Here is a 144,179-nt window from a genome sequence, read left to right as displayed (position 1 = left end):
ATTACTTTCATTATCAATTCATCTGCTGATTATTTTCTAGATTAATCACTTCCAGAGCCCAAAATGACATCTTCAAATACCTTCATGTTATCTGACCAGTCTATCTGAACAGTCCAAAACCCAAAGATATTTAATCAACTATCATATATGCCATAAAAGCAGCTAATTTTCATATCTGAGAAGCTGGAACCAGCAAGTGTGTCTTTTTATTTTTACTTTGTTTTTTTTTAGACTGTTTTAAACAAAAACAGCATGATAACACTGTCCCTGGAACATAATGGGACATAGTGAGGGCCTTAAACTGCAAATGTTCAACATTTTTGCTTGAAAAATTGCTAAATTACTCAATTATTAAAATAGTTGCAGGTTAATTTTCTTTTGATAGACTAATCATTGCACAGTACACAGTAATCAATAAAACAGGGTAAGGCATGTACAACTTATTATCAGTTGAGTAACTACTATAACACACAAACACCAAAGCAACATTTATTTAACATTAATTTGATACTGGAAATGATGTGTTTTATGATTTTATAGATACCACTTTTTAATCAGGAATCCTAAATGGCTTTCTAATGCTTTATAGATCAGTTATTGGCTTATAATAAGAACAACTTTTGGTGTGCCATGTTGTGAAAAAAGTGCAATGCAATATGAGAGAGATTTTTGTTAGATACTCACTGCCTGGTAAATGTCTACATCTTTCTCCACACCTCCAGTTTGTGACTCAGACTTTCTGACATTTTTTTTGTCTCCAATTCCAAGACGAGATAGTCCTGATGACATCACTATGACATCATCAGGGTTGTTTTCTCAGACCTTACAAACTTCCTTCAGAGCCACAGAAGACATCATACATCTGTTCCCACAGGCTGAGTAGTATTAACCATGACCAGTACACTGAACCTTCTGTGTAAAATCAGTGGAGTGCTCCTTTATTAAGTACCTCATAAATATTAGTGAGTCATTAATAAAAATGAATGGCTCTATCTTTCTCATAACCCATCCATTCTGTATTTACAAATGTTAATAAAATCAAAAATTCATAAATGGTAAAGAGATTCTTACTAATAAGCCATCAGCTAAACTAAATCATTCTGCAATTACAGTATAAATGTTAATACATCATTAATAAATTGGATAGGTGGATGAAATGTGTTAAACCTGCACTACTCTCCCCATCTTTTCTCAGCAAATTCACAGGAAGGAACGTCATGAAAATACAACTCTTAGGACAGTTTAATGAAAAGAATGCTAAACAGGGCCAAACAGGTGATCAAGCCGTGGAACAAAAAGGATCCAGAGAGAGAGGAAGGGATGGGAGGAGGGAAGGAGGAGGAGGGGCAGGTGAGCGTCACAGTGAGTTGACTCCAGCTTCAGTGGTTGCTGGTTTCCATCACTATAGTGTGGCATACAGAGGGAAATCGGCAGCTCCTGGGCCTTATGATCATTGACCAGGACTCAGGGATGATCCTGCAACAGGTGAGACGGACCTTTATGGATGGACAAAATAATGCTGCTTTTTCTTCCTTTGTCTTATTTTACTTAACCTATAAAAGGCTATAAGAAAATTTCATGTTAAAAAACTTACATGTATTTGCAGTAATAGTTGGACCTCTGATACGTGTGGATGTTTGATAGCGATGAAGGAAGTCATGGGAATATTCAGCACAAATTTGTTTTCAAACTGAAATGTTGCCAGTTATCGCTAGACTAGATAACATGAAAATGTCTGATATCACACTGAAAGATTAGACGCTTCCTAGCACATGATATACTGTCAACTTTGTTGTATGGCTTTCTGTCTGGTCCTGTATTTTCCTAACAGAGTGGTAGATCAGCCACTTGTGACAGAGAAACAGCAGCCAAGTGCATATTTCAGTTCAAAACTCACTTTTCAGTTTCTGATCGATTTTATGTTGGCTTTTTGTGTACATTGTCTACCTTTTACTTACTTTAAAACGACTGATGTCTATTTTGTGTATTTACTGTGTTTACTGTGTAGGCTGAGACAAGGTGGTTTGGTTAAGACTGTTTGAAACTCAGATTGTGCAGAAGAAGAACACACTTAAATGAAACTACAGGTGTTTTGAACATGAGCTGGACCGACACCGAGTCAGTTCAGGCCCTGAGTGAAAGGAATGCTGAGACCACAGCGGGGATTTGTGGAGATTAGTTGGCTTAGTGAGCTCAACACAGAGACAGAACAAAAAATGCAGGACAGGACAGAATGCAGGGAAAACATAACAGAGCAGCAAAAGAGCATCCAGATCAGCTTAGTGAGCCGCATGGTGACACAGTAAACAGCAAGGGGATGAAGGCTGAATAATGAGGCTGCTGGTGCCATTTGGTGCATTTAGTGAAAAAAAACACCCACAGAAAAGGTTCATCCTTAATTCTTCAGTGATTACAAGAGCTTGAAATAGAGTTCACATACACCTTTCTGAAGCTATAACCCATTCTTAAATGTTTGCTTCTGCCATTGCACAACCTTTGTACTATACAATCTTAATTAAGAATGTATGAATCTCACAAAGAGGCAATACATGTTGTCAAAATATAGAACATAAGGAATATAAATGACCAGATATGAGGCTTTTGCAGGATTTTCATTACTGCCTTGATAAAAAGTAACAACATCTTCAAACTCCATTCATTCTGAATTCATATGCAATGACGACTAACATGGCCATCCAAGTGTGTTAAAGAGTAATGAAATCCCTGCAATGGTTGCATTACCTTTATACAACTTTTAAAATTGTTGTAAACTGATGATGCATATAAATTTTCTATTTTTATATGCATATAAATTTAGGTGACAGTGGTGAATGTGATCTTGTTTCAGTCACTGATGATCGGGTTTTTTGCATATGTTTAACATATGTTTATATATACATTTTACATATTTTATCATGGTTTATTTTCAAGTCTTTATGTGTCTAAAAAGACACATGTTCCCATAGCCAAAATTAAGTTAAAGTTGCAGCTATCAAATAATTTCTTAATGTCTTTGGTTTGGAAATGAAAACTACAGCCACTGTCTCTCAATGATTGAATCCCTTGTTGTTTTCTATTCTTTAGATGGCAGTGTGAGAAGACAACAAATGGCTTTCATAGGGAGTGGCCTCCGTAAGTCTGTTTCTGTCTCCTAGTGGGATTATGGTTTGCTTCTTAAAATATTAAACAGAGCACAACACATACAAACTAGTTTGTTGAATTGAATTAGAATATTTGGTGTGAATTTGTCCCTCTATGTGGAGTTTGTCAGAACAATATCTAACTGGTAGATACATGAAGTGTTGTCCACCTTTAAGTAGAGAAATTACTCTTGTCTGTTGTTGGAGGATTTTCAACAAACCTAGGCATATAAAAGCTAAAAATGAAAATACTGAATATGACTTCAAAGTATGATTCACAGATTGAATGAACTTTTTATGCTTTTGTATGGAAGTCCAGAGCTGCAACAATAAAATATAATCATTTAATCAAATTCAAATTAAATCTTTAATTTTTATGTGCATGACATATGACAAAATCATTTCATTTTCATATGTGAAACGACATTGTTACTGCCAAATTGAAAATTAGAATGAAAACTCAGTTACGAATAATTTTCACCTTACCTTAAAGCAGTGGTTCCCAACCTCTTTTTTTATCTATGTACACCTTGAGCTGTTTTGCCATGCCAATAGTACCCCCTCACTCATGCATGTTGATGATTCTCCTAAATTTGTTCCATTACACTCATATTAAACTTAACACAACTGATTAAATGAAAATCATTTCAACGACTCCCTTTTAATACAAAGATATTTGCATTTATTCTGTGTGAAAAAATAATATTCAGACTCACTCAGTAGCAGTTTAAACTCCTTTTCATCAGTCACTTGAGCCTTAATGAGATACTTGAGCTCGTTTGTCTTCCATAACCTTTGATAGTTCTGTTGGCAGTGTGGCAACAGTTGTTAGCAGGCTGTTCTCCACATTTAATCTGTTCCTCTGCTTGGTTTTAACATGTCAAAACTGAGACGGTCACTTCATACATGTAAATAGATGCAATAGACAAAAGTTAATTTAATGCACGTTTTCCCAGCTCAGGATATTCCCTTTCAACATCACACCAAAACTCTGTCAGTGACTTTTCAGCATGTGCCATCTTTAATTCAATTCAATTCAATTCAATTCAATTCAATTCAATTTTATTTGTATAGTGCCAAATCACAACACAGGTCATCTCGGGGCGCTTTTCTCATAGAGCAGGTCTAGACTGTACTCTTTAGCCCACGGTCGGAGGACAAATCCAGCAGATCTTTTCTGCAGCCCTGCAGGAAGGTTGCTGCTCCTCTTTTCATTCATACTGAATGGATTCATCACCTTGTCCAGTTTTTTTGACTTTGCTTCAATGTCACGGAAGTACTTTTTGAAATCAGTGTTGAGTTTGGACGTTTGGACCATTTTCGCAGCTCACAGCTCACATCTCCATCCTCACATTTCCTCTCCCATAATTTGACCTTTATGAATCCATTCACTTTTTCATACATGTTAAGAATATGAGAGTCCTTGACTTGATGTGATGGGTTGAGGTCATTCAGTTTGGTGAACACGTCAGCAAGATATGCCAGATGTGCAACCCACTCTGCATCCTCAAACACTGCTGTGAGAGGGTGCAGGTGCTCTTTCAGGAAAACAAACACCTTTTCAGGAAGTTCAAACAGCCTCAGTAGTGTTTTTTCCACAAGGCATTCAGCGGACGTTGGTATGAAGCAGTAGCTGCTCGTGTTCTGACCCGCTGTCATGACAAAGAGTTTGTGATTCATTGGCCTGGACTGAATCAAATTAATCACCTTAACTGCATCATCCAAAACAGCACTTAACTCTGGGTTCATTCTCTTGCTGGTGAGTGCCTCCCGGTGAAAATACAGTGCATCCACTTTATGTCAGGGTTTATCATATTCACACGCACAGGTAACCCATTAACTCTCCCTGTCATTGCTGCCATGCCATTGGTACAAATGTGACTGCGGTATTTCCACTCCAGATTGTTTTCTTTGAAAAAGCTGTCTATAACCTGAAAAATTTCCTCACCAGTTGTCTTTCCTGTTAGCTTCTTGCAAATTAAAATATGCTCATTTATGTCCAACACGTCTTTATAATGCACAAAGGCCAGGAGCTGAGCCTCTCCGCTAACATCAGTTATTTCATCCAATTACAAAACAAACTGACCTGTTTGTTTCATTTTATTCACCACTTGTCGAACAATATTAATGGATATATCATTGATCTGACGGGACACTATCTTGTTTAATAATGGAACTGTCTTCAGCGTGTCAGCTGCTTTCTTGTCAATCATAGTTTCAGCCAAAACTATGGCTGCAGGAAGAATGAGATCTTTGACAATAGAGTGTGGCTTTTTTTACTTAACCACAAGTAGCGACACAACATACGACGCCTCCGGTGTTTTGCATGACACACTTGGTGCTTTCTTCAGTGTGGTCTGACTTGAATTCTGACAGTTTTCGATTGAAGAAGTCATCAGTTTTACCAAGACCTAGTGGTACCACTTATGTAGGAATGTGCTTATAAAATGATTATATATTTTCTTATAATTTTGGAAAAAAATTGTAATCCCCAATACCACGTACCCCGTGCAAGCTTCTCAAGTACCCCCTGGGGTACACGTACCCCTGGCTAGAAACTGAATATGAACTTCCTATTTCATGTTGAAATTGGCAGGCAATGTGCAACCAAGACTTGAAAATGAATTTACAGACATGTTTACAATTGAATTTCCAAACTTTTAAGCAAAAGTACCAGTATATAGTGCTAATACACACACACACACACACACATATATATATTTATCTATAATTACTCTCTCCTCTCTGCAGGCATACAGGGGGATGACAACCTCCAGTCCATGCTGGTGGGGACGGTGATGAGAAAAATCAAGTCTCGTACCTGGAAAAAGCAGCGCTACTTCAAACTGCAGGATGACTGCATGACCATCTGGTACAAGTCCAAGAAGGCTGGCAATGCCCACTCCACATGTAAGGACACTTGATTTGCTGATGTGATGGACATCTCTGGTCAAACACTGAGCCCAACATAACAATTATAATTACAAATGGTGCCTCTGCTTATACAAGACATCACTTCATTCAATATAGTGAAATATAGAGGTGGATAAACTCAGCAGTTTACCCAGTTTTCTGTGGCTTGTACTGTAATTCATAATGATCTAAAATCCACTTTTGTTAATTTTTGAAGCAACTTCTCTTAGACGAAGAAAAGTTGTTCATGAGTAAACTTTGACTTGTCCATGAAAGTAGAAGTTCACCAAGTCATTAAGCATCTCTGGTACAACAGCCATAAAATGTTTCTTAGCAATAAAATGATCCTCATCACAGTGGTGGTGATATTGTTAGGAAAAGCTGAAATTTGTGGCTTTTTATGCTATATTTTTTTCATTTTGTCAGTTAGGGTTGTCTTCTAACTGTGGCAAAGATTCAGTTATCTTCAGTTCATCATTTTGCTCTTTTTCGCATTCTGACCATTTTTCTTTTCATAGGAGCATGATTTTGACAGCCTACCTCAGAGCAATGTAATTGATTTTTGCTTATTCCTTTGTTTGTGTTATGATGATTAACCCTTGGTGACCACAAGATCAGTGATCGCTTTATACTGTATATTTGCTGTACTTTGCTCAGCTTCCATGACTGTACTGTGTCGGTCTTTGTTTCCAGTTTCAGTGAGTGATGTGGAGGCAGTGCGAGAGGGCCACCAATCTGAGGTACTGCTCAGCATCGCAGATGAGTTCCCAGCTGACCGTTGCTTCACGCTGGTCTTCCGCGGTCGCAGGGGCAACCTGGACCTGGTGGCTGAGTCAGCAGAGGAAGCAAAGTCCTGGATTAGCGGCATGAGGAAGCTGATTGAGAACCTGGAGAACATGGGGGAGCGAGAGAAACTTGACCAGTATCCTTCACTCAGTGTTTTAAATCATTGAAATCCATTCATTAGTTCTTAAGATGCCTTTTCAAGGACCAAGGGGTTGGTTAAGGGTAATCTTTGACTTGTCTGTGGCACTAGAGGACAGTTTGGAGATCCACCAAGCCATTTGAATCATCCTGAGTTTACCTGCAACAACATGGTTCCCAATGCACCTTCCAGACAAATGAGTCTTTGGATTCGCGATACAGTCAGACCTTTATTGTTACACATTCTAATTTGCCAGTTTGATAAGTGAGTAAATATACAGCACTTTCTATTAAGTTTATGAGAAATCAGCTTGTCAGTCCTCTTTGAGTATCTCTTTCAAGCCTCTTGGAAACACAGTTGAGTGTTTCCCTCTCTATTGAATGTGACAGCTTCCTTAATTGGCGTATCCAGATGGATTGGAGACTGGTTCAAGAAGGCAGACAAGAACAACGACGGGAGGATGAACTTCAAGGAAGTGCGAGATTTACTGAAGATGATGAATGTGGATATGAATGAGCACCATGCTCATCGTCTCTTCACAGTGAGAGCCTCTGAACTCCTGTGATTTAAACATTCAACATAGTGTTTGCTTTCTGTAGCCATTTGCTTGAGACCAGCTTGAGTCGACAGTTTGAACTGTTGAGTTTTGATGTCCATTGACCTATTTTCCTTTCTCTTCTTTTAGATGGCTGATAAGTCCCAGACAGGTGCACTTGAGGATGATGAGTTTGTGCTCTTCTACAAAATGCTGACCCAGCGGGAGGATGTTCTGAGGGTTTTCCAGGAGTTCTCAGCTGATGGCCAGAAGCTATCTCAGGGTGACCTGGAGGACTTCCTGAAAGAGGAGCAGCTGGAGAGGGATGACATCCAGCAGCATGCCAAGCAGCTCATTGAGTGCTATGAGCCCTCTGACACAGGTACATGGAAGAATGTTCTGTATCTTGATGTTTGTGTGATTCTATTGGACCCAATGAAAATTAAGATTATTAAGAAGTCCTATGTAGTGCCTCTTGGAACTGGATAAAGTACCGTTAATAGATGGATTCTGGTACAATATGAGTGACACCATCCTGCTGTCTTTCCAGCCAAGCTGCTGAATGCCATGACTTTTGATGGCTTTTTGATGTACCTGGGCTCAGCAGAGGGCTCCATCTTCAACCCACAGCGCCGAGCTGTCTTCCAGGACATGAGCCAGCCGCTCTGCCATTACTTCATCTCCTCCTCCCACAACACCTATCTGATGGAGGACCAGCTCAGAGGACAAAGCAGTGTTGAGGGATACATCAGGTAGCACAGCTGGATTAACTTTACAGGCTCTGTCAAGTTTGATCAGTTGGTTTGGCTACAGTGTTCTTGCATGTGATGTTGGAAATGAACACAATGACTGCCCACAGCGAAATGTGGCAAAGCAAAATTAATTTGTGCATTATTGTGAAGTAGGTAGAGCTGGAAGCTTGGGCACACAGTGACCATGTACATAAATGGAAAGGTAAATGGAAAGCATTCAGAGCCTTTCTAGTCTTCCGACCACTCAAAGCACTTTACAAGACATGCCACATTCACACATTCACACACACATTCATACACTGATGACAGAAGCTGCCATGCAAGGTGCCAGCCTGCTCATCAGGAGGAGTATCTAATTATTCACACACAAGCACACACTGATGGCACAGCCTTCAGGTGCAATTTTGGGGTTCAGGTTCTTGACCTAGGACACTTGCGACATGCAGACAGGAGGAGCTGGGGATCGAATTGCCATCTTCTGATTAGTGGATGAACTGCTCTACCTCCTGAGCCGCAGCCGCCCAAATCCAAATCCACTTCCGGTGCCACTTTATTTTCAGGGTTTCCCTCAGCTAATGCGTTCTCCACCATGCTCCATTGAACCTCTCCGTGGTAATTGATTGAGATTTACTGTGATGTTGCCCTGCTTTAAAACCCCTTAACCATTCATAACCCATTCATCAATCAAATAAAAACTACCCAAGTTAATTAAATGGGAGTCTTGACGTCAAACACCTATTTTTGAGTGATTAATTCTGTTTCATTGCATTTATTTAATCTGACCATCATTGGATTAAGCTATTACATTGTTGCCATTGACACTAACAAAAGACATTAGCTTATGCACCTGTGACCCTAAATAAAATATCTAAATAAAAAGACTGAATGTATGAATGAGTGACTGTACTTGTGCTTTCTGCGCAGGGCTCTGAATCGTGGCTGCCGGTGTGTGGAAGTTGACTGCTGGGATGGTGCCAATGGAGAGCCCATCGTCTATCACGGACACACTTTCACCTCCAAGATACTCTTCAAGGATGTGGTCATCGCAGTGGGTAACTACGCCTTCAAGGTAGCATCACCTGCACTGGTTGTTTCACTTTGTGGATTACTGCCAGTTGGAAGTTCTTGTCTAAAGCTTGCAAATAGAATATTTCTTTATAGACAGTGTTTCAATTCTCAGCATATTCCTCCCTCACACATGCATCACACTGCATAGATAGACAGATAGCTACCACAAAACTCAATTGGCTGTACTTCATGTTGAGTGTGATTTACTTAAGCTTAGGTTGTAAAACTGAAAGCACAAACACAAGAATACACAACACGTTACACAGTTACAATGAAATATGTGCAACAATATCACAACAATTTTCTTCTTCATAGGTTTCCAAATGAGATAAGTAACAGTTAACCTACATAACTTACACAGACCAACTAACATAAATTTGCATTAATAATATGTTAACTTTAGAAAGCAACCTATGCCCACACAGATTAGCTTAGATGATCAGCTCAGGAGCAAGTTAGCTCTTCTCATAAAACTACTGACAACAAAATCCATTTAACAGGGTTTTTGAAGCACATAACTAAATTGCAAAGGTAAGTAACTATACTCACAGACAGATCTACTACAAGGATCAAACCAAAAAAGTCTGTGGGGTTGCACTGAGCCTACATGTGCACTGCTTGGCTGTGCCATGTAGACTAAAAAACAACATGGAGGATACAGCACTTTGGGGAGAACCTTAAAAGTACAGTACCTCAACCTGCCTGTATGTGTCACTAATTTACAGCAAACACTGACTGGTGTCAGAAAACAGCGGTATGGGCTGGCCACGTCTTTTAAACAATTCTTGCCAGAGTGAAAATCTAGTTGCAAGCTTTGACCAAAGTACAGAATTGTTTTATTTTTCCAAGTATGGTGACTTTCTGATGTGCATGCAGGCTGGCCAAAATAATCATTCTTTCCAAGAACAGTTCAAGCTGCACATGTCACAAAGTCATAGCCTGATTGGTCGAAATGAGGCTTTTAAAGTAGATCAGGCATGTTTTGTAATCCCCTTGTGCTGGCATTGCAATTGTTTTGCTTTCATTGTTCTGTAAAGCTGTATCAACAAATCTCTCAGCATCTCATTGTAAATTTATGAAATTGAGTACAACTGTGCATTGATATCCAAGGCATAATCTGAAAGCCCTATGAAATGATCCATTCAGGGATCTGCCATGGAGTGCCATCCTCTTGCCAAAGTGAACAGCTGCCAGGTTCATATGCATGTCAAAGATACTGTGCATGAGCATCTGTCAACAACTGAATATTCTAGCCTCATGACCCCTTGTCCATCCGTCTGCCAGTCTTTCAGCCAGCCAGTCACAACCAACAGGTGTATGGCAGTAGGCGTATTAGCTTTCTGCTATGATAATGCTCTCCAGTGTTAAATTACAAACTCACGCACTCCCTCCGTCCCTCTCCCTCCTCCCATCCCCATCAGGTATCGGAATATCCAGTCATCCTGTCCATCGAGAACCACTGCAGTGTTGAGCAACAGAGAGTCATGGCCCAGCACCTCAACCACATCCTCGGTGACAAGCTGCTGAAAAACACATTGGACGGCAAGGCCCCCATTGGGTTACCGTCTCCTGAGGTGAGAAGTTGTCCCAACCCTACTTCACTGTATGTTGAACTGGAAAGTTGGCTTTCACTGCTGGGATTATGCTCACAAACATTTTTTAGAATTACTGAAGTGCTACACTGAAATTGTAGGGAAGTCATGGTGGTGGATGGTGGATTTATGAAATGAAGGGTGTTGACAGCAGAGACCGGGGTTCACAACGTGAGCCCTGTGTGTGGTTAAGCACTCTGGTTAAGGTTGGTGTAAGATGCTTCCTGTCACTTTTTTCTGTATTAAATCAAGACTATGATCTCTCCTTACCTTAGTTCTGCCAGTGCCTAAACATAATCATAAAAAGTTCAATAATGCTGTATATACAATAATGCTGTTGCAATTTAGTCATGGATAATTGTAGTTGCTAGTAGACAGGGTTGCAAAAAGAGCTGTTCAAGGGAATCTTGGGCAACTGATATACCTCCACATTTCAGAGGTTCTGAGCTCCATTTCAGTGGCCATGTCTAGGACATAGTACTACAGTTTTAAAGCTCTTACACACATCTGGCACAAGATGTCTCCTACTTCACTGTAAAGTCCATTCCATCCAAAGTGTATGTGCACTGGAGGCTTCAAGTTTCCACATCACACCTGTGCAAGTTGAACATTGGACTATGATTGGCTTCAAAACTAGTTGTGTTGTCACAAATCATGTTCATAGGCCCATCCCTTAAAATTTGATTTTTGGTGAACACAGAGAAAGTCTCCACTTTCAGCAGATGAATGTGAAAACAGCCTCCTAGTGTCCAACTTTGCATAATTATCATTCTGCACAGTGATGCTCAAACATTCAACTATAGGAACAAGAAGAAAAAGACATTTTTGAGTGGAGAGAGACTTCAACTTGTAAGCTAGCTTGCTATATTATCTGATCAGTTAGTGGTGGCTAATAGTTAAATGTAACACTGTTCACTCTAAACTTAAACTACTGGCTTATCAGCAAGCTAAAAAAGAAGAAACTTGTTTCGCTTAACTCAACTGACTTCTGAAAGGTGGTTTAGTTAAACCGATACATCTTACTTTTATATAAAGATAAGTCACAGTAATTCTCTATATGTGCACCCCAGCAAAGATAGTAAAAACAGCATCACCATGTTCATTTTAACAGCTTGATCCATCCTTGTCATGGAGATACTCAAATGAGTTCCAAGTTATCAAATTTTTAAACAAAGTAGTTCACGGATATCGATGTGGTACTGAATGTCCATTGATTCTGACCTCTGCCTTTGTGACTTGTGCTCTAACACATGTAGAAATCTACACTCACTAACTTCATCAACAAGTTCATGTTAACTCAGGTTTACCTTTAACTTGTTAATGATATCATTAGATTGTCTATGTATATTTAAGGCTGTATCTTATTCTTGTTCCTTAAAAAAGTCTAAGTGTGGTCAAAATGTCTGTCATAAAATCATTTGATGACAAAACAGTTTCACCACAAGCATGAACTAAGACTGTGGGATTTGATAGAAAGCTCCAGAACAGTAACTAAATCAACCTTGTGGTGAAATTGTTTTGTCAAATACTGTTTTTCAAGTCAAAAATAAACTTTCAATCTTTCAAAATCGGAGCTTAGTGTGTGGTCATCCTTTCTGGCACTGGTATTGATTTTTAACAGTGTAATGACTGACCAATTCATCAAATCCCATCAGTTTCCTGTGATAAAACCTACAGAGAACATGGCAGGCATGGCTGTTTGTGAGATGCGGTGGTTATCTTCTGCTTGGGTAGGCAGCTTGATCCCTTTAGAGCCTGTCAGAGCTCACAGTGATCCAGAGGGCACCTTCACTTTCACCCCAAAGCCTGTCAGAGCCTCCTGAGCCATATGATCTGTCTACATGCAACACTGGCACCCTGAATTATTCAACACCACGATATTTTTTGGTCCACCGGCCAGTCTGTATGTACATTTCAGCAATCTGAAAACTCAAAAAAACAAAACTTTCATGTTTCCGAATATAAATATAAATACACTGAGTTTTGTCTTTTATTATTATTATATTAAACACATTTAGTAAAGCTGGTTTCTCTCAGATGACAGTGCCTGAACCAATCCAATTAACAAAAAAGAAAGAAAGAGAGAGAAAGTATGTTGAGTTGGACCCCCTCTGTTTTTTGTGAAGAAAATTATTTTTTTTATTTACCTCTCAAAAATGATTTGAAAATGAAACTGTGATGATTTTCAATTACAAATGATTTTTGTTTGATCTTCCTGTCAGGATCTTAAAGGAAAAATTCTGCTGAAGGCAAAGAAGATTGGTGGCCTTGAGGAGAGTGTCAATGGGATGATGGAGGACTCTCTGACCACGGAGGTCAGCGATGAAGACGAGGCGGCTGAAATCGATGAAGACAACCTTCACCGTGAGAGCATTCGCCGCAGAGTTAAGGTGGGTCAGGTTGTTCAACACAGCTCTGTGGTCTGCTCTGGACCTAGACATTGTTATACACAGTCTAGTGAGCCAGCCTGATATAGACTCAGTTCTTTGTCATTTTTAGGCTGATGATGGAATATTGAGTCAAATCAGGAAGTAGATTTCAATTTGTGAATGGAACACTTAATAGATTAAGCTGACCCAAAATAAAGTCACTTCTTTTAATTAAACACATCTTTTTAGTAATTCAATTTAGTGAATTGCAGCTGAATGAATGTTGTTCGTCCTGTTGAGCTGGATTCATTAAGGCGCCCAGAATAGCAGCAGTCTTTTGATGTTTGAAATGCAATTACAAGCTCCCCTTTAACCTGGTGACAGTTTTCATTTGTCCAATCTGTCTTGAAATCTAGACAATTATCCCACAAACACTGACACACCCACAACCCTCACAGCTCTGACATATTGTTCCTCCAGCACCTCTCAGTCCCTCTATCTACCCACATTTTTCAGTTGTCCAACCGACATGTGTCTGATGAAACAGTATGCTCCTGTTTTAATTTATAAAGCTGTTTACAGTTACAGTTACAGTCTAAAATTTCATTGTACCTAATGCGTAGGGCTGGGTGGTTTGGTTGGCAATGTTTTTCATTTGCTATTTTTTCAGGTCATATCTGATGGTCTTGCATTCTTGATCAAACCACTTGTCAGCATTTTACTTTGCCATATGAAATATCATATTGACTGTCTGGCAGGGACATATTGATATATATGTCATATATTGATATGTCATTCATCAGATCAGGTGAGTTCAAGGCCATGATGAATTTGTCTCCATTGTCTGGCGCCCATCTGTAAGTAGGATTTACTTTATACAGCTTACTGGGTCCCCTGTTTGTGTCACACATTTGACCTGAGAGTTAAAAGACACGTTTATTTGGTTGTGGTCTTGAAAGGGGGATTGCTGTCTGACAGTGAATGTCCTGATAGTAAAGGAGTCCATGTCAAAAACACAAAGTGTTTACATAGTCTACTACACTTGACCCAAGAGCTGAGGAGTATGTGAATTTCCCTAAAGAGTCCCCTCTGAACCTACCGTTAACTATGTACAGGCCTAAGGCCTGACAAAGATGCACCACCTCCCTGCCACTTTGGTTTATTTCAGAGTCAAGGTTCCAATGGGTGATGATTGGTGTGGTAAATAGGGTAGACTAACCAAACACATGGTTGTTGCCCTGTGGGTTGATGACATCAAGTTCAATTCCAGTTAGAAGCACATTTCCCTGAGTTTGGAAATAGGCGATTTCTGAATAGGGAGTTTCAAAAATGTCTTCTTCAAAATAAGAAGAATCTACTAGGGGTATATAAATAGCACAGAGATCCCTAGATCCCTCTCAGTTATGCCCAGGATTTGATCTAACCTTAACCAAATGTGTGATTTACCCTGTAAATTACCCTGTCCTATGCAGCAGGATGAAGACCACAATGCGGGTGTCAGGGAACTCCCTACTGGCCTGCTCCACCATCTTCCTCACTGCCTCAGCAGTGTCCTAGCAGAAGCTGTGCAGGTCATTTGTTCCTGTGTGTATCACCAGGCTTCATTGCCTGGCCTGTGGTGCTGCAGTGTTTACACAGCACTTTCTTACCAGGAAAAAGCTTGTTTGTGTCCAGGAATTTTCCATTAGAGTTGGCCAACAGGAACACTTGCTCCTCAGGCTGAGTGGAGGGTAGCTGGGATGGGCAGAGCTGGCTGTTGGCAGCTAGCTGTGTGGATGTATCAGGAAGTGCCAGGGTGTTGTCGGGTTGGGTGCAGAGCAGAGAGGGTGGGAAAGACACAAGGCAGGGTTTGGGACAATGGCAAGGAGAGTCTGTGTCTCTGTACTTGTCATTGTGGGGATTGATGAAAGTTGGTTGGTCAGGCATTGGACTTGCCTGGTGATGCTCCATTCTCAATTCTCAGCATCCTCCTTCACTTTGGCTAACTGAGCACAGAGAACCCTTTTCTCCTGTTTAAGTGCCTCTAGACTCCTGAGGTCAGATGCAAAGGCCTGGTTGGCTCCTCTTTAAGCTGCTGCTTAAAGAGGAGCTCCAGCATGTGGTCTGGGGGGTCAGACAGTCTGGCCTGGGTCAGCTCTTTGAATTCAGCAAAGTCCAGCTCCAGCAGGACTATACTCTCCTTCAGCTGGTTGGTGGAGCTATCAGGTGTGGGACGGGCAGAGATAGACAAGGTGGTGGAGTTCTCTACTGGGCTCTCATCATCTTCACTGTCAGAGGGGACACTAATCCTCTTGGTGTCCATCTCAGCTTTCAACGGCAGAAATGTCTCTTCTAACAACTCCAGGTTGGCTTCATTCCCCCTCATGACCTTTCCTTTGGTGTAATATATGATGGTAAGCAGAGGGTCATCCTTGTCAAGGTGTTCATCTATACAGGTCTTTGATCTGCCTCCTGAGCAAATGCCCTTGCTGGATACCCATGCATAGTTGCTGCACAGAATATCTTTCCAGATGTATGTAGAATAAGTAAAGAATTTGAGGTTCTTCTTCTTCCTTCCCTCTTTTTGTTGGGCGTAGTCAGTGAAAATGACCTCTGGGTTTTTACATATTGTCTTTTTGTGTTTCTCCCTGGCTGTTCCAATCTTACATTTAGCAGGGTATTCAATCTTCCTGCTCTCGGCTCTGAGAGCTGCGTTGTGCTTAGCTGCCTGCTGCTGGCTAACTATTCACCCTGCCAGACTCTCCAGCCCACAAACACCGGCAAAAAAGAGACAAATTATGTACAGCCCACCAGACACATTAATGTTACCAACAAGGATCATTTAATTTTTCTTCTTGTCTTCATAAAGTAACTCTTCTGTTAACTTCTTCAGTGCAGTTTGTCCTTTGTAATGTTGGTAACAGTGGCATGTAGCAGTTAGCAGTTGACAGCTAGCTAGTTGCTTTGATTTAAAAAATATATCCAAAGATGATATTTCCTCTTCTTTTTTTAGAGTCCTTTCTGAAGATTATTTTAAGGTTTTTTAGTCTGAGGTGTATTCAGGAGCTCATTTTTGGTGCAACTACTCTTCAGGAATCAGAAAGCCGGTATAGCTGTCTGACAGATAGGAAAACATATTCAAAAGTCAAAAACACTACAGTATTCTTTGGAGAAGGATCAGCAGTAATGTAAAATCAATACATAAAACATGCAAAAGCACTGGAGTGGTCCTTGGATAGTGTTCCTTAGTCCCTCATTCACTGACACTATTATACATTAAATATAGCTTGCATTGGATCACTTGGATTAATTATCATGCACTTACAATGTGCTTATCTGCACTTCACTTTACAATATATTATTTTTGGAGTGTATATGAAGAAAACAGCCAGAGTATTAGTTCAGCCTGTGCAGTTAAGTCATGTGCATATTTCATGTAGTTCAGGTTTTTCCAGGTCTCATGTAATGCCTCACTCTTTTATCTGCCCCCCCTCAAGCTTTCCATGGAAAACGACACAGTCTCTTTTAATCTCTAGCTGCTGCACGTAAAGACAGAACCATCTGCCAGTACTTCAGTTTTATTATAATATATGTATATAAGCATATAAAGATACATTACTTGATTTTGTTTTATAACCCAATAGCACTATTAACTTGCAAAAATGTCTTCTGTTAGCAGTCTACTGTTAACATTTTGCAACTTAAAGCAACATCACAGCAAAACTAAAAGACAATGAATACAGATTTTTTTTTTTCTGTGAGTGTTTGTTGTCCCTGGTCGATCAAGTGTTTTATAGTAAGCCACTCAGAGACGCCCAGAAATCTGGTCACCTTTTTATCCAGCGGAAAAGGATTGCATAAACTTCTGTCATCCCTCATGAAAAATACAGAGGATTGAAGGGCCGGGAGCAGACACTGGGTGTTAGATAAGGTGATCTTCTTACACTGTGATAGCACAGCAAGACACAGAGGCAGGCAGGGACAGGGAAGAATGAAAAAGAGAATCAGGCTTCAGCACTGTGCTACCACTCATGACACTGGTGTCCTTCACCACAGTTGTCCAGAAGTGAAGAACTGAATTAATGCTTAAAAACAGGATTTAGAAAAAGAATGTTTTTCTGTTAGTTATTGTAATGCTTACTTAACTATAGGATATACAGTTAATACTTCTCCCACCACAGATCTCATTGTTGCTGTCCACCCATTCTTCCATGTCACGCCAGACAAACCCAAGCCATGCTCGGCTGGGCCAAACTAGGCTAAGTTTGGCGAGGTGAAGTTTGTGTAGTCTTCTCTAAAATGGGATATTTGATACTCTGAAAAGCACTAATTGCAGTCAGTAATCACCTCTGTTGGTAAATACCGTTATGTAGTGTCTTTAAGTAGGCTAGACTGTACTATCAAGTGTGACTTTTTGGACTACTTATCATCTTTGTGTACTTGCCACAAAGGTAATAATTAATGCTAATGGTAAAATATCATTCAATTCAATATCATGCCACTGACTTTAATTTGGTTCCATAAAGTATTGAACCTCCTAATTTAGGTCATTGTGATTTCACTAAAATGTTCATAATTACTGCATCAAGAGATAGACTTTGGAAAAAAATCATAAATATGACTTTGTGCAAATTAATTAAAAGAAAGATTAATTTACAACTTATAACTTTACAAACCTCAACAAATTCATCAATCTGAAAAATGATTAACCTATATGTATAGAAATAATAATTAATAAACCAGTTTGACTGTGCAGATTGTAAACATATTGTATAATGCAGCTTTAAAGGGGTATTCTTTACTTAATTTTTATATTTTTTATTTGTAGTTATTATTTGTAGATTTTTAATTTCTCTCATTCCCTTTTTTGTTTGACAACTCTGTCAGTCATGCATGGCATTCTGAGACTTTGTTTTGATGATACGTTGCATGTCTGACTTGGGCTATAAGAGATGCTCTCATTGGCTATCACCTGAACCTGGTGGTGTCAACCATTAAAACTTTCAAAAATAGAAAGCCCTGGGATTATGGGGAGTTCTGTTGCTCCAGATAATATCCATTCAGCCACAAAGGATTAATGATAGGTATAATTATTAATGGAATAATTCTTTAAGTAATAATCCTGTAAGGTAATTTCTTCAATAAAAATAACCTAATTGGACAAAGAAGGTCCACCTACTTTTAGGAGCTTTCGATTGTATCTCTCAGTCTTCTTCAGTGGATGGAATTTGCCCAGTTTTTATGGAGAAGTATGAAGTTGTTATCACATGACCTAGGCTTCGAACCTAGTTACCCCTGTATCCAACCACATACAGCTGGGGTGGGGGTAGTATTCCATTCCTGACCCAGATATATCCCTGATTGACGTACTGTACTTTACATGTAATATGGCTTTGTATTGATGTTACAGACATTATGGCAGAATGATTGATGTTGAACGTACATCTATGTCCAGTCCAAACTAAGTGTGTAAAGGAATCATTGGGCACTTAGAGTCATGTTTATTAACAAGACTCTGAGAAGCATGAAACGCCACACTGGGACTACTGACAGCAAGGTCATCGGAGGTGAGGCTACCGTCGAGTTTGGCAGTGATGTGAGCTGGGTGGTGCCCCTGCTGATGGTTTAAGTGTCTGAATAGATGGCTGTGTTGTTGTCTGGTAGATGGATGAAGGTGTGGGGGGAGGGGGGTGATGCTCTGAAGCCTGGGTGGACCAGCCAGATCAGCTTTCATGTGGAAGCAGGCAGGCATGCATGTGGAGGTGCTTGGGAGGTGCTTGGTAGGTTTCACTGTTGTTGTGCTGTTTTGGCTTGCCACACTTCTGATCATGGAAACTACCCTGGCAGCACACCTGCTTTTGCTTGGCATTGTGGTTGAATATCACTTACACCATCTAAAGGCGGGTTGTCTCAGTGTTTCGATGTGCCTGGTGCTTCCACCCATGACAGGATTCCTTTGCATCACAAGGGTTTACCTTATCACGTGAAGTAACAGTCAGCTGACAAGAATGCAGAACAAGTTCATGAGTCTACCTCAATGAGCCTCATGTGACATCAATGTATTAATGATCCAGTGAGGGTTAAATGCCTCTTTGGGTCATTGGGTTTTGGCCTCTTCCTACCAGTCAGCAGAACTGATAAAGCCTCTTGGATAGGTGAGGAAACATCTTGGGAATCAAATCCTACGTGTACACCCGGGAATCCTTGTTCCAGACATCTGAATCTTTGCCCCTATCTCAGATTTGTTCAGCAATTCAAATAGGTCTGGTGTTGCATTCATTGATGGTTATGTCCCCAGTTGGAAACACAACAGATCCAATTCAGAGTTTTGTAAATAAGATTAAGATTGAGGATGTCATCTTTTGTGCCAGAGATAGAAAGGAAGCACAAGGAAAATGAGCAATCACTTTCTTCCCCTTCAGCCACACAACCTCTCCCTACCCTCTGAAGTTTCATGGACCTTATCAGACCTTTCATTCTATGTCTGTCCACCATTAGCCCTCATAGAGTTTCTTGCCCTTTGCCAGTCACCTGACCCAACACCTCCCTGTCTCTCATGCCTGTCTGCTCACATGCCACTTTTCCCATTAGATCCAGATCTTTACCTTGCAATACACATTCAATGCCAATGCAGGAAATGAAAGTGTTGAGATCAGAATGTTGGGTGGTCATGTAGTGCATCAGACTTTCAAGTTGAAATTCAAATGTTGCCAGTGGATGCATAAAAATATTGAATATAATCTGAGGTTTTGCAAAATTGTCCAATATTGACTGTTGTGTGGTGATAGGGTTGTTTTCAGCAATTCCTGGCTGAAAACTCTGACAGACTGGGGGGAGGTGCGATTCTATGGATGTCAATATTGGTTGGTTGGTCCACTACTTTGGTCTAGACTAAAATATAAGCCAGCTGCTTTTGGATTGATTGCCATGAAATTTTGTAGAGACATTAATAGTCAGAGGATGGATCCCAATGGTTTTGGTGATCTCCTGACTTTTCCTCTAGCACTACCAGCTGGCTTACAGTTAAGGTTTTGACTGAAATGTCTTGACCACTATTCAATGGATGAATGCATGAAAGTTGGCACAGACATTCATGTCGTCCTTGGGATGAATTGTAGTTACTTTGGTGATCCTCTGACTTTTCATCTAGCACCACCATCGGGGTAAAATTTCAATATGTGCAACACTTTGGTGCTTAAGCTTAAACTTAAGCTTTATCAGCTCCTGCTGATAATCAAATATAATTATAATCTCTATCTATCTTTCAAAGAAGAACTCTATGTTGCACAGTACATTTTTGAAAGAAAAAGGGAAACATAACAATACTAAGAGTCTACAACTGTGTTAGCAGCTCAGTGAGGATGTGCTTAGACACAGTTGTGCTTGGAGCTAAACACTAACTTCAGCATGCCAACATTTTCTTACTGACTGTGTCATTAGGAAGCATGTTTACCATAGTCATCATCTCAGTTTTGCGTGTAAGCATCCAAACATTTGCTAATCAGCACTAAATATTAAACACAAAGAACAGCATTGATTATCAGCAAAAGCAAACAGCAGAAGCTTCCATAATATTGCTATAAGTTAATTTACTTATGTTGTCTCAGTTGTAGTGCATCACAAAACAAATATTTACAGTATTGCTTACAAAAGCAGCTGATTATGTCTACAAAACACCCCCATGTATTAGTCTATCAGTGTATTATCCTTTATCTTCTTATTTCCATAGAGGTCAAAACAGCGTCTGTCCAAGGAGCTGTCAGACTGTGTGGTTTACTGCAAAAGTGTCCACTTCAGCAGCTTCAAACACTCCCGCATCCACTCCAAGTTCTACGAGGTGGCCTCTTTCACAGAGTCCAAAGCCCGCAAACAGCTGAGAGAGGCTGGTGAGTACATTCGCATTATTCATCTGTGCTTTAGACCTTTATATGGTTACTAATAAAAAGGTTTGCATAAAATGGGCTTTTTGATATTTCAGTGGGTTCCAATTTTTGTTCTTTTTGCAGTGGATATTTTGTCTCAGTAGCTTATTTTCTCAGTAGCTTTAAATTGAACTAGGAGCCACACACTGTAACATGTAACATGGGCTTGACTCCACTTTTTAACACATGTCAGTCACATCCTCTTTGTTAACTGCAACTCAACCTCTGATGTATTATCTCTATTTTAGGGGCAGAGTTTGTTCATCATAACTCACGGCAGCTGACCAGGGTTTATCCCAGTGGCTTCCGAACTGACTCCTCCAATTTCAGTCCTCAGGAAATGTGGAATGCTGGATGCCAAATCGGTGATTGCAACTTATCTCAATCAGGCTTTTAGACTTGACTACCTGGCACATTTTTTTAATTATTATTAATGCTGCACTTGGCTCATGTTTGCATAAGATGTCTTCAACTTAAATCTAAACAGAGAGAACATGCAATAGAGAACATGAGACACTGAGATTTGCACTACTGTAAATTATAGCCTGACTGAAACTGGATTTTTGAGGCCGATACTGATAGCAATATTTGGGAGTTTAAAAAATCCAATAATTATATATTGGCTGATAGTAAACTGTAAAATAAATAAACACAACATAAACAACAATCTTGATATGGATCCATTTTGACCAAGATACATGCAGGAGACATTTGACAGTTGAAGAATCAACTTCTCAGTGCTCTCTGGTGGACAAATACACACCAATACCAATATATCTGCAATATACCTCCTGGCCGATTTATCACTCTAGCTCTACTGGAAATTACACATCACTGATTTGAAGAGTTTTGTTCAATTCAAAGATTCGTAGTTACTTTTTTTTCAAAGTTGAGTCACCAGCTCAAATGCACTTGAGTATGTACATCAGAAAGCGATAATATTAGGTGTTGAATGAGGCCATGTTCTACTGCTGACTTTGTAGTTATTTGCTTTATTACACTTCAGTGTAATTTTGACTGAGCTTTTCTGGACAGTCTGGTTTTACTTCAGCTATGTATTGTCCTAGCTGGCCTTGGTGCTGAACTTTCAGTCTCTACATGGGGTGCTGTCCATGGTACTGTTTGTACCAAGACCAGCACCATAGCCAGAAACATATTTTGGGAGGATTTCAGGCAACATTGTCAAAAGCAGTAGCTCAGTGTAACATGGGTACAGCCACAGTACTTTCCTACCCAACTGTTTGTTGTCTTGTAATCATTACATGAAACTTGGCTTCATGTCATAAACCTAGGTTTGTTCATTTAGCAGAATATATGCAGAACCTCTTGTAGGGTCAGCACAAAGCTGTTCCCAGTCATATAAATTCTTGACAGTTCCATACTTTAGCAAAAAACAAAAATATGATGTGAACATTGGCCAGCTTGTGTCTTCTTCATAAATTCATGTCTTTTAAGATTATTTTTTCAGCATTTTTAACGCTGTCTGACAGTTTGAAGTGCAGACAGACAGATGACATGCAACAAAGGTACTGTTTTAGTGCAACTGTGCAAACATTGTGTTTTGTCAAAGGTTTCATCAGGCTCACTTTACTGTCAACACATGTTTTGCATGTCAACACATGTTTTGTATATGCGAAAATGACCTTGCAGTCTAATGTACAGACACTTTTGGACAGACCAAACGTGATCTAAAGTTGCAAATGTGGTGAAATGGAAATATGGAATATGAAACTGCCATACATTATAGGGATAAAAAAACATGGTTCTGCTGCCTCCCTTAAATTTATTGGAGTAGAGAAACTCGCTCCTAATATTAGAGGTGAAAATGTGCTTAGACAACCTTTACAGAGAGAAGCTTACACACACTCAGCACAATGGAATTGAATGAGACTATGGACTTTTTGTAAGGTATTTTTCCCATCATCTATTTGACCAGTGCAAGAAAGAGCTCCCTTCTCAGAGTTATTGTATACACACCCAAGTGACAAATTAAAGGAAAAACCGGTACAGGTTTGAATGCATGACCCCTACAGTGAGGGGATCTGGTGGCTCTGTTATGCTTTGGGGGGCATTTTGCTGACATAGTTTGGGTCCACTTGTCCCCTTAGAGGGAAGGTTCACTGCAAATCAGTACTGTCAATCAATCAATATTGTATGAGTCCTGCAGTTGTCAGCACTCAACAGGGCACTTTTGTGAATGAGTTCTATAGTATAGTTTAGTTATCTCTGTCATATATGTTACAGGCCTAACATATATTACATATATTTAATATCACAGATGTCTCAAAAAGGCAAAGTTAGCTGTGGACAACATGGTGATAAAACTTAAGGAAATTCTTACAACAACAAGATTCGAAGTGAACACATCCAAAGATAGTGAAACTGTTCAGTTCCTTTTTTATCTATTATCCCACAGTCATTAATGGCCAATACAGTGTCAAAGAACAGCTGTGGGGTCATGTTACATCATTTCTGGCTACTGAAGTTCAAATCAAATGTACAAAGTTTCCCAGTGAAGGTTTAATAATACTTCCATTCTCTAAAAGTGCCTGAAAACAGTATGTTGTGAAAAAATTCTTGGCAAGAATAGATTTGTCAGAAAATAAAAACATGAACCTTGTTTCCTTTTGCTTTCATCCAGTTGCGTTGAATTTCCAGACTGCAGGGGAAGGCATGGACCTCAATGATGGGCTGTTTAGTCAGAACGGCAGCTGTGGATATGTCCTAAAACCCTGTTTCATGAGAGAAGTGGAGAAAAGATTTGACCCAGAGACGCCGCAAAAACGGGACAGCTACCAACCCTGCATCCTCACCATACAGGTACAAAAGGAAAAGACATTGAGATAATATGCATCCCTGAGGTAATTTACTAGCTATTTCAATCATTGTTTCATTGAGAACACTGTATGCATTTATGTATTCATGTGTATCAGGTGATCAGCGGCCAGCAGCTGCCCAAAGTCAACATCAAAGAGGGCTCTATAGTGGATCCTCTGGTCAGAGTGGAGATCCATGGAGTTCCTATTGACCAGGCCAAGCAAGAGACCAGATACATTGAGAACAATGGTACAGGAAAGACTCTAATCTGGCTTAGTTCCACAAATAATTGCTGTTGTTCCCAAGCAGCATGAGTGTAGGAAATGAAAAGTGATTTTTCCTTATTCCCTGTGCAGGGTTCAATCCTGTGTGGTACGACACTCTGCGCTTCACCATTCACACTCCTGAGTTGGCCATGGTGCGCTTTGTGGTGGAAGACTACGACAAGACATCAAAAAATGACTTTGTGGGGCAGTACACACTGCCACTCGACTGCATGCAGCAAGGTCAGTATGAGCAAGCTGAATTAAGTGACATCTCAGTTATATAGGTTAGATTTCTCTGGTAATAATAGCATCAGTTTGCTGTGCAGCTACAAGACAGGTTCTGAGTAAATCTCTTGCATTCTACAGAAACCACTTCAGTTTTCTTTCTTTGTTCTCTCATAACCCTGAACTATGAACGGTGATTGGATCTTTATATAAAGACATCCGACACTGATGTAATAATAATCTGTGTTCAGCAAACATGAAATGATCTCTGATGATAAAAAACAGAGCTTGTTGTGTCAAGACAAAAAAATGATGAACTGTGATCATGAGAGAAAAAAACCATAATATAATGAACCATCTATGAAACTTCTACTGCATTCAATAGAGGAAGCAGAGCGTAATGTTCCCGGGACATACAGTATGAGAAACACAGGAACCTCAGGGGAGAGCAGGAACATCACATCTTTCTGTCTGTTTGTTTATTTTCCTTTTATTACTGAGGCTGAAAATAATTTGTGAACAAATCTATTAGTTCATCAACAAGATTAATCAATGTAGTTTTTTAAAAATTATTATTAAAGGTTCCCTGTGGAGTTTCTGACGTCTAGTAGCACTATGGAGCAGTTTTTTAATGAATTCGGTTTTCTCGTGCATATTCACGAGGGTGACATTATACACACTCCTGCCAGTAGTTTACCACTATTCCACTGATCTACAGGAGGCTGTAATGTACCAAGAAACACAGTAATTCACCAACAAAGGCGGAACAGAAGAAGACTGCAAGTTAATTAAAGGGGAAATATTTTGCACATTTCCAGGTCTATACTTTTAATCTGGAATTTCTTTGCATGATTTACAGTTCCAAAAACAGTTCCTTTATGCAGCTCCTCAGTTGAGCCTCTGTCTGAAACAGGCCATTTTAGCTCCTGTCTCTTTAAGGCACCCCTCCCGATGAGCCCACACTGTTTTGATTGGTTAGCTTCCAGAAACCGTGTCTCCGCTGACTTCCGGCAGCTCAGGAGGCCACGTCAACAAACCATGAAACGATATATGAACAACAATATGAGAGTGGACAATGCAAACAACACACGGAAAAACCCAACCCTAGCAACCAAAGCTACAGATCAGATGGCCGTTAATGCGCATGCATGATGAGCTGACATCAGTCCATCAGCAAGGTAGAAAAAATAAGGTAAAATCGGTGGAGTTCTCCTTTAAGGCCTCTGACAAGATAATTTCTCACCAGATAAAGTCTTTTTACAGATGCTGAAGATAAGATATAATGAATAATGACAGGATCTGTGCACTCAAGTCTGCACAATATTCATTTAACACACTTCAATTCGTATGTGAATACTTTTCCTATCATTGCGCAAGGCATGCCCTGACAAAGAAATGTGTGGGCTCTGCTGTATGTGTAGGAGTCGGTGTCATGAACTGTCAGATTTCTCTTAAAATAAATATTGTAAGTCAATGGTGTTGTTTTCTGTCCTCAGGTTATCGTCACATTCACCTTTTGTCCAAAGATGGAACCAGTATTCCTCCCTCCTCCTTATTTGTCCACATCAGGATCACAGGACTAAAATAAACCAAGCCTCTTCACTTTCCTAATATAGTGGAGGTACTGGAAAGAAAAACCTACCATTTAGTGATAAGAGTAAAATCATTATATAGAAAATACTCACAGTTCCTAAAATAGTATTTAGCATTATTCTAATTTGATGTGAAGAAATACTACGCCAAATGTTTAGTGGTTCTTAGGCAGCAGAAATATTAGCTATGCATGTATGTTTTTGTTTATTCACTATAGTGTGTGTATAACTGCTCCTGTGATTGACTTGAACTTTGCTGCTCATGCTTGGTGTACTGTGTCTGTATGTTTTGCAGAAATATTGTGTTGTAGAGAAGAATGTGCCACCAATAAGTTTAGATCAGGATGTCTATAATCTGTCAGTATTTTCCTTTAACTAACAGCACTTCGTGGACACTGTCTAACTGCTGGAGTCATCAGCTTTCACTGTGGTTATAATGCAACGCTTGAAACATAATTCTCTTCCAGATGCACAGTTGTTGTCTGTTGGAAAACTGAAGGGGAGATACAGGGCATGAAAATAGTGAAAAATGTCTTCAAATATCTTGTTTTGTCCAGCCAACACTCCAAAACCCAAAGATCTACAATTACCTATCAGATGAGAGGAGGAAGAGCAGTAAATTCTCACAAATGAGAAGTAGGAACTGACATATCTGCTCGAAAAATTAATGACACGATTATGTGATTGTCAAAATGATTAATCAATAATCAGTTCTACTGCTGACTTTGTCACAACTCAGTATAATCTGTGCTTGTTTTTTTACATTTCAGAAAGTAAAATATTAATTTTAAGGACTTAATTTGAAATTTGTTGTTTATGATATAACTTCATAAGTCAGATTTTATTTTATGTGATCAAAATACAATTTTAAACTTGTTTTAAATCACCCAAATATATAAAATACACATTTAGGTTTACCAAATGCAAATCCGATACAAAGTGTCTGTAAGCCAAGACACCATGACAGAATCATGGATTCTTTTCATAATTTTTATCCATCAGGGAAGGTGGTCTTCATTTCAGCCACACTGCTTCACATTTCTGACTTACATTTACTCTTGGAGATTAGCATCACAACCACAGAACTCTACTGTCAGCCACTGAGCAGCTTCAGTGGAGCACCTGGAGGTTGAAAGGTTGAGAGCATGATGACACCCTCCAGTGAAGAGATCTGACTGGCTGTGTTCCTGTTTTCTCCAGTAACACCAAATTCTTCTGCATGTGGCTCTTTTAGAAAAGGCAAAAGTGATTGTAGTTAAGCTCTCTTGTTTTGCTTGAATAACGCAATTTCCTTCTGAATCTCAAGCTAAAGAGCGGCAGGCTGAAATCAGAATTTAGTACTGATGAGTCTTGTGTCATCTGATGTTATTTTTGTGGTATGTACATATTACCCAAATGTGTTTTGATATGTCTATTTTTGTATACGCTGAAACATTCGTATGTACTGTACAGTGCAGCACATTGTAGTGTTTAACTTAATATTTGCTTGTTTTTTATTGTAGAAGACCTCATATTCATTTGCCACACCTAGCTGGAAATAAACATGATTTTCACTTAATCACACAACTCTTTTGTCCTTCATTTTCTTTGAGATTACTGCTCTTCTTATTGAGCTGAGGAATCTACGAAATGTTTTCACATTCTCTCAACACAGGGTGCTTGAGCTTAAACAACACTAGCAAGTGACTAAGGACTAAAGATTAGAACATACTGTGAGGTAGTATTTTCACTTGGACCTAGCAATAAAGTCATCTAAGCTTTCCAAGAGATACATAGAGTGAATCTGCATCTTAAAGTATACCAAAGTTGAACTCAGTAAGAAAGAATTTCATGTCATGAGTGTATTAGAAAAAATGCTTGCACCTCTGCACAGAGAAAAGAACACTTTAATGTACTCGATACTAGTCTGCTGCTCTCCTGCTACAGATTTATTGCTCTACAGGCAATTCCCACTTCTTGTGTACATTCTACTGGAGTAGGAATATAATACTACCATACAGTGTAATCATGCCCTTTGGAGCAGGATGTTTGCAGGCATGCATCAACTGAAATATCCAACCATTTGGTTAATGCTGCTGTTTGTCTTCATGCATCTAACCTCACAAATGTCTTTAAGTTCTTTGCATTTTAAATGTATAACTAATTTCCAAATTTGAATCTCAAATTTATGTTTAACAAATTATAAATTAAATTCTACAGATTATTGTACAAGCCTCAATCCAATGAGGATAAAGATATTCATTCAAATAATTCAGTCTTAGCAAGCTTGCCAACATCTGGACTTTTCATCTCACAGACTCAACACACGTGTTGTATTGAGTTTCTTGGATGACTTGCTCTAATCATAGATTTGCTTTATGCTCTCTATGCTAACTTTAACATGGAAGACAAACAAATAAATGAGTTCCAGTAATATTGTTCTCTAAAAATATCACTAAAACAAATGATATTTTAGTAAATGCAGGCACATAAGTCTTCTATTTTATACTAACGGTATGCGGAACTTTCTCTCTGCACCACTTTCCACCCGACCCACTAATCCGGCACACCAGTCACGCTTGTCATGTCAACAATGTGAAGTCACCCGGAGTGAAAACAGGAACTTCTGGTATTTACTTTCAGACTAAAACTCATTAAAACTACAGTGTGCTTTGTTGTTGAATTTTTGCGGAGTAAAAAATTATAAATGGCTTCTCTCTTGTGAATATAGATTATATATCAAAACCATAAAAGTTGCTCGAGGCAAAACAATAGAGTGCTAAATCTGAGAAATTTCTAATTTAATTTTGAAGGCCAAATAAGTCTTGTTCCGGCGGTAGTACAGCTGACTTGACACACAACACACGCTGCCGACACGGGGAGTGTTAATGCGACAGTTTATGTGAAACACATCCGATAAACTTGAATATTAGAGGTTCGCTTGTCTTTATTAACATGGTTGGAAAGATTAAACATGTTCGCCAGAAGCTTCACCAGGAGGCAGTGAAGCTTGACAGGCCGACTGGCCTCACTCAGCCCCCCGGCTCCGGGTCCGGGTCCGGGTCGTCTCACAGTTTAGAGGAGCCTCCACACAAAATAACTCCACCACCTCTGGACCACAAGAGTGACGCTCCAAAACCTGCTACACAGGTATATTATGTGAAATAGAAAAATAAATAACATCGACATGTGATAATGAACATGTCGTCATGTAAACTGAGAACCAGCTTGTGAATTTGCAGTGTTTTACGGGAGGTGTTTTGAGTAATAGCAAATATAATAGCAAAAAAATCTAGGGTTGCGAACTACCAAGGTAAAAACTAAACTAGCTAACTGTATATAAAGTAGTTGGAACTAGCTCCACCTCCAGCAGCTACAACAATAACATGCTGCTCTAACACTGATGCTTCACTATTAATAATCTAATGATGTCATATATAATAATATATCAGTCAGAGGGACCAAACCACTACTTTTACTGCAATACTTTAACTACATCAAGCTGATAGTACTTATGTTATGTGTCATGTAGGAGTTTTACTTGTAATGGAGTATTTTTACATTGTTATATTGGTACTTAACTTTTACTTAAGTACTGAGTACTTTTTCCACCACTGAGGGAGAGACACTCATGATGTGAACATAACATGGTGGATAATTGCTTTAATAAGCCTCTTCTGATGTTTTCTCATATTCTGAACTCCACAGGCCGAGACACTCAGCTCCTTCCCCACTGGGATCTTTGCAGGAACTAAAATCTCTCCAGAGGCCCTTGTGCAAACCCTGAAGTTTGAGAAACCCCCAGAAGTACCCATACCTGCCAAGAAAGGTAACTTTTGCTGAAAGTTGTTATTTAAAGTCCACCTCCACTCAAAAATGTGTTAAGCTTATTGTTCCTACAGTTGGATGTTTGAGCTTCATTGTGCAGAATGATGTATGTGCGGAGTTACAAGGGGAAAGTTTCTCTGTGCTCATTGAAAATCTGATTTTAAAGGATGGGTCTAAGAGCATGATTTGTGACATCAAAACTAATTTGGAGGCTAATCGTATTCCAGTATGTAACTTACGCAAGTGTGAAGTGGAAACTCGAACCCTCCAGTGCACATACACTGAGAATGGACTTTACAGTGAAGGAAGAAACATATTTTGTCCAGCAGTTAGTTTTAAAATGAGCAATATTTGCATATTCATTGATACTGGATTTTTCAGTAAGGAAAAAGGAATAGGTAGAATTTCAAGGTTGTTAATGAGGTAATTGTAGTTTTTTGAGGAAAAAAACATAGACGCATATTATTATTCCAAGAAGAGTATTTTATTAATCTAAATATATACTGAATGTATATTTTGTACAATAATAGTGAACAGTACAGTAGACTAATATTATTGTTGTTGAACCTGTGTGTAATTATAGAAGGATGAAGGTATCATAATACTACAGAGATTAAAGTCCAGAAAATATTCAGTGTTTTATTTAGGGCTATTATTATTACTATTAATTATTGAAATGATCTATTAATCTGCCAGTTATTTCTCAATTAATCATTTTATTTTTAAAATGTCTAAAAAAAGTGTTTAAAAACTTACAACTCACAACTTAGTGTAATGTATTCAAATTGCTTTGTTTTATTCAACCAACAGATATTATATTTACTCTCATATACAGACAGAAAAAGAATAAAATCCTCACATATAAGAAGCTGGAACCAGTGAATATTTGGATTTTTTGCTTGAAATAGAAATAAAAAATTATTCACATTTTTGCATGGTCAGCTGAAACAATGTCTACAATACCTTCCATGTAATTTGTACCAAATTACATAATTCTTTCCAGGAAACTTCTTACAAAATGATTAAGACATAATGGACAAACAAAATAAAGCGTTACCAAGAATGGTAAAAATCAGTGGAGCAGAGGCCGAGATATCCTGACTTCTTCTCTCTAGAATGGGTTAGGCTTCAAAAATACCAGATCCTACATTTCCCATAATGCAACCAGAACTTGGTTGATAAATGCCCATGTCTTTCGAACTTCTAACTTCTTTTATAGGCTTGACAAAGTTCCACTAGAAGACATTAAACAGTCTTAAAACTAGTAACCCGACCTCTATGTATAGAATTCCCCTTTAGTCCAAAAATATAGATTATTGTCATAATACTAGCGAACAGTAAACAGTATAGGACAGATGAAAAATAATAATAAAAATAAGCAACATAAGTATGAATGTACAAGTGTATAGTGAGCAGTCTGTCCTAGTCATGGGAGAATGAGGCTTCACTGCATGAAGAACCCTCTGTTCCCACACTGAGAGGATTTGGGATATAGAGTGATAACAGCTGGCAGGAGTGATCCCCTTGTCACAGTGGAAGAAGTACCCTGCTGTTTTATAGGTAGATAGTGGAGGAGAAGCAATACTTTTTCTATGATGTACATCAGTTTGTGCAGCGCCCCTCTTCCCCACTAGTAACTGTAAGGGCTCCAGAGTAGTTCCAGTACAGAGCCAGCCTGTCTGATTTCGTTTATTCAGATTATTTTACATTGTCAGCTCTAAGTATACGGTCAGACCAACACTAGCACTGTTTTTAAAACTCAGCACCCTGATTCATTTTGATGAGACAACTTTGATTGTGAGTCTTCTGTGTCAGCACCCCCACTGTGCAAACAAATACCTGCAAGTGCACATTCCTGGTAGATTACTTGGTAACATGAATATCACGTTAAGTGATGAATGTAACATTAGTTGACATGCTTACACTAATTCAGTTCAGTACTGAATCCAAATCCTTTCAAATCCATTGTCACTCAAAATCTTTGCCCAAGCACAGACCACTGCTTACAGAGAGCCTGTTAATCAGACAACAGCCAAAAGTTTCATTTTAGCTCTCATGGCATTAACGTTAATCAGCTGCAGCTGATGTCATTTTAACTGGCAAAAGCAACTTTCAAGAAGCCAGCGGCCTGAATGTTCTCTACATTGTTCTTTGCTAATAAAAAACAGCATGTTGAGATATTTGATAAACAAGACTGCCATTGTAACCCAACCCTAACAACAATAGACCGGTATATGATCTTGAATGTCTTGCTGCACATACAGAAGTGAAGCACCTAAACTTCCTTGAAAAGTAACCTACTCTGTTTCTTCCTCTTGACAACCCTGTTGTTGCCCTCTCTTGTCTGTTGTCAAGGAGGACTCCGTTGGAGGTATTTATTTGTCTTGGAATTCTTTTGCTTGTTGGTATGTGGTTAACTTTTAGTGACAAGCAATCCTGTCAATCGCCTTCATAAATGGTGGTCATTTTGTGCAGAGGGGCAGGAAAAACCTTTGTGATTGTGTCTTAAAAGGATAGTTGAATGAAAATAAGTTTCAGGATGTCTTTTTGCTCAGTAATTTACATTTTATTCATTTTTGCCCCACCAAATGGAAGACCACAGGGCTGAGGCAAAGTGCACATGCACTCTACTGAAAGAATGAGTAGGGGCTGGAGGACCTCAGGCTCCTGCAGAACCTTGGCTTGCTGGGAATGACCACAGTGGTGTTGTGCAGGGGCAAGAAACTCTGGTGCAGGTTCTGGCACTTCTGCTCTATCTCCAGGGCTTCAGCGTTAGTGGCCAGTCTGTCCTCCAGGATTGACAGTCGCCTATTTATGGGCTCCATGTCATGTTGGCAGCACTGCAGTTTTGGGAGAAGTCCAGATGCCATCTTTGTCAGGTCATTTTTAGCGAGCATGAGGCTGAGGTGGGGCAGGTCCAGGCAGAGCTCACGCCTTGGCCTCTGGTTGAGGATGTCCAGGCAGTGGGTGGTCTGATGCAGCTGGAAATCACAGTTCCTGATCTGAGCCGCCACTTTCTGAGTGTCCTTTGTCAGATCCTTTATCTCGTCAGTGATCTGTGTCCTCTCCCAACATAGCCCCTCTTGGACTTTGCACATCTCATTGATCTTTCTTCGCATGGCACCATGTGTGTTGCGGCGTTGACACTCATGAGCATTTTTCAGCTTGGCAAGGGTGAAGCTCAGGTTCCCTCTGAAAGTAGAGGAATCTGTCACCAGGCTGTCAGCAGTCAGTTTCAGGTCCTTGTAGTGGGACTGCCACTTGTCATAGCCCATGTGTTTAGACTTGTATTGATCAGCAGGGAGGTGGGAGATGGGGGAGCTGACATCATGGATTATGCATTTGGTAGTAAGCTTGATGGCTGCACTCTTGTCCTGATAGTCCACCAGCAGCTGAGTGTGTATCTCCTTCAGAGAGCTCAGTTTATCCACCAAGATGCAGATCTGCCTTTGGAGCACTTCTGTGATCTCATTAGTCAGCTGCACCTCCTTCCTCAGCTCGATGAGCACAGGGTCTTGCACCAGGATTCCTGTGTTCAAATTGTTCTTGACCTCCACACATTCGCTCATGAGCTGACCATACAGCAGCTTCTCCTCAAGAAAGCTCTCAGCGGGGCTCTTCACCTGCTCCAGGGCAATGATTTCCCGGTCCACCTGCCCAATGATCTCAGATATCCGGGCCTGCTGCTGGCTGACCTCATCATGCCTGAAGGTTAGGTGTCTCATGGTGCCACGAGTGGCAGAGGGGATCCGTGAAACATCATGACCCAGGGCACAGGCAAACGCCTCATCAAGCTTTAGCACCTGAAGCAGAGGTATACTCGCCACCAGGCTCTTGCTGGTGGACAGTTGTGGCAGGTTGCATCTGGCCCTTAAATGGTCCTCTCTTAGTGTGTGAGATTGCCTAACAGTATGAAAAAGATTTGTCATAAAACTTGGCTTGACTTCTTCTATTTGATACTGTCAGTTGGTATCCATGCATGCAGATAACTTTTTGTTTTATTGGTCCAGGTTTAGTGATGTCTGACTGTGAGATTTCTGCCTAGTTTGTGGTGCTCTCAGCATGGAGGAATCACATTAAAATTCAACATGTCTTTCAAGAAAACTGTGTCCCTGTTGCTCTGGATATTTCACAAAGCACACTGTGAACAGTTTCTATTGAAGCTACATTCTACTAAAGAAATAGTCCCCACTGTATGAAAACTGTTGACAGTTTTTGAGTGAACTGACCCTCATTGACTGATTTTTTTAAATTGGTTTAGAACATTTTAAAAGACTACACAGAAAACAAGGTGGTATTTACACTGAAGAGAGTTACTTACCACATATCTGGTAGTCTAAATGATTCAAATGAAGTAATAAAAGTCTCTGAAAGGCTCTCTCTCAGTTCGAGTCCTAGAACAAAACTGAAGTCTACCTTGCAGGCTGTCTATAGTGATCAAACATCTGGAATCTTCTCACTGTGACATCAGCATCTGGAATGGTTACAGTAACCTGACAGTTCTGCTGTTTGAAAAAGCACCTCTGCTCTTTTCCACTAAAGATAAATGTTTTAATATCATAATCCAGTGTTAATGTTTCTGAAAATATTAGATATTTTTAAAGATGAATATTTTGTCAGTAGTTAAATCAATGGTTTACTGATATTTTTTCCCTTTCCCTCCAGTTTGATGGTATAGTTCGCTTTGTAAAAGTTAAAATGGTTTGCATTGATAAGACGGATGTTTCAGGAAGAAAAATCCTTGACCAAAATGACAGATAAAGATAATGGAATAATTATCTACGGTGTGACAACTTGAAGTATAAAGTCAGTGGAGACTGTGCTCTCAAGAAAAACCACACAATAGCTGGTAATGTAAGTCGCCCAAAAACCACATGTAGTTACGTTTGAGTGACAGATGCCATCTAGTGGCCGTAGTAAATATGACCCGGATCAGTGGTGCAGTTCAGATGACGTATATAAAAGCTTTAAGGAAGTAGTAACTTTAACCCACACATCATGTAAAGTGATTTCAACACAAACTATGATCTTTCCCTAAACCTAACCAGACCTTTACCAACATTATTATTATTTAACAGTGATGTGTAACAGTATTGGAAAGCACAGACAGATGATGGTGCAGATTACTGCTGATAGAGGGGCCAGATTAGAAAACACTTCAATGTTTCATTCTAGAGTCACATGGTTAAACCATGTACTTGGTTGTTTAATTGGAGGACTTGTTGATGTAGTGATGCGAGCCTTGTGTAGTATTAGTCATGGACCAAATGTCGATTGGATTCTTACTAAGGATTTACAGCCTCTTTAGATGCTACACATTCTTGTTAGTCCTTTTTTACTAAAGGAAAATACCAATGTAAAACATCACAGTTTACCTGCAAGGTTTGCACAGGTAAAATAGAAAAAAAAGTGGCATACCTGAAAATTGCATGCTTGGGCTTGTGTAATGTTTAAGGTTTTCATGTTCAGAGGCTCAAATATGTAAGGAGAGAATAGAGATGAACACAAATAGTCACCACACCAGATTTATCCCTGCTGACTGACCCCTGCAGCAGAGGAAAATGTGTGTGAAATTTAACATCTAAACAGCAAGTGAGAGAGACAGAAAGAGAGAGAGAAGTGTTGAGGTCTTGAATAGTTCAGCCAATGAAAACACATTGCTTTACAGGAGCTCAGTGTTCAGCATCACATCATAAGTCAAATGAGCATCAACAACCTGACCTTTCTGTTTCTGTTTCTCTGTGGCCTCCTGTTTGAATACGTCTTTTATTACTTTTAATGGCTCACAGCAGCCAGTACTACTTTTTAAGTAGGCCTGTAATATTTTTTTGGACCAGAGATTAAATCCTACACATCAATCCTGTCTGTCTAATGAACTCAATGAAAACTCTACTGCTCCACCCACTTGGCAGGTTCATTAAAGTTTTAAGGCTTCCTAAATTCTTCCTTCATATATTGTCTTTCTTGATCACACTTAGTACAATCTATGCTTGCATGCATAATAATCTCTTCAGCCATCTGGAAAAAAATATGTGCAAATATGAGTATTGGCACATATATCGGTATCGGCATTGGCCACCGGCCACAGTGAGTCGGAAATATCGTATTATAAATAAATATCGCATATTGGATATCGGCAAAAAATCCAATATTGTGCATCCCTAGTAGCTATTTTTCATTTTAGATTTTGTCTAAATTCAAGGGGCTGTGTAAGAACTTTGCCTAACAACACAGTTTAGAATTGTCAAAATTATAATTTAAATCTGATAGAAAAATGTGTAAATAAGACCATGAACCCGAGCAGACATTTGATGCCGGCTGTCATGCTTGACAGTTTTGGATACTGTGGTATGGACATATTTGATCTGTACTAGGGCTGCAACTAACAATTATTTTCATTATGGATTAAAGTGACAATAATTTTCTCGATTAATCGAGTGGTTGTTTGGTCTATGAAATGTCAGAAAATGGTGAAAAATGATGTTTTGCTTCTCAAAGTCCAAGATTAAGCCCTCAAAGTTCTTCTTTGGCCTCGACCAACAGTCCACAATCCAAAGATATTCAGTTCACTATCATAGAATTAAAGAAACCAGAAAGGATTGACATTTAAGAGGATTGAACCAGACAATTTGTATTTTTATCCTTGAAAAATGACTCAAAAAAATTAATTGATTATCAAAATATTTGCTGATTAATTTTCTGTCAATCAACTGATTGATTAATCAACTAATTGGACTAATTGTTGCAGCTCTGATATGTACCAAGAAAAGTATTCTGAATTATGTGTTTAACTTATGAGTTAGTAAGAAAATGCTGGGATATTATTTATGTCTTGCAAAGTTCAAAGGTCATGAACAAGACATGATTGAATAGGTGATCTGTCAAAATGAAGCACTGTACTGTCTGGTGGCATTGCGTTCTCAGGCCACTAGATGGTGCATTCTCATAATTATTGCAGCAGCTCCACAGCAGACTACAGGAAAGGTTTTTTAGGGATTTCTGTCCCTCTAATGAAGGCTGCTGGAACATCTCATTCCAGCTTTGAAACAGTGGCTTAAAAAAGCCTGCATAGAGATCTAAGCAAGGCTGTTGATTAACAAAAAAACCAACATGATCAAAGGGGATGAAAGGCGGTGGAAGCATCTCCCTGTGACTATGGAGGGGAGTGATGGATGTGGGCCTTGTTGCTAAGCATGCTGTGCTGCATGAAACCTCACCAGACAACAGCCCGCTGCTATTTATAGACCAGGCGCGGTATAAATTTAGCTCATGCATGAAATCAAGTTTTAGCTGCATCAGTGTTTCCTTGCTTCAACTGGAAGACGCTAAAGGCCGGTGCAGTTAGCGAAAAAATCTTAGTTTAAGGACATTCTCTGATTGAGAGGTGTAATATCATACTCAAAACAACAGGAAGTCATTAAGACTAAATGGAAAAAATCCTCTTTAATGCATGCTTAGTCTCTTGCCAGTCTCCTTAAAACTATACTTTTAGCATTTATTACAGATGCCTCAAAATATACATTACTGCCACCTATGTCAAAAACATGCCGATCTTTCCTGTCAGTGCTTTGTATTCATTTCCATACAGTATGAAAGTCAAGTGGAATCTTCAACATCATATCTCAAGGGCCACAACTAACAATTCTTTGTATTATTGAGTCGTCTGTTGATTTTTTTTTCTTCAAAAAAACAAAACAATCCATGTTATTGATTGGACAAAACAAGACATATGAAGATGTTGCCCTGAGCTTTAATAATCATTTTCTCTATTTTCTGACAATTTAAAGACAAAATGATTAAGTGAGAAAACTGCAGATTAATCGATAATGAAAATAATTGTTAGTTGCAGCCCTAAATTAAAACAGAGAAAAACACTGAATCCTTTCAATTTAGGAACTGGAACCAGCACATTTTTTGTTAAATTATTTTTACCATCAATTATGTTTTGAATAATCGATTAATTGTAGTGGTAAAATGCCAGAAAATAAAATTTAAAAAAAATCCAGGTTTGAAGGTGAACAATAAATCAGTAACCAGAACTGTTGACGATTAATTTTCTGTCGTTCTGTCAACTAGTCAAGTAATCAACAGATTGTTTCAGCACTAGTTTTCCACCCGCACTGACAGCTGCATTATAATGGTATTATAATACATTACTCTGATAACATGAAAAAGCAGACATAATATTCACTGTAATGGATTACCTTACTCTCTGTCTGTAAGATGGTTTGGTGCTGTCGTAGAAAGTGAGAAATTTAAAATCAATAAAACATTCCAGCATGTTTTGAAAAACAATTGTTATGATCCTTTTTGACTAATGCATCCAGCTGACCATATTAAACATCCTGTATGATTTCAGTGTTTAACAGGAATGGGAGTTCAAAATATCAAAACTAGAGCGGAGACATTTAATTGATTAGTTGCTTATTTAATTGAAAAATGAATATCTTTTGTGTTTTGAAAAAGACAATAATCATGGTAATGGGAATAGTTGGTAGTATAGATACCATCAGATGTTTCACCGCAGTGTATAGCAGAAACGGTATAAAGCACATCTCTAATAGGAGATCAGTGCTCTGCAGATGAGCTGCACCGAAGACAAACATAAGTAATTATGTTGAGTATTTATAATAATGAGAGACCATAGATAAGAGAAAGCAGGAACGACAAGCACAAAAAAGTAAAATATTCAGCCTAAACTGGAGTTGACTTGCACAGTACAGCCCTGAAGCCTGTGTAATCAAAATGTATCATATCCACTTTCTCAGAGATCACATTTATAATGAAAGTGTGTTGTCCTGAGCGTGTAGTCTAAAGTTCTGATTGCGGCTGGAAGTTGATCAGACAGCCCCCGCGGCCTTCTGACAAAGTGCTCTGTCTGCAGTCTAATTAGAGGTATAGTATCACTACCAGACCCTGGGGGGAAGACCCCAGCTCCTCTTTATTTTGAGGTCAGCTCCCTAAAGACCGCCCGTCTCTCCTCTTCCATCCTCTCCTCTTCCTCTACCCTCCACATCTTCCTCCTCTCATCTCATGGTCATTTATTCCTCTCCCCTCCTGTTAGACGCCATCATTTCCTCTAGATTTTTATCGTTTTACCTGTCAGCATTCCCTGTTCCCAGTGTTCTGTTTTTTTACCCGTCTCTGTTGTTTTTCTCCAGTTTGGTACAAGGCAATTTGCCCTGTGCAGAGCTGTCATGTTTACTCGCATCATTATAACGCGACTGCATGCATCAGAGCATCAGAGCGTACAATGGAAGAAACAGTTATCCGCGTGTGAAACTCAGTGATGCTGGAAAGATGAAAATGGTTTCTGAACCAGAAATTAGAAAGAAAACAAACTCATGGAGATCCACACGAACCATCAAGACCATCAGTCTCCTTAAATTCTCTATTTTCTTTCATTCATGCCAGCTGTTAACAGTATTAATGTCTAGCAAAGAGCTTTGTATACAGCATTTGACACTTGATACGATGCTATGTCACCCTCAAACAATCTGTTTCAATAAGAATTCCATCACATTAAGGAGGTAATGATACCATTTCACCAGACCTTTTTAAAGTTTCGATTGCATGCTCAAAGACTGTGTTTTTGAAAATGACCACAATTAGTCAAAAGAAGAGAGTCTAATTTATTGATACATGCATGTACATATATTTCATGTAATCTAGTAACTAGTGCCAGCAGTCTGTCAAAGGTCTACTTGTTATCACGGGCAAAAGGTTAATGGCATATTTACCAGTTCTGCTTTTCCCTAGTGTCTCTACTCTGCCTCACCTCTCCACTACTTGCTTCCTGTCCTCCTTATTGCTCACTACCTGCCATCTATCTACCTTTCCATCATTTACGTCTGTGCTCCACTCCGCCCCTTAGAAACAAGCTGTCAGTGGAGCCCAGAAGAGCAGGATGTACCGGTGGATGTGGGCCGGTTAGGTGAGGGGTCGCCTCCAGCCAGCCATAATCACAGCTATCCATTTCATCTAACAGTGGGAAGATGATGCTCCCAATGGGAGTGGAGTGGTGGTAAAGCACCCTCCCCAGTCCCCCCTCTCCTCCACAAACACAATAGACACCCCCTCCCACTCATGAGAGATTGGATTTCCCCACCTCTACCCGCATTTGTAGTCAGCAGCAGATGCCTATCTTTGCCTGTTCCCTTACTGCAAACAGCAGCAAAAACACTTCTGTTTTTTAGCACTGTGGTGGCAGATAAAGGCCTGCCAGGATCTCTGGAGTATGTAGAGTCTGGAGATAATATGCCTGTCTGAACAGCACACACTGACACACCAGCAGATGGGATGTGTACACAGCACATTTCAAACACTCCATATAACTCTCAGTGGTGTCTTAATTGTAATTATAAATATTGGCCCCATAAACGAAAGTTGACTTAAAGGAAAAATTCTATCCTGAACAAACTTTTAGTAGTTTGGATAATCATTCGTATTCCTCACGATAATATTTACCTCACCAACCTCATCTCTAAAAGCTGAGGATATGATGACTCTGCTAGACAAAACTTTACAACCAATTCCACAGAGCAAACATGTCATCAGACAGATTTGAAACAGGTTCCCAGTTTATCCATTTTCTACACTACTGAAACTGAATATTAAATGTATGAAACAAATTGTCTGCTTCAAACATCAGGTTTGACCTATCATCAGGTTTTGGGGGTGTTCACCTCTGTTTTTACTTCCAAATAAGTGCTTTAGATAAATGGTTAAACTAAGGATGTGTTTAGAGCCCCTGAAAACAAGTTGGCAACAATTGAAATGAAAGGGAATTTTATTCCGTTTTGCCCTAACCAATCATGTTCTGTTGACAAAAACACATTGTTGAGAAAATATGTCATCAGGGTCTTCAACTGTGCAATTGTTGCTTGAGTTGCCTGTCCCAATTGACTCCATTGTGTGGGCCTATCCCCAGAGCTCAGGAATGAAGCCAATGAATAGCATCTTGTCCCAACAGATAGGAATCAACCACATCCACGAAAACAAGACCAAGGTTGGGGAAAAAAAGTTTTATCTGGAATCTTGTGCTTTGATAAGGCTGTCTTGAGTTCATGGAACCTTGAGACCCTTGTGGTTGATGTTTCCGTCTAGACGTGCTGTTAGTCATGGCCACCAGCACTGAATGCAGCTGCCTCTTAGAAACGGAATATTAATTTATACTGTGGAATAAAATCTCAGTCACAAAGCTCGGCCATTAGAACACATGTTTTGATCAGTAGACGACAATTTTTATAACGTTATACATGTTGTTTTCAGGTGACAGACCAATGAAGCCTTTACAAGAAAATCTTTCAGATCTAATTATGAATCCTGTATCTACTCCTAATCATGTCATGTATACTTAAAGCTGCACTAATCAATATATTTTAACAATTATTAAGAGTGGGTCAAATGACTGAAATGTAATGTGAAAGGTGTCTTTACACACATAACAATGACCAACTGTGCAGTTTTTCTCAGTTCAATGGAACTTTGTAGCTTTTTTTTTAGCTCATTCTTTTGGTTTTGCGGCCAGCAAGCTCCACTTTCATCAACCCTGTTTTATTTAACCCAGCGCCAAACAGCAGACACACAACTTGCTGATGGAGAAATTGGAACATTTGGCAGTTTAAGCTTATTGTTGATGGACACTGTTTTCCCACAATGCGGAAAGAAATCAGAAAGAAGAGCGTTACACACCAACTGACAAAGTAGTGCCCTATAAACATTAACACACACTGTATAATTTTTAGTATTAGTATGGAACTAGGACACAAACAAGGCAGTAGTTTGGAACCACATCAACTTCTCTAATGTAATTCAACAAAATCTAAAGATTACACACATTTTAATGTCATCAACTGTATTATTTATATGATAATAATTCTAATGTATTTACAGTGTGCTTATGATATTTGTGATGCATTATGGTGCCATTATGGGCACTACTTTAAGTATGTAAATGGTTTTGGGGGGGAGGAGGGGTATTCAGTTGGTTGCAATCTGCAACCTCACCACTAGATGCCACTAAATCTTACACACTGGTCCTTTAAAAGTGGAATAATCTTGCAAACATGTTAAGATAAAGTCCACAAGGTTATGCGTCGGGTGCAGTGGATTTAAAAATTAGTCTATTTCTTGCCTTTTAGAGATTGGTAAAGACAGTGGAATACAGATAACAGAGGACATTTCAACCACCACTCTAGTCCTCATGTCTGAAGTTGGGCTAAATGGGATCAATAAGCCAGCACACTGGAATGGTACAGGGCAGAACATATCACACCCTGCTGTGCTCATTGAAATGACATGTGGCCTATCTGTTGGCTCTGACCTTTGAACTCTACAAAGCTGGAGCTGACACCAATCAATGGATAGAAACAAGGCCAGTGCATGACATTGTGCAATCATTTCGCTTACATGGAATTCAATAATGATGAAAAATAAACTGGAAAGCATTTAATCGCTGTAAAAAACAGATTTGTTTTATGATTCCATAATTATATTGGTTGCTGATGCTGGGAGATATTGTATAATCTGATACAGACTTGATACAAACATCCATATTTCAGATTTTCAGGAATCCCTGGAAATATAAACATGTGTATACTGTGTATGGGTTTTTGATGGCTGACAGTTTGAGATTGAAACTTACAGCCGATGTTTGTACCCTTTTAAATTTTGCAACCTTTTTTCCTGTGCCTATAATACTCTGATACATATGTAATTAAATAAACTGTCAAATCAGTCACTGAGAGGTAACATTGATCTACCAATATGTCATTTTTAACAAATGTTGACCCCATATAGTATATATCAACAAACTAATGTATCATCAAGTAGTTGCTGCTCTCACCCTCTGGCCATTTTAAGAAATGGTGGTCAAGGTCTTTACTGCATTGTTAATCACAGAGCCATTGACCTCGAGCCTTTATATACACACTGCCATGTCATTCAGGGAGGGTACCATCGATCTTCCTTCTGTCCACGCGCTCAATTTGCTGATGGCTGGTGTTCAGTGTTTTGTTTCATCATCCAAATCCTTAGATTAACAAGACCAGATCATTTCAAGTATCAGAAATTCTCAAATAATGACTGCTACCTTTATTCACCTCAACAGCTGATAGAATAAGGCCTCCATTTGAAATAAGCTCATATTAAATACCTTATGTCTTATTTCCCTGTTTTATCATCCAAATTCAACTTTGCCATTCTTTTGTTTGGTGGTAAGTAGCCAGTGAATGTTGTTGTTGTTTTGGATGCAGCATGTATGTAACCCAGCATATTGGAATGATAAACCTTCTACTAGTAATAGGTAAATATCCTCCACCTTCTAAAGGCCTGCTTACGCCAAAAAAGGGATTCTGTAAAATTAATCTGTGCGTCTTTGCAAATACATGCTTCTAGAAGCTTGGTAACATAGTGACTAATAACGGGGTTGGTGAGATGCTGTAACTGGAAAGGATAATTGCTGACACATTAGCTAGCTGGGAACATTCTAGCTCTAGTAAGTCAAAATAGCTTACCGAGCTTTTCTTTTTATTGAGTTTTATTGAAGAGACTGACTGCTAAGTAAGCTCGTTAGCTTGGTTGTTAATGGGACAATAAGTTCACCCAGTTATTCATTAAGACATATTTGAACCAACTGTCTGTTAACCATTCCTCTTTGTGGAGCAGTTTATACTGATTACGAAGGTTAAATCCAAATGGATTGTGCACAGCTAATACAATATGATAGCCTCCCCCATTTTGGACTTGGTGGTACTCAGTTTCCTCAAAGGCCAGCACTATTAAGACAACATGCTATTCCTTAGGCTTCATTAAAGGGGATATATTATGCTTTGCGGTTTTCTGTTATTTATATACTGTTATGATATTGGATATCTTTGTTAAACATGGTCAAAGTTCCAAAACTTGAGGTTAATGTATGTAGAAATGCTCCCTGCAAGTCAAAAGCCTTCAGATCGTTGCACATGCCCACAAACGACTGTCTGTTCCATAGCTTTGGTTGCTAAGGCTGTTGCTGAGGTTTTTCCATGTGTTGTTTGCGTTGTCCACTCTCATATTTCGGATTGGATTCCGGCTCGAACACGTACGGATGTATTTGAGAAGTTGACATTTCAAGTAAGGAACGAGAAAAAGAAGTGAAATTCTGCTACTGTAGTTTGTTTCATGGTTTGTTTGAGTGGCCTCTGGAGCCAGCAGATGTCCACCAACGGACAGCTTCCAAGAACTGGCCAATTAAAACAGAGTGGGCTCATCGGGAAGGGGGCGCTAAAGAGACAGGGGCTAAATCATGCAAAGATGTTCCAGTGGAGCCTCAGAATATAAATATAGACCTAGAAATGTGCAGAATATGTCCCCTTTAAAACTGAACTCGACATGGAAAATTAGCACTGATTTATTCCGCCCCCGTGAGCTCAGCCAGTGATTGTAGCAATTCCATTGTAATGAATTAATTTCTCAGCAAATGTTTGCTTTGATGCAGATACCTCCAAACAATCTGCTCTTCCCCCTGGGAAGGTAGAAAGCATCCGTTTCTGTGTAGCAGAGGATTTTCCCGAAAAAGAAAGACCTCCTCATGAGTTTTCAAATATAGAAGCTTCCCAGTACAACCAGTTTCTGTAATTAACTTCCCACATTCATATTTTCTAGTTAATTCACTGAAACGAGAGAACAAAGGGGGGAGAAAGAAGCAGAGGGGGAAAGGGAGAAGAAGATGTGAATACAGTAGGAGACTGTAGAGAAACTGGATGATGGAAAAGCCCAGTCACCAGTTGTTGATCTTGGCGTGGTTATCTTCCGTTTTCCTCAGTGCCACTGACTGATTCATTCCACTCACATTTTGTGACATGTTCTGATCTTGTCACACCAGCCATGTTGTTTTACATTATCAGCCCTTGTCAGAGTTAACTCTTCCTGCTGTCATGAAGAGCAGGAAGGGACATGAATATTCAGCGAGGGTCTGGACCACCGTGCACACATCTGTTCTGCCCATTTCAATCCTGTCTGTACCACACTACTAGACTACTGCTAAATTAGAATTTCTGTGCAGAGGTTTTGAGCAGAATTCAATTTATTTTTTATTTATTCTCTTTAACACAGCAGCTCAGTATCTGAGTGACCCCGGCCTCTGTGGCCCCAGAGGATGTCCTGACCACAGGAAACCTCAAGGTGGCTTTGCTGATAAGATGTCATTATACAAACTTTCCCTGCTGGACCGGGATATTTCTCTTACAAAGGAGGACAACAGATTGAACCCATGTTGTTTTTCTTCCTTTGCAACTGACTATGCAGTGTGCACCACTGTGTTTACTTGCCTTTACTCTTACATCTATATATATATTTTTTTTTATTATTATTTTTTCCCACTTTGGAAAAGGGTTATCTCAGCTTGGGGTTGGAAACTACACATTTCTGACAGTAAGCCTGCATTACAAACAGGAAGCATGAGTTTTCTAGTTTTCCTGTTTACCAGGCAGGGATAGGACTGCGATAGGGGTGCACGAATTTGACTATTTCTCTTCCTATAATTATTCTGATATTCAAACTCTATATCTATATCTATATCTATCAATCCTATCCAACATGTAATTAAAACTAACATCACTTTATATCAATATAATGCTGCAAAACCAGACAAAAAGTGCAGAAAATGAACTATATCAAGTCATTTTTTGGTAATGATACCATATCATGAATGTCAATGTCAATTCACAATAAAGGCCTATTACTGCCTTCACATTAAAAAATGCTTTATGCATTATGATTTCATCACTTGGCAGGGTTGTTATTCTCATCGCAGGCAGAAGTTTTCAGTTTCTTATTCATGATGTGTAGCTAATAGAGAGAATAAGCCAAGCTCAGCCATGTAAAAGTTACACCTGACCAGGTTCAACCGAAAGCAGAAGTTATTGTACTTCAGCTGCTCGTCCAAGCTCACCTCAGAAAATAAAGAAATAATAAGATGACTCGACCCAATAAGTATTCTTATTGCAGCTACCGCCTGAGCTCATTTGTAGTAAAAGCACAAGGGGAAATAAACTGAAATAAAAGGCAGAGTGTGTGTTAAACAGAGCTCAGAGTGTGTTCTCTCAGCTCGATCAGCTCTCACTCAGGGAGGGGGGGTAGGGAGTGGAGGGTGGGGGCTCGCTGTAGCTCCCAGCCAAGTCATTCCCTCGCCACCTTTGATGTATCTTTAACACATTTATGAATTTGCCTCTCTTCATGTTTAATTAGCAGGCTTTTCCCTCTGCTGAGTGGAGCCTGCTGGGTTTGATGTGTGCTGTCATGTAACTATGTGTGTGTGTGTGTGTGTGTGTGTGTTTTACAGGCCCAGATGAGAAGAAAGTCAAGTCAAAGAAAGAGAAGATGAAGGAGAGAAGGGAGAGATGGCTCAACAGTGAGTATATATCAACACTCAGCACAGATATCAGACAGATACATGTTATAAGACTTATGTTATATGTTGTTAAATGTCACTTATATATCTAAAGCATTTGATATCATCATGTGCTGCAGCTTGTTAGTGATGTCGTCGTTTGGCAGCATCTTGGACAACATGTTAAGCGCACGTTGGCTTCACTTTCACTGATGTAAAACTTAAATTTCAACACATTTAAGTCACAGTTTGGGTATGACCTCACCACATTTTTAACTTGCAGTGAGTCTGATATCTGAGCCAACTTGGCATCTGTTAATCCTCTCATTAATATTTCATTATAGTGTCTTGTTTATTTGGTTTTCAAATTTTTGTTTTTTGTAAACTTTTCTACATTGCCCCAGTTAACAAACACAGATAGTCTGTATAAGAAAGTCTATTTTTTTAGGGACATCCAATTCTTCTTGTGAATATCAGGTGATTGAAAGTAAATAGAGCAAAACACAATGCCAGAAATGATATGAAAACTCAGGTACAGTGAAATAATGGGTTGAAGGATTATCTAGCCCTGGTGCAGCCAATGGCTGAAAGGAGGAAAATGAGCCCTGACATCTGAAACTGTGCAGACTGTGTGAAGACACAACCAGGACCAGGGCTGGGAGTAATCTCAACAAACACACTTAAACATGGTTTTACAAAAAAAAGTAGAGGATAAGGAGTATACATAAGGAGTAAACAAGAAGAAAACAGCAATGTTTTTATTTACTGATTAATTGATTTTTATTCCCTGCTTACTGTAGCAGGCAGAGGGAATCATATAGTGAAATCAGAAAGTTCATAGTGACACTGGGAACCTTGATTAATCATTACAGATACCAGTTACACGTTTGTATGATTTGAATAGCTGTCTTTGGAGAAGTTGCATGGGTTGATACATTTGATCAAATGGAATCATATCTGTTTCGTGAGACAGGTGAGTTTCAGGTTGTCCTCTAGACATGTTTTAAGATATAAAAATACTCTGCTTTGAATAATAATTTGTGTCTGATTTTAACTATTTTCCACAAAAAGTTCAATTACCTTGTTAGAAGTTCTTAACATGTCTTCTACTCCTGCTGGACACAAGATCTACTTCACTGTAAAGTTCATTCTCAGTGTTTGTGCACTGGAGGCTTTTAAGTTTCCACATCACACTTGTGTACATTGAACACTAAACCACAATGGGCTCCTAACTAGTTGTGATGTCACGCAACTTGTGATGATTAAGGGGAGCACAGAGAAACTTTCCCCCTTCAGCAGATGAATGTGAAAACAAACTGCACATACATCAGTCTGCACAGAGAAGAGAACAACGTAATAGTGACGTGTGAAGAAGAAACACATATTTTTGAGCGGAGGGGGAATTTGATCAGAACCACTTGAAACATGTTTAAAATATGAAATTATTCAATAATAAACACAAATCTCTTGTAAAACAGATTCGACTTTAGAGATTAAATAGTTTTAATAATCATCCTTATATAATATACCTATCATTTATTAAGCTGCTTAATGTACTAAAATTAATTATTCAGTTCAACTGTATGCAATTAAAACATTTGATGTAACATTTCATATACATTGTACTGTAAAAATGATAAATTCCCATCCTCACAACACAACAAAAGCTTTTGCAACCCAAATTAAAAATGGATTGATTATATACAGTATGTTTTTGAAATCTATTTATATAATATTTTATTATGTATCGATATTTGACTAATTATTGCGGAAATTCAATTGTGATAATTACAGATTCAGATGATGAGAGGGTTTGTTTGTAAATCTTGGTCACAATCCAGCTAAAGTAGATCAACTTTAAACCAGCTTAATTGAAAAATCCAAACTTGTGTTCAGTGATCAACAATCAAATCAGGCTAACTCATTCATCCATGTGTGAAGAACAGAGCGTGAGGCTCTACAACACAAGTCAATGGTTCTTCCAAGACCTAAATTCTCAATGAAGTATTTTTATCCTCATTACCATATTCATTTTCACAATTAACACACTGCAGATGACAGTGTTAGAGAGCCAGACAGCAATGAGTTAGCATTCCAGGCTATTTGAAACACAATTACGCTCATGCAGCTGCTTCATTAAAAAACCAATCAAACCGTCCAACTGCTGGAAGTCTGATCAAACTACATTTGTTTAGCTGGAATGTGCTTTTTGGTTTTGTGTGTTTTTTAATAAAGGTTTTGATTGTCTGGTGTGAAAATTAAAATGTAAGTTGAACCTTTTTTGCAAACGCTCATTCATTCATTTCTCATATAGATTTTTTTAGAGTCTATACCTGTAGCATGTACAGTCAGAAATCGGGAAATAGCACTTATAATTAATAAGATGAAGGGAAAAAGCCAAATCTATAAAAGAAATAATCAATATACACATATTTACAGTTCTGCACTGATGTTAATTTCTATAGAATACTAAAGCTGACAATAAGATTTCTGACAGATGAGTGAGTCACTGAGTTTGGGGCTTTTTGGATGAAGGTGCATCTTTCGGTCTCTCTATAATTATAACTTCTCTCCTCAACACTGCCAGCGTCCTCACCACCACCATCATCTCCCATAATTGCGATCAGGCCTGTAAACGTACCCCTCTGCTGAGCCGGTCAATTCCTCTGTAACACAACACGTATCCTCTTCAGGCGTATAATTAGGTGCTAATGGCTGTGCGACCCAGTCCTGCTGAAACCCAAGACCGGCTCCATGGCTGACAGTTTTCAGGAATTAGAAGAAAATTAGAATGAAAGATAATCTTGTTTCAGATTAGAGACATGGAGTAGAGACAGCAGAGTTGTGTGGATTTTGTTATGAAGGCTGATATTAGCATTTTGGTTGCAAGTTGATCAATGTCTTTGCATTGTTTTTCAGTCCAAGAACAACCCAACCTAGGAAGCAGGTGACATATTTCATTAAAAAAAAAAAGTCCAAATATGGGCTTCTGGTAAGTCCTTCATAAACAGTCGTATCATGATGCTTTGTGAAGAGCACAATCCTGCAGCTGAACCTTTAAGACATTACTGGACACGTGCATTCACTGTATGATCACCTTCCAGCTCCCAGAACTTCCTGTGGAACAAAAGGTTTACCAGGAATTCGGTTGAAGCTTATATGTTCATCATATGATCTTGGTAGAAAGAAAAGCTTCTCGGCTAAAGAGTTTTTCATCACATTTGTTCTACCTTAATATAACCACCCTTTGATTTGCTTGATGTTGGATGCTGCATTTACATGGCATAAAATAAATAACAGTTGAATAACATCAGTTGAGTTTCTAAATTCATGACCCTGATGCCTGATATCTGCAGCGGGATGTTGTCAGTGATGACAGGTGTCAAGTGCACACATCTTATTGTACGCTTTTATGCAGTATTTGATCCTGGTCAGGGTCGTGGTGGCAACACAGCATTCAGTGCAACCTTTTGTCCAGCATCTTCCTCAGTTCTCTACATGCTCAGAGGCTGTCAGGGTAATGTTGTTCTTCTCATATTTGATTATTTTAGGACTCTAATTTTGCATTACTATTAGAAGTGGTGGTGGCAATAGCCTTATATTAATATTAGGATATAATATAATTGCTTCCCTTATATACTCTAGAATTATTTGTGCCTTTCCTTACATGCATGTTCTATTAAACTATTAAACTACTACTACTACAACTAAAGATCTTCTGGAGAAACAAGATGTAACATTTGATTCAGGGCCAAACTTTGGTATAGATGTATAACAAATCTATACCAGAGGGGAAAAAAATGAAAACAAGATGACTCAATAACAAAACCAGTGAAACTATTTCATTTCATCCAAGAAAATCATGCTTTAGGTTTGATGCTCTGCATACTGAAGCTGCAGAGTATTCATTAAAACATGACATGATAACGATAATATAACAGGAAGTAGACTGAATTTGTAGAATGTTTGATTATGTTGACAGGCCGAGGAAAGCTTTTTTAGGGATTTTTTTCTACTGTCTGACCATGCCCTTTGTAGCTTGAGTCTGGGAAACGTCTTCCTCATTTCACAAGACCTTTAACTGTTACATGCTGGAGTACAGTTTGTACCAGAGTGAGAGCTCTTACCCTTCACTGTACTCCTTGTTGTTTTGTTTAGCCTGGATATAACAGACCCTCTCTCTCTGCGTGTTGTGATGTCTCCTCAGAGATCAGCTCCATCAAGCAGGCGAAGGAGCGGCAGGCGGCCGAGGCCCGGAGGCAGGCCACGCCTGTGGTGGGAGACATGAAGCCGCTGGCCGACGCCCTGCCCGAGCTCTCCGAGCTCATCACCCCCGCCGCCACAGCTCCCGCTGCTCGTCGCAAGAGCAGGAAAAACAAAGTGTAAGTGCCAACGTGACCGAGCTGCGGGCATCGAGTGTCAGCATGACAGTTGCTGTTGATCTTCAAGTGTGGGTGCTCCATAATAATCACATTTCTTTTGTCCTTCAGAGTCTTATCTAAGAGCAGCACATGTGGTGTGTTTGAGTTGAACACAGTGATGTCATCAGTGTCAGCAGACTGACTGATGAGCCTCCATCTGCTGCCTGCCCTCACACTGTTTGTAGCACTTTGTTAGTTGTTAAATCAACAAATAGCATTTGATTAAAAAGTGCAGTGAGGTGAATGAGGGGCTGGATCTGCACTGTATTTATAGTGAGTGACAAGTAAGTTGGTGTCACACCTTTCAGACCTCTGGCAGTGTTTCATTATAGATCTGTCTGAGTCAAACAGTCTTCTATGTGTATTCCTTTCTACTGTGTGGTGACACACAAATATCTGCCCCTGTACAATAAGCTATGTACACTAAGAGTCCCTGGACTTGTGTGTAAGGTATCCTCATGGACATGCTATTAGCAGCATCCTAAAGACTTACTTACACCTACTAACTTACACCTTTGCTCCATGCTGGTGCTACATATTTCTGAAAAACATCTTTCAGGAGCAACAAGCTAATGCTAGCTCATTAAAGGGGACATATTCGGCACATTTCCAGTTCTATAGTTTAATCTGGGGCTCAAGTGGGATATCTTTACATAATTTGCAGTCAAAAAAACCACCTTATTTAACTCATATTTATGCAGCCCCTCAGGTCAGCCCCTGTCTGAAACAGGCGGTTTTAGCTCCTGATGAGCCCACCCTGTTCTGATTGGTTAGCTTCTGGAAACCGTGTCATGGTCAACTTTCGCCAGCTGCTGAGGCTAGGTCAACAAACCATGAAAAAAATTGTAGTAGCAGGATTTCACTTCTTTTTCTTGTTCTTTACTAGAAATGTCAACTTCTCAAATACATGCCTACATGTTCAAGCCGGAATCAGATCTGAAATATGAGAGCGCACAATGCAAACAACACATGGAAAAACATTAGCAACAACTTTAGCAACCAAGGCTTACAGAGCAGATGGCCGTTTTATGGGCATGCTCGATGAGCTGACATCAGCTCGTTAGCAAGGTAGAAAAAACTGTTGCGAACGAAGCGTTGAGAGCAGGTTGAAGCCCTGACTTTTGACTTGCAGGAAGCATTTCTATATATATTAACCTCCAGTTTTGAAACTTTGACCATGATTAGCATAAATATCCAACATCATAACAGGATATAAATAACATTAAATCACAAAAAGCATCATATGTCCTTTTTAATGATGTTCTACTGTAAACACAGCCAGGTATACATGAACAGGGAACAGGGGGTTGATGCTGATCTTCTTCGTTGCAGACATAAAGTTTCACAAAATGAATTGTTCTTTCAAGTAAATGATAAACAGCAAATAAAGCCATCTCTCCGGTGTAATTCCTCATCACCAGTCACCAGTCTACTGTGAGAATCACTCATTCCTTACTGAAATCCTCTTCAGTAAGGGTTGTTAGACATGAAACATGGCTGGACTGTCAGGGTTCAACACTCAGACCAGTCCCACATTTCAGTTTGTGTATCCAGATAGAATCAGGTCTACTTCACCAGGAAGCCATAACCAATTCATTAAAGTGGAGTAGCTGTCAGTGATAAGACAGAGGCAGGTGAATTTAAAGGTGCGGTCTGTGAATTATGGAGTAATAAAGGGGGGAGGACTTCACATTAATGAAAGGAGAGGTGAGAGTCTATGAAGGACAGTCCTCCTTATTTGATGCAAAAGCCAGATTAAAAAAAAAAAGCGTCACTTCAGGCAATTTCACAGAAAACATAAATCCAGTCAGGGTGAGACTTTAACTTTTCAATTATGTCTCCTCTCCATGGAGCTGCATTTGCCTCCAGTTCATTCCAGTTCTGCTGTGGAGGCTGGTGCACTGCGTGTTATTGAGCAGTTATTCACCTTTTTGTAAATGTCTCAGAGCTGAGGGCTCATGTTCATCAGATCCAGCTCTGCACTAATAAGAGATGAGTCAAGTGGACAGCAACCACCAACCAGGTCAGGTTTTAGCTATTGTTGATTTTTAAACTACTCCACAACTGGCTAATTATTGTTTTCAGTAAGAAATAATATGTATAACTGGACATACAGATAGATAGAATAACTGAGAATTACCAGTGTCCTACTAAGTCGTGATTATGAGTGGGAAAACTTTTCTAGAAGCTTCGATATAAAGCCGACATGGTGTTAAATGCCTAAAAAAACGAACAAACATGGAGGCCAGACAAGCTAAAGTCCATTGTTCACTTAAATAAACACTAACTTGATGGATGTAGTGTTATAATACTCATGCGCAGTATTGTTTAACCCTCACTCAACCAAGTCTGCAGTCATAACAGGGGTGTAACTGTGTATAAAATCCATGGTTTGGCACGTGCTTCAGTGGCTCAGTGGCCACAATTCTTACTGTAAAAATGCTTAAATGTATTTTCAGGAAGAGAGAAAATGAATGTCAATATGTCAGTAATTAAGTAAAGTCAACATTTATTTAGAAGGTTGCAAGGACATATATTGTCATCTCAATAAAGTTACAGTTTATACTTAATTTCAAGAAGAATGTAAAATGTAAAAAATGATTTAGTGTGTACAAATGCAAGAAAAACAATACAATAAAATAAAATAAATAAAAGAACAAGTGTGCAGGGTCGAGTTAGTGCAAGCAGTTGAAAGTGTAGCAGTGTTCATGAACATGGATTGTCTAAAAAATTGTGCAGTAGTGCACATTCATGTTAACAGGCTACATCCTGTACACTCACCAAGCACTTAATTAGTAACACCTGTGCAATCTAATGCAATCCAATATGACAGCTCTGCCATAAATCCTACTTCCTAATATTTTTTCCACCCAATTAACATACATGAGGGAGGAAAATAATTTGCAACACTCCCTATAAAGCACTCCAGTACACCACCACCACCCGCTAAGACCTCAATAATAAACATAAAGTACAATTATCACCTTCCTGACACAGGTGTTCCTAATAAAGTGATGATCCAGTAATTTTATATACTGTATATTCACACAGAGTTTATTGCTAACTATATAAGTAAGCTGGGAGAGACAGCATAACCAGCTGCTACACAGAGGCCCTGATGGTGAAAGTGCATTATCACACGAGTGTCTGAAAATGAGAAAAAACAAACAATACAATTGGCAGATTATGAAGAAGCACAAATTCAAATAGGCAGAGATAAAATATTTAGAACAATGACAAACCAACAAGCAATCCATCATCCAGACAGTTACAGTAAGTTCTACATTGTTGGGCAAGGAGCTGTTGTAACACAAGCGGGAAGACTGTTCCACAGGAAATGCTCTGATTGACCATTAGAGCCAGCAGTGCAGTTAAAACCTTTCACATTCAGTTCAACAGTTTCCAGTTTAGTGCTGTATGTATAAATGTCTGTCTTTATGTCTCTCCTCTCTGCAGGCCAGTGAAAAGGCCGGAGCCCACTGATTTCAGTCAGATGAAACAGTCACAGAAACGTAAACTCCTGTAAGCAGCTTTTCATTTTTCTTCCTTGCTATTTGTCTCCATCAAAATCCAGCAAGTGAAATGACTGTCCCTTTGCTCTAATTGCAGGGAAACAGAGACCAGTCGGTTCAGCGATGCAGTGAAGACGCTCAGCGCCAAAATGAATCCTCTGGCTGATATCGGAGAGCAGCTGAGGAAGAGAATGAAGCAGGAGGAAGAGCAAGGTCCGAGCTAACAACAGCAGCAGCAGCAGCAGCAGCAGCTCAACTGAGGCGCTTCCACGGACTTAAACAAGCCCTGAATCCCAGTCTGCACCTGTCGTCAGGGAAACCCAAGCCTTGTTTAAGAGGAGGAGGAACCTGATATGTGGTACCCTGTCACACCTCTGCTGTCGACCGGTCCCAGAAAAAAAGACTGAGTATGTAGTATTTGTAAATCATGACAATAACAGATATCCTTTCTGTTTTATTATTCACGTCCTTGGCAGTATTAAATCCATCAAAACTCAAATTTGATGTGTATTTTCTATATGTCAGTTTTGATTTTTATATTTGCAGTGGCTCTAAATCTAAACATTTAATAGGCAACAAAAGTGCCTCGTTCCTGTCCCCACCCACACAACTATTTCTACTCTTCTATTTTGGGGATCTTCTCATTCTGCTGTATTCACAATAAGATCAGCTCACAACACTGAGTGACTCATCAGTAATAACCATAGCAACTCCACTGATCCATGTAAATGAACATCTTGCCAGGGCACCACTGAGCCACAAACTGAATGAAAATATTGTCAAACTGTCATCAGCAAGGAGATGAAAACATTATTGAGACTGAGGCACAATCACAACATCTGCAGCACATTGTGTACTTGACATTTGTAAGGATTTGTTAAGAGTGCCCACACCTCCTTCAAGCACTGCAGGTGAGTTCACAGTGATAGTTACAAACTGAGGAAGAGTATCTTAAAAGTAAATAGATTTTATTCATGGAATTTGTATATTGTTTTCTTTGTATGTACAGTAAGTCAAAAGGTTAGACACACCTGCTCATTTAAGGGTTTTTCTTTATTTTTACTATTTTCTACATTGTAGAAAAATACTGAAGACATCAAAACTATGGAGGATATTTTGGTTTAAGACTTTTTGTAACTACCTCACAACAGTATCTCACACTTATAAGACACTGTCTCATTACTATGACTTCTTTTGTTTCATAATTGTGAGATATAAAGTCATAATTGCAAAAAAGTTTCTTATCATGCTATAGTTTATGATATGTCTCATAATGATGAGGTAGTATCTCATTCTCTCAGATGTTTCTTAAAATTTTAGTATTATAATTAGAGAAATAATTGAAGAAATATGAAGGCAGAAATATTAAAACATTTCTCATAATATTTTTTCTCCAATTATTACTCATAATTTTGAGATACAGTATACTTACAGTATGAGAAAAAACACAATTTAAATCAATTAAAGTAAGTAAATTAAAGTTAATTTATACATACTATTTCATACTATACATGCCTACTCAGAGAAAAGAAATACAAAAAGAATACAGATTGCATCAGTTAAAATTAATTGCAGATATTTGCCATTTATTGTTTAGTAGAAACATCATAGCAAACAAACATTACAGTACAATAACAATAAAAACCAAAAACAACAAAGCAGAAGAAACAGACTTCTGCTGCATTAATAAAATGTCATTAACATAAAGATAAAAGCTTTGGTATCACAAAGGCTTAGCTGTAAGAATATCTTTAATGTCCATTAACATAATTAAACATTTCATATAGTACATATCTAATCTACGCATCAAAGAAAAAAAAAAGGGTTTTCATCTGCAGCCACTTCAGATCATCATACACCATCTGTTAGCGACGGCACACACACTGACCTCCATTGTTATAAGCAGCCTCCTCCAGAGGATGATAGCTGTTTGATTCCATCCACATATGATATCATCTTTCAGACTATAAGGACCTCCTGGCTGAAATTAGCAGCTCCTGATCAACACTTACTTGAATCAGTCAAGACTCGATCTACAATTCCTGGATTTTTGCATTAGAGCTGCAACTAATTATTATTAGTCTGCAGATTCTTTTTTCCATTAATTTGTTAATCATTGGCTGTATAACATGTAAGAATCTGTTTCTAAAAGCCCAAGGTGACATCTTCAAATGTCTTTGTGTTGTCCGAATATTTAAGATATTTAAAAGGAGAAATTTGGGGATTTTTGCAGAAACAAAATTACTTGAACAATTAATCAATTATCAAAATAGTTGCCAATTAATTTTCTGTCAAATAATTGTTTCAGCTCTAAATTCCCTAGTAAATGAATGAGTGTACCCACCTGTTATCATCTCTAGCAGGACTGCCTTTAAGCTTTGCTTTAAGCAATCTGAGCCTGTAATAAACTCATTTTACATTATTTTTTGGCATTAAAGCCTTTTTATTGATAGAGACAGCTGAGACAGACACCCGGGAGGAAGAGGGGGATGATTTGCTACAAAGATCTGTGTCCGGAGTCAAACTAGAGACGTTGAGATTAAATGGGCCACCAGGATGTCCCCGATCTGCTCTTGATCATTTTGAAACGTGTAACCTTTACAGTGGTGCTGTAAAGGTTACACAAGTATACAGAGGTGCTTAAAAGTTCCAGCATGCAGCCTAAAGCAAACAACAGCACACGACAGAAATACAAAAGCTACTCAGAGCTGAAAAAAATGAAAGTGTTGATGATGGTGCAAAGTGTGACGGCACCGGGGTGATGAAAAACTCTTTTAAAAAATCATGTCACTCATTCTTAGTGAAGTTCTGAATCTTGTCTTGTGAGCTCATCTGCATCATGCATGTAAGGAGATACGGAAGTCTTTGCTATGATTACTTTGAGGTAAGAAAAACTTAATCAATACAAGGTTCAGCACTGCAGCGGGCCATTAGGATTCATTAATAATGGATTCTATGGGAAGAGCAGAGTGTCAAATTAAAAGTAAGCAGAGCTCATCGTTAGAAACCATCAACATATACTGAATGTATAGACCAGAGGATGTGTTCCTCTGCAGTCTTCAGTTAACTAAGGTACAGACAGGTATGGGCATATTCTCATTTTTCCAAATGTCCTCAGACTCAAGTGTTAAATGACATGTTGTGTAATTTGGCTGTCCTACATTCCTGCGCTGCCAAATGGAACCTGGCATTCAAGTGAGACTTGACAGAGACACTCTGGCTCATCACCAGCTGATACTCATTGACAGCAGAGGATGACCCAAAGCAAACACAGGAGAGATGGGAAGGAAGAGGATTAAAAGACCAAGCTGCAACAAGTCTCCTGACAGGCTAACGTCATCCTTCAAGTTCCTGCTGAGGCTCAGCACTACCAACAAGAATTAAAAACATGCTTCGGATGACATGGAGCAGGAAAGTGGAGGCCTATTATGAATTAATTAAATCCAAAGACGACTTGACAGGTGAATTGTGTTATATTGAATATCATTTGCCAGTATGTTAGCTTTAAATGAATTCTGGAATTCCAGCATTTATACATACAGTTACAAGGCCACATATTCAGCATCTCTTGTACTGGATTTGTGATTTAAAAAAAAAATCTAATATGTCCAGATGAAAATTCTGGAAAACAATAGTGTAGATTATGAAATAGTGAAAACAGACTTAACATTTGATATTGAAACCTTAAGTTTCAATATCAAAGTTTGTTTTATTGTAAGTCTTTCTATCCCAGTTTTAGTCTTTGCAGACTAAAGGTGTGCACAGACTGAACACAAAGAACATTGTAGAGGAAGAGTGATTCAAAGATGTGAGTGTAAAATAATCCAGACAAAGACAGTTCTGTGTGACTCAAAATTGTTTTGCACGTATCTTGAGGCTTCATGAATTAAGAGGAAAAAGGGGTTGCTGTTTGGGACAAAATAAACCACAAATAAAATGAGACAAAAATCCACTTCACATGCTGTCTGAACACACTTTTCTCCCTTAAAGGGGAGCGTTGAAATTTTTTCCAGTCTTAAAATAGGTGGTGCTGGAAGCTGCGTGATGTATTGAACACTTGTGATCTCATATCTCCAGACAATAAATGAAGTTGATTCAAGGGGATGTATTTATACTGTTGACTTCATGACACATCTTTTTTGTGGAGCACGTTATAACCCGACACTGGTGTTTTTAAATTGGCTAATATAATAGCTTGGTAGCTGACAATTCACCAAAGTTGAACTCAAATTTATTTCAACTACAAGAGCAAATCCACTGATTGTGGCCACATCATTGAAATTAATTGATTTTGGTAGGAAATGTTACAATTATAAATGCTGGTGTGACCAGATGAATATTAGTCTCACCTCTGTGTGTACAGGGTACAGACAGATAGGGCCGGGCGATATATCAAATGAATTTGATTGATCAAAAGTTTTGTTTTTGTACAGGACTTGTAAAATGTCTTGTGAGGAAGCTTAGCGAGAGCATCAAGGAAGATGATAGGATGTTGAATGACTTCAGACAGATGTAACAAAAAAATCAAAATAACCAAAGTGTCTCAAAAAAAAAATGAAATGGAAAAAACAACTCAAGAAAGCTTGACAAACTCAGGCATGCTCACATGCACATAGCTCTCTCTCAAACCAACATCTCTCCCCTTAAATAGACCCTCCAATCTATGTAGACAGAACCATATTTCTCACAGGGGTATCCCTGCCTTTATACCAACAACTGCTATATTACAATGTCATTTGTTTACACACTTTATCCACACAATACTCCTAAATATAATCTACTATATACTAAATATAATCACCTGATTGTGGGGACTGCATGAAAAACAAAAAGTGGGGTTGCAAAACCAGAACTCTGCTTCCCCTAACTGAATAACAGGGATGCATTTGCTCCACTTGCTCCATTGCTCAGGTGCCTATGGTCATAATTAATAATTTATCAGTCAGATTTTTCATGCAGGACTTTTACTTGTATTGGAGTATTTTTACATTGCTGTATAGGTACTTTTACTTGAGTAAAGGATCTTCTCCCACCACTGGTGTTGTTAATGGTGGAGTTTGGACGGAGCAAACATCAGGCAAAGAAATAGCTGCAATGCTAACTGTTCCTGAAGCCACAATGTCTTCTATCAAATTAATATAAATTCACCAGTTTTTTTCACTATAAATTGTGCATTTGTATTTTTTTACCTGACTTGACATTGTGTAGTCCACTGCAAAAACACTGAACTTTTAATCTCATTTGGTGCCGAGATTGCTTCTGTATGAATGAGACACCCCTGTATAAACTCTGGAGATATGGAAAATGAAAGCATGTAAACAAACTGATTACTGTTTAGGTGAGCATTCACAGGTAGACAGATTAGACAGACGGATTCAGAATGAAAAAAAATGAAGCTAATATACAGTAAACAGTGAGAGCTTTCTATGAAAACATCTTTAAAATTTAAACACTCATGGGTGCTGGGAATATTTCTGTCAGGTTATATTACTCAACAAACACTGTACTGAGCGTCACAGAGCTGATGTTCATGTAAAGGCTTTAGAAACCTGCTTGTTCATATATTTTTAAAGAACCTCACATGTGGTCTCGCATATTTCCCTGCATTAATTTAATCTGCTGTATATTTTACCAGTTTCCAAAGCACAACAATCACACGTTCATCTTTTGTGAAGGCGCTGGGCTCATGGGATGAAAGGATGGGAGCCCAGCAACACGTTTATTACACCATCAAACAATGTTTCAATCCACAAGGGGGTCTTTGTCAGATCAAACAGGGCCCGATGAAGACCTGATGAGATCCCTGTGTGGATCCAAACGTTGTTTAATGGTCTAATGAAGGTGTTGGAGAAGCATCATACAGCGTGTGGGATCTCATCCTTTCATCTCAATTTCAATACATTTTCACACTTCCTCTCCAGGTAGCAGTTGGTTTTGGTTCATCTCGGTATGCTGTGAAAATCCACATGGAGGGAACATCATTACACACATTTCATGTGTTGGTGCAAGGCTACTGCAAAACAGTGATAATGAAGCGCAACATGTGTAAATTGATTCCAAACCACTAATGTAAATAGATAAGGTTTAGATTTTATAGATTAGATTTTTATTTCTTTTTAATTTGTGGAACTAAATTCATAATTCATGCTCATAAATGAATAAATCATGCACATAAAATAAGGAATTTGTGCTCCCCAAGTTAATTTGTATGAATAAATTAGGTAATAGTGCATACTATGCTTTTTGTGATTTTCTGTTATTTATACACTGTTATGATGTCAGATGTTAAACACGGTCAAAGTTCCAAAACTTGAGGTGAACATATGTAAAATGCTCCCTGCAAGTCAAAAGTCAGGGCTTCAACCTGTTATCAACGCCTTGTTTGCAACAGTTTTTCCTACCTTGCTGACAAGCTGACATCAGCTCGTTGGTCATGCCCATACATATACTTGGTTGCTAAGGTTGTTGCTAAGGTTTTTCCATGTGTTGTTTGCATTGTCCACTCTCATATTTTAGATCGGATTCTGGCTCAAACATGTACAGATGTATCTGAGAAGTTGACATTTAAAGCAAAGAGCAAGAAAAAGTAGTGATATCCTGCTACCACAATTTGTTTCATGGTTTGTTGACGTAGCCTCCTGAGCTGCTGGAAGTCAGCTGGGACGCAACTTCTAGAAGCTAACCAATCAGAACGCAGGATAAATAAAGAGTTTTTGAACTGTAAATCATGCAAAAATATTCCAGTAGAGACCCAAATTAAAAACATAGACCCAGAAATGTGCAGAATATGTCCCCTTTAGTTGGTGCACATTCCCTCACAAATTTACAGTCAATCTAATTACCAAAAATCAATTGACAATCAGTGAATTTGATCATGTCAGCTGGGCTTGACTACTTGACATGGTGCCTCAAGTTCTTTTTAGTGAAAATATAGTGTTAAAATGAATAAAAATGATGGACCTACTGTCTGTGCTGGGCTACATGACAGGGTAATACAAACTCAGTGCTTCAGCGTACAGTAACTGCATCAGGTTCAGGTCGGGCTCGGTTATTACTCTTTCGGACTTGGCTCAGGTTCGGACAGAAATATGCGGCTGAATTGCACTCTATCCTGAAGGCAGTTACCCAGTCTGGCTGGTTGGTAAACCAGCTAGCAGCTGTGTTTTGATGCATTTAGAGGCCTGCAAATACTGAATTATATATAACTGGTGATCACGTTCATTCATATGTTTTTGTGATTTTTCATTCATTTTTATACAGTTGTGATTCTACATTGGATGTTTCAGCGACAGATAGATGCACACATACCACTGTGCAGTATAATACATGCACATTAAGCTCGCTTAATACTAATGCTTTGATTAAATACAGTCTACTTTTGATTTTGGACAAAGATTTGTAGAATCACAACATGTAATCTTGTCATTATTGATGTGTTAACATTATTGTTTAATGTTATGTTATGTTATATTAATTAATGTCCAAGAATTATTCATTTGAGAGCAAAAACACTAACACAAGCATAAATTATTAGCCATTTTGACTGGAATAAAATGTGGTCTATTTACATAAAATTGTGGTGTGAAGAAGGAAATACAGATGATACTCTTTCCATTAATAAAAATCAACTTGCACATACTTGAAACCTGTTTCATAAAAGATCATCCTTCCATTTCCTTCTTGTGTTTCCTCTTGAAAGCAACGTGCCTCGGTTGTGTTTTCTTCAATCGAAATGCATCGGCCTCTCACTGTAATTTTGCAAGGACATGATGCAGACGTATCTTTGCCGCAGGGCTTCCTCTCTCGCCTCGCTGCTTCCTCTAAAATACAGCATACAGTAAATGAGTCACTGTGGACTAGAGTTAACCTGAGCACATGGCCAAGTAAAGGAAAAGCCTATTGAAAATAAGATTAAGCTGTTTTCAGAATCTTAGATTTACATATTTCACAACAAGGGATGATAGTGACTTCTTAAGGATTGATTGTTTTGACAAAACTGGGCTCTGGTTGGCTGACAGCATCATTGCAAAAAGTTGCAATGAATTTGTGGTTGAACAATTGTTTCCTCTCAGATTTTGCAGCAGCCTATAATTAGCTGGTGTTTTTTATTGGTCTGTCTCTGTTGTGAAAACCAACACAACCACAGTTCAAATCAAGTATATTGAGGATAGTTTCAATTGGAAACTATCCTCAATAGAAGGTCAAATAGGACAGAACAGTGTATGAATTAAAATGGTAAGTTAATGTTTCAATATGTTAAATACATACATACATTTAAACTACAGTTTCCTACATTTAAGTATGACTTTGATTAGTAGCCGAGTAAAAACGTTATTAAATATGCTTTAAATATTAAGTTCTTATAATTATAATTTTTCATTTTCCTTTTGTTTTTGTTTTTTGTGAAATGATCCTCCAGTGACACGTCAAATCACTCGTGTTTCAAGCAGCCATTAATTAATCATGGATTATATTTAGTACCGTGAAGCATATTTGAATGTATTCAGAAATACTTAAGGAGGTTCTGCACAACTGCTGTCATTTACTGTATCACTAGTACTGTGCTAGTGTTTGTCTTTTTTTTTTTTTACCTTTTAGAGCTGAAATCACTCCTGCTGAGTGGAGGCTTTGAAGGTCAGATATGACAGAATAGCCTGATTTGACAGATTTTTGTCTTTTCTTTTTATGTTGAAATACAAGAAGAACATGAGCTCTAAGAATATGGCTCATAACCTCCCCAATCTCCCTTTCCAACCTCATCCACAACAAAAACAAGAGGAGTTGACCAAAATACAAAGTGGCTTCCTTAGAAAGAAAGAAACGAGAGAAAAACAAGAGAAATAATTCATACAGTTGATTTTTCAGTGAGGGGAGCCACTCAGCATTAAGTCCAGTTGTGATGCGTTAACTTGAGTTTTATGACACTGAATGGAAAAAGGTGTGGATATTTAAAAATACTGTAATTTTAAATGTCATGTCTCATACCAATCTAAAGTTATCAGTGACTACATCAAAGGGACATTTCATGATTTCTCAGCCTCACTGTTAACCAAGATATTCTATAATAAATGTTCCTAATGAGAAAAAAAAGGAATAGTCAGCAGAAATACACCAAATGGCAACATTTATAATGAATATCGTACATGGTATTTTAGATGAAATGAAAATAAGAAACATGTCAGCATATCAGACACTGGAACTCTTGTTTGTTTTTGTTTTTAGGCTTATAGTGTAAAAAGCATCTTGACAGCAGTCTCCCATGAGAATGAGGCTCAAATGCTGAAATCCTAGCAGCCGGTCAATGAATTGAATATTGATATATTGATCAAGATCCTCATCGACTGCCTGAAAATGTGTTCTGCACACAGACTATCACAGCCTCTGATGTTTAACAGTGAAGATAGTTCAGTTCCTGCGTCAGAGCTCTTTAACATGTGTCTCTCTCGATGGGATGACAATCTTCATGAAAACAAATATTTTCTGTCATCATCACAATGATTGTCAGAGAGTCAGCTCTACGTTTTGTACGTCTCGGTCTTTGGGAGAAAGTTATTTGTGTTTAACAGTATTGATTGAACGGTGGGAGGTTTGGGACCGATGAAATTCCTACTGCAGAGGTTTGTTTTCTTAAAGCAGCCAATAAAACCAGTAAAGAACTGTGCTGTCTGTGAAATTGTTGGCTGTAAGCTAGACTCACCTTTTGCAAAATGTATTTTAAACATAAATAACAGATGGAAAAAATAAAGACTTATGAAAAGAAATAACTCAACACATAATACAGTGCAGATCCAACAACCTTCAGCCTGCACCTAAGACCAAAAATAACAATAAAAAAACTAAACAAAATACAAATCTATATACATGTCTCTATATGATTTATTTTTACATTACATGTTAAAAGCTATCATACTTTGCTTGTAAATATTAATAAATACATACTAACTTTATATTCAGATCCTTGAGGTATAAAACATAAATATTATACACTCTAAAAAGAGATGTATTGGAACCAGATGTTTAATCGTGTGATGTACTATTTTCTAGAAACTTCATACCAACTATATTCCCATAAGGAATTTTTATACAGTGTTCAAACCATCAGTTTATGCTTTAAAGTGTTAAAGGAACAGCCTGATGTGTTTTAGAAATATATCTGTGTTTGCTTTCTGACCCCGAGTCAGAAGTGAAGATTGATGTCTGTTCTTTTCTGTGTGTGTACAGATGAATTTAATTCACTTTTGACAGATGCTAACAGTCTCCTCCTGCTTGTGCTGAGTTGTACTGAACTCATCCTGGACCCATCTGTACTGGACACATCCTTGTACCATCTGTGTTTTTATTGAATCTCTCTCTATGTTCACAAGTTAGTTAAAAGCTGCATTTTCCCATCAAACAAAACCAGGAGAACAGAGCATAATGTATTCATAATGACACGATTAACACAGTATACAAGCTGTCCAAGCAAACAGATCATCAGAAGAGAAATAAAACAAATTAAATAAGAAAAACAACACGCACATAACTCTACCTAAAGACTGATCCTGAGTGAAAGTTCATCTTCAAGTTCATCAATTGATATGGACTTCTACCAAAAAAGCAGTGAAGATGGAGTAACTTCTTTTCTAAAATCCTCAAATGTATCCTTTAGAGTGAACCTGATACTTTCAAGCTAGAGGATGAAAATCATTAAAAGATTTTATACATCAGTCTCTTTGCAGGTCTCAGGGTTCACTCTGGAGCTGCACCAAATCCGATAAACTGCCTACAGTTTGCTTCATACTACATCTTAGCTCGAGACAACTAGCATAGTGGGTTATGTAGGCAACAGGTTATACAAGGAAGAAGAATGTGTGGAATAAATGTGCCCCTGCTGCATCAATTTTGATCTTTTTTTTGGTAACTGTCCATTGTGAATCTGATAATATCATAGGAGGTGGTGACCTGATGATTTCCAACTGCTCTCATAAGGCTGTAAGCAATACACATCTTTCAGGCAATGTAGTCAGTGTGTGTGATGTGCCAAAAATAATCAGCTTAAGTCTTGGTGGTACTGCATCTACCTCCTCTGAGAAAATTCCAAGTTTCCTTAACCAGGTCAGGAAGAAGATAAAGCTGTGTACTAAAGTTCTTTTGGCAAAATGGTATTTATCACACTGTGCTGACACCTCAGTGAAAATACTGTGAAGTTTACCTTCTGAATAATATAACCTGTGTAGCAGCTTAAAGGGGACGTATCATGCTTTTTCTGGTTTTCTGTTATTTATATACTGTTATGATGCTAAACAGTCAAAGTGCCAAAACTTGAGGTTAACGTATGTAGAAATGTTGCCTTTTTTTCTACCTTGCTGATGAGCTGCTTCCAAGAGCTCAGCGGGAGGCGGGCCTTAAAGAGACAGGGGCTAAAACAGCCTGTGTCAGACAGAGGCTGAACTGACGGACTGCATAAAGGGACAGTTTGAGTAAGGAGTTTTAAACTGTAAATCATGCAAAGATATTCCAGTAGAGAATAAAAATATAAACCTGGAAATGTGCAGAATATGTCCTCTTTAAGTTGAATTCAGCACTGCTTAGCTCTTCTGGAAGATGTTTATGTGATAGAGACTGTCGTCACAGATATCTCCACATTTTTTTCTCATATTTTTTTCTCATATTTGTTTAATGGCCTTAATTAAACTTTTAACTTAACTTTTTAGTCTATCGTAGAGGATTAATATTGATATTTTATACTAGATATTGATTTCAAACAGGTACAGAACACATTCTTATGTATCACTCTGTAGTTATGCAGAGAGGAAAGTCATTTTCTTATTTTTATTTTTCATATTCAGTAATCTAGTCTTCTAGCCCACTGGGAAGGCTGCAGACAACCATGTGTATCCTTAGTTATTCTTATTTTTTGGAGGCTGCTCCTCCTTTTACCAAACTCCAGCTGTGTGTAACCTAAGCGTAAACCAAACTGAACCATCTCATAAATATTATTTGCTAAATCTAACTTTCCAATCCAGGGGGCCATTTACAACCTCAACTCTGGTGGGTTTCATAACAACACAGAAAGTATGCACAGAGATGAAATAAATATTGATCTTTTCATCTGACTCTGAGAAATCAGGAGACACTAATTGAAAAAAAGGACTTAGGAAGTTATTAAGGAATTAACTTATTTGATATAGTTCAAGTGGAAATTTTAGTTCCAATAATCTGATTGGTTGAGCAGCTGAGTTGGAAGGGAAAAACCTAAAGGAATAGCAACAGTAAGCATAAAAGATGAAATATTTCTAATTAAACTTCATAAACTCAAGTGTATATCCAATATTCTATTGATACAATAACTTAATATGTACAATATACAAAAAAAGGGAGAAAAGTAATAAGAAAACAGACACACACACAAAAAGAGATTTAAAAAAAAACTGAAGAAGTGTATTTCTCAATATGTCAGAATGCTCCTTTAAACTCGAAGCGATGTGGCAACAAATAAAAATATGAATAAAATATGACCTCCACCACATCTTTCATAAAACATCCATCAGTGTGGAACTTCTTACATGACGCACTTTGAATGGAGCTCATTTAGATTTATGAGGTGGTAAGAAAAGGTTTCACCTTTCAATTCACATCTTGTGATTATATGTTTTTCCATTCTTCTTCATACTAATAAAACTCCCAGCTGTTCTAAACAAAGCCTTAACACAAAAAGCTACAAAAGTAAAGGTCAGAGGGTCACAGTATATGTCATTGCTCTTACTTGTAGTTTGCTGTACAGGCCTCAGCAACGTCTTCTGTAGCACAACCGAAGCTCTCTGTGTTCCTAAATGATGTTTACGGGGGAACGTCTGAACTATTAAATTGTAATGAGTTTCCTCAAAGTCCAAATTTATGATTCCAGAAGAGGGAGGAATGTTAAGAGCTAGTAATTCCAGATGTTGAGAGAGATCTGCAGCTGTTTTGGTTCACAGATTTGTGAACGCTCTGAGGAAAACAGCACAAATTACAACTCTCATTGTATTTTTTTTTCTAATTCAACAAGCAATTTAATTCAATTGCTGCTCTGAATAAATGCAAAAGTGCAGGTTTATCCACAGATCTAAACCTCGGTAATAAGGTTAAACTAGATGAAATGACAGTGAACCCTGTGGGGAAACTGGCTGATTAAACTGCTTCAACAGTAAATAGAAACAGCAAACGAGAACATAGTAAAATGAGGAAATTAAATACACACATGAGGAAAAATGACAAGGATATGAAAAATAGCTGAGATAGATGAGAAATATCAACTATATGTGGTATGAAATGATCTCCACTTCAGTTTTGAGTAGTACCTGTCCACTTCAGATATATACAATAGATATTTGATGAGTGATATCTTAATTTTAGACATCCAGAAAGACAATTAATTGATAGTAATAGTCAGAACTACAACCAAACATATCTTCAATTTAAGTTTTGACCTGCCAGAATTCACATTTCAGATGGTCAGAGTTGAATTATATCCATATAACATATTTTATCTTCAATTACAGGTCATCTTTAAATCGTTATAATTGTTATAATTATAATTATAACCAGTCACATTGTAGAGTTAGACTATTATTATTTATATACACAATGTTTCCTTAATAAAATTGTCATTACAAACCAGCCATAGTATTCTTCCTACCTATAATTATTCCAGACAGATGTACAATTTAACTGACAAGACAACTTAAAATTCAACTACATGTATTATTTAAAAAAAAGAAAGAAAACTGTCCTTCAACTTTAACTTCTATTGATTCTCCTCATTATGAAAGCGTCAAAACATTAATGATATTTAAGCCTCAAACGTCATTCTTGACCTTAGAAATTATAGTTTCACAAAAGAATCCTAAATCAAGGTCCATTTACATTATCTGGAGGTTTTATTGTATCACATGGTCTTCTTCTGTGGTCCTCTACAGCAGGCACACCTGTGAGTGTTTAGCTCACATCGGCCAACACAATAAAATCTCATTATCCCATGTCCACTGGGATTCACAGCCAACAAAAACAACATGAAAACTGTAACAAAACCACAGCATTGTTACCTTCAGCTGTACTAAGTTCACAGTAGAACACAGAGATAACTGACCAGAGTGTCCTCAGAATCACTGATGATTGCTCCACTGTCATGCTGTTTATTATGACTTCAACTTATTTTCATCAAGTATTAAAATATGCAACAAACAAACAAACAAACAAAAGAGCATGTATGAAAATATTAGCCTACAAATTTGTACAATTCCTTTATTGAGCCAAAGCCTGGCTGAACACTGGATCCATCCCCATGGCAACTGAAAAATGATGAAGACCATGCAGCATGTTTGAAAGCTCCAGTAAGTGAACCCTGAATTTGGATTGTTGGTGATAATTTTTGATGTCAAATTCAGAATGTTTGTAACATCCACATAATCTACTTGTCTTAAAATACTGTATATGTATCTATATATTAGCACAGAATTGTTTAAAAATGTCCATTATTGGAACCATGTTAGGGTTTGGTACAGTTTTGATTTACAGCACAAAATGTGTATGTTTTATGTTTAATGTAAACAGTGATTGTAGGTTGAAAATTTAGACACATGCTCCAGAAATTTTGTGAGAATTATTTATCACATTAGAAAATAAAACTACAAATTTGCATCTCCACCTATTTCTTATCTGAGGATAATTATATACACTGGAGTATTTTAGTCTGGTTGTTATAAAAACCTAGCTAGTGTTACACATGGCATATAAAAACATATTTTTGTCACTATATAGGCGAGTGTGTCCAATCAGTGTGTGTGCTGGTGCGTAATGCGCCAATGTGGCCTCATGTTTCTGCGCCCACCTCTTTCCGCCTGTCCAATAAGAAAAGGCAGTTTTTGGAGCAGCCAGGAAAGACCTTGCCGGGGTGATATTGCCCAGTGATTCCGTGTGAGTGTTTTTTTTTCCCTCCCTCACCCCGCAGAGCGTACACTCCACCACTATTGTGTTCTCCCGATCCGAGCCGTGCACTGAGCGCAGCGGAGTCCAGACGCTGCAGGATCACCTGCATCAGACCGGTCGGTTGGCTTTAGCACAGACTTCTCATACCATTTGACTGAAAACACCTTCTCACAGAAGCTCACCGTAAGTACCCAGCAACGGGTTGCTTTTATCATTTATTTTTTTTTGCTTGAGTTCACACATTTATAGCGGCTGTCATCTGATAACTCAAAACTCCATTCAAAAATATATCATTTTAAACGTTCTTTGCGTAACATTTTAAGCACACGGTGTTGAAACACAACCCGATACGTGTTTAACAAATACAACACTCTGATCAACACGGCATGTGTGTATGGATCCGAAGCAGCGTTGCTTTTGTGAAATTACAACTTAATTAACAGAGTAACGCTGCTCACCACTGCACAGCGCAGTGAATTCTGGCGGAAGAAAACTGGGGATACAACAGTCAAAACACATGTATTATTGTACCTACTGCTGCGATATGTGTTATCTGTATGCCGAATTGAAGAGTCAACCCAAATGAACAAGGCAGGCTCTTGACTTAATTCATGACGAATTTGCTTTTACCGATAGTCAAGATTTCCTTAAATTAACGATTGATTCAATGACGTTTGGCTTGACTTTTTCTTGATAAGTGAAGCGCAGCGAGCACGACTCCTGAAATATGTAGTGTATGCCGCAATATTTGAAGAGTTATTTCACGTTCATGCTTCATTTAATAAATCATGTTTAGGACGACTCCTCAGCAGGACACCAATGAAGGATCCCGAGACTTCTCTGGATCTTAAATCCACAATAATGCAAATGTCAAATCCTGAGTCGCGCGTTGTCCTGTTTGCTGATGAACGTCACACTAAACTCTATGAAAACCTGAACAATTAATCTTGATTTTCATATTGGTAAACAGATGAAATGATGAAATGAGCTTTTATGTTTCGACCACATAATCATTAAGACGCAGCCCAACAAGCAGAAAAGCTTCATTTTTACAAGGCAAACAGGTTTGTGTAGCATTAATAAAGAAGAAACATTTTATAAAAATGAAATTTTATTGCAAATGCTGCCTGGTCTATGAGTATCCCACAATGAATGACAACTTTTCTAGAGAATGTGCTTCGCTAAAAGAAAGGATGGAGGCATCACATTTTAATTGAGATTTGTTCATGGACATTGGAGCAGCTGTCAACACCTTTATGGCAGATTTCAGCAACTGAGGATTTTAACTTAACATTCACTGCTTTGTAACAAAATCATACATTATTTTTTGAAATTATTTTTTGTTTAATTTTATTCCCTTATTATAACCAAGAGTGTAAAGATAGAGTGGTGACAGGAAATAAGGAGAGAGAGATGACCCGTGTTGGTCTTGAACACCAGCGTTTCGATGACACGGTCAGGGCCTTAAACCACCATAATCATACGTAGTTGCTACACAGCTTGTTTATCACAGGTTTTGAGCCTGTGTTCTCTGCTTTCCGCCTCTGGTGAAAATATTATTGCCCACATCATCCACACTGTTTTGTACAGTCACAGATCTGAGTAAAAACATGTTACTCATCATTGTGGAATGCCAATTTTCATCTATATGAGTGGAAATATGCATTTTCCCCCTCCATTTGTCCCTTTTGCACTGTATACAGTGCTACTGGCTCTAATGACAATCATTGGGAGCCTAAGCTTAATGGAAAGTGAGGGTTAAAATCAATATTACACTATAAAGCATGGTTAAAATGAGTTTGATGTTAATCATCTACAAGCATTAAAGTCATTTCAGATACAACCCAGTGCAGTTGGACTGAATTTTAAACAGAGATATATTGACTTTGGGACTGAATGTTCTAATGGGAGTTTAATTTTCTATATTCCCTTTGCAAACAATTTAATTCCAAATGAATATACACTCACTGATGCAAAAAACCTCATCAATTTGTGCTATTACTGTCATCAATATTAAAGCCCTGTTATTCAATATAATGAGGTTGTTAAAGTTGTAAATTCATGATGCTTATCTTTGACAACGGGTGAGTTAAACATTAGTTTACTTGGAAACCAGCATAAGTTATGCGTAACACATTAAAAGAGGATTCTAGCGTGAAGAGTGATCATCCTGTGTTATTCCCCTGTGAGGAAAACTGCCTCTGGTTGCAACAGAATGCCGATTTGGCAAATTCATTTATGCTGCAATTACTTCTGGCCTCTGCATGGCATGGCTCAACTTGCCACAGGCTTTTTTGCTCTTGTCTTCCACTTAGCCTACATGCACAAAAATAGAACTAAAAAGGCGGATGACAGAATGCATGTTCACTTCCATGCATGCGTATTCACAGTTGGTTAAGCGTGACTCAATCAGTGGGCATCTTTAGCAAAACTGGACTCATTCCTTTAGGTTTACAGCACACCAGTCAAACATGAATCCAGGTTATATAGGAAACAGAGCTGGGTATTATTTTAAATATTTCAATACTTGTGGCTGTTTGACGTCAGGTTTTGCTAATAATACCAAAATGATACTGTCTTTCTTTTTATACTTCACTTTTTTTTATTCAGAACCTTTTTTAGGGCTGCAACTAATGATTATTTTCATTATTGGTTGATATGTCGATTATTTTTTGGACTAATTGATTAGTTGTTTGGTCCATAGAATGTCAGAAAATGGTGAAAAATGTCGATCACTGTTTCCTAAAGCCCAAGGTGATGTCCTCAAATGTCTTGTTTTGCACCATAACAGTCCAAAACTCAAAGATATTCAGTTTACTGTCATAGAAGACCAAGGAAACCAGGAAATATTCATATTTGAGAAGGTGGAATCAGAGAATTTTGCCTTTTTTTCTTAAAAAAATTACTCAAAATGATTAATCAACCAGTTGGTGATCAATTAATCGTTGCAGCTTTACGTTTGAAAAATCATTTAACAAAAGGAGTTCTCAAATGTTAAATGTTGCTTAAACATAAACAGCTGTACAAGAACTTTACAAGTAGCTTAACAAGATGAAATTATTATTTAAATCAGGAACTAAATAATCAAAGCATAAGTAAAGAAGATGAACAATCTGACCAGACGTTGGATTTGTTGTTTTTGATACCAAAAAAGTGTTGAGGTACAATATTCAGCTCTACTCATAAATGTTATGGTGTCAGTTTGCTTCAAACTAAGTGCTTGTCTGATCATCGAATTTTGTCTGAAACCCCCTCCCCCCACACCTTTCCCATGTTGGAATTGACAATTTTTTTAATTTTTCAAAACCAGTCTAATAAGCATTCCTCACACAACTACTTCCAGCTACAACCAAGTGCTTGATCATGAATGCCATCAAAGAGATATTGTCTGATGATCAAGTACCCCCCCCTTCACCACCACACTCCTATAATGGCAGACTTTTCACCCTGCCTTTGAATGTGGCGGTTGGGAACAGCTGTAAATACTTTTGCCTTTTAGAAGTGGTTGGACGACGCATCAAATGAACTAGTTGGTTTCACGCACACCCAGGGTGTGTGCAACACCCGGGCTAGGGTGTTGTCCGCTAAGAAAGATGGACTTGGATGTAGATTTGGAAGAAAGGTACTTTGGCAAGTACATTTAAATAAGCTGCATTTTATTATAGGAATTATGTTCATATAGGAGGATTCTGCAGGCCAGGAAGTAGTGTGTCCTTTATGCATTGCAGTGGAAAGTGGAAAGTAATGGTGTGAAGGTTGGGGTGGAGGATGGCATATAGCACATCGAGCTTGTGTTCTGCCACAAACCTGCATTCAGTGTTCACTAACCCTAACCACCATCTTTCCCCAACCTTAACAAGTTCCCTAACACAGAAGTTTTAAAACATTAACAATGAACATAACATAACATAACATTGAACGTAATCCAGTGTTTTGCAGAATCATCCAGTAACGTTCTTCTGTCCAGCTGCAGAGTTGAAATAAGAGTCGAGGAATTACATCTCATATATTTACGGACCTTCATCCTTATATCAGGTTCTTACATCAATACAGTTATGGACAACTGAAAAATGTAGGGTTGCAACTAAAGTTTCTGCTCATTTTTAATTAATATGCTGATTGTGTTCCTGATTGATCAATTGATCATTATAAAGCTTATAAAAGAGAGAAAAGCAGCAAATTCTCATGAAGTAGATGATGTTTGGCACATTTGCTTGAGACATGATTTGCTTCAGCATTTAATAAACTGTGTTTAATATACAAAATATCTACCCAGTTAATGTCCTCAAGGTATAAAGGGAACTTTAAAGTGATTTAATTCTTTTTCTGCCCATCCGCTCTCTGATATTACTGATATCTGATAGACTTACTTAGTGATAGTCACTCCGTGGTATCTTGGAATAAATCCTGGGCAGACTGGCGGACTACTGCGAGGCTCCACTCTCGGGGCTTAGCAGGGCAGACTGGGTGGTCTGAGCATTTTGTAGACTGGTGAATCCTCTTTTAGACAATTAATGTGCCTTCAGCTTAACCCCATGTCTTACATGACTCAGTCAGTCAGTTTCTTTACTCCGCTGTGCAGTCCAGTTCATGAGGATGTGGACTGAAAAGGAAGGACACTGTGGGCAACACAAGGAGCTGACAAATATAGATCATGGCTTGTTTGGTCATGTCCGGCTTGACAACATTTACTTTTGTATTAAACTGTGGGACAAGGTTTGGAATGTAATCCAGTATATTTGCTGATGGAGATGGCTGATGTTGTCTTTGCAATAAAGATAAATATTGGCAAGTGTTTCCTAGTGGATGGCAATGATTAAGCTTTTGATTGTGTGAGTATGTTTCTGTTTTAATACAGGGATGTCTAATGAAAGACACTGCTGAGTTTGCATTGTAGGAATTGTAGGATCCAGTGTGTTTTGGAGCTGACCCATATCAGGGACTAAAAGTCAGGATGTCTTAGCCTGTTCTGCTTTGAATTTGACCTTGCTTATCTACATCTATCACTTGTAGGTTGCCCAACTTTATGGAAGTATAACACTGAATCGCTGGCGTACCCATTGAAGACAAAGAATGCCCAGATGACATGGCATCTTTTCTTGTCTACTGGCTTTCTTTTCTCATCTACTACCTCTGTGGTTAAGGTTTGGAAACTACTTGTTAAGGTTAGGGAAAGATCATGGTCATGATTAAAAGAAACTGACATTTGAGGCCTTTCTCAGTCTTCGTTCTTGTGTTCTTATTCTCAGTCACAGCACAACTGCTGCTCCAATTCAAAGTCCGCATGTAGCCAAGTTCTGTCCAAATGACCAGAAGTGTTCTTGTCCGTTTTATTTAGGAGCAGACTTGAACCAAGTATCCCAGAATGCATTTCGCACCACCCGGCGGTGATGCCGGAGATTTTGAGCCTGGCTACAAGCTGTTAGAATTTTCATCCTAGGACTGCTATAATGTAACTTTATTAAATTTTGAGATTGTCTCAGGCGAGAAAGTAACCATTTAGATTTCCAATATGTGGTCAATTTAACCCAATAATGCCTATTTGGAAATTTGCTCCAACACTTTCATTCTGAGTGCCTCTGATGTCTCTGTAGCATTTTGTTATGATTCCTTTTGGAAGATAAATTGGTCTTAGAGATGAACTATAACATTTGTTGCTGCAAAGTTAAGGTTCATGTGTTTTTTTGGACATTACAGCTGTGGATTTTGCTGGTCCTTTTATGTACAGATAGCGCATCAATAAAAATCAGTGTGGTCTATGTTTGATTTTGTTTTATTTTATAATATACATTACATATTGGATAACATAAATGACTGCATCTTAGTATCAAGGTACAGTGGTGTTGAGTTGCACCGAGTTCCGACAAAATACGCCTAAGTCTGAACATGGTGTACTGGAAAAGGCCTTTAGCATGTCAAATCACTTATGTCTAGGAGGTTTTGTGGCACTATAACAACACTGTGCTACTAAGTCATTTTAAAGACATAACATTATGGGAGAAACATTGAATATTTTAGAATTAATTGGCCTGAAAAAGATCAAATTTAATTGTATGGAACATCACAGCAGCACAAAGTGTATACACTGCTGAATCTGAAAAGGTTTGAATTTTTTACTGGTTTTGGTTTAAGTGTCGTTGAGACATTAATACATGTCCCAAATTACTATAACATACACCTTTGCTCTTGTGTCCCTGTCCTCCTTTAACCAAACTATTTCCCTTTCCTGCCTTAACAATCCACCTTTGAACTTGACACTGAGTGAGAGGAGTGTTGAGGTGCTCAGGGATGTGCAAGCACTCCTCTTTTATCTTAATGACAGGCTTGTCCCGGGGCGACGGCGGGGCAAAAAGGAAGTGCCCTTATCTCAGAGAGAGGTGAGAGTCTTGACGGAGGACAAGAGGCTACACGCCGGCCAGATCTGATCCTCTGATCCTGAGCGGGATTTCACAGAGCGGCAAGTTGTCCTTCCTCTCACAGCACTGCTAGCTAGAGTTGTTTTAATGAAGGCTGAAAGAGTGATTGTAGTGTGACAAGGAGCAGGAATAGCGTTTTGTTTGTCATTCATTATGAACCGGCTCCTTCAGTCCAGACCTCATTATTTTTCTAATCATACAGCAGAATGATAGAGCCCTCTTTTATTTGAGTCAGTGTGCTAATATTAGATCTGCTTGGTAAGTCAGAGACAGAGCCAGAGCGAGAGAGAGATGGGCAGAAGGCTGATCTCATTGTGAAATTCACTGACGGCATGGCAGATGGCTTCTAAAAACAGGCTTAAAATCACACCGTCAGAGGTGCAAATGTGCTGTGTGTTTTGGAAGTATGTCAGGCCGTTTTTATTTGATGTAAATCTGCATCAGGTCCCGTTCACAGCAGCAGGGGAGGAAGTATCGGAAACTAGATCTCTGTGCATCCTTTCAGTGGCCAAAATATATGTGTCATAGACTGAAGAAAGATTTTAGTTTGTAGGATTTTGAAAGCAAGTTTAAAAAATGAAAAAGGTACATTCATAAACAATAAAACACACCTTGTTTCAGTCTTGTTTCTATAGCTTTTGGTCTGGAATGACCATTAGCTTATGGTGGCTAATGTAAGCTAATGTTTATTGCTGTCAATATGACGACATTACTGAGTCAGTTCACTGACTTCTCTACTAACTGTTACACTATGTTAAAGCATGTACCATTATCTTGTATTAGTGATCAACATACTTACAGGGAAATAACAGGAAATGATTCGTGTGCTGCCAGACAACAAACAGCAATTTCCAAATGCCACAGACAATTAAACTTACTAAAGAAAAATATTTAAAAAAGATTTAATAATTAGGTTTTCCAAGATCTTAGAGATTTCCTACTTATGTCAGTGAGTAATGCCTCCTTTTCCTTTGTGATTGGCTCCCATGAAGTTTTATCAGTGCAGCAGAAGGTGTAGTAACTCATTGTAACTGCTGGATTCTTTTATCCATGAGATCTTAAATGTCATCCTTCCAGCTTTTTAGCTGTAATCTCTGCTCTCTAAATGCATCAACATTAGAGATGTCTCGTGAGGGCTGTGACTAATGATTATTTTCAGTATCAATTAATCTGTTGGTTATTTTCTTGATTAATCAATCAGTTGTTTAGTCTAAAAAATATTTGAAAATGGTGAAACATGGTGATCACTGTTTCCCAAAGCCCAAAGTGATGTACTCAAATTTCTTCTTCTGTCCTTACCAACAGTCCACAACCCAAAGATATTCAGTTTACTGTCATAGGCGACAAAAGAAACCAGAAAATATTCACATTTGAGAAGCTGAAATCAGAGAATTTGGACATTTTTCTTAAAAAGTCACTTGATTAATCAATGATCAAAATAAGATAAGATAAATTTAATAGTTGACAACTAATCAGCTGGTCTGATGCTGTCTTCCTGGAGTGCTAGGTAACATCTGACTAATAAGTTTGTTCACATGGGTCATAGCTGCAATCACATTGTAACTATTTGTTCCTAAATTCTTGAATTTCATCTTCAACTTCTAATTTTGATGTGTTTGGTTGCAAATGGTCCACATGTCTGTGGACATGTCTCAGAGTGTGATAAAGGACCAGTGTTTGGGATTGACCACTAAAGATTTCACCATGTTTCTCTAACAACTGTCAACTTTCATGTGGGACAGTCTAAAATCACTCAGTATATAAAGGCCTTTAAGATGTGCCCCAAAAGACTTCAAAACAGCTGTGGTTATATCCTAGCATAGAGTTCCTTTTACTGTAAGTGCGTTATGAGCAAAAACTTTAAAGGGAACACATTATGCTTTTTGTGGTTTTCTGTTATTTTATAACGAGAAAAAGAAGTAAAATCCTGTTACTATAGTTTGTTTCATGGTTTGTGGCGGATGTCTGTGGAGGGACAACTTCCCAGAACAAGGCAGGCCTTAACGAGACAGGAGCTGAAACGGCCTGTTTTCAGACAGAGGTTGAACTGGGCTGTGAAGCTGTGCAGCATTTCAGCAGAGGGACATTTCTCCTTGTACTGTATGTGTAGTGTTACATCCAGTGTTATATTTTTTAAATGGTGTGAATTGCCTCAGAAATTGTGGTGTATGTAAAAAGGCCTTATACTCTATCCTTTCTTTGGGACTTTGCGACTTAAGATTAACTGCAAAAGTACAGTGAAATCACAAACGTATTTTACATTAAACATTAAAGCTATACTTCCAGGATTTGTTGTGGTAGCCACCTAAATCACACAACATCCTCCCAGCTCATTGTTGAGTTTCATCAGGGTTTCTGTCTTTAATACAGTGACATTTGCCCTTTTTCGCCTGCAGAAATTAAGCCTTTTAACTAAATTAAATGAACGCTCTGATCCATATCTGTAAATCTATCATACTGATCTCCTTTTCCCCATCTTCAGACCTCTCCTTCCAGCCGTTTGTGTCGATACTCCGCTCGCCTCGCTTTTGCTGCCTCAGTTTCTCAGACGCCGATGTGAGTATTCCCCGAATCCATACTCGAGTCAGCGCTATTTCTCCTTCTTTTCCCGTCTCCTTCTTTTTTTTTTCCTCTTTTTTTTCTTCACTTTCTTTTAGCAGGAGGTCACGCCCAGCCCTCTGTAGAGCCGTGTTGTGCTGCTGTCGAGCTCGCTTTAATATTTCATAGGTCGCCACTTTGATGAAGCACAGGGAACGCCGGCTCTCATTAATGGGAGTCAGGCTATCAATGCTTAGATGTCTAGCTGCTGAATCATTTATCACTCTGATTTTTCTTCCCTCACCTGCTCTTTGATGCATTCAGGCCCAGTCACCACTTTACATCTGACTGAGGATTTACTGCAGTTTTTTTTTATATTTGAACACACATGCTTTAAGGCTGGAGGCTCTGAGTGTGTGAGAGAGGACATACTGTACAGGCATGTGTGTGTGTTGTTGATGTCAAGAATGCAGCAGATGTAAACTGAGCATGTAATAGCGGCACCGTGCTGCATCAACAGTTTATGATCTGTGTTGAGATATTGGAAGTGCTGAGGATTTCATTGCCTCTCAGCTCCAATAATTACACAAAGCCAGCCGAGCACTGCCTTCAACTAGACATCATTCACTTTTACAGTGTAGACACCTTCAGTTGTCATGAGGTCCTGAAGCATTGGCTGTGAAAACAGACTTTAAAAAAACAATATAAGCACACTTCAGTGAGAGGGCACTGTTTAGTGAGTAAAACAGACTGAAACTATAAAAGTAGAAGGAGTTTGAAAAGTGAGGACCACATGTACTTAACATACTGCATGCTGAATGTAGATGAAATCAGATCTTAAGTAAAAATTCAGTCTACACTGAAGTTCAGATGAGAAAAGCACTTATCTAGGTTTCCTTTAGTTATTACTAACAATTATAAGCTTTATGAGCAGTGGTGAGCTTGTCTGATAATCAGACAGAATTGCCACTTTGTTTCACTTTACTAATCAATTATTTAATTTAGGACAGGGCGATATGGACAAAATCAAATATCACGATAGTTTTGACCAAATACCTCAATATCGATATTGCAGGATGACTATTGGTGTGTTAACAAAATATTTACAAAATGAGATTTTTGATAAATAATCATCAGTAATGTGGCTATAATGACTAAGTGGGTAAAGGCAAATAATAGAACAGCTAGAACAGTCTGTTAAGTTTAGAAAATGATATCACTTTACTGTAACGCAGCCCTTAAAACCAGGAAAAGACAACACTTATGCCATATCATGATATTATGATATCCGAAATCTAAGACGATATCTAGTCTCATATCACGATATCGATAGAATATCGATATATTGGCCAGCCCTAGTTTAATTAATCTATTTGAAATGTTAAAGAAATTGGAGATGTGAGCGGTGATTCAGAGGTCTTGAAGCAGGCAAGCAGCAGCTGTTATTGGTGGTGTTTTTGGACAGATGCTGAACATACATGTAGCAGAATTGTAACATATGAATGTTAATCATTAGACAGACATGTGAGGCAGTCAATGCTGGAACGACCACAGAAAGATGAATGTAAGCCTGAGAGCTGATGTTGGTCTTCAGTAGTGTATCTTAAGAAGAGATGGCAGACATTTATTGATTATTAAAATGAATGCATGGGTTTGTTTAGTGCTGTGCAGGGCAGCTAAACCGGATATCCACATGATCATTATTACACAGTGTGTGTCATACAGTCGTCTTGACATCAGTATTGAAGATGGTCGTGTTCTGGAGTGCAAACCTGACACAGTTTACTGTTTATGTGATTTATTAAGAGTCATGATAACAGCAGGTCAAAGCCCTTTATCATCTTCAACCCGGCCACAGTTCTGGTCACTATGACAACAGGATGATATTTATCTGGTACCATTTTATAGGTTGAAGGTGAAAAATCCACAGACCCAATCAGAAAAGCTGAAATTAAATTGTGTAAACATTAACATGTTTTAACTAAACTTGAATGCAGTATTTTGTCGTTACACTGAATAATTCATTCCATTGCTGATGTGTCTAATTAAGCTGGTTGTTTTTCAAATTCTATTTCATTCTTTGGACTTTATGGCTGTTTTCGGTCAGTTTTGAAACCCAGACTGTCAGTATCAGATGTTTTTGAAAAGTATCTTTTTGGAAACAGATCACTCAGTTCAGTATCACGAGGTGAGGAAGATCATCTCCTCCATGTTGCATCTTTTTCTCCCTTTTAAAGATTTTAAAGCCTCTTTGGTCAAATGTTCTTAAATCCTAACTTCCAAACTGTCGAGGATGTCACGAATGATTGACAGCTCATTGGAGAGAACAGTAATCACATGAATATTGAATTACAGTCTTGATATCTAATGCTGTTGCAGGTTAGTGCAGTTTTTTATTCAGACTGTCTGATGGTGAGCTTCCACTGATATCTACTGTTTGTGTTTGTCTGTGGTAGATGATCTTCTACAATTTCACCCCTGCCACATTACATTCAGTAATTCTGCTGTTTTTGTGCAGCAGTGTTTCTGCAATTCAGGCACAATCTCTGCTAATGTCAGAACACATTGTACTGACAGTAAATCAGTATGACTCGTCTGCAGCTTTGTTACTTTAGTTTGGTTCAGTTCCATCCTGGGTGTTAAAGTTGTGAACAATGACGGGAACAGAATAAGGCTGCACCTAAACAGATATGACATTTTTTTTTTTTTTTGTGGTTTTAGAATATGTCATATGCAAATGTCCCATATTGCTTTGAATTTCATGAATTTTAGTTGAAATCATTGTATAAAACATCCTTTGAGGCATCCAGTATCTTCACTTGCAGTGAAACATGTTAGTCTGATTAGTGCCAACTGTAAGATGATTAATTTAGTGAATCAACAGAAAATTATAGTAAGTGGCAACAATTTAGATAATTGATTAACTGCTTCAGTCAATTTAGAACATTCACTGATTCCAGCTTCTGAGGATTTTGAGTTTTTCTTTGGCTTATGTGAATATCTTATGTGAATACAAAAAAAAAGACATTTGATGACATCACTTTGGGCTTCAGACATGATGGGATTTTTTTTCTGATAATTTCACCTTGTTAAATTTAAGATTGAGTTCAACACCAAAACAGCCATGGAAATGGTAAATAAATGATAATTGACTTGTTACATCAACATCGAGGGTCTGACGTGCGAGACCATTTCATAAGGCCTCCCTACATGTTTAGCATTTAGCAGCAGTTACTTTCATCCGGCCTGCAGATTATTATTATTATTACTTTATTTTATCCTGTTTAGATTTTCCCCATTTGCTTTACAGCAAGCATTTTAATCGTCTTGCACGACTGCAAAATTGTAACATAAAAGTTTGATATTTATTTTACATTTAACATTTAGCAAGCTGCAGCTACTGTAACTGCAACCTAAAAGAAAGATTGACCTGCAGCCCAGATTGCTTCAAGAAAGGAGGACAATTCATTCTTTTTCCATGGAGTTTAATAGAGTGACTGTTTCTTGCATCATCTGCAAGAAGAAAGCCACCAGGAATACAGTCTCAGCAATATCACCAAAATGTCTGGTGTGCCAGGATAAATTAGAGTACCCCTGGTCATTGCTAGAGTACTATCTAGCCTTGCTAGAAAATTAAATGATTTAAATAAACTGCCGGAAAATGAAATTGGAAAAAAAAATAATTTTGCGGATTTGATTTAACAATACAGTAAATGAAGTCACATGCACATGCACAGAGAATGGACTTTTCAGTGAAGCGGGAGATATCTTGTGTCCAGCAGTTCGACTTCTGAAATGAAATATAGATTTGCATATTCATAGATTCTGGAACTTTTTAATGAGGAAGAAGAAGTGGATGCCATTTTAAGCATTTTAAAATGTTAATTATGTTTTTGTTTTGGTGGAAAAACCATATCAGACATACATTATAGTTCCAAGCAGAGTATTTTTATATGTCTTAATACATGTCTGCAGGGGAGCACTGACCCTGTGATGACTGTATCATAATAACAACGTGTCTTGCTTTACTGTAAATAGAGAGATTTTATACTTTTTTTTATAATTTGGGTTCATTTTCCTTTTATAGAAGCTCTTTGTTCGTCAGCATTCACTCAAACAGACAGCTGACAATCGATCACTTCAGTCAATCTATACTTTGGTTATCATAACGAGTACAACAACCTGTGGCGGTCCAGTCTGGTCCTGCTAGGATCTGATCTCATGCTCTGGGGCTGCCGGTCATGTATTTACATAGCTGCATCATCGTTTGTCCACGTGAGGTTGTCAGACGTCAAGCGAAGGATCCCTGATTCGACCTCGATCCTCTGCCTGCTCCACTTCTTTACCACACTGTGATTGAAGTGGGAGCCTGGAGGTGGATTTTAAGGGGTTGCAAATCGTGCGCTACAGTCAGATACAGCAGCGGAGACGAGGTTAACTCAGGACGCTACCACAAGCTGCTTATGCAACCACTGCAGAGTGAATCCAGTATTTTGGTGTAATCATTTCTACAAGACAACAAATGAGCGCAGTTGTGAAGCGTCTTAATGTGATGTTCTGGAAGTCCTGTATCAATATGTGTGTGTGTGTGTGTGTGTGTGGTCCATCAGTTTGGGAATCAGGATAAGAGCTGGTAGCAGTTTGAAGATTTACTCAAATAAGCTCAGGTTTGCTGATTCAGTGTTGTGGAGCTTTTTAAAGGATAAAATGTTGAATATCGAGACAGATTTCAGATGCGTTTTTCTATATTATGACAGATAGAAAGCAGGGAAGGACTGTCTGACTCTTCTCAGGCAGCTTGTTCCGTTGTGGAGTTGAGACGAAGGTCAGACGGAAGGGTGTACGGCATCACTGTAACCTCAGCTTCAAAACGTGACAAAAAATTAGATTTCGAAAATGTAATTATCTCTACGGAAAGACGTCAGCCAGGATCTCATCACAGCAGCCGATGCTCTGCTGCTTGTATGTCATCAAGCTTATTTTCGGGGACGGGAAACGAGGGTGCTGTGTGCGCGGTGTCAGTGCGTCAGATGGGGGCCAGCAGGGGCCACGCTGTGACAGGGAGGGCAGGACTGGACCCCTGGCTGCTGCTTCTGCATGGAGACAAGGTGACTTTCTGTTTCTGTATAGTACGGTGGAGCAGAGAGGCTGTGACTGTGTCTAAAATCCCCATATAACACACACTAAATGTTTACTCTGTAGTGAGCCGTAAATCCAGATTTTAGACATTAATAAATAATCATCGCTTTGTGTTATCACTGTGAGTAATATGAAATCTATCTATAAAATGTGAAGGAATACTACTTTTTTCATCATGTTGAATTTTCTAGTGTCTCAAATAAAATGGGTGGCAGTAACTATAGTAGACTATGTACATATACAATATTAGTATATAGGCAGTGATTTCAGACACAACTCCTGTTAGGGCTGAATGAATTATTGTTTTATGTCGCAATTTGAAAGAGCAATTTTCAAATCACATGAGTCCAAATTTTGAATATAACTGAACAGTATCCTAACAAGCTGTCACAGGTTTAAAAGGATAGGATCACAATTTTTAAAGTCTGTCTTAAACAACAGTCAGGAGCCCAAATAAACATTGAAACATGTTTTTTTTTGCTGTAATCGATTACTGACTGAGAAATACATCATACGTATGATTGTTTCAAGCTCCTTCTGTCAGAGGAGACAGAAGAAGAAGATGTACGCTAATGCTAGCTTACTGTATACAGCTAACATACAGACCTTCAGTAGGGGAGTCTCAACAAACAGAAACAGTATTATTTTATCTGATTTTATTCATGTAGAAACATGATATATTATGTATTTGGTACAAATGTATCTTTTAAAACCGAATTGTTTAATTTATGAAAAAGAATCGCAATTTATACTGCAATCACAATACTGGTCAGAGAGCCAAATTTTAGCTGCTGTTCATATCTCGTTAAAATACGAAAATCCCTAAAATGTTCGACTTTACTCGGCTCCCCCACCCGCTGCTGTCTGTCTCACACCTCCAGCTTGTGACTGTCAGTGTCTGTAATGCAGCCCCTCAAGGAGACAAGCCATCCAGACACCCGGACAAGCTCAGCCTTCATCCTCCCTCCTCCTCCTCCTCCTCTGGCAGATGACATGACCGGCGGCCACATGGAGCAGACAGGCGAGAAGGCCAAAGATTACATCTGTCTGCTGAGGAACAGAGCGCAGGGAAAAGGAAGGGCATATGTAGTTGTGTTTAAGACAAGTGTGTTTGTGTGAACTTTGATATTCAGCATAGTAATTCAATCTGAAGCAAAGCTGAGGCTTGGTTTTCTTCATATATGCCATAACCTATTCAAGTTATCCCCTTCAAACTGATGAACTTAGAATTCTTGCTGTACAGTGTTCTTGAATAAAAAATACTTTTAGGTTGGAAATAATATTAAACTATCTCTGATATTTAACTCTTTCCCCCAACCAGTCTACACTTTATTAACATTAACTTTAAATCTTACTGACGTGTAAAACAAAACATTAGCTACATAGCCTGAATCAAAAAAAAGAGACCAAGCGTCTACAGTCACTGTGCTTTGAGCTAATTGCTAACATGCTCACAATGCCAATGTTAAATGAAGTCCTCTCTCATGTCTGTATGGTAAATATCAGTGAAAGCCAGCAGGCGATTAGCTTAGCATAAAGACTTCAAGCAGGAAGAACCAGCTAGCCTGGCTCTGTCCAAGCTTTAATAAATCTGCCTACCAGCAGCTCTAAAGCTCATGAATTATCACGTCATAGCTAATTTGTTTAAACAGTACAAAAACTGAAGTGTAAAACAATTTGGGGATTTACAGGGTGTTACGTTTTAGTCATTTCTTGGCTGGGTGCATTGACGTCCTGAGGTTATTGAGCTGGCCCAGTTAGCACTCTACTCAAAGTACAGCTGAGGCTAATGGGAGTGTCATTAGTTCTGTCCAAAGTATTGGACAAATTAAAATTTTGACCTGATTATGGCTCTAGATTAAAAGCTGCGGGATCACCACAACAATTCATCCTGGCGGCAGTCATGAAAGTCTGAACCACATTTTGTGGCAATCCATCCAATAATTGTTGAGATTTTTCAGTCTGGGCTAGAGCCAAAATGGCTGAAAACTGTACTTTTCCCTTTTCATTTCGAGATGATGGCGTGTTCTCTCAGACAAACAATATTTAGCAGTTTGTTAATGAATGTAATGTAGAAGTCTCTAGTCTAAGACAACTAGTCAGGTCATTTACCACCTTTGTGAGTGCAACCTCTGTGATACGAGAAGACTACCTGGAGAGGTTCAAAAATACCTCTTCTGGAGAGACAGTTACTTAATTGGAAAGCTCTCTAGTACTTCAGAGAGAAAGGGAGGACTTGAATTTGGTTTAATAATTAGGGACATGAGGGTTGAGGTTAGGGTTTGGGGATTTTACGCCCAGGTTTGGTAATTGCTTGACTCTGGAGACATCTAATTGGCAGTTCCTTGGCTTAGCTGCTGGTATTTATCAAACAGGCACTGCAGGCGGGGGTTGTGTTTGTGCGTCTTTCTCCTCATTGCATGTGCATTTCAAGGAGGATCACACAAATGATAGGAGGAGATATCTAAGCCGAAGATTTGGTTTTAACACCGAGAAAGACAGATTACCATTATGCATAATTGTACACGTGTGCACATTCTCTCTCCTATCATACACAAACATGCACTTACACAAGTATGTATCAGTATGTATTAGCTTATATAAATTCCCCTTAGCAGAATTTGTATCGCATGGATTTTTTCTGATTTCAAAGATGTAATTTTAATATTGTAAATTTGAAACTAATATGAACATTAAAAATACACTTACATTAGCTATTTGATATATGCAAAAATATAAATAAATTCAGTACAGCCAGTAGATAATGTGCCTCTCTTGTAACCAGCTGTTTGCTATTCAAAAACATCACCTGAAATTCTGTATCTCTTTCCTTTAAACATGAACCTTTCTTTAAACTGTCCCAAAAACTTGCTTTGCATTTATTTTTCTCACCCTGAGACATTTTACTGTGGTATAAAAGCTCACCTAAGAGCCTGCATGAAAGGATGCAGGCCTTACCTGAACCATGGGGAGCTCAACTCACATTCCACTGCTGTCCCCCTGCAGTGTCACTCATTCGACAGCATTTTTTGTATTCTGTTAGATTTACTAAGGTCATGCAACTTGCAACTGTTAATTTTGTGGGGAAAATTCTCTGCCTCTGAAGACTAGGTGTAAACATAGTGCAGGCTAGTATGTGACTAAAAATCATTATTAGAAAGAAAACTTTAAAGATCCCCTCAAGACCTGTTTTAAGATGTATGTAAGTACTTTGAATAACAATAAGTTAAATTATCATAATCCTTAAAATTACACCTTCCTCTTTCTCATTAAAATTCCAGGATCTATTGTTATGCAAATATTGTTCATTTCGAAAAGTTTAATTGCTGGACACAAGTCCATTCTCATTTCATGTAAAGTCCATTCTCAGTGTTTGTGCACTGGAAACTTCAAGTTTCCTCGTTACACTTGTGTAAGTTGAATATTGGACAAGGATTGGTTTCAAACTAGTTGTTATGTCACAAATTGTGCTTGTTGGCCCTCCCCTAAAAATCAGATTTTCAATGATCTCAGAGAAACTTTCCACTTTCAGAGATGAATGTGAAAACAAACTCTGCACATCATCCTGCACAGAGAAGCTCAAACATCCAACTGTAGGAACAAGAAGATAAACATATTTTTGTGAGTAGAGTGAGACTTTAGGCTATTATGCTTTTATTAATGAGCACAATATATGATTATTGTAACGCAAAGTTGATTTGATTTGTAATAATATTGAAAACTGCAGTGCGCATTTGCTCAATGTCATTTTCTCAATAAATCTGTCCCATTGCCTGAAAGCACTGATAGCTACAGTACAGTATATACCAGGTACCTGTTCTAAGGGTGAATCAGAGCCTCATTAGCTAATAACATTCTAATCTCATCTCTGATACACCCAGTTTTGTGATTAAATTAAAGAGTGTAAATAGCTTGTTTTGAGTGAGGAGAAAGCTGAGCACAGTGGAGAGTTTAAGTCATTTTTGCTGCCGTATCGAATCGGAACTCAGGGTTATCTTCATTGGCATTAATTAGTTTTGAGAAACCGGTGGCGCTAGAAGCAAAACAGCTCAACATTCCTCTCCACTGAGGGTGCACTCTTTGTCTTGGCGCCTTACTTCAGTATTTTCTTATTCTAGTTGTGTCTTTTTACTGCAGCAGGATAATTTCCCATCTATTTTTGTTCCACTTTTGAGAGTTGAACCAATATATGAAAATCAACCAATACAGAGAAGAAAGATGGAACTAGGATTGCACATATTGATTCTTTTCATTGTTGATTAATGTCAATTTCTTCTTTCAGTTACTCATTAATTCAAATTATGACACCAAAGTGATGATTTAAAGGATAATTCCAGTTCATACAACTTGGATCTTATTTTATGTAGTTGTGGCATCACTCCTATCAGTAATAATAGCGTTGGGTGGACCAGACCAGCAACCTGCTAGCGAAGCAGCAGCAATACTGGTGATGCAAACATATTATCTAGCTGTGGTCGCAGAGGAACACTGATGCGAGCCCATACATTGAATTAACTCTCCTGCAGATTAGATTTTAGGACTGAGAGCCTGTGACCGATGTGTTGTAATGTTGAAGGTCGCAGGTATGTGACCCTCTCCTGGAGCAGAGTGTCCCCCGGGGGCGCCCCGTACTTTCATTTTCATCTCAATGTCAATAAAGCATGGGAGTGAGAGTGGGAGAGTAAATGGCATACAGTTAATGTGTGAGCGTGTGTGTTTCTGTGTGTGGGCTGGCAGTATGTGTGTGTCGGGCCCTGTCAGCAAAGTGTCCCCTCGGCCCGGCCGCTTCCATCAAGACATTTTCCAATACAGTAAGAGACAGCCAATCGAACGGCCTGTGTGCCGGCGTAATTCAACAGCGCTCTGGGGACTCATTCAGCAGAGTGGCTGCACAGATAAAAGCTCCCAACATGAAGAAAAAAAAAAGATAAAAGGACGGGAGACACAGAGTGACTTGATAATGATACCTTTCGTCTGAAGGATACCCCACACACACACTCAGTCAAGTTATAAGAATAAAATAACCCAACACAGTTAAGAGTTTTCCCATCTGAAAACATTGTACTGTAACTCCACATTTGTTGATTCCCAATTGGACCAATCACATTACTGTGGACTGAAACACACTTGTGTAAGCTGAATATTGGACCAAGATTGGCTCCAAACTAGTTCCTGCTCATAGGCCCACCCCTAAAAATCAATTTTCAATGAGCACAGTGTGTGAAAACAAACTGCACATACATCATTCTGCTCAGAGAAGCTCAAAAATCCAACTGTAGGAACAAGAAGAAAAACATATTTTTGAGTGGAGGGGGCCTTTAAATAAAAGCATAAACAAAGCATATGCAACAATCTATTTAGCACAAACTTTACATGTTTAATCTGACACTTCTGGCAAGGCCCCAAGAACAGCAAAATCAGTTCAACACTACTACTGTGGTGTGTAATGAACACTGCAGTCTCTGGGCAGCACTAGCAGGGACATCAGACCTGTAGTCTTGTTTTTACTGGATCTAGGGCATCCACAGGTGCTTCGCAAATCAAAAAAATAATTGCCACAATTTAACCTTCCAAACACTTCCAAACAGTCAGAAGTGGTGACATGAGTACTGCGATGAGATCAAATGAGCTCTCCTCGTGTAAAAATAGCACAGCTGACAGCTTTGTCTCCGATGCTGCAGAGGGAAACTCTGACAAAACAAGGATAAAGTTAATTCAAGGTGAAAATGACGACAGTTTTGTCTGTTTCATTCTTCAAAATGTCCTCTGTTTCGCTGCAGATGGAAAGTCCATCAGATGTGCTCTCAAGTGTCAGTAGTGATGAGGTGATCCAGACATCTTTCAGTTTGATATTTACTGTAGTTGCTGTGATCACACCAGAGAGTGACACTGCAAAGTTCCTCACAAAATAGCTGAAAATGAGTCAAACTACTGTTATTAGTCAATCCACAGAAAATGTATCCACTACTATTTTGATAATTCATGTAATTATTGTCCTTAGTTGACTAATTTAACCGTGGTCATTTGTGATTGGCATTGTTTACAATTTATTGACATTGAGAAACCAAGTAATCAATCAATTTATCAAATAATACAATCAATCGATTTATCGATAATAAAAATAATCAATTATTTCAGCCCTAAACCAGACAAAGAAGTTAATATTAAAGAGTGGTATTTGTACTGTTGACTAAAACAACTGACCACAAGACATGCTTCTTTTGTGGAGCAGTTAACACTTCAGCAGTGCAGTGTTCCAGTTTATAGAGGTAGATGGTAGAATGGATGGATCCAATACACCGGACTGGTATCAGCCATGACATGACTGATCAATTAAACACAGTTTCTTAGTCAATATCAATGTAAAATGAAATGTTTCCACTAACAGTTATATTATTCAGCCACTCCAGCTACCAACTCAGTGATTCTAATAAATTCCATGCAGCAAGGTGCACAGATTTTAAAATTGGCAACAAGTAGAGCACCAGTATCGATCAGTATTGGCAGATACCCTGAGTTGAGGTGTTGGATATAAAACATTGGATTGGTGCATTCCTTATATGATAGCTTCCTCTGTTTTGGCTGGCTGTTTCAAGATGGTTTACTATAGGTCATCGTCACAAATATGCATGTCAGTGTTCATCAGAGTTCACTAGATGAGAAGAATTTGATTGGTTTTCTTTGCCCCTGTGGGTGGATAAGCTCATCGTTGTTATTCCATTGAAATGAATTAGTCATGCTCTGCAATGCTGCTGTTTAAAAAGATGATGTGACTGTTGCATTAAAAGTAATGCAAAAGTTACTTTCCCTAGTAGTAAAGTAATTCAATTACTTTTTGAGAGAAGTATCTAGTAACTGTAACTAATTACTAATGTTCAGTAACTTGTCCAACACTGCTAAAATGAGCTTTCTGTGTGGAATAGGTGGTGTGCTTCTTTAAGTAAGTAAAGTAAAAGAGCACTTTGTGTCCTCATGGAAAGGTTACGGAGTTAGAGGTGACACTAACACACTGAAACAGGAGCACACACCCCTGCCAGGTCTGAATAACCATGAGATTTTAGACCTGTAAGACCTCAAGATGCACGCATGCATCTTGATGTACTGTATGTTTGTTTGTGTTTCTCCTTGGGAGATAATTTCCTCACACTCCTCGCGGCAGGTACGCTCCTCCATCAGCTCGCAGCACCACTACCACTTAATCTCCCTCCTTTGAAAATGATTTTAGAAAACCGATTAGATGCAGGGGGAATGGAAACCCTGCCTGTCTGTGTGAGCCCCCTCCCCCCCAGTCACCGGCTGCTGTGTAAATTATGGGATTGGTTGCATTGTCCTTTTTACGTGCTGATCTGTGAACACATAAAATATTCAGGACTGTAGGACTTAAGTGTTCATGGGCAAGTGAAAAGACAACACGCATGAATAAATTAAATGAGTCAAAAATAACTAAAACTTTGGTGCTGTGAATACATTTTGGTTTGGTGTCTAATAGATTTTTTTTCCTTGTATTGACCTCAAGGGGTTTGAATTGTTTGGATTTCTAGCTCCCCTGTTTTGTCCTTATCAGCCCCCCCCACCCTCTTCATAAACCCAACTGCCTCTTCCCCACTCTGCAAAATATGCAAATGTATGAAAGTAGGCTACAGACATCCCCCCGTGTTTGCTCTGCATCCATCTGTGCTATGGGATTTTGCAAAAAAAGACAGAAACCTGCATCTGCGAATGCTTCTCTTCTGCAACTGCTTCTGTCTGGATCACAGCTGGACATTTGATTTTCCTGACAGGTGTAATGACCGCGTGGACCAAGCAGAGTTTTAAAACCACACAGATTCCCTAACCAGGCACAGAGTCCTGTTTTTAAAGGCTCAGCGATGGCTGAAGCTGAAATGTCCCTGTTGGATTGTGGAGGACAGTTAAGGTCAGCAGGCAGCCATGTGAGAAAGCTCTGAGGATGCTGCATTCCCCTGCAGCTCAGGCACGAGGAGTCTGCTGGATGAGGAATCCTGCTCACAGAGATGCACATGGCATTTGCAGCATCCTGAACTGCTGGATTATATAATATTTATATTAAACCTCAAAGTTTCACCTCATATGATCCCTGAGTGCATTTTCATCACAAATTTGTTTTACTGAATGGTTGCTTTGATTGTTTTTAATCGAGTCCCTTATTTTATTTCATAATCATTTAAAGACCTAATGTATGCTTGATAGGATTGCTAATAAATCCCAAATTTCCTCCCTGTTAACTGTTGATATTTTCCAAATTTTAATGAGTATCCTCAACAGAAAAACGACAGCACTGATTGTTAGTTCACATGCCTAAAACAACCTACTGTATGTTTACTCTGTCCCGACCAGCGCCCACATGTGAATAATGACTGTTGTCTTTGAGAAACAAATGATGAAATAGTGTGACATTGTTTCTGCAAAACCGATGTGTGTGACTCTGGCAGGTCACTTCCAATCTCCTATCTATCAGTGTTTTTTTGTTGTTTTTTTAACCATAATTATAATCCATCTTTAACCTTAAAGGGGACATATTCTGCACATCTACAGGTCTAAATGTTTAATCTGGGGCTCTACTGGGATATCTTTGCATGATTTACAGTTCAGTTACTCCTTATTTATCTTATACTGACCCTTTATGCAGCCCCTCAGTTCAGCCTCTTTCTGAAACAGGCCGTTTTGGCTCCCGTCTCTTTTAAGCCCGCCTCCCGATGAGTCCACTCTGTTCTGATTGGCTAGCTTCAGGAAGCTGTCCCTCGGCAGACTTCAGCCAGCTCCAGAGGCTATGTCACCAAACCATGAAACAAACTATAGTAGCAGGATTTCACTACTTTTTTCTTGTTCTTTACTCGAAATGTCAATTTCTCAAACACATCCGCAGATCTGCCAACCTGTATGCATTTGCTTAGCAGGTATGCATTTTGACATCAAAGTACACTGTAGCACTCACAGGTTTGATATACTATTTAACTCACAAAACAGGCGTTCTAACCATGAATGCTTATGATTCAATAGTGCTAGCTAACGTTAACGTTTCACAGGAGAAGTAACCTGGCTAGCTTTTCACTGAGGACACTTTGAAGTGAGGAGAGGAAGAAAGGAAAACTCACCATGAGATACTGAAGGAGAGGGGAGAGAGTGGTGTGTGTGTGTGTGTGTGTGTAAAAGGCAGAATGAGCCTCTGGCCTGCTAGGTGTGTGTATGTGCGTGTGTGTTGGCTCTGTAGTCCATAAATTAGCCTACTCTAGGAAAATTTCAAGGACAGGAAACACCCCCACTGCAAATTAAGTTTTAACAGCCATGTTCATATTCAGCCTGTATTGTAATTAGGTCATCATACCATTAAGTAATAGCCTTCCTATAATGAGAACAATTGTATTAACCAGCTCTTAAATATTTATTTCAGCGTAGCCACAAAATAGCCTGTTTAAGCTAGTTTGGGTTTTATAGCTACATTGTCATCTTTTCAAATTAGCTGAAAATCATTATTATTTATTTCCAGATTATTGTGGAGTTGTAAACAATAGAAACTATATAAATGCAGCAGTAGTGGTAGTTTAGTTTGTAGCCTCAGTGAAATTGTGTTCCTTGGTAAGCTTTGTTTAGGCAAGTGAAAAACAGATGGACAAACAGACATAAATGACCAACTAACAGTACTGACATCTGCAGATATTTTTGTAAACAATCTGTTAATGGTATCAAGAATTTTCATATCACTGCATCCCTCACTTTTTTGTCTGCATGACATGCATGTATGCCTCATGTATGCAAACAATATACTGTAATGCGTATCTGTGTAGATTATGCACAATAACTCATCATGCGAACAGCAGTGGTTCGCATCTAGGTCGCCAAAGTGGTACTCAAAAAAATTGTCCAGGGTTGGCAGGTCTGTGTTATTTGAATGAAGAAAAGGGTCTTTGGGGATATATCAGAAACGCTTTTTGTCTCAGCCGAATCAGCAGAAAAAAAGTAAAATAGGTTGTTTTTTAGGACAAAAAAGAAAAGACCTATTTTGTCAATGAGGTCATGTTCAGACAGACAACAGCACTGCAGAGGGTGCAGTGGGCGCCTGGAATAAAATGCAGTGTTGTCCAGCAAGGCACTGCATTGGCCAATCAAACACATGCTAATGTAGTCTCCATTTCTTTGTAATGTGAACATGTATTTCTACTGTTTAACTGGTGATTTTTGCAATGAAAGATAACATCATTGCTGCCTAGGTTTACAGAAATTCTTAGTTGGGATTTTGGGGCGTTATTGGTTGCTATAACAAAATGAGGTCATGTATGTTATAAAGTGGTAAACCATAAAATAATTTGATTATGGTTTATGATAGCTTGGTGCCCCATGATGTTCTAAGTTCACTTTCAGAATCCATTCCTCTCACATGAGAACACTAAAATGGTCATTTACTGACTGATCATTCACCCATTGGCTGCATCTAAGAAGCATCGTGGGAATTTCTCCTCATGACGCCAAAGGCCATCTGATGGACTGCTTCAGTAAACAACGGTTTCAGTTAGACAAATGCCTTGTTACTTCTTTGCCAAGCAACCTCCAAAGATAGAGGACAGTTTACTTCACAGACACTTGAACCGCAGGAATGTTGGATTTCTACATACAGTTATTACCAGAAGTTGCCTTTCTCTGTGAACTCATGATGTGTTGCAGCAGAGTCAAACAAAAGTGAAAGTGAAAGCCAAACACTGTGACAGTGAGGTAGATCAACACCAGCCTTTTAGTGATCCCTGTGGATCAATGCTTACAGCATATTAAAATATGGTGTTGTATTTCAGGTCGATTAGTAATATTGATGCACAGAGCGTACATTTTCGTGAAATCCACTCTTCTGTTTAATCAAATTTAAACATGTATTTTGCACTTCTGCATGGCAGGCCTGTTCCCAAATAATACATTTTCAACTTTTACTGCATTTCTTGCTGAAGCTGTTCTAAAGGCCAGTGTTAGCTCAACTCATTTTTTCCCATTCAGTTCAGTGAATGTTTAACTCAAAATTCAGAAGTGTGTTTTTCTTATTGTTAAGTTACTATTAACAACAACAACATTAAAACATTTAAGGTTTAGGTTTATTGTTGGTTATTTAAAAAAATTACTACTGATAGAAATGTATGAAAGTGATGTAAATGCCAATGTGAAAGAATGCTAATGTATCATTTATCAATCAACTTTTTTCATGTTGAGAGAGTTGAGAACTGATGCGATGTTGTGTTCTGTTTAACAGAACTGTGGACAGCTCCTGGTGCTGAAATCAAGTTTTTATTATTCATCTTTTATGAGTACAGTTTGCGCCTGCAGGAAATTCCACTCTCATTGCTGTTTTAATGTCACACAGTGTAACTGCACTGTGGGTCATTCACTTGTGCAAAGTCGGAAAGTATGCCTGAATCAACCAAACAATTCTTCGAGATAATATCTTCTAAATAGAATAGAACTTTATTATCCCATGACGGCAGGAATCTTTTCTTTGCATCACCATTTAAAAACAACACAATAAAAAAACAATAACAATGAAAACAATGAAGACACACACAGTCAATATCATTATAAAAAAATGCAGAATGCATAAAAGTTCCTAGCGGCTGAAAATGCAACCACTTAGGTTTGTTAAAACAGTCGACAAAAACATGTACAGTATAGAAAAGTATAAAAACATACAATAGTGAGCACAGGGTCAGGAGCAGTAGAGCTGCGCACCTGGAAGCTGATCGTGTTTTGAATATTTTATTACCAGTTAATTAAAAATTAATATTCAGAAAAACAAAATAACACTTTTTGTTTTATGACCTTTGCCTTGATGAATATTAAAATATTATTACAATATATTTGATATATGGTTTAGGGGGTGGTTATGATATAATCACATCTTCACTTTCACTGTCACTCTGACCTTGTCAATGAAGCTGCCACTCAGTAAACTAAATAACACCCCTATCATCTGAGGGTTTTTTTTTTTTTTTGTGTGTGTGTGTGTGTGTGTGTGTGTGTGTGTGTGTGTGTGTGTGTGAGAGAGAGAGAGAGACACTGTCAGGAAGAGACACAGTTTGTCTCCTCTTCACAGGATTTGAAGTGCTTTGTGATTGACATTGAGGACATGTTGAATTCAGATACTTGACTGGAAATGTATCTTTGGCTCGGCTTTGTCTTCCTCTGATGCATCTGATCCAGACTCCTCAGTTTAGGGGTCTTTGTACTGTACATTCAAACAAACACTACAGAAAAATAATGAATCGACTCTTAGATTTGTAGCTGTTGAAAGTGACCAAAAGCAGTAAACACAATTATTTTAAACTGAGAAAAGGAACAGCAAATGATGTGAATGTAATTGTGCTGGTGTTGTGCAATTGACAGGAAAACGAGTCACCGCTGCTGAAGCCTGTGTTTACTCTGTCATTCACCACGGCTTTGGCCCCCACTGCTGTTTTTTTTTGTTTTTTTTGTGTGTCCTTGTCCAAACAGTCCAAATTTGCTCCCTCTTGACATTTTCTTTGATTAAAATCTGAGGCTTGACTTAATCACAACCCTGGCTGGGATAGTTTTCTTTGATTTGGGTAAATCTGATTACAGTGCTGTTGAACTCATTTGCTGAAGCTTGTATTAGTGTTGGAGAGGAGGACAGTAGTTCTCCAGATGGTGATTGTGTGTATTGTTTCAGGTCTAGTGCAAGTCTGTTCCGCAGTCCAAACTAAGCAGCACACATTCTTTCTATAATTTTAGGGATGTAGGAGTGTATCAGGGGTGGAAAAGTGGTCCATTCATTGTGTTTCAATGGGTTTATTGTTTATTGTCTGTAGGTTCTAACCCGGGTGGAAATAAAAGCCCAAATGTAGGGCTTGTTAGTTTTAGGGCTACAGTAAAAGGTAGTTTTTAAATACTTAAAAATACTTTAAAATGTCTTTAATTTAAGTATCTACTTCAAAAACATTCACCTCTAATGAACACAGCCTTTATGTATTAAAGGTAAATTTAAGTAACTTTGCTTGCTGTTTTCTGCTTAATTTTTGGATGAGTAACCAGCCTAGTCGCACTGACATGATTCTTATTGGATGGTCTTAATACATCCATCCATCTATTGTTTAGTAGGTCCAGTTATATAGAGGAAAGGGGCTGCCAATATTTAAATGAAATCATTTTATCAAATTTAAATAGTATTTACATTCTCACAATGTATGATTTTCCTTTCACTATTTTCTGCCACAAATTAAATACTAGTTGACAAATTAAAAAGATGGTGGAAATTCATTTTCAGTGTACTCCAGAGCATGCAACACTGCCATAATCTTTATTATTCATCCAGACACAAATAACCTGAATATTGCATGAGCAGGTCAGAAAAAAACAAAAAATAAACAGAACAAAAAAAAAAAAAAAAGAAAAACAACATCCAGAAAAGTAAGTCTTAATGGTAGGGCTGTGATGGTATGGATTTTTTCTTACTGCAGTGAAAAAGCAACGTATTCCCTCAGTTCGGTGGTTTTAGTTATGGCCAGTAGATGTTATATTCCACTCAGTGGTTTTGATGGTTGATTTTAACAGATTGCACACAAGTGGCCTGGGACAGTCCTGCCATTAGGAAACTGCCGAAGTTACGTTTGCAATTTGATTTTCAAATTCAGGTTGCACACTGCCAATTTGAAAATGTAAATGAAAAGTACATTTCGCATTCATTGCCAATGTTATGCTTTGGAAATGATTTATTAATGGAGTTTTCATTTAAATTTGAATTTTGGCAGTAGTGATGCATTTTAAACATGAACTGTAAAATGAATATTGACATTTTAAATCATGAATGAAATTTCAATTTAAATAAATTACTTAATTTTACTACTGGCAGCTCTAGACTTCCATACCAGTGTTGGTGGCCACAGAGCATCACAAACATCCTTTACCCTTATATCCTCCAGCTCACTAAAAGCACTCTCAGCCAGTTGGGAGATGTACTCATAACCTTTGCCAGTTTTTGCTATCAAGGTCCCCAACATCAGACCCTGCACCTTTTCCACCGGGTATCACCTGACCCCTCTCTTTGCCTTGCAGAGGGGTAGGAGCTGAGTATTCTGAGCTTTAAGTCATTGTCCCGTACTGTGTTTAGGGCTGTCCTTGGCCGAACAACAAAAGATACCCTGACTCAAACAATGACTCTAGTGTCCCAGTTCTATGATGTTCATTCTCATTAGTCATTACAGTAATGAGATTCAACTGAAATATGTGTAAAATCACAGTATTTAAATACAGAATTTCTCCCAAATAGACATTAAAGTCTTTTCTTTGACTTGATTAAACTGAATGAACTGATTAAAAGAAATTTTGTGACACCCTGATGGTTTCAAAGTTGCAGTCAGAGTATCATGTAATTCTAATCTTTTAATATTATTTTTCTGTGTGTGTGTGTGTGTGCTATCTGCTTGTCAGGCCACATCCACTCAGTCAGATCATGTACTGACTGCATAGCTTCCTCTTGTATGTTGAAACATTGGAAGCCGATTCTTCCTAATAAGCTCCTTCAGCTGTGATGAATGTTAAGATGCATAGAAGAGTGGGAGGAGAGGGAACAGTGTAGGAAGATGGAATATCACTCCAATCTGCTGCCTCGCAGTGTGTGGATGGAAAGTACTGCAGCTCCACCTACAGGCTGCTCACTGTAATCTCAGGTTTTACTGACGCAGATAGAGATATTTAAATGTTGAGCGTGCTGATTTTGTGCTGATAGTCAATGTCTTTGGATTTGAATATTATCAATGAATATGTAATCAATCGGACTGCATTATAACTATATCAGAGATTATCATACTTAATATTGATCCCATATAACCTTTTACCTGCTGCTCTCATCCTTTCACATCACTATGTCTTCTATCAGTTTGCAGTGCAACACATTGAATATTATAGTAGTCTGCGGAATACAATTTGCATCATCAAATTAACAGTTTTTTTGTCTCTTTTTATTTCAGAGCACAATATTGGTAAAGTCCTCCAAGTCCCTGAAGCCAACATAAACCAGGTTGGTTGACTGCTTATTGCTTATTTCCTTATTAAAATGGCTCTCCAGCAGTTTAGTATTACATTACTGTGAAGCTGGCAGTCTCACAAGAGATTACAAAAAGAATGATCAAAATCAAAGCAGCAGAGGCCGAGAGAAATCCTTTAGTATGGGTCGACTCCAGAAACTCTGGAGCCTACATTTCCCATGCAACTCAATAGAATCTAATCATTAGACCTGCTGACCTACCTTATAAATGTATATTTTTCAAACTCCACACCTCCTGTTTGTAACACAGGCTTTCTGTTATAAATATAGTCTCTGATGACATCACTATGACATCATCAGGGTTATTTTCAAGCTTGACAAAGCTCCACAGAAGACAATATACATTATACATACAACTGTTGTCACAAGTACAAACCGAACCGTGGCTTGTAAACTGAATATATAAAATTGCTGGATTGCTGGAAAATTGCCTCTATGGCTTTGGCTGATACCAAACTTGCAATAATGTTCAATTGGAATTTGACAATTTAGATTTATCAGAACTGAATGAGAGTTAAAATGAACAGATAAAAGTTGCTGCACTAATTTGCTGATAAAAATCCATATATTTTACTTCAGGAGAATACTGTAGAAACAGGCCTCAGTAGCACCACCCTGTGGCCACAGTCAGCTGTACAAGTACACAAGTGTTCTCACTCTGGTTCATTAGAGCTCAGGTTGAAGTTGGGTGTATCTAATGCCTACCATACACTAGAAGACTTTGAAAAGACTTAAGTCGACACCCTCTTACATCTAAACAAAATGTGTCATAAGTCATGAGTTTTTAGTCACAGATGCAAAGACTGGGGATCTTGTAGGGTCACTATTTGCAAGACTACAACTAGATTTCTTTTGAGATTATCTCCCATCCTGCTCTTGGTGGAACTTTACAAGAAGAAAAACTGTTGAACAATGAAGTAGAAACAGAAGCAGCTTCTGGCCGCAGCTGCCCTTGTGTGTGCAGTGGTTTGTTCGGAAAAACCAGGGCTGTAGCAATTTCTGTCCACTTTTTTCCTTCTCTACTCTACCATGGTACAAATGGGAGGACATATTAAAGAGGCATTCTTGTTCACTCCACATCTCCACCGGTTTTCCTCCTTCCTCCTTCCACCCCTAGTTTTGATATATGTATTTCCTTTTTTAATGAGGCCTCCTTCAGCCTAGGACATACTGTCCTCTTAAAGGGAAAATTATACATCCACCTAACCATGAGGGTCTGACGTGTATGAAAGACGTTTACACAGTCATCAGATGCAGTATGTACAGGACTGCAAGGCATCTTCCGTCTGCAGAGCTGTCTACATCCACATCCATAATGGAGTGTATAATGATTTTTTAATAAAACAGGTTTCAAGTCTTTAGGTGAAAAATGATAAGAGAACTGCAAACACTGTTGCAGTCTGCCATTCCTCTCTGAAACATTAATTGATGAATAGGGAATGTATTAAGGGGCTCTTTGTACCAAATAGTAACATTAGGCAGGATTTCTTCCAACTCAACTGAACAAAATTCACTTGAGAAGGAGCTTATTAAGATGATTAGTGTGGTGTACAATAGTAAAGAAGAAAATGCAGAATGTGATAGTGACCATGTAGGTCTAACTGACACTGCTCTGGTTGTGAATACATGAATGAATGAATGAATGAACACATTGAGGAAAGGCTGTTCAAACCTGCATGTATGAGTGGAGAGGCATCCTTATATATTTATACCATTATGTTTAGGGTTAGGGTTATATCTTACAACCTTTCTCTTTGCAGACCTTTGTGCCTTGTCATAGCAGGAAAAACACAGGTGTAACAGTGAGCCTGGCTCCCAGCTCCAAGACCAGAGCCCTGGAACTGGAACACCTAAATTGAAAGCAGCCATTATTAATATCATTAGTTACACCTGTGCTTCTCTTCAAAGTGTACTCTGTTTCCCCAGGGGATCATTTAAAGTTTAATCTTAATTTCTCCAGCAATTATAGCAATAAAACTCATTATCATAATACCTTTTGTAATGACGACAAAGTGCTGCAAGTGTCTACTCAACTGTGTTGTGGTTTCAATTGGGCTCACATGGGGGCAGTGTTGGCTTTCAAACTGTCCTACATTGTAATGCCCCTACTTCTCCAAATGATCCATGTAAAGGCCCTTTCAGACCTAATTACGATAATCAGACCATAACGTGTCTCCTTTATTAGAAACAAATAAAGGTCTGTAGCAATAAATAATTACAGTGCTCACATTGTTCATCAGCAATCTGCTTTTGATCCAATTACAATTAAAATAAGCAATAAGGCAGTCAAAGTGCTCTAGGTAATGGATGGAAGTACAGCATAAAACATTAAAACAAACAAGAAACCATTCAAAAGATATTAAAAAGATTTTAAAAAATGTCAGTATGTTAGTACAAGGTAGATAATGATGAGTAGTAGAGGGGAGCAGACAATGAAGTTGGTTCCAGCTCTTAGGTTCATTGTAATTTTATTATACAAAAGAAATATATTATACGGACTATTATACATTATTGACTATATATACTATACTATATATATTATTATAGACTCTAAAGAAGAGGCAACATCATTGATAAACAAGAACAGAAGAGGAGATATCATCTTTGGATATATTTTTAAAATCAAAACAGCTAGCTGTCAACTGCTAACTGCTACTTGCCACTGTTACCAACATTCCAAAGGAGAAACTGCACTGAGGAAGCTAACAGAAGAGTTATTTGTGAAGACAAGCAGAGAAATGAAGGGCTCCTTGATGGTGGCATTCTTTCTCTCTCTCTCCATGAACTGGTGTGATGGCGATGCGACCAACATTTAAGGCGGTCTCTCCTAGTTCAGACATTGCATTGTCTTTGTCTACGTCTACGTCTACGTCTGTGTCATCGTGTGGATTGCAAGGGAAATATGTCTATGGTCGTCAGTTTCTTTCGGACATTTGTAACAAAGACTTTTGCTATGAGAAATACTGGCTGGAAGCTAAATCAGCTGAGCGCGCTTTGTTTGCTACACCCAGTGGACCCAAAGTAGACCACAGTCTCGCCTGGAGCTGTGCTGGTGAGGAAACATCGAAAGTGGCGCAACAGGACGTGGAAGCGGGGCAAGCGCGGAGGTGTTCAAGCTAGGCTAACTGTTAACCCATACAAACTGCCAGTTCCAACAATCACGTTGCCTAATGTTCTCTAATGTTCTCTGGACAGCAAAATGGATTATATAACTCCCCTATCGGTGCTAGTCACGCGTTGACATGCAAGAGCTGTCTACATCCAACTGAGATCTACTTTTCTCTACACATTAAAGCACTGTGCTGCTAACTGCTCATTCTTTTTTTTGTTTTTTTTCTCTTGGGGTTTATATGTTTTTTGGGAAAATACAGCAAAAATACAGCCATGCTGTAGAATAACAAGTGTTGACCTTATTTTTAAAAGAAAGATTGACTGTTTTAGGAATTATAGAATTTGATTGTAAATTGATGGCAGGAAAATCTAAAAAAATGCCATTAACTGTACATTTATAGACACTCAACAATATTTTTCAAAAATGTGAAGTGTGTGTAAAATGATGTGAAATTTTACCACACATTGGATGTAAATGTACCATATATATATATATATATATATATATATATTATATATATATATATATATATATATATATATATATATATATATATATATATATATATATATATATATAACAGGATTATATTTTGCAGTGTTCTATGAGAGCCAATCATCTACCAGAGACAGATGGTGATTCATGTTTGACTTTTTTGTTGATTGTATTGTATTGCACCAGTATCCACCAAGTGAAGTGGCTCTCCACTGGATATGTAATTTCATTGGTGCATACAAGAAGTCCACTGAAATAACAAGCTTAATAATGTACTCATGGAGGAAGTGCTGTAGGTCATTTTCATGAAGCATTCGGGCTGACATTTATCTTTAGCATAGTTTTTAATGCAGATTTACTCAACTGTAATACTTGTGATCATTATCATTATGATAAAGTAACAGGTGTATTGTATTACATACAGTAATGTAAAGCTTCATAGCATTCATAGTTTTGTTGCCAGACATCTTTCTATTGTTTCTGTACTAATACCAAAACTTTACTTTTTTAAATAGCTGAACAAAGTAAAGTTTTGGTATTAGTACTTTACTCTGAGGTCCTCCTCCACTCAGAAATGTGTTTGTCTTTTCGTTCCTTCATATTGGATGTTTGAGCTCTGCTCTGTGCAGAATGATGAATGTGCAGAGTTTGTTTTCACATTCATCTGCTGAAGGAGGAAAGTTTCTCTGTGCTCACCTTAAATCTCAGTTTAAGGCGCGTATCTACAAGCAGGATTTGTGACATCACTACTAGTTTGGAGCCAATAGTGCTCCAGTTTAAACAAGTGTGATGTGGAAACTTGAACTTGTTAAGTAGGAGACATCTTGTGTCCAGCAGTTAATTAATTGAAAGTTTTCGTGGAATAACTATATCAGACAGAAATTATTATTTAAGAAAAAGTATTTTTATGTCTTAAGATATGTCTGGAGGGGAGTTTAAAGAAGAACGAAATTAGCTGAAGTTTTCAAACACTGAATTTGCAAACACAAGAAGCTGTACAAGAACTTTCCCAAATAAAATAGTCTAAAATTGGCTTAAATCAGGTACTATTATCTAATTAAATACTAGGCAAGATAATGAACCTAACCAGACATCTGGACGCCAGTCAGTGGACAGATTGTGGTCAGTGACAAAGACAGATTGATGTTTGATGGTGTTTATATTGTTTTATCCACTATGACAAGTAGTGTTTCCCGTACAGCACCGGCTGTTTTTCCTTGTACTTAGCACTTTAACAGCTACTTTAAATACTTGTGTCATTCATCACAGTGTGGTTTTTAGAGTGTGTGGTGGGGTGGGGGATGTGGGGGGGTGAGAGGAGAGGCTGACAGAGGAGGGATGGAGGGAGGAGGAGACATCCCAGCCCATTTATTTGACAGCCATTTAACCACACCGAGTCAATGTGCCAACAGCTCCCTGCCTTCTTCATGGTAGACTGGCTGCCCCTCCTCCACCCACCCCCTCCCTCCCATCTCTGTCCAAAGTTGTATAGGCACACTCTGTGTCTATACTTGGCGTTAGGCAGAGAGTGAGGACACATCAGACCCCGCAGGGTAGCTGAGGGGACAGATCAGCGTCTCTGAGCCTGAGCCATGGCTCTGCTGCTGGACAGCTCTCAGACGGCAGCAGCCTACTACTGCCTGATCCGCCGCAGGTTCAAGAGGAGGAGAAAGAAACGCTCTGAACGCAAAGGTATGATGTGTACCTGCTGCTGTCTGTGAGTCTGATGCTGTGTTAGAGGCAGAGTGAAACACAGCGCTGTTGTGTTAGTTTTGCTTCATGGATAGTATGGTTTTATTGTCATCATGGGGACGGTCAGGTGAATCTCTGAGACTGTTTGAAAGTGATTGGTCTGTTTTTGAGCTGCTTGTTGTCTGATACTTAATGTTGTGCTGACTGAGTTGTACATAAACTCTGAAATATCTAATCTCTCATCTCAGTGGTTCTTTACTTTTTTTCTTTGCTCTTTCAGTGGTTTGTTTTTCATGTTTGCCCTGTAACCATTAATACTGAGAAAATGCTATCCAAACTTTTGAACATGCTTAATCATGGCAATAGCACAAAATAATTTTAGTTCAAGTGTAAATCATGCTATATACTTGTGATGAATCATAAGTTTTAACAAAACTTTGTTAGTTAAAATACAAAAAGGATGCAATTTTAAAGTATATGGCAGGTGATATTCTATATTTTCCTTATTGCCAACAAATCATGTGAATTGATCTACTAACAAGTATTGTGTGTGTATCTAAGCCTGATATATCTCATTCCTCTGTGCCATAGAGCCCCATTGTTGTCCAAAAACTATTAAAAACAAGTCAGTGAGCCACACTGCTGCACTGAGTGACATGTTCCTTCATTATCATGAACACACACACAGTGGTTTATTTTTTCAGTTCCACACACACCGTCCTGCTGCCAGAAACACTCACTAGAGCACCAAAATGTGGATTCATCCACTGCTGAAAATAGTCCCCAACAAAACACACTATTTCCTCCTGTTTGTATAATGTTTGTTAAAAACTACAGCGACCAGCTGTTTTAGTAAATTACCCAGTCTTTTTTGAAAATGACACTATATATTTGTGAGGAGTTTTTTTTTTTTTTTTTAAGATTTATGTCTTCAGTAGGAACCAGTGGGCTTGGAGCTGAGAGCCAGAAAGTCAGAAAGTACTGAGAGACGGACTAACACATTGTTGGTTTGGATCTTTTCGTGGGATTCGTTGAATAACAAAAATACAGAATAACATCATCCTTATCCTTTGATCATTCAGTCATTTCCTTATGTCATTACTCTGGGTGTCTTGATTATATAATTTGCTGCAAGAGAGCAAATCTGACATCAGACCACTCTCCTCTTAAAGAAATGTTGTTTCTGATCCCAAATGACGGAGATGTTTAGACAATGAATCTTTTTTTTTTTAGCTCAGCCTCTCCTCAGAGACCGTCTTGGTCATAGTAGGTGTGCCTCTCTGTGAGATTACTGTGAGTCAGTGTCCAATATTAAAGTCTGACGAAAAGGAAGGTTTAAAAAGTGTTGCCAGTGCCTAAATTTAACCATAAAAAGTTTTTAGTTTTGCAAAAAAAAAGCAAAATAACATAATTTTTGGGAGACATGGTTGGCTAAGAATGTTCTACCTAAGTTGTTTTAGCTCTAACTTGCGTCTGAGCAATTTGATATATACTAATAAATTTGTGGTTTCATACTGTAATACAACAGCCTTAAGCAAGTACGTGTTAACAGCTGAAGAGATCTGAGTTAAGTAAATATAGCCTGTATCAAAACTCCCCTTCCCTATAGCGTTTACTGTATTATATATGTCTGTCAGTGTGGATGTGTGATGATAGTGATGTCTTCGACAAGATTTGAACAGCTGCAAGTTCAAGTGCAGTTTAACCACTTTAGTGATTGGAGGTGGATGGGGATGAATTGAGCCAATACTGATCAAAATATTGTGTCAATCAGTCTTGATCCTGATGTTTGCAGATCAACTGGTGAAATCTCTACTTACTTTCTTGTGTGAACTGCAGCATCGTCAGCCTCCTCTGACATCCCGGTTCGACTGAGCCCTTGAAGTAAACAACTTGGCTTTGCTTGAAATATCACGGCCAAAGTTAACTTCATCTTCCCATAGTTAAAGAGTATTTTAAACATCTTTAAGAGGTGTAACTGTGCTTCTTTTCTTTTTCCAGAATGATTTTTTCCACCTTCTGTAAAGATTAATATGCATGTAACATCTTTACAACATCATTGTCCCTTCCTTAGTGTTTAAAATGACAACTTTGTCCACTGGTCCAATACAAGACAGACTGATTATTTTGACCTTCATTGAGGGTTTGGGAAGTGGAAACACTGTTGGATAAAAAGTAAAGTAGACGGTCTGTGTTTGAAGTTAATTTTATCCTTAAATCATAAAATGGCTCGATTGATCGTTCATGACGGAAGAACAACATGATATGATGATGATGAACTGCATGATACCCCGATAGATCCTTATTATTCTGAGCTGATAAAACCCCAAAAATAACAGGCACAAAGAAATTACATTTGAGGCTAGCTGGGTTTGAAACTGACTTTGAGCATCACAGGTTTGATTTGAAACTCAGTCAGTTTGTAATAAAAGCTGATAGAAAGTCATAGCTCGTTTGAAGTCGGACTCTTATTAAAGCTCAGAAGACTGACTGAGAACCAGAGAACGGATTAGCTTCAATACTTTAAAGTATTCAGACATCACCAACCAGTTATCACATGCTTTATACTGAGCGCAGATGGTGTCTTCAGGAAAACACACCAAATAATAACAGTCTTAGCTCATTGTTATTTAAAATATGTACAGAATTACCTCCTAAAAAATTTAGAAGTTACCCCTACTTCCACTCCATCTAGTAGTATCACTGCTAATACTTAATCTGTACTGACAGAACCCCTGCTGTGTCCTGCACCTCCCTTCAGCACAGTCAAGAACACAATGAGTCACCAAAGTATTAAACGGATACAGGCAGGAGGCAGGATGACACAAGTAGAATACCTCAGTGTCAGTGCAAAACCTTTATTTTCACTGACATGAAAGATTTCAATACAACTTTCTTAGTACTTTATTAACAATGGAAACAGCAAAATGCATATCAGTCAGCATTTAAAAGTCTTCTAACAGGAGATATTAATACTTTTAAGGCTAAACAGTCACTTTACCATACACTGTAATATATTGTAATATCAGCCAAAACAGCCAGACTGCCACCAACCAAGTAAAACAATTGCAAATAAAAGTTTGTTCGTTTTGCTGTTGGGACACGCTCACACTCCCACATACACACATTACTGAACTCTGTTTAAATAGCCTCCAATATACCGATCCAAAGTAATGTGATTGACCATACAGCAGATTTCATCCAGACACTGGTGTTTCTGTCACTGCTCACTTCAGGTCTCTAAAGCTTCTTCCTGTGTCCATATGGTGTTTTATTAAAGGGGACATATTCTGCACTTTAACAGGTCTATATTTTAAATGTGGGGCTCTAGTGGAATATCTTTGTATGATTTACAGTTCAAAAATCTTCATATTTAACTCTTACCGACCCTTTATGCAGCCCCTCAGTTCAGCCTTTGTCTGAAACAGGTTGTTTTAGCTCCTGTCTCTTTAAGTCCCCCCTCCCAATGAGCCCACTCTGTTCTGATTGGTTAGCTTCAGGAAGCTGCCCCTCAGCAGACTTTCGGCGGCTCTGGAGGCTGCATCAACAAACCATGAAACAAACTATAGTAGCAAGATTACACTACTTTTTCTTTCTCAAAATGTCAACTTCTCAAATACATCCGTACATGTTCGAGCCGGAATCTGATCTGAAATATGAGAGTGAACAATGTAAACAACACATGCAAAAACCTTAGCAACAACCTTAGCAACCAAGGCTATGGAGCAGATGGCTGTTTATGGGTATGTGCAACGATAATGTTAGCTCATCTGCAAGGTTGAAAAAACGTTGCAAACAAAGTGTTAGAGCAGGTGGAAGCCCTGGATTTTGACTTGCAGGGAACATTTCTACATATGTTAACTTCAAGTTTTGAAACTTTGACCATGTTTAATATCCAACATCATAACTATATATAAAAAACAGAAAATCACAAAAAGCTGAATATGTCCCCTCTAAAAACCTAAATCTCTTTTTCAGAGGGTCTGGTTGTTAATGGACAAGATCTGTTACTGATTTAAAGTTATTGTGTGTTTGTTTAACCTGCATCCCCCGCTGTGATTGAAAAGATTATGCAAAATAAGGAGTTTTATATCACTGTATGAAACCACTGAGTGGTCAGAAGTTCCAAGATGACTGTAAAATATAGGAATGGACATCTTTTAAAAACCTCGTTTAGACTCTTTTTATACTTTTACTTCTCGTCTCGTGCTTTAGTCTTTGATTGTGAAACACTTTGTGATGTCTGATCTAGAAAGACGCAATAAAAATAAACTTACTTACTTTACCTTAAAGTTAATCTGACATAATATCCAATCCTTTATCTTGATTGGGTAATATTATTATTCTTCTGATATTTTGTGGCTGCCCTGCAGAATGATTTCCTCATGGGTGCTCGAGCTCCTGTGCACCCACAGAATCAGTGCCTGTAGTGGGTGGGTATACCACTGGCCTGTCCTGAAGAACCAGACTTCAAGTCTGATACATGAGCTTTGATGAACATAGTTTCCTTTGAGCTGTTCAGACCCTAAAAACTCTGAGGATCTTACAGACTGTCTGCAGTGCAGTGGTGGAATAAGCACTCAAATGGTTTACTGAAGTAAAAGTACTAATACCACAATGTAAAACTACTCTACGACAAATGAAAGTCCTGCATTCAAAATCCTATTTAAGTAAACGTACAGAAGATAATGGGACAGGGAAGAAAAAAAAAAGTTCTAGCAAAAAAAATGTATATTCATTTTTTTGTCTTTTCTTTAATCTTTGTTTTTTGGGGGAAATACTAGATAATTTCACCTCTTTAGGCTTTGATCAGTTAATAAATGAAGCCATCTGAGAAGTTTAGTAGTGAAATGTAGACATCTAAAACATGACAAGATGCCCTAAGAAGACATTGCTTGTTTGTAAGGGGTCACAAGCAAAAGGTTAAGAAGCACTGCTTCTGAGCTTAACTTGTAATTATATCTGTCAAAAGTGCAAAATATCTGTCAAGTAGCATAATATGGAAATAATCAAGTAAAGCACAAGTACTTACTTAGTTACTTTCCACCACTGCTGCAGTGTCATTTACAAGTGATTTCACGATTCAGAATGATGTGAGTACACTGGTGTTTTAATGAGTAACCACACCCAGTCTAATAAACCTCATGGTGTGTGTGTGTATGTGGTCAGAGGTTCAGCAGACTTAAATCTTTCAGCCCATAGACGCCAGTGCGGCCATGTTTTTTTTATCCATGAAAAGAGTGGATTTACGCCTTTCTTTCAAAAACAGTAAAAAAAATAAGCAGTTCTTCTTCTGCACACTTTTACAACATTAATATCAAGCGTCTAAACGCACTAGACTTCGGTCAAATAAAGAAAATAATTTTCTTTCATCACTTAGTAAATGTCAGACATACATGTATTCAGCCTCTAAGTGAGCCTGGTTGAACATGTGTCTGGCTCTTGAGGCACGGACCGGCACTACAGCTCTGCTCAAGTCATTTTCTGTTCCATCCTGCTTCATTGGCTCCGTGCATGATTGCAAATGGCTGCTAATATTTTCACTGGCTGCAAAACTCAAGTGCACTTAATCCTCACATTAATTCAAATTTCAGCTATCACCACAAAAAGCCAAAGCAGCAGGTGCACCGTGATTTTTCATCTTTTTATACCACTCGGGAATATACAATTTAGCCTAACTGTTATTCATGGAAAGCGGGGTAAACAGTATTAATGTTTAAAAGAAATGGAGCCATTGTACATACTTTGCATGCAGGATGAGTAAGAACCCCATCATTTCCGTGTCCCTGCTAAGCGGGGTGTTGTGAGATGAACTGAAGTGTGAGTTTAATCTACTGGGAGCAAAAGTGAATTTCAGACGAGGTATAAGCCGATGTGCTCTGTGAGGCGTGTACAGCACGCTGCCGCTAAGGGATGTGTCTGTCGGCCCAAAACCGCAGCCGCAGATATCTGTCTGGCAAACAGCCGCCGCTCTGTGATGTGGAGGAGTTGATGCAGCCCCCCCCCCCTCACTCCCACCCCCCCACCTCCCCTCACCCTCCTCCCAGCTCCGACTCCCCCCTCACCCCCCAGCTGGGGTTTGGCCTGAAGCTTTGCTGATAACCCAGGCTCTCCCCTCAAACCCGGAGACTCAGGGTTGTGAGCTCTGCCTGGGGCTCTGACACACACACACACACATACACACATCTCTTCTCCACCCCCACTGTCCATCAAAATGCCCCATCAGGCAGGCACAGAGGAGGCAACACCATGAAGGGCACACTGATGATCAGTTTTACTAATATTGACTTTCAATTTAAAAGCAGATTTAAGGCAAGATTTAATTTAAAATACATCCATGTTATCTGCTCCATCAGATCATCTCATCTGCCTTCATTTATTAACCATATTTGTCCATGTTAAGTTCTCCTGTCAGCTGTCAAATCATGCGTGTCAACAGAAAGTGATTAATTAAAACACTCTCTGAAGATTCCCACTAACTGTTCACATGACTGCTGCATAAAATGATAAGATGACTGGTTTCCAGTACTGCACAGCACTGGTTTAGGAACTTATGCTGTAAATAAAAACATAGTACCTGCAGTCAAAGTGTGCAGGAGTTTATCACTTTTGTTCAAATTTTATTTAATTGAAAGTACAGAAGTAACTTATTATGAAACTTATCATTAACTACTTTATATACTGTTGAATTCACCTATAACTGTATTTTATGATCTCTTCATATTTTTGGATGAAACTTCTCACTGTACAGTCTCTACTCTGAAGTGTAGAGGAGTGGGAGTATAAAATAGCAGAAAATGAAAGTTGTCACTCAAAACTATACTTAAGTACTTGAGTAAGTGTACTTGGATACTTTCCAGCACTACCCGCATAGTTGTTAAACTGATTCTCTGCAGTTCCACTAGAGAAACATTTCACCTCTAAACTTCTTACCTGCTTTCATTTAAATAACTGTTTAAGGCCCAAAGAGCTAAAAGTATGCAATATTTTACCCTCACAAAAAAAGAGAGAGCAAAGATTAGAGAAAATACGAAAAATGTACACAAATTTGTGTAGCAGAACTTTGTTCTACCTTCATTAATCATCTCAGGTTTATCTTGTGACCTTTGGATACCATTGATTGGGATCCACTACCCAACTGTATCTAAAGTAGATAAACTACTAAATGTTACTCTTGTAGTCACATTGTAATATTCTTTTTACATCCAGATTCTGCTCATTCTGATTGGGTTAGGGTTAGTATCTATTATATCTATTGATATGTGGATGAGTATTTTTATAACAGCAGTGAATGATGTGCTTAAAAAAGCTGCATTCAGCAGAATTACATCTTTTCCTCAAAGACAAACATCGCTTGCCAACTAAAACGGCAGATTTCTACACCAATATGTGATATATTTTAATCACTATTGTATTTAAATCATCTGTCTTGAGCGGAAAAATCATTCCTGTGTGGTATCGGTCACGGATTTTACAGAGCAGTGTGTACAGCCTGCAGTGATAATCTGCCTCCCTCGAGCAGCTGCCATTTACTGATTTGGGAAAGAATTCAGCTGAGTTTCAGTCACATGAAGGTCTAAAGGTTTGTGGAATTTTTGAATCTTTGGATCAACAGCTTTGGTCCATGACTCACTCCAAACCCTGAATCTAAATGACCACTGTGTTCATTAACTGTCAGAGTTTATCACAGCGCGGAGTGGACAGTCACTCTGAAGTATGCACACATACTCTGCTTGTTAGGCATTAGTAGACAGCACCAACCTTCCACCCTCCACCTGCCTTGTCCATCAGCCCCCGCTCTCGCTAATCCCGACGCCGTGGGGTGTGAAATTCAACATCAGCCTCGAGCTTCCCATTCCTCCACCCCTCCTCTCTTTCTCTCTCTCTCTCTCTCTGGGAGATAGCGCAGGACCTGGCCTGGCCTTGACTGGGGTGAGGAGAACAGTGATAGCCATCTGTTGTGCGTGTCGAGTCCAGTGATGCAGAGAGAATGGGGTGGAAGGGGGTCAGTGAGTGCGAGGGGGAACCTGAAATCTCTCATGCCGACCTTCTGAGACCTTCTGAAAAATTTACAAAATGACTGAATGCCAATACACTCGGCACCGGCAAAGTCAAAGCCCACCACCTTAGTCCACCTTGTCAGAGGAGATATTGTTAGACAGCTGTGACACGGGCAGTGAAGCCATCAGAGTTCACATTTTAAATATGTAACTGATGCTCTTGTGCAGAGCGACTTTCAGTGGCTGTAAAGGCAAAATTAGCTTCATTTTGTAGAGCAAGAAGTAGTGTTAGAAACAGCTGGTTGTGGTTAGAAAGGTAAGGAACCCCGAGGTAGTGTTTGAATACTGAATTCAGAGGTATTCACCCAATCAGAGACTTTTTACAGTAATGACTGCAAATTAATCTTTAAGCTTCAAAAATCACCCTGAAGCCTGTCATCGACTTTGACATGGAGTGAACATCAAATGTGTTTTTTTTTCTTGCGTGAGTAGTCTCTATATGTACAATATTTCAATGTCTGAATATATGATCTGTATTCAAATTGTGTTTCCCTGATGCACAATGCAGACCAAGACAGCAGGATTGACATTGGTGCTATCAAGCATGTGTATGTTGCATTTGATATTTGCTCAGTTGTATTGTTTTACAATAGGACATGTGGAAAGTTTAAGTATCTGACCTTACAATGTGAGTTTAAAGGGGACATATTCTGCACATTTCCAGGTGTATATTTTTAATCTGGACCTCTACTGGAGTATCTTTGCATGATTTACAGTTCAAAAAACTCCTTATTTATCTTATACTGGCCCTTTATGCAGCCCCTCAGTTCAGCCTCTGTCTGAAACAAGCCGTTTTAGCTCCTGTCTCTTTAAGGCTCCCCTTCCGATGAGCCCACTCTGTTCTGATTGGACAGCTTCCGGAAGCTGCATCTCAGCCAATTTTTGGCGGCTCAGGACACTACAAAAACAAACAGTAGTAGTAGGATTTCACTTATTTTTCTCATTCTTTACTCAAAATGTCAACTTCTCAAATACTGTACATGTTCGAGCTGGAATCCGATCCAAAATATGAGAGTGAGCAAAAATCTTGGGAACAACTAAGGCTATGGCATAGACGGCCATTTATGGGCATGCACAATGATGGTGTGCTGTTAGACCCTGGAGTGCACTTCTATATCACCGCAGCAAGTTGAGAGGCAAAACTTAAGTTACTCTTTAACTAAAGCACCACAACTTTTCACGCAGTCAAACTGGTTTCTTTTAACTATATTCATCATCTTTTAGTGGTTTCAGTTACCTAAACTTAACCAAGCCTTAACTATAGAGGTAGCAGATCAGAAAACACTAGTATGGGACATTTTGGAAGGTTTGCCTGTTAATCACTGAGGTATAAAAAACACACCCTCCATCATCTCTAAAGTTGTCTTATTTACATGTTGATCTCTTTAGCTAGCAGGATAGTCACCATTACATTCAAGAGTTAACTATATTTTATTCAGACTTGCAGCCTCACTATGAGGACAGGATGTTTGTGCTATTGGCCTGACCCACTGTGAAATGATTTTCAAACACAAGCTAGCTGCTCCTTAAACCATAATTCAACACATGCCAAATACTAACTTTTTAATTTATGCATCTATAACCCCTTCAGCTACCTGGGAAAACAATATAATCCACATAGCTTGTCAACTGAGCAAAAAGGTGAAAACATTAAAGGGAGCAGATTTACCACTAAGAAAATAGTATTCCCATGGGAGAACATACCAACTCCACTGGTTCTTCAGCATGTGTGTCTCCATGTCCCAGTTGACCACCACAAGCAGAGCTTTCACAAGCATGTAGTCAGCAGCAATTTTCAGGCCCAGGAGGCCCAGGCTACCTGCGATAGCGTTAAATGAAAATGAGAGTGTTTGCCAGGGGAACAGTGGGGAAGAGGGAGAATAAACTGGCAAAGTTGCACAAAATGGACAGCAGACAGTCCTGAGGCTGACAGGGAAAATGTATCATCGCAACCTATAGGCATTCACTTATTACAGCTGCAGTGAAATCGTACAACTGTTTACATATCATTAAGGGTAGGTTTAGATCAAAGGCTGCTTCATACCAATATGGGTCATCAACGAAGTACATTTTGTGCACATTTTTGCTGTACAGTTATACATACCTTATCCTTTAAAACATGACAAAAGGGCTTGTTATTTGAAAAACCAGAACGATTAATCAATTATCAAAATAGTTGGCAATTAATTTAATAGTTAGCAACTAATCGATTAATCGACTAATTGTTGTAGCTTGATTTTTTTATAATAACAATGTGTCAAGTGTCAGTGTGTAATGTGTTGGTCGTGGCTTGAAGTGATGAACCTACAGAGAATTATCAGCCACTTTGCAGCTCCTCTTGTCTTTACGGGGCTTTATAGTGAGTTTCAGCTCATTGTTTAGCTGTCCGGCTGCCACTTTACTGTTTTGGTTCACTCTCAGTGCTTTCATGGTGTTGTTTTTAGCCGTTTTTAAAGCAAAAGCTCTAAAAACCCACTGTGCACTACCTGCCCAGCACCAAACAGCAAACAGACACAGTTAGCTGTGAGCATTTAGCAGCTGAAGAGCCAGATATTTCCCTCAGGAGTTGTTAGAGAGCAAAAACAGAGTGAATATTGGACTTTCATTCATCATATGGAAAGAGAACTGTTTGCTAACACATTGGCTCCTGAGAATATATTTCAATTGATGTGTTTACAGCTAAAAATTGAACAGTAAGCATCAGGATCAGAGTTCAGGGGGTAGCGGTCACTTCAACGTCAGACTAGAAGACGGCTTGACAGGACTGACAGGTGTCAGGAGCACAGTTCAGCAAACAGAAGGGGAAGAATGTGGGACTAACAACTACATATTCAAATTTACATATTGTATCTTTTGAAGAGTGTAGTGATCTGCTACATCCACACCTCAAATGACCTTGAGCTAAATACATGAGCTTATTTCATAAGTGCCTCCTGTGGTTGTTCGCCCCGAGGCTTCATTTTCAATGCACTCTTGAAGCATTCTCTCTCTCCGTCTCCACTGTAGTATATGGAAGTATATAATCCACTTAATTGCTTTACCTTCAGGAAGGCTGGCACTTCTCCTTGGCCCCCAGTGGAGAGGGCACTACAGCAGTTTGAATAGTTTGCTGTCAGCAGCACAAATGTCTCTGGGAGGGGGGGCTGTGTGGTGGTCTGCATGGAAGCCCTGTTGGTTAAGTGACTCGCATTAGCGTGTGGAATTGCTACAGCATTTGCTGGGCCCCTGCAGCTACCGCCGGGGCCACGCAGCAAATTAAAGCCGTCATAAAGATTTCACAGAGTCGCCGTGAAAATGTTAGAAAGATGGCTGGAGCCAGCAAGTGTCCTTGGGAAGCAGTGAGGAATTTATTTGCTCTCGTTCAGCAGAGTTGCTGCAGCACAGCTAAATTACGGGGCTGTTTTAAAACTGTATACAGAGAGACAGTGAAGAGGGAACCACCTTAAGTTACTTGAAACACTTTTTAAATCATTACAATCATTATAATAAGTGATATTCTGTATTTTTCCTCTTGTCAACAAATTCCATCTCTACCTATGAATTGATCTACTTGCAAATATGGTGTGTGTATCAAAGCCTGATATATCTTATTCCTCTGTGCTGTAGAGCTCATTTATGGTCCAAAAACTATTTAAAACACATCAGTGAGTCACACTGTTGCATTGGATGACATGATCCTTCATTACCATGAACACACACACTGTAGTTTATTTTGACTCGATCCCACACACACCGTCCCGCTGCCAGAAACACTCACTAGAGCACCAAATGTGGATTAATCCACCACTGAAAATAGTTCCCAAACGAATGCACAATCCTCCTGTTTGAGTTTCATAAAAACTGAGCAGCTGTTTTAGGGAATTACTGAGCCTTTATTACAAATGAAACTTTATTTGTTCCACAGACAATAAAGTATTCAGAGATTGATATTTTATTCATGTAGGAAACATGTTACACTTACAGTACATATGTTACACTTTGCACGATTTTTCTGCCCCATTTCTAAATTTAGCCCACAGGATTTTTGTGTATTTGTCATTGGTTATTGACAAGATTATATTTTACATTCATTTGGCAGATTTTTTAAAGCAACTATTTTTTCCCCATATATACTGTACACACAGATTGGGAGAAATAAAGGTATCCACTATGATATTTAGTGGATAGTACATTTTGTGTGTTATTTGTATGTTGGTGGAATTAGGACACAAGTTAACAGGTTTTTCCATTTAAAAGTATATTGAATGATATTAGATGAATAAATGTGTGTATATAGTACATACATCAGCATAGTCATAGCAAGTCATTGTTTCTTTATGTTGAATAGAGTATAATACCATTTAAATAACATAAAATTAAACACCAATAATCATCCAATAAGCTAATATATAATAATATTACACACATTTTTTCCTTAATTATGATTACTGTACTTTTACTTTTGATACTTTAAGTACATTTTGCTGAGGTTTTTAATGCATGGCTTTTACTTGTAATGGAGTATTTTACAATTGCAGTATTGCAGACTTGATAGAAAGGAATAGGTGTTCATACTGAATGTGTATTGATCCCAGTGTCTCTTTACCACATTGTTAACAAGATCAAACTTAACCCATGTGTTTTTTAGCTGTATGCATTCTCACTGAGGTTGTAAAGAAACCACAGCTGTGTATGTGAATGCGTGTGTGTGTGTGTGTGTGCTTGTTTGTGTGTGTCACCCGCTGCTTCCTGTGATTAAATAAAATGGTTTTGCAGTTATGTATTAGGCAGATTCTGTTATGATTTTCTTATAATCTGCTGCAAATGTCACATTTCCATGCAGCTCCAGAAGCCTGTGAAAAGTGAATTTAAAAGGAGAAACTTCCAGAGGCGGGTTAATAAGCTTTCTGTTTGTACCTTTCAAGCTGAAAAGGTCACACAATGATACTGTTGAATTGAGCAAACTTGAAATGTCTTTTTTTGAGATACTTTTGTTCACAGTCAAAATGTCACATTTTAACTGTGAATTACATTTACATTCTAGTACAATACCACACTGTAGATTGTATTATTTGATGTAGGGCTGCTTAATTACGGAATTGAAGCCCTATTCAGTGTTTTTAACACACTCGCTAAACTAATGTTTTAATTTAATGATAAACAACCGTTTTCCCATCTGATGAGACAGAAACTTCCCTCCAATGTTTCCAGGTTTCTCCTCTCTGTCCCCTCTCATCCACCATCTCATCACCTCTCTCTGGCCTATCAATATGTCACACCCTGGTCCGTCAGGGTCCAATTTCTGCACATCTCAAAATGTCATTTCATGGGGAGAAAATGGAGTTTGTGTGTGAGAAAAGCGCAGTGCTGCCGGCAACATTCAAGGAAGTTTTTTTTTTTCTCTCTGCATCACATGTTTGAGGCCTCCGTTTTTTTTCTCCCCTCGCTGTCTGCTTCGCCTCCAAATCGATCCATCTGCATTAGGCCACCAAAAGAGTTCTCTGACAGCTGTTTTCACATCTTTTTCCTCTCAGGCTATGATTGTAACTTGCCTCAAGCACCAGAAAAAAAGGCTCCAAAATCCATTTATCATTGTCGGTGCAGTGGCTAGTTACTGCTGATGGCCAGTGTCCAAATTCTCTGTCCTTCCTGACGGGTTTCCCGAGGGATACACAACAGGCCAAGTTCATGTTACTGAGAACATGAACTGAAAGATGTGTGTTATTTCAATTTCTTTACATACAGGAATGAGCAACAAAGCACTGATGCAAGGTAGAGACACTACAGAGTTAATAAGACCAATTGATTTAGCATGCTTTAGTCTGTTAACAAATGAATCATTCTCCACAGCCTCCCATCACTTATCAGATGGATTTCCTTTCCAGGCAGCCATTGGTTTCAATTAATTTCAGTACACCATTAAAATGAACTTGCAGGGACATGAAACTTGCAATAAATATAAAGTTTTCTTTGACAATGTTACTTAAGGGGGCTTTATGTAAGAATTTTAGTTCAAAACATTCAAAAATTAACCAAAATTAGACATCTATGTATTGTGTTGCAGAGATATCTACTGAAGTTAGCATGCTAACCAGCTAGCTGCTCCTAACCTTGTTCAAAATGTGCATAGCGTCTGCCTCTTCTCCTCAGTGTGTAAATGTGCGAGGGCTGTTGTGGTTTGTGTGCTTCGATGCCTGATCTGAGGCAGGAGTGTGTCGGAGCGTGGAACTAGGCAGCGTAAATAGATTTTTATTTATTTTGTCCTGCTTGTCTGATAAACAGATTTTCCATACGACATGGATGGTAGGCTACGGATTTCTTTAATACACATGCCACTTCCCATTCCTGCTGGCTGTTTATCCTCCACAATCTCATTTTCTTTCCAATTTGTTGATGGCGCTTTGTGTTACTGCTCAACAAACAATGTTCCACATATATACGTACATATGAAACAGTGCATATTAAACTACTGTCTGCATCCGTAGCAAATGCCAAGAAGTCACCATAACGTATATGAGAATTAGACTGTAAATAATGAGGTAAACAAGGTTTTTGAATAAACACAATACAGTTTTCAAACCCTCCAAAGTTTCTGTTTCTCTTCTTGCCAACATCATGTGGTGACAAACCTTCCTGATAACTACATTTGTTGACATTTTACTCCCTCCAGAGTTAATTTTCTGCTTCCATTATCTTGAGAAAGGCAACCTAAGCCCTGTTCTCCTTCCACCCGTCTCACACAATAGAACCCGAGAACCCTGATAACATTGTCATTTTTAATGTTTGGAGCCACACAGCTGAGTGGCAGCGGGGCAGAAGGCCATATCTGCCAACAGAGGAGCGATTATAGAGACTGGAGCCTTTCCTGTCAATCCCATTGGCTTGGAGCTGTGCTGTGTTCTTCTTCCAGAGGAAAGCTGATTAGCCATTTCATTGAGTCTAATTGAGGTCCTCTCACTTGTAGCTGAGTATAGCAAACAATGTGAACCAACAACTTCTATATATGGAGTTCCTGCAGGGACAAAAAAGCAACCTAGCTTCACAGAATTTTATAAAAATAGGCTGAACTGAAGATGAAGACAAACTTAGCTAATGGGTTGAGTCACTCCACATCAAATTTTCTTGTCATGAGGAGTACTACTCAGGCTGGAGAAGTCAAATTAGAGCTAAAACAATTAGTTGATTCATCAAACCATTAATGACATAATGAGCAAATACTTTAATAATTGTTTCTGATTGTCTAAGGAATTTATCAACAAAAATGTAACCTGATTCCAGCTCCTCAGTTGTGACAATTTGCTACTTTCTTAGTCTTATGTGATAGTAGAAAACACTGAATATCTTTAGGTTTTGAAGTGTTTGTTGGGGGAAAAAAAGTTGTCATTGGCATTTTCCACTATTTTCTGGACCAAACAATTAATCAATCAATTATCTGTAGCCTTAGAAACTATTACTTAAGTCACACAACTTAAAGATCCCCTCCAGACAAGTTTTGAGATATATAAAAATATTCTGCTTTAATACGCACAAAAATGTTTTATTACCCCCTTAAAATCTCCTTCTCCCTCACTGAAAAATCCAACCTCTAAATGTGTAAATATTGTTGATTTCAGAAGTTGAACTGCTGGACACAAGATGACTCCTACTTCACTGTAAAGTCCATTCTCAGTGTTTGTGCACTGGAGGCTTCAAGTTTCCACATCACACTTGTGTAAGTTGCATATTGGACCAGGATTGGTTCCAAACTAGCTGTGAGTTGATGTCAGAAATCATACGTGTGATTGAAGGTGAGCACAGAGAAACTTTCCCTCTACAGTGGATGAATGTGAAAACACAAATGCATCATTCTGCACAGGGAAGCTCAAACATCACAGTGAGGTAACAATAAGAAAAACAAATTTTCTGAGTTGAGGGGGACTTTAAATTATGTCGACTTGCAGCCTGGTATACAAACAGCAGGCACAGAGTTTGAACAACATGAGTGTTTAGCAAGCAGAGAGGATCTAATGAAAGATGCCATTACATTGCATTATGGGAAGTGTTTTTGGATCTTGGCCCATACTGGGGATTAAAAGTCAGGATAGCTCCACATTTGCTGCTTTGATTTTCCCTTTACTCAGAGGGTTGCTGTCCATGGTGCTGAAATCTGGTTCTCGTATGCTGAAGCTTATTTGAGGAGCTACCAGAGCTGTTGCTCTTTCCCATCTGTTTTTACATGTTTAGTGAGGTTATGATTGTTGTCTTATTTAAAAAATATATTTTTTTCTTCCACTTGTCAGACCTGAAACAAACTCAGATGCTCCTCTATATCAGTGGATAGTCAAAAAGCACTTTTTGTTCTATGCATGCCATCGTTTGGCAGAAACCCCACATCATTTTTGAGCAGCGCAGCCAGACGGAGGAGTGAAACCCTGCCGTCATCTTCATCTCTCCACAGCCACCATAATTATCATGTAATTTCTCTCGGCCTCCGTTTGTTTATTTATGTCCAGGGTTGGCACACTGAGTGACAGCTTCCTGATTAGACTGGAGGAAATAATGGCAGCTCAGTGTCTCTTATCGGCCTGAGAGGCGAGTACCTGTGTCTGACAGGAGTAGCTCTGGGCAGGGTGGGGGTGGAGGTGGAGGTGGAGGGGGCTAGCTGAAGGGGACAATAAGCTTCGGTGATGAGTTGTGACATGTCAGCAAAGGAGGGGAATGAAGCTGGATTGTTTCTAACAGGACAATATCAATGATAGATATATTATAACAAAAGGTTTGTAAAGAAGTACACCATCAACTATCATGGCTTAATGAAAGAGATGACAGTGAGCAAGCCAATGTTTACCTTCTCTTTTAATCACAGATCTTTTTTCAACTTTCTTTGATAGCATCGTGCTGGGCAAACATCAAAAATCATAGAAGATGAAACAATTACAACTTTTCAATCTTTTATGATCTATCTAGCAGTTTGGTTAAATAGCTTGTTTCATGTGATTTTGCTATCAAATGAATCCACATGAAAGCTTTGTTACCTGAGAAACATCCAAGCAGTGTTATCTACTCTGACTCTTTTTATGAGCAAAGCTTCAAATATACACTTAAATGATGTGTTCCTGCTACAGATCTGCTTGAATAAGATTTAACATTCAGCTATGTAAATGTTTTCATAACAGGCACGTAGTTAAAAATAAAGATGAATAAGTACTTTATAATCAGAACATAATATAATATTTGTATAGCTGAAACAACACATTTAAGATTAATCAGTTCATCATCCTAATTTAATTGAATTCATTTAATTTTTGCAGGATAAATTAAGTATCAGTTCTGCTTTTCAGGCAGCCCTGGGGACATATATTAAAGACAAGCTATGAAACAATAAGACTATTAAAATATATCAAACAGTAGTTAACAGTCTACACAGTCAAGTGTACATGGACAGAAAATTAAAAACAAGGTTGAGTCACTGAAACAGCCTGTTTCAGACAGAGGCTGAACTGAGGGGCTGCATAAAGGGTCAGTATGAGTTAAATAAGGACTTTTTTAAAAACTGTAAATCATGCAATGATATTCCAGTAGAGCCCTAGATTAAAAACATAGACCTGGAAATGTGCAGAATATGTCTCCTTTAAGATCCTTTGCTTCATAAGTCAGACCAGCAACAAGGTTGAGTCATTTTTCAAGGAAAAATGCCAAATGGGGATTTGCTACATTCTGTTACAATTTTACTATTATCTTTCATAAAATATACTGTATTATGCCAGTGGCCAGTAATCCTGATACGGCCCTTTTATGAATATTCCACCTACTTTCTCTGGTTATCTGGAAATCTCTGGAGAGGACACAGACACTGACAGCCCCAATAAAATAATACTTATAAGACAAATATCATAAACCCACTGTTGAGTAGCTATATGATAAATGAAAACTAATATAATCATAACCACAAGGTATGAATACAATACTGATAACAGAGAAACACTACAAAACAAAACTCTTGTCAAGCACACTTTTATATGTTGTTGGTAACTTTCCAAATATGACCACCAATTTGACTGTGACGACTGCTTCGTGTTTCTTCTTTCCTGAGCTATGTGAAATCAAATAAAACCAAAATGCTTCAGAAAAGTTATTTTCATTTCCAAATGTTCAGCATGTCATATGGAATGAATAAAAAGCTGTTAGAATATGAGAGTTAGTCAAACGTATCAGTCCCAAAAGACTGCTCAGGCTTCTCTGGGTGCTGTCTGATGAATGTTAATGTTTCACCTGCCAGTTAGTGTTTGTGCTCTCTGCCAAGCTGGTTTGCAGTGAGCAAATTTCCCTGCATTAGGATTTGTCTGTCTGCTGCTGTGTGGTTATATAAACAATATTATAATTTATTTCTTCAAACCAAAGTTGTGTAGTGCTTTACACAGCGAAAGCATCGTAAAAAGAACAATGAAATATTTAAAGTAAAGACAGAATTATAGAAGAGCATGATAAAAAAACAATAGGAAGGCATTTGCATAAAAACACGTTTTAAGAATTTATTTAAAAGCTGACAAATCTTGCAAGGCTGAGGCTGATACTGAGAGGTACAGAGTTCCACAACTGCAGGACCTGGATAACAAAGGCTACTGATACAGTTAGTATCAGAACAATTCATTGATTAATTGATTAGTTAGTCTTTTAAGCCCTTCATCAATCAAAAATGCTACAGGCTCAGTAATTCTCCAATGTGAATATTTGCTGCTTTTCTCTGTAAATATCAGTGTAAACTTAATATATCTTTGGGTTTTGGACTTGTGGTCAGAACAAGAAATGCCACCTTAGGCTCTTTTTTGTAATAATTCAGTTCATTGAAGAAATAATTAATTTCTTATTATTCAAACATAAAAACAATCATTCGTTTAATAAAGGGTTGTAGAATCTAAGAATTTTGCTATTGTACTAAATGTTTTGTAGAAACATATTAATAGTGTTTATTCATATTCCCCAAGGTGATAAATAAGATGTTGCCATGCTGGTCAAGAAGACTCTTTGTGGTGGAAAAAGCTGCAGTTTGCCACAGCAGCTCCCTCTATCATCTAAACCTCCTCCTCATCTGCTATTATCAGTGACTACATTTACATGCACAAAAGTTTCCAGTTTTCTCCCTCATTCCAAAAAAGACAGTATCCTACTAAGCTGTTTACATGGCTAATGAAAATTAATATTCCACTAATATTTACATGTAGAAGGTTTTCAGGGTTTCCTTCTGCTCCAGTGGGAATGGGAATCACAAGATATCTTCAGATATCTGCATCTCAGAGTATTGTCAAATTTGGAATGATAGTGGAATATTAGTGCACATGTAAACATAGTAAATGTTGATGACCAAGGTTTTTTGTTCATGTATATTTATAAGAGGGACTAGCTCTCAGCAAGATTTTTCATCACTGGTCGGATTCTTCAAGAGTTCCCTCAAACAGCAGAGCCTTTTCCACCAAATCTAACCGTTTGCTTTAAACAGTCATTTCCTTGAAGTGTCTCTTATTAAACTTGGTCAAATTTGTGTTTCCTCTAGGTCGAGTAGGAGCCCGGCCACTTCGAAACCAACAGAGGCTGCTCACTATTGAGAGTGGCGAAGTTGAAAGCATGAGTGAGTCCATTTTTCCATTTCAAGTCTATAAAGGTTATTGATATCTGTGTGGTTTTCTTTTTGTACCTTTTACACAGTGTATTTTTCATCCTCCAGTATAATTAGATTTTTAATTACTTTTTTTGTACCAGAGAATGACACTGGATCCAGGTTTTATATGTTCTGCATGTACTGTACTGGGTGCTGTACTGGGAAAGGGAATAAATATCCCTTGTGCACCACTATTATCCTCTAGGTCTGTCCTTGAAAATGTACCATCCAATTCCTTTGGGCAGCTCAGGAGGCAGGATCAGAGCTTAATCCCAGGGTCAGGGTGTATCCACTGTGAGATTTCAGTCCATTTTGATGGCAGGTTCTAAGCTTGTCCTCTTGCTCTCAACAAAAAAAGCTCCTTAAAGTCCCCTGAGAGCCACCTCCAGATTTGAAACATAGTTTTATTTCAGCCTAAAACCACCTGACCCAGGATAAGCCACGATAGGACTTTATGGAAACGATGGATATAGCAAGGCTCTAAGTGAAGTTAACATGCATAGAAAAGCAAACAAAATCAAGCTTTACTTTCATTTGACACCATTCATGTGTCAGTATTTGCTTTTTTCAAGGCTGATGGTTTATTCACAGGGAAAGGATGCTTGGCTTGATAAGTTGGCTGTTTATTTGCAAAAATGATACGATCAAGCATCAGGCTGCGATGGCATTCCACTTTCAAGAGAGAGTGGCTCTGGCTCTTTGTCAGGGTAGAAGGAAAGCTCGAAGACATGAGCCAGATAGCCAATTTGGCATCGTGATGCGGACTGCTGCTGCTTTACCCCAACGCTAACTGATGGGGCCTCTTTACACACTTCATTATTTGTGTTCGGACAGCAGAAATCCTGTCCCTGTTTGGTGTGAGCCAAAGTGAAACCAATCGGGAGAACATGTGGATTATGTCTGGCAGCGTATGGAAGATTGGTCGCAGGCTGATGATGGGAGTAGTGAAGGTTGTTCAAGGGCTTTTTGCTAAAATTCTAAACAAAAAGTCATAGAAGAAATCAAATATAATGCCAGGCAACCATTTAGTACTGACCTTACAAGTGGACATACCCCTCATGTTGATTATGTTATCTTAACAGTTTCATTGAGGCAGTTGGCAGCTTGTAATCGTGTTGTGAAGGTTGTCAAAGGCTTTGTGATGAAGTTATGAACTGAGATAGTGGCAGTGAATCGCTTTTCATGGGACAAATCAAATCTAAGACACATTTAGACCCTAACCTTATAGTTGGATTCCGTCAGTTTCATGAAGACAATTTCTGTTTCTGCTTCAAGTGAATATTTTTGCTTGCCGAGCTGCAGCACTGGCTGTTCCAGTGGAGTAACAATAACAGTATGTTCCCTTTTCCCCAGCAGACCTATAATCACTCTCCCTCTCTTGTTGCTCAGGGCATTATCTACTATTGTGTTTTTCATGTTTGAGTTTCGCCCCCCTCTCGCATGCTTGTTATTTACTTTGCATAGTCGACTGTGCCGTGACTGAACGCCCAACTCAACTCTGTGCAATTGGTTCGGAACGTAGTGATTCAAAATTCATATTGGCATGTTTACAGCCTAATTTGTCTTACAGTTATCACAAAATTCTGTCAAGTTATATACTATAGAGAGAAAACAATTACTGTAGTGTCTAAACTGTGGTTTATTTAACTGGTTGGCATAGTTTCTAATTTCTGACAGGAGTAAGTATTTTGTATTCATACCCAAATTCAATGTAATGTACAGTAGCTGTTGGTTTTTCTGTCTCAAGTGGCCCTATTTAACCAATCAAATGCTAAGAGTTAATATAATTTCTCTGGTATCTTTCTTCAGGCTCAATTAAAATGCAGAATTATTTTGGGAAAAGTTGACAACCTTGTTTGCAGCCCCATCTTCCCCCACATCCCCTCTAAACCTGCATTTTATAGGATTGTTTTCTGTCCTGAGCACCGAAAGGAGTAACCTATCGAGCTTTTGCTGGAGGATGTTATAAATGGAAATTTACATTAAGTTCCATCGGCTTTGTTAACAGGGCCTGGTGATATGTGTTCCCAAAACACAAAGATCTTTCTGAAAAGATATTTAAGAAAGAGTACATTTTGAAAAAATCAGTTTGAATATTCGGAGGATGGTACTGCAACAAATATCATGCATATTAAAACTTAGTCATACTTGTACTTTGGTAAAGGAAATATGAAATGTTGAACTTTTTATTGCTTAAATGTAATTTCATCTAAATTTTCTCCTAGTGCTGTACATACCTGACCTATTAGTCTTTATTGTGTGTTAGCTAATGTTATGGTTGTCATAAGTTAATGTTAATCTGTTCAGAATACATCTGTACCAATATAATTTATTGTCACTGTTTTCATTCTAATATCACCATAAAAGTATTGATTAAGGAACACACATCACTTGTTCAGTTGCAAAGAGAGATAAAGGAATCTCTAAATTTTACATTTACAAGATCCTGCAACGAAGGCATTGTAAGTTACTCTTTCTGGGCACCGCAGGTTCATGCAGCACAGATGTTAAGGAAAATCGGAACTTGGACAACCTCTTCTCCAAAGAGGGGGTTGCAGCTGAGTCTGCTCAGCTCCTCAATGGGAGTGCTGGGGGTGGGAGGAAACGTCCCTTAGAGGAGGGCAATAATGGGCATACACATTCCAAGTACAGGCCCAAGAAGCGTAAGAAAGTCCCTGGGCCCATTCTGCCTAAGAATGCCCTTATGCAGCTGAATGAGATCAAGCCGGGGCTGCAGTACAAACTGCTCTCTCAGACTGGGCCGGTCCATGCACCTGTCTTTGTGATGACTGTGGAGGTCAATGGGCAGCTCTTCGAGGGTTCAGGTCCTACCAAGAAGAAGGCCAAGCTGAATGCAGCAGAGAAGGCCCTGCGCTCCTTTGTCCAGTTCCCCAATGCATCTGAAGCCCACATGGCCATGGGTCGGACTCTGTCTGTCCACACAGACTTCACTTCAGACCAGGCTGACTTTCCGGACATGCTCTTTAATGCCTTTGAGACATCCACCCCAGTAGATGACCCATTTTACCTCGCTTCCAACAGTAACGGTTCCTTCAGCTCATTGGGAATAGAGTACCCATTGTTACCCTCCCCCGTCCCCAACCTGGTCCAGGCCCCCTTACCTCCAGCCCCCTCCACCTTCATCTCCCCAACAAGCGGCAAGAACCCTGTCATGATCCTCAACGAGCTACGGCCGGGCCTCAAGTATGACTTTGTGTCGGAGAGTGGGGAGAGCCACGCCAAGAACTTTGTCATGTCTGTGAAGGTAGATGCTCAGAACTTCCAGGGTTCTGGGCGGAATAAGAAGCTGGCCAAGGCCCGGGCTGCCCAGGCTGCTCTGTCTGCTCTGTTTAACATGCAGCTGGATCAGGCACCATCACGACAGCCAATACCCAGAGAGGGACTGCAGCTTCACCTGCCACAGGTAAGCATGTTGGAAGGTAAATGACTACTGAAATACCTCATTATTTTGTTGATTACTGTGTTGAATCTTGTTTAAAGATATGCTCAATGTAAGGACAGGGTGCAGAGTTAATGGTAGCATTGCAGGAGGGTTACTTAAGGTTTGATCATATGGGACACCTTTAGCAATGCAGCATGAAACTTCTTTTTATCTATTTTCAGTTTTTATATAGCTGCTCGCTATTACTCACTTGGTTTTGCATCCCCTGGGTGCTACAAGCAAATATACAGTATCAAGCTTATTATGTTTGTGTCAGACAAAAAAAATAGTAAAAAAAATAACAGGGCTCATGAGGAAGTAAGCAGTTTCTTAGTTTCCCAGTTAGCAACTTTTTAAGTTCTGTTCCTGTTTTCCCAAAGCATAAAATGACTAATAGGGGCTATTAAATGTTACTACTATAAAAAAAATACATAACTTTACAAAAGAAAAGAAAAAAAGACATAAGATTAAAGCCAAGGAAGTGGTTTTGTTGTTCGCTCCAAGTTGTCTGACGACTCATCCAGATCTTTGGTCATTTACCAAACAGATAAATAACTGATGCTCAAAAAGCTTGTATGCACTGTATTCTTTGTATCATTGCATCATATGTATACACAATACTGAGTAATTATACTGGTAGCTACTATACCTACTACTTCTTTGAAAAACCTTGTAAAAAACCACACAAAAATGCAGATTGTTTGTTTCCCTTCAGGGCCCATAAAGGTCTGAGAGATATGTTTATTGAAGGGTTTAGGGATTTTAATCTTGTGCGCACAGGTTTTTATGGCACTTCATTAACATCCATCTAAACCTACTGTCTGACACATCCAGTCTGTTCTATATATACATCAACTGAAAAATGATCAGTGTGTGTTGCACTTAAATCTGCAAAGTCCTTCCATCAGTTAAGCCTGTTGTCCAGTAAAATATGAAGTAGAGGACCTTTGCTGTGGGCAGTCCAGTGTTTTTGTGCCAAAGCAGCACTTAATTTTTTAATAGTATGACATTTTGAGGTGAGATTAAAAAAAAATCAGCTGATTCTCTCCATCTCTCATTTAATTTAATTTTCATTTATTTTGACTCAAGACCATGATCATATGGTATGGAACAACAGAACATACAAATAATAACAAAATGATAGCACAAGTGTTACTTAAAGGTATAATATGTAATTATTCCACATTAAATTGTCTAAAAACAACTAGACCTATGTTATATAAACCCAGAGAAATCTGTAATTTAATCAAAGTAATGGACCGTTTCATTTGGTCGCATGTCAATGGCGTCATACCTCCTCTACCAAAGAGTAAACACGCACAAGATGCATACGGCGGCGCTGTGTTTGTCTGCTACAATGGCGTCTACCAAAGAGTAACTTACACACATACAAGATAATACATCGGCGTTGTGGTTGTTCCACAGAAACTGTTATAAACTGACTTTTATTCAGTTTTAAGCCACATTTTCATGATAAATTTAGGTCGCTTTTAACTATACCTTTAGTCAATGACACTAGTCATTGGACGTCTGGATCTTAAGTTATCAGAGACATAAACTGGGCAAATGTTAGCAGCGGCTCGGCTAACAGCAGCTCGGCTAACAGCCCCTCCAGGAAGTCAGGTGGTAGCCAAACATCGTCGGAGAAATATTAAATTTTTAGGTGAAACAGCTTTAATTAGTATTTTTAATGATTTTAATCTGCGTGTACGTTTGTTTTTGGATAGGAGGAGACCTCTGCGGATAATTTGGCTCCAGGGAAAAACCGACCGAACATCTGGATCTTACGTTATTAGAGAAATAAACCGAACAAGTGTTAGCAGCAGCTCGGCTAACAGCCCGTACCGGACGTCCGGTGGTCGCCGTACATCGTCTGAGAAACACTGATTTTTTAGGTGAAACAGCTTTATTCAGTGTTTTTACCTGTAATCTCCGGGTCCGTTTGTTCTGGAGAGGAGGAGACCTGTGCGGGTAGTTCGGCTTCCAGTAGAAACATCCCGAATGATTCACACTAGAGTAATCCTATCCCGGTGAGGCTGGTTATTTAACACATGGACGTATGAGGAGAACTGGATAATACTCGGATCTTCCGCATTGTGCGGTCCACAGAGCATGCGCATTAGTGACTTCCGCTGGCCGAGTCGGCTACTTCCGGTTTAGCCCGGCTAAAAATGGGGATAAAACAATTCAATCATGCGGCTCTTCTAGGCTTTTGAAATGTGATCAGACCGAACGGATTTAATTCTGATAGTGAGACAAGTCATTTCGCGGGGGTTGTGACGCTCAGAAAAATGTATCCGCTGATATACAGACGTCTCTTTCACAATGTAAGTCTATGGGGAAAAGTCTTTTTGGGCCAGTGTGCGTCACATGACGTTGTAATTACACGGTTTGGCCACTATGTCAAATTTGCTTCAAAGCCTGGCGCTCTTCCTGTATCCAGTTGTCTTTATACATCCATGATTAAACAACGAAGACAACAACTCCCATGATCCCTTGCTACTTCACACCGTCATCACACTCCGTCTTTTGTTATTGTTTTGATTGAGAGACCCCTAGCGGCTGAAATTACATATTGTGCGTTTAAACAATGGAAGGACATTCTTCAAAAAGGTACTTAATTCACAAATAACTTTTAGCTTATCTGATTGTAATAATAAACATAGATGGGTGGTTTAAATAATACTTTGGCAAGTAACTTTCTCTATAATTCATTATGCTTACATTCAAACAAAATATGAATGTAAGAATGAATATTATATTCATCTCCCAGACGGCCGTCATTACAAAGGTTGCACATCCTCTGATTCCTATTCAGCCCTTCATATCTTCCACTGACCTTGGGAATTCTGGTGTTGTTCTGTACTTTTGATTTTCATTCAACAGATACTTTTCCAGTTTAAGCTCTTGTTTAAATGCCACATAAAGATCACACGATGTCATACTTTTGAGCTCATTTGCCACTTCTGCATGAACTGAGCCACATCTGAAACATGACAAAGAGACACAAGTACACACAGATTTTTTGTAAAGAGCTTTACAAAAGTTTTTATATATATATTTTGGGCGGCATTTTATGCCTTTATTGTAGAGACAGTGGAGAGACAGCAGGAATTGAAGGGAGAGGGTGATGGGGTTTGACATGCAGCAAGGGTCTGCAGCCAGATTGGGTCTGTGGACATTGCGGTTATATGTCATGCATCTTAACCAGTAGGCTATTGGGGGCAGGCCCACTGATTTAATCTTTAATAATGCAGTATAATTTATTAGCTTATCATTATGTTATTTTATGTAAAAATATATGTAGAAAGTACAACATTTCCCTCAGAAATGCAGTGGAGTGGAAGTATAAAGTAGCATCAAATGGAAATACTCAAGTAAAGTATAAATACCTTAAAGTTGTACTTGAGTAAATGTACAAAAGCATCTGTAACTTCAACTTGCTAGTGTTCAGAGCTTTCAACTGCATCTCATAAAGAACTCATTGTTTTGCGGTCGGTAAGGAGACTTGAGTAACGTTTCAGCAAAAGTATCAAGATTTCAAATGAAGTCCTCACTGTCTTCAAAAGACAAAAACGGAGCCGTAACAACATGAGAAACGCATGAATGTCGTCAAATATGGATAAAATATCTGTCTGAAAGAGGCAGCGTCCTGTTTGATTGTGTGCCACAAACACCTTGTCAGATCTCGTCTACGGATGTCATCACTCGTGACCAACCTGACAAAGTCTGATTGAAGATGGAGAAGTTCAATACACCGGGAATCTATTTACACATGAACTAATCCTTGCCTCTAATCCCTGCATGCTGATAACAAAGCTGCTATCTTAATTACCATCACCCTCTGAGTGCTATTCAAACACTGCTGTTCATTATACCAGACTTTCCAAGTCAGTCTGCTTTAGTTACAGAGGAGTCAGTGAAGCAGAGGATTTGACTGTTTTAAGCTGCTAAGATCCCTGCCTGTCATTCACACCAGTGCAGCGCTGCCTAATTGAAATATTCAGTAATAGTTTCAGTGCAGATAAGAAGAGCTTTCATCCCACTTTTGCATTGTTGTCTTCTGCTATTAGGTAGTTAGTATTACAAAAAAAATCTCATGAAATTAAAATTTCAAACTTCTTTGTTTCAAAGAGTTCTATCCTATTTTATATCATTCCACCGTTTTGCTTTATGTGTAATTCATATCCACATTTTTGCCACCTCAGGTCCTCGCGGACGCCGTCTCTCGTCTGGTCGTCGACAAATTCAGCGAACTGACAGACAACTTCACGTCCCCGCACGCTCGAAGGAAAGTCTTGGCAGGTGTCGTCATGACAACAGGTATTTTTTTTTTGTGTGTGTGTCCCTTTTACTCCTGACAGACCTTGAGTCAAACAGTTGCTGTAGAAAATATTCAAACCCTTATCCAAGAAGCATTTAGTAGCTCTAAGTGTGTCAGCGATGCAGAAAATGTCAAGAGGATTGGATACTGGAACACTGCAGCTGTGCATTTACATAGAGTCAAGTGATTAAAGAGATGTTTGCTGCGCATGTTTTTCACTAAATGTTTCTATACTCTTTGAATATTGTATCAGCAGGGACCTGATTCAGCTGCATTAACTTATTCTTTGTATTTTTATGTAAAATATTCAAACTAACCCAGCTATGACCCCAGCTTTCCTTTCACACAGACCATAAAGGCATTCTGTCACTCTGTGAGTTTTAGAGTCAAACTAAGTGACAACAGAAAGATGCTTAAAAAGTCTTTTTTTTTCCTTGTATAGAAAAGTTTGAGCTTCTTTCTGAAAAGCTAAAACATGATACTTCTGTTCTGGACAGTAAAATGTGAGTGTCAATTTAATACAACGGTTATTTTGATAGGGTTCGCCAACTACAGCTCCCATAAGTCTATAAAGTGCTACACACATCAGCAGCGCCACGTAGCTGCGCTGTGTCATTTGTGTCAGCAGACACCTTACAGACAGTAGAAGTAGTCCAGGTAGCCAGAATGTGCCAGTCTGGGGAGTGATTATGAAAGAACTGCTGCTTTTCTGTGTGTTGACACTGGGGAATGAGCGGTGGTTTAGCAAATATCAAAACCTCATGGGCACAGCAGGATTGTAGCTCCTGGGCTTTTTGGTTTGTGCTAAATGTATTCATTACAAATTTGTTTGGGAATATGCACCAATAAATGACATATCTAGTTCAGGTACATTCCACAAGGGAAACAATCAAAAGTCAAAAAAAGGTTTCACACTTTTCACAAATCTCTCTTTTTATTAACTTACATGGCTGAGCACAGAGACAGATGTTTTGACATAGATGCTTTCTACGGTGAGAAAGCCTTTTGATTGGTCTGTTCTGTACACACAAAATCATATCTGTCTGTCCTGGAAGTGGGATCCCTCTTCTGTTGCTCATTCGAATTGAGGGCCTAAGGATAGAGGATGTTGTAGCCCCCTGAGGCAAATTTGTGATTTTGGGCTAAACAGAATTGACTTGACTTGAACAACTCAACTAAAAAGATCTCCCCTTTGACTCAATTTATAAACGTACAGAGACGAGAGGGAAAAAGAGAAGTGTAACACCTTGTTTCATCAGTCGACGGACCAATCACGATGGAACCCCAATATGTACCAATAAGAAATGCATGATAGATAATAATAAATAAAAGAATCCATAAATAAATCCATCAATCTGAATGATTGATGATTATGGTCATGCTTCTCTCTTCAGGTACAGATGTGAAGGAGGCTCAGGTCATCTGTGTGTCCACCGGGACCAAGTGCATCAACGGTGAATACATGAGCGACAGAGGTCTGGCCCTCAACGACTGCCATGCTGAGATTGTAGCTCGTCGGTCCCTCATCAGGTACCTGTACTCCCAGCTGGAGCATTTCCTCAGGTGAGTCATCTTGTGGTCTGCCTTAAACAAAGCTGGATTACTTTACATGAAAATAGAGATCTCAGAAAGGGAAGTCTAGGAGAGTACAGTGTATCAAAGCCCTGGACTTCTAAAACGTAATTGACTGAGTGAAGGCAACATTTCAGGCACAAAGCTCTTTACAGTCTTCTGGTCAACTGGTAAAACAAAAAAAACAAAAACTGAATGATGATTGATGATCATGTAAAAAAGAGTTGAAATACACAAGGGTTAATGGCAGTGGCTAGTCAATAACTGGTCAACAATATTCAACACCACAAAGGCACTTTGTCAAAAATTGTCAGAAGTGTAAGGTAACATTCAGTATTCCTGTTATTGTCAACAAGTGTGTTTCTGTCCCTGTCAGTGGTGTTATCTTTGAAATGGCTCATAAATATATAGTTTCATTTTTTTTTAAAAGACTCAGTAATCTCTTAAAACAGCTGCTCACTGTGGTTTTTTTTAACAAAAGTTACTTAAACAGGAGGAAATAGTGCATTTTTGGGGGATTATGTTCAGCGGTGGATGAATCCACATTAGGTGCTCTAGTGAGTATTTCTGGCAGCAGGACGGTGTGTGTGTGGGATTGAGTCAAAATAAAGTACAGTGTGTGTGTTCATGGTAATGAAGGAACATGTCACCCAGTGCAACAGTGTGGCAGACACCAGACTGACTTGCTTTCAGTTAAAAATAAAAGTCACAGAATCAGACACCTGCTGTCCCGCCAGAAACTGATACATTCCATGGACATGATGTGATGTTTCTTGCTTTAGTCCTTTCATTTTGTTAGGATAACTAAACACGTTTGTTTCTCTCCAGTAACATTGAAGAGGAGCACCACAAATCCATCTTCACCAGGTGTGACAACAGACAGGGCTTTAGGCTGAAGGAAAACGTCCAGTTCCACCTGTACATCAGCACCTCCCCCTGCGGTGACGCCCGTATCTTCTCACCTCATGAAGCTGGAGTGGAGGGTGAGCGGATCAAGAGGAAAATAACTGGCTGTACATGTTCTGTGTGGCTCTGACTTAAGACATATGAAAATATATCGTGTGCTATAAGATCCTGAACTTTTCTGTACTTGCTTTTTGTCTGTCAGACCAGGGAGACAGACATCCCAACAGAAAGGCCCGCGGGCAGCTCCGAACTAAAATCGAGTCTGGTGAAGGAACCATCCCAGTGCGCTCCAGTAACACCATTCAGACGTGGGACGGGGTTCTTCAGGGTGAGAGGCTGCTCACCATGTCCTGCAGTGACAAAATCGCCAGGTTTGTGTTGTTTCATAACCTCATAATTCTCTGACTTTTCATTGGCTCACTGACTCTTAGATGTTAACATTTGTAGGTTGTTAGCAGGATTTAAACAAATACCAGTTGACCTGTCACCTAATCCAGGTGACTGCTATCTGAACATCCATGGTTACAGTGCTAGCAGACAAAGCAGCATGACTGGTTCAGATTTGCATAAATGTAAAACACACGCTAAAATTACAGTCTGATATTCAGATATTCAGCAAGGTTCATTCTCAATAACTTTTGAATAAGATCATAAATTAAATTTGATGTCAGTGCAGGATAAACCACTTTACAGACGACATGGGGTGCTTTCCATTTGGGTAACGTGTGTCATCGCTTCCCTCACTCGCATCTGTTCCTCACGTTTTTGCTCCTCCCAGCGAGGATGTGAGGAAGAGGTGCAAGGATGGAGGAATTTAATTCACCAAATGGGACAATGAGGCCTAGTCATGACATACAGCACCTCCATTGTCAAATATGAAGAAGTCAACTATCAAAATTAACAGTTTAAAGGAAAAACACCTGACGCCTGATAACTTCCAATACTAATTATAGATCTATAGCTGCGTCTGGCGGTCACACAATGTTACTGATAGAAATAACACAGATTGATGATTAGGCCTAAAATCTGTTAATTGCTGAAAGAACAAAACAGACATGAAGGAGCAATAAAAACAGCTATAAATGTTTAAATAGAATCATTGTCTATTAGTGTGTGAAAGACTGACAGCCACTGTGCAGATGTATATTTTCCCTGAAAGAGCCAAGATGTACTTGAAAAAAAGGTAAATAAGAAAAAAATTAGAAAAGAAAAGCCTTTTTGGCTTATGAAGAAAAAGTGCATCCAAAATGACCAACAAAAAATTTCATATTTTCGTCAATGTTATTTTTCTGTTTTTTACATGGACCCTTTAAAATAACCTCTTGCCAACATCCTTTGTATTTATTTGCTTATTTATAACACAATGTGTCCCAGTGAGCTGTCATAACATGTTCTCTGTCAACTTTCTTATTTTTTTTTTTATCACAGACAAACCAGCTTTATTTTCATCTGGGCCTCCTCCCATTGCATGTACAACCTCCAGTTTTTTGCAGATGTTTTTGTGATACAGATAGTAGCGTGGTATCACACTACTTCCTACACCTACTTACACTTAAAGATAAACCCCATTAGTGCTCTGATAGAGTAATAGTACATACATTATGGTCAATAGACAGGATCTTGTGTTTTTACAGAGAAATGTAAAAAATATTTGTAAAGAAAAGCTTATATTACACGTACATTCAGTGTGAGTAAATGAATCGACATTACCAATAATCTAGCTACTTTACTCTTTCACAATATTAAAAGGAGTCCCTCATGAGCTGTTGATAGATGGTTTTCACCAGACCAGCTGGAGTCCTGATGATTATGTGCATGTGTAAAGAGGCTGAATTATCTCAGTGTCACATTGCAATCACTCCATTTCTGCCTGTGTTGTCAGCTGCAGTTCTCAGGTGTCATTAGGCCACTGGAGCTTTGATTAGGCTTCTTGATGAATCGCCGGGGAGCTGCTCACAGCTCGGGACTCCTCTGAGCTGGAATCACATTTGTATTTTCAGGAGAATGAATCAGAACAATAATGTTGATTTTTGCAGATTTGTGTTTTGAAGACTTGCTGGGGCTCCCTCAGGTTTGACCTCCTTTGTCTCTTTGTCCTGGTGGTTTACAAAAAAAAAAGGCACGTGATCTAATAAAATCTATGTGCTGACAAAGTGGCTCGGTGTTTGCCTGATGGAATGAAAGCTTCGCTCTGTCCCCCGCAGGTGGAACGTTGTTGGATTTCAAGGCTCTCTGATGAGCTACTTCACTGAGCCCATCTACTTCTCCAGCATCATCCTGGGCAGCCTGTACCATGCCGACCACCTCTCCAGAGCCATGTACCAGAGGATTACTGAGATCGAGGACCTGCCACAGTCTTTCAGCTTGAACAGACCACTGCTCAGTGGTGAGAAACATGCCCAGCACACCCACAGTACTGATGTGACATTTTTAAGAGCAAAAAGCAGGAATCTCACAGGTCATGAATTTGATGGAGTATTGGGGAAACTGGAGGAGTATATTTCAGGCAAAGAAAGCTTGTAGGAAAGTATGTTTTCCATTTTGTCTCATTAATAAACCAAAAGAGAGAAGAACGGTTTTAATATTTAAAGGCTCAGACTTAAAATCATGAAAAAAGTCTATATTCAGTTTTGTTCTAATTTTTAAAGGGGACATATTCTGCACATTTCCAGGTGGTTTTAATCTGAGGCTCTACTGGAGTATCTGCATGATTTAAAGTTAAAATAAAACCGTTATTTATCTTATACTGACTATTTATTCAGCCCCTCAGTTCAGCCTCTTTTAGCTCCTGTCTCTTTAAGGCCCCCCTCCTCCTGATGAGCACATTCTGTTCTGATTGGTTAGCTTCTGGAAGCTGCGCCACAGCCAACGTCCAGCCTCTCTGGAGGCTACATCAACAAATCATGAGTAGTAGGATTTCAATACTTTTTCTTTGCTGAAAATGTCAACTTCTCAAATCAGTCCATACATGACCAAGCTGATGTCAGCTCACCGTCAAGGTAGAAAAAATGTCAAAAACAAAGCGCTCAGAACAGGTTGAAGCCCTGACTTTTGACTTGCAGGGAGCATTTCTATATACATTAATTTGAAGTTTTGGAACTTTGACCATGATTAGCATAGATATCCAACATCATAACAGTGTATAAATAACAGAAAACAACAAAAAGCATAATATGTCTCCTTTAATATACTTAACCAATTGGATATATATAGCAGATTGGATCACCAGAGCTTATCTGAGCTGCTGGTTTCAACAACAATGCTGCTGTTCCAACTGCAAATGATCATACTGCATCTTCCCATATTCTCCAGTTTGGACTCCCAAGTTGAACTTGTCAAGTTCAAACTCCCCAAGTACACAAGTCCAGACTTAGTATACTCAGCGTTTTGAGAAAGGCCTCCTATGTAGTGATCCTTTGAAGTCTTTTGGAATATATGAATTGTTCATGAGCAATATATAATATACAGGTACAAGCAGAATCTCAATCAAGTTTATATATTTATATATTTATATATATATATATATATATATATATATATATATTGTTTTGTAGAATGGATTTCACCTTCGCTTCCCCCTCATGTCCACTGTTACCTGAAACTCTGACATGTGTCTGTGATCTGTAGGAATAAGTAACGCAGAAGCTCGTCAACCAGGAAAAGCACCCAACTTCAGTGTGAACTGGACAGTGGGAGACCAAGGTCTGGAGGTGATCAACGCCACCACGGGGAAAGATGATCTGGGTCGACCGTCCAGGCTCTGCAAACACGCTCTCTACAGCCGCTGGATACGCCTGCACTGCAAGGTAACAGACTGCTGACACTCAGCACACTGTACTGATGGTACTCTACTGTAATATATCGTACTCTACTGTAGGAAGGGCATTAGAAGGTAGAGGATACTTATGGGTGAAAAGTAACTGCGTACATTTACTCAAGTAGTGACTTAAGAACAATTTTGAATTTCTTGTACTTACTTCCTACCTACTACCTGAGTATTTCTATTGTATGCTACTTTTGCTGATGCATGGCTCCATCATGCATCATGTTCTTTTTTGCATCTTTAATCTGTTTCCCTATAAACTTAATACAACTTTATTTATCTCTGTAAGGACAACACCCAGATCAAACCGTACACACACAGTAGAGAGGAAAGTAAGACTAATACTATTATCACAGAGCTAAAAAACATTCAAAGCTATATGCTTTAAAACTATGGAATAAGTAATAAATACATTAATAAATAACTATACACAACTATAATATGAATATCTAAAAATCAATCTAAACACTCTTACCCTGTTGGTATAAAATATGCTGCTTTTAATGGCCCTGTATCCCCTTAGAGGAAGCTTCAGTGTTTTTCATCTGCATAGTAAATATGAGCTGCTACATTAATCTCATCTAAACCTATTGAAGTTAATCCCTGCAGATATGAAATGTAGAACCATATACATTACTCAAACTATAAATAATAAACAGTATATATGTAAATAAATAAATAATGAGCATAAGGCATAAGGTAATAAAATAATTCATGTCAAAACTGTGAAAAATGTAGATAAGATAGTGAGAATAAAGTAATGCTAAAACAATACAACCATAAATGTACGTGCACAATGTATACACACATGCATTGACACATATGTAAACATATACAGTACATACAGGACCTGTCAAAAGCATGAACAGACATACACACACAACCTCACACACATGCACAGGATTACAAGAAAGCCTTCAGATAAAAGTGAGATTTGAAGAGCGACTTAAAAGAAGATGCTGATTTTGCAAGTCTGAGTTCCTCGGGCAGGTCGTTCCATGGTAGAGGTGCCCTGGCAGGCAAAAAAAAAAAAAAAGCTTTAGTGAAAAAGCAATTGTTAAGCAAAGATATGCATCCTGCTTCTTTGGCATTTGTGATTTTTTTCAGCAAACAAGCTTTGTTGTCTGTCTGACTGACCCCTCCCTCTCCATGTCCTGTAGCTGTCCTGCACTCTGCGGATCAGAACAGTGAGGCCCAGCAGTTACCACGAGGCCAAGCAGGCGGCGCTGGAATATCACTCCGCCAAGCAGACGCTCTTCAGAGCCTTCCACAAAGCCGGACTGGGCGCCTGGGTGAAGAAACCTATAGAGCAGGACCAGTTTGCACTCACCACCTGAGTTAGTGTTTGACATGTCAAACTGCTGGCTTTACTTTGTGAAAGTTTCACTGGTGGAATTTTATATTTCCTTCTGAATTGTCATGGAGTTGGATTTGAGACTGGACTGTGTGTAACTGGGAAGAAAGAGGCAACAAATCCAGATGTCAGAATCCATGGATTTTACATTCCACCTTGATTTTTATAGCTTCATGCTATCCCTCTCAGCCAGCGGTACATATTTGAAAAAGATTATTATTCAGTCAGTTATGCAACTTTATACAAAGGACAAATGTAACAAAAAAGACTTTGGGAATGGAAACTTGTAGGTAAAATGGCACTTGTTTTTATAAGAATAGTGATCTACTCACTTTGCATGTATGATTATACCAAATTCATAGGAAGTCTGCAGTACAAGGTTTGTTAATATGTTCAGTATTGTGATCTCAAATTATCAGTGTTGTGATAGCTTGAGAATGTCCCCCTGCTGTTTATAAAACAGTGTTTTTATCTGGTTTGCTGCAGGTTTTCCTGCAGAGTTGAGGTTGCAAGGATATAGTCTTTATTTTAAGCTGAGACTACGCACACTCAGATGTCTAAAATGACTTTTAGAGAGAATGCTTCACAGCTCCACCCTCCAATTCAAAGACCAGTTTGCTCTGATGTATTTTTTGTATGTGGTACAAGCAAAATTTAAAGGGTCCCGCCAAATTAGGTATGGGGATTCCAGTCTAGCTAACTATGGTGGATTTGCCTGCGCTGTTCTTGTTCAAAATTGTTTATATACTGTAAATGTGTATCAGTCCAGAATGTAAAATAACAAACAGTAGAGTAAGTGTCTGTGGCATCACATACAGCTTTCTGGAGGGATATTTTAAAGCTATGCTGCCAGAAAATTGAAATTTGGTCAAAGGGGAGAAAGCCTGGGTGGAGCTGATGAGAGGTGCAAGTGATAACCACCACGGCTGACTGTGATAGGCTGACACAACTGTCAGTCAGGGAAATACAACCAAAAACAGTTTTTTTTTTAAAGCAAGTCTAAGCATTTCTCAATCTGCATTCTTGTGAAACACCCTCAAGTGTTCTTACTTTGTGTATTTTATCCAGGATGCTTCAGGATTTGACTTGTGTGGACTTGGGGTATCCCAGCAAAGTATCCCAGCATGCATTTCATATCAACCAGCAGAAATGGCAGAAGACAGCCAAACTCACAACTGTTCATCCTAAAACTGTTGTTGTGATATCAAATTTAATGCTGACTGGCAAAACCAGCCAGATGGCATCCATGGTCATCCCCGAGAACTGAAGTTTTTGGTAATTTGTCGCTGGCTCTGATGTCTCCAAAGTATTTTAAACAAAAAATATAATTCATTTTGGAAGATAAACTTCAATCTCAAATATATACTTGTTGCCACATTGATTCTTAAGTATTTTATTGGTAAAGTTAAGTTTAATATTTCATATTGTATAGTTAACGTTGAATAGTGCTGCCTCTGTGTACTTTTGGAAACTCATATGAACAGATCTCACCACACTTGAATGAAAATACATGAAAATGTTCTTTTATATATACATACAGTGAGGATGGTATACAGTTTCACAAACGTTCATGCTCTGGTGTGCAGCTCTGTTGATGTCGACAAGAACCTGTTGTCCCAATTTTAAATTAAGTGTCTCCAATGTTTAACTTGCCAAGTTCAAATTCCCAAGAATGTGAGTTCAGACTTGGTGTACTCTGTATTGGGAAACACCTAATGTAACTTTTGCCACAAGTGGCAATTACAGATAATGGAAAATGCTAAAACGTAGCTAAGATTAGCTAAAATTAGCCACCATAAGCTAGTTATTCATACCAAATGGAGTTAGCCAGCAAAAGCCCTGGGTGTGTTTGAATTGAGCAAGGTGTTATTTTATTGCTTAGAATTCCACTTTTCATTTGTAAGAGGAAGAATATGTTATTTGTTCTTTCAAAAGTTACAAAGACTCACTTGAAAATGCTAACAAAGGTTCTCAATGAAGTGAAGTTGGTAACTGAGAGCCAAACCCCAGCTGGAAAAAAGACATTGTGACTTTGTATTAACTACATTTAAATACAGTCAGACTTTTCTTGGAGCCAGGTAGAGGTGGGAATTCAAACTTTTGTAGCCACTGACTATGCAATTTGTTTTCTTTTCTAAGCTAAGCTAAATTAGCACCATATGGTTCATAACACCATGTTACAGTGCTGTTTTTAACAGTTTGCAGTCTGTTTGAACAATTTAGCTCAGCTGAGTAACTATTTATTAGTTTAATAGCTCAGCAAACACTTATCTACATTAATAGGCCTATTTGTTTCTGCAGATTTTCAATAAGCTTTATATCAGCAAGTAAGTAAGTAAGTATTGTCACAGGTGAGCTAATAAAGACTTTTTCAGTCACCAGTGAGTTGAGCTTCACGGCTAAAAGATACAAATTCAATCAGTGAAAAGGATAATTCATTCAGCTTGATGATTCAGTGTCAAAGATTCATTCTTACTTGTAACATTCCCTCAGTCCTGAATCTAGTGGCCATTTGATGAAATACAGCTTGATATACACACTCAGCCATGGTGGTTGTTCCAGATAGATGTTTCATTCTGTTGTAGTTGGAATTGCCGGCTGTCAGATGTCCGAATCTATATCCTTATACCCTTTAATCCTTGCAGTTTGGAGTATCAATAGCCTTGTTCACAACTGACCAAACAAACTGAACCAAAAGGAGGAAACACTCCAGACATTGAACATACTACTAAAACCATGTTGTCCTAATATGAGCCCTGTTGCACTAGATTAGGGTAGCAACCCTTATGCAATCAAACTCAACAAATGTTTCAGTCTGTGAATTTCTCCTACAGTGATAGTCCTAGTCCATATGCAGTAACTACAGTAAACCCCAATCCTAGAATCAAGACACTACTAGTGTTGTTGTTGGTGTGAAGTCATTGTAACCACCACTAATCACCAAAGATGATGTCAGCATCTGTCAAACCTTTCAAATTCTTTATTTTCTGTGTGCTTTTCCAGACATACACACGTTCTGTTAATACTGTAATCTGCCTCAACAAACCTTGTTTCTTAACCATTCAAATGTATGTTTGTGATAATGTGTGAAGTGATGTTTTATATGTGTCCTTCTACTCTTTCAAACCAACAAGAGAAAATCCCAAATCACTCTCTATCTTCCTCTACAGCACACACATCATCTGTATTTCATGTCCTGATCTGATTTGTATTTAACATAATTTTTAAAAAAGTATCTTTATTGTAAAAGCATTTTCTGTAAATTCTAACTTTCAAATATGTTTATAATTTTCTAGATTCTTTATTTTGCCGTAAAAGTCCTCCTGATTTAAACCTCCAGCCTCAAACTCATGCAGGGCATATTTAACTTATTTACTTTTAATGTAAGTTGATTTGTTTTCTTTATATATTTTGAATATTCATCCCTCTGTTTCTAAGTTAATTTTGTGAAAATATGTTTGAGCATGTGCAAACCGCTTCCTGTCTCAGCATACCTGGCTCCAGGCTCGGGCCCTCAGGGTTTTTGGAGGTACCGGCCAACTAAGTTTCCACAGGATGTGCACTTTTTAAAAAAGGGAACCAATTACTTTTTTCTCCATTGACTTTAGAAGGCATAAATGAATGCAATGAAAGGGAGAAGATGGTCCACTGTATGTCAGACCTCTCTGCCCATATGGTGGTGGCTGGGTTCATGCACTTTGTTATTGATTTGCCCCCATAAATATAGCAAGAAGGTGGGGCCTAATGCATGAGCTCTACCTGTAAAGCATGAAAACATATAAATATAAAATATGTAGAAACTGAATCAAGTCACTAAACTAGAGATTAAATAAAATGCTATTACAGTCATTTTGTTTGCTTGTATTTCCTTTTAAAAGAGTACTCTGATTTAGCATTGCACTTCTATCACATTGTTGGACTCACAATGAATGGACTCACAATCAACAACCTGGCTCATAAATTATCCACAATGCAACTCAACCGCCAACTGTTCAGTCCAAGAGTGTTATGCTAGTAGTGGCTAATGTAGCCTGCAGCAGAGATGAGGAATGTCTAACTCCACACCCCCAGATATTTTCATTTTCAAACTTGTAGTCTTCAGCCCCAACCGACGCTGACTCAAGTGACATCACTTGAGGCAGTTTATCAGATTTCACACACAGCTCTCTCTGGAGACACAAAAGGCTTTATACCTCTTTTTTTATACATATGCTGTAGTACTCTCCAACACCTGGAAACACAAGTTTCCACATTTTAGGGAATACAGCAATGGTATTACAATTATGTTTCATTATAATCTCAAATTGCATTGAGGTCACTAAAGATGCACATTCATTTTCACTGCCAGCTACTTGTTGGCCAGATCCATTTATACACCCACAGCTAATGGTCCACAACAACATCACTTAAGAGCCATAACCAGACAAATAGAAGGTTAACAAGAAATGAAAAAAGCAATGAAAAAATTATTGGTAACACTTTCTATGATGCCCATATCTATAATGCATTATAAACACACTTATAAAGTGTTATAATCTGATTGATCTGATATGATCTAATTAAAGATAATAACTGAAAGAATACTACATTACCTGTAGCTGTATGTCAACATTTGATCAACAAGTGAGTGACCATAAGTTATGAAGTATTATGATTTGACCTAAGTCATAAAATGCTTCATAATGTGTTATGTTTGTTGTTATATTCTGAATATTTATGAGTCCTCATGACTATAATTATGCAGTGCTATAAGCAGATTATAACACATATAATGCATTAGTGATGGGTGTCATAGAAAGTGTTACCAATATATGAATTTATTGTTAATGCTGCTCCATTTGTCATCATTATATGACAGTAAGTTGTAATGTCAGAATGATGGTCGTGAGTCAAATCTTGGAAACGCTGCCCTGCTTTTGTTGCTGTTGACATAATGGCAGGCTGCTGCTGTTTATCTGCTGCTATCTAAAGCTTTCCTGACGCCATCTCCACATGGGCTGTTAGAGGCCTATTACTTTGTGTCATATCAGCGACTGGCACCTGTGCAACATGAGAGAGCCAGATAATCTCACTGTGGATTACCTGTCTTCTCTGCATCACCAGGGAACATCCAGAACTCCAACAAAAAGGCAGACCTTTCTATATTGACAGTTTATTTATTTTTCACAAGAATCGCTGGCTCCATTCCCTCCCTTGTCCACGAACAAGAGCGAAATTTAGAAGTTGATTTCCAGGCCGTGGGATTTGAGTTGATGGTCTTGCAAAAAATGAGAGAAAAAGGGCTTCAAGGTGAAGTGGGATTAGTGAAAACAGCTCTTCATACTTCTCCACCTTCCCCAATTTATCTGCAAATTATGTTCCTGGGCTAAGTCTCTGACAGGGGCGACATGAAACAGACCTTGTTCTCGACAAATTCTAAGTCTTTCCTTCAACCACTTCATTATAGTTGAATAGTAATTTGCTAGTCATGGCATTCAGCAATTTTAT

General features: G+C 38.6%; 4 protein-coding genes across 5 annotated transcripts; 3 read left to right on the top strand and 1 right to left on the bottom strand.

Annotated features, from left to right (window-relative positions):
* The first annotated feature begins 1,254 nt into the window (after positions 1–1,254).
* plcd4a (phospholipase C, delta 4a) lies at positions 1,255–27,622 on the top strand. The gene is made up of 17 exons (XM_067583800.1): positions 1,255–1,350; positions 1,832–1,835; positions 3,085–3,132; positions 5,892–6,050; positions 6,747–6,975; positions 7,390–7,519; positions 7,664–7,895; positions 8,064–8,265; positions 9,190–9,334; positions 10,755–10,907; positions 13,148–13,315; positions 21,003–21,159; positions 21,444–21,560; positions 23,837–24,015; positions 24,129–24,261; positions 24,369–24,518; positions 26,000–27,622. Exons 1-17 carry the CDS (start codon positions 1,255–1,257, stop codon positions 26,089–26,091), a joined length of 2,394 nt encoding a protein of 797 aa, XP_067439901.1. The 3' UTR covers positions 26,092–27,622.
* A 1,294-nt stretch (positions 27,623–28,916) lies between these two features.
* On the top strand, positions 28,917–58,745 carry slx9 (SLX9 ribosome biogenesis factor). The gene is made up of 6 exons (XM_067583262.1): positions 28,917–29,224; positions 29,783–29,903; positions 46,227–46,295; positions 50,482–50,656; positions 54,152–54,217; positions 54,305–58,745. The coding sequence occupies exons 1-6, from the start codon at positions 29,030–29,032 to the stop codon at positions 54,429–54,431; spliced, it is 753 nt and encodes a 250-aa protein (XP_067439363.1). The 5' UTR covers positions 28,917–29,029; the 3' UTR covers positions 54,432–58,745.
* On the bottom strand, positions 32,339–34,338 carry LOC137177076 (tektin-B1-like). Its single transcript, XM_067583185.1, has 2 exons — positions 34,224–34,338; positions 32,339–33,805 (listed from the first exon to the last, which is right to left on the bottom strand). Exons 1-2 carry the CDS (start codon positions 34,226–34,228, stop codon positions 32,530–32,532), a joined length of 1,281 nt encoding a protein of 426 aa, XP_067439286.1. The 5' UTR covers positions 34,229–34,338; the 3' UTR covers positions 32,339–32,529.
* A 10,367-nt stretch (positions 58,746–69,112) lies between the features above and the next one.
* LOC137176998 (double-stranded RNA-specific editase 1-like) lies at positions 69,113–142,541 on the top strand. 2 transcript variants are annotated; one of them, XM_067583071.1, is made up of 12 exons: positions 69,113–69,336; positions 78,052–78,125; positions 98,222–98,271; positions 123,167–123,241; positions 125,761–126,695; positions 130,922–131,036; positions 132,432–132,600; positions 133,438–133,592; positions 133,718–133,886; positions 135,720–135,901; positions 137,143–137,321; positions 138,499–142,541. In XM_067583071.1, the coding sequence occupies exons 4-12, from the start codon at positions 123,238–123,240 to the stop codon at positions 138,673–138,675; spliced, it is 2,085 nt and encodes a 694-aa protein (XP_067439172.1). In that variant the 5' UTR covers positions 69,113–69,336; positions 78,052–78,125; positions 98,222–98,271; positions 123,167–123,237; the 3' UTR covers positions 138,676–142,541. The 2 variants fall into 2 exon arrangements, with proteins under 2 accessions (XP_067439172.1, XP_067439171.1); XM_067583070.1 differs by lacking the exon at positions 78,052–78,125.
* Positions 142,542–144,179: the final 1,638 nt, after the last annotated feature.

This window comes from Thunnus thynnus, chromosome 24, assembly GCF_963924715.1.
Source record: "Thunnus thynnus chromosome 24, fThuThy2.1, whole genome shotgun sequence".
Lineage (NCBI taxonomy): Eukaryota > Metazoa > Chordata > Actinopteri > Scombriformes > Scombridae > Thunnus > Thunnus thynnus.
Note: the sequence above shows the minus strand (reverse complement) of the source record. Positions and strands in the feature narration are given on the sequence as shown.

Bases quoted from the DNA above. Each gene is read 5' to 3' on its own strand.
- LOC137176998 (XM_067583070.1), top strand. The intron at 133,887-135,719 runs GTTTGTGTTGTT...TGTCCCCCGCAG, and splicing joins TGCAGTGACAAAATCGCCAG to GTGGAACGTTGTTGGATTTC. The intron at 135,902-137,142 runs GTGAGAAACATG...TGTGATCTGTAG, and splicing joins GAACAGACCACTGCTCAGTG to GAATAAGTAACGCAGAAGCT.
- slx9 (XM_067583262.1), top strand. From the start codon at position 29,030: ATGGTTGGAAAGATTAAACATGTTCGCCAGAAGCTTCACCAGGAGGCA. The intron at 29,225-29,782 runs GTATATTATGTG...TGAACTCCACAG, and splicing joins CTCCAAAACCTGCTACACAG to GCCGAGACACTCAGCTCCTT. The intron at 29,904-46,226 runs GTAACTTTTGCT...TGTGTTTTACAG, and splicing joins ACCCATACCTGCCAAGAAAG to GCCCAGATGAGAAGAAAGTC.
- plcd4a (XM_067583800.1), top strand. From the start codon at position 1,255: ATGCTAAACAGGGCCAAACAGGTGATCAAGCCGTGGAACAAAAAGGAT. The intron at 3,133-5,891 runs GTAAGTCTGTTT...TCCTCTCTGCAG, and splicing joins TTTCATAGGGAGTGGCCTCC to GCATACAGGGGGATGACAAC. The intron at 6,976-7,389 runs GTATCCTTCACT...TGGCGTATCCAG, and splicing joins GAGCGAGAGAAACTTGACCA to ATGGATTGGAGACTGGTTCA.